This window comes from Prionailurus viverrinus, chromosome A1 (assembly GCF_022837055.1).
Source record: "Prionailurus viverrinus isolate Anna chromosome A1, UM_Priviv_1.0, whole genome shotgun sequence".
In the NCBI taxonomy this organism is placed as follows: Eukaryota; Metazoa; Chordata; class Mammalia; order Carnivora; family Felidae; genus Prionailurus; species Prionailurus viverrinus.
Genome location: NC_062561.1, coordinates 138,628,779 through 138,750,674, shown reverse-complemented (window position 1 = coordinate 138,750,674; position 121,896 = coordinate 138,628,779). Strand labels below are relative to the sequence as shown.

Below are 121,896 nucleotides of genomic sequence, written 5' to 3'. Positions count from 1 at the left end.
GATTGGGGGAGGGGAGTTACCTCTGGGCTGGACGTCTCCTACAGGCCATCTGACTGGTCAAACTGTCGCGTCACGGGAGTGCTTGTGAAGTTAGGATTGAGGGCTAATTGAAGGGAAGGAGCCTGGGAATTCCAACTTGTGCAGTGGCCCTAGGTCCAGAGCACCGCGGGCCAGCACGTAATTCGGGTCCCAACCCCTTTGACAAGGAGTAGTGAAGAGTGGTGGGGTCCTCTCTCCTCCCCCCATGTTCTCAGTTGCTACTCCCTCCTACGGGCAAACTTTCTCTCCCGAGCAGGGCTGATTTCCTAGGCTTTCTTTCCCTTCCCTCGGTAGCGCTCTGACGTGCACACCATGTGACAGGCCTCCTGCTATAAGCCGAGGAAAGGTCCGCCCTCTCCTGGACTCAGCCCTCGCCTCGCCGAGCTCGGTCCCTAGACTCTCACCCGTCCCGCACCGTCCCGGGCGCCCGACACTCTGACTTGCTCGCCCGGGGCCTCGCCACCCCCTCCTCACTGATCGTGCGAGGCCCCGCTCCGCAAGGGGAAGGTCAAGTCCCCCCGCCTGGGACCGGAGCGCGCGGAGTCCAGCGAGTGCAGAGACCTTGCGGCTCTCGCGGCGGCGCAGGAGTTACAAAGTCGCGGCGCAAAAAGCCTCTGCCGCAGCCCGGCAGCTCCCGCGCAGCTCCAGCGGCGGCGGCGCCCCCAGCGTGGCGCCCCCGTGCCGGGCCCGCCGCCCGGGACCCGGGCTGGGGCGCGGCGGGAGCCCGGAGCCCGGCGCCCCTATGCGCCGCCTCGCCGCCGCCGCGCTACAGCTATGACCCTGAGCACGGAGATGTCCGATGCCTCCGGCCTCGCGGAGGAGACAGACATCGACGTGGTAGGGGAGGGCGAGGACGAAGACGACGAGGAAGAGGACGACGACGAGGGCAGCGGCGGCGTGTCCCGCCTGGCGGTCCCCGCGCAGCGGCGGCGGCGGCGGCGCTCCTACGCCGGAGAGGACGAGCTGGAGGACCTGGAGGAGGAGGACGACGACGACGATGACATCCTGCTGGCCCCGCGCTCAGTGGCCTCCCCGGCGCCCCCGGGCCCAGCCCCAGTGGCGGGGGCCGGGGCCGGCGGGGGCGGCGGCGCGGGCTCGGGCGCGGGCGGCGGCGGCGGCGGGACCGCGGGCGGCGGCGCCAAGAACCCCCTGGTGAAGCCGCCCTACTCGTACATCGCGCTCATCACCATGGCCATCCTGCAGAGCCCCAAGAAGCGGCTGACGCTGAGCGAGATCTGCGAGTTCATCAGCGGCCGCTTCCCCTACTACCGGGAGAAGTTCCCCGCCTGGCAGAACAGCATCCGCCACAACCTCTCGCTCAACGACTGCTTCGTCAAGATCCCCCGCGAGCCCGGCAACCCCGGCAAAGGCAACTACTGGACGCTGGACCCCGAGTCCGCCGACATGTTCGACAACGGCAGCTTCCTGCGCCGGAGGAAGCGCTTCAAGCGGCAGCCGCTGCTCCCGCCCAACGCCGCGGCCGCCGAGTCGCTGCTGCTGCGCAGCGCAGGGGGCGCGGCGGGCGCGGGCGACCCCGCGGCGGCCGCGGCGCTCTTCCCGCCCGCGCCCCCGCCGCCCCCGCACGCCTACGGCTACGGCCCCTACGGCTGCGGCTACGGCCTGCAGCTGCCGCCCTACGCGCCGCCCTCGGCCCTCTTCGCCGCCGCCGCGGCCGCCGCCGCCGCCGCCGCCTTCCACCCGCACTCGCCCCCGCCGCCCCCGCCGCCCCCGCCGCCGCACGGCGCGGCCGCGGAGCTGGCCCGGACCGCCTTCGGCTACCGGCCGCACCCGCTCGGCGCCGCCCTGCCCGCCCCCCTGCAGGCCTCGGCTGCCAAGGCCGGCGGCCCGGGCGCCTCGGCGCTGGCGCGCTCGCCCTTCTCCATCGAGAGCATCATCGGAGGCAGCCTGGGCCCGGCCGCCGCCGCCGCCGCCGCCGCGCAAGCAGCCGTGGCCGTGCAGGCCTCGCCTTCACCCTCTGCGGGGACCCCGTCCGCGCCCGCGCCGGGATCCGGCGGCGGCGGCGGCGGCGGCGGCGGCTGCGCGGCTCAGGCGGCCGTAGGCCCGGCCGCCGCGCTCACCCGCTCCCTCGTGGCCGCCGCGGCCGCCGCCGCCTCCTCGGTCTCCTCGTCCGCCGCGCTGGGGACTCTGCACCAAGGGACTGCCCTGTCCAGTGTCGAGAACTTTACTGCTAGGATTTCGAATTGTTAATAACGCTATGTTAGCGCGCTTGGGAAAGAGAAGGTAGGAATCCCGGCTCTTTTTTTTTTTTTTTCTTTTTTTCTTTCATCTTGCTGGTTTGGCGTTTGGTACACTTCTCCCGGCGCGGCCCCTCCCGACCTCGCGCCCCCATTTTCGCCGCTTGGGACTCTCAGACAAGACTGAGTTTGGCAGCAGCGGGGACGCGCTTTTTGGCTCTGCGGGTCCCTCTATTTATGCAAAGTCGCCCTATGCTGCAGGCCCCGACCCGGGGTGCGGAGGAAGAGGGTACTGGTGGGGGCACTCCCTTGGCCTAGGCACAAGGGGCTTCCTTGACTTGTGGGAAACGTTTTTCTAAAAAATCTAAGCCTTTTTGAGGTCTAGAGATTCTCAGGTCCAGGCGTTAAAAATATCAGTAATGTTCAAAAGAATGATACACAAACAGTAAAGGTCCTGAAGAGTGCCAGCGAAGCAATAGTTTTTATTTGAGGACACTTGTCTGGTGTACTTTTTCATGAAAAGGAAAAAAATGATTAACATGTTTACACAAGGAAAAAAGTCAAAATTATCATTTCTTATTTTAACCTGTGTTTTGTATCATAATAGACATGCGGATTTTTTATTTTGTACTTACTGCGTATTCTTTACAAGGAGTATTGTAAATTTTACTGGCAATTATTATTGTACTATTCTAATGTAAGATTTTTACACTTTTTCAGAAATAAAATGCTTAATTTTCAAAGAAAATCCACCAAAAAGTTGGCTTCAGTCGTCCCCTGCTTAGTTTATTTTCTCTTTTGTTAAGGAAATTTCTATGGGAGTTAGGTAGGAACCCAGTACAGAATAGGACATTTTATTTTCAAAGAGAATTTAACAAAAGCATCATGCCATGATTTTTCAGTTATACTTCCTAGGTCAAAGCTATTGCAAGAAACCAGCAACTACTTCTAAATGATTACAAGTTGAAGAAGTTACTTTGGTATACATTTTCAAATCTCATTCCATTCCATTTTGAAGAGCATTGAGGCTATTTAAAATTAATGCCACAGTTACCCTCAGATAATTTTATGGAACTTTAAATTTATTTGTCAGTTTCCCACTTCCTTTGATTTCCACTCGCTTTTGAGCACAATATTGCATATATCTGCAAAAGCTCTGCAACACATTATGTTGTAATGAAAGCAACACAAGCAAATAGGTAACTTTTAGTTAAAAATTTTTAGAGATGATCAACACTTAAGTAGCTTTGAAGTCCTGAATATTTACACATATAAAATAAATTGTATTTGAAAGCTCTAGGGTTTAAAGCCACCACTCTCCTGACAGAAGGGATTCCAGGAATGGAATAAAGAAATTTTTATTCTAAAAGGCAAACTTAACATTGAAATTCTAATTTAAATGTGTAACTTAAGGTATGTAAGAGAAATCTTCAATTTTAGGGTAGTACACACTAAGAATAAAAATGAAAATGTATCAGGTGTTTATTGAAGTATTTATACAATTTTCATGATTTAGGCTATCTTTTTTCAAACTTTAAGTGTTTTCAATAACTACTTGTTGCAGGCAATTTCTAGTTCTTTGAAAAAACGTGAGTCTCTAGTTTTGATGACTATAGATGTTATTGTGGGCTCCAAATAAAAGTAAAGCATATGTAATATGTAATTTAAGTAATATTAGTGAGTTGCAGAGGAGGTTAAATATGCTTATTAAATTATTTTTCAAAAAATCTGGACAGGTATATACCTGAAGATCTGCACAACTAACCAATCAAGTTAACGAAGACTGACTTACAGGCCAATGTTTTTGCAGTGACATTCACTCTTGTCCCCTTTTAGGGAGGGGAAAAAATGGACTCTCACAGCCTCAAAAATTAAGTTCTGGGTTTTTTCCTATCAAATATTTGGAATAGATTAAATAAGAGTTTAAACATACCCTCATAGTTTACTACTAAGTATATAGATACAAACTGAAATATTGTTAGATCAAAATCTTACATACAAAAGTTACGTTTGCCCTAGCACGGCTAAGAGAGATGACTTTGGAACCGAGAACGTCCAGATGCCACAGCTGCCCGGGGTGGAGACGAGTTAGCAGGCGGAACCCAAACGGCCCAGGCACCGCTCGCATGCCTCGCAGCCTTCTGTAAGTCACAGATCTGAAACTTAGAGCTGAAAGTCATTATGGGGAGAGAGTGAAAGAACGGAGCCATGGGTATTATTATTATTTGCGTGATACTTGGATGTCCCGAACAGCGGGGAATCCCAGCTACTCCTTCTCTCTGTTCAAATTCCCGCATCTCTAAAAAGTGCCAGGACGGACTCTACCCCCTCCCCCGCCCCCAGGTTGTCCGCGCTTTTAAGAGAATGCTGGATGGTGTGCAATCTAGCGCTGGCCTCCTTTGGCGTCTGGAGGTGGGGTCCCGCATCACCCAAGCCAGCTAGAGAGACCGAAAGACTGTGGTGCGTCCCTGAGCCCTAAGAAAAAGTAAGCTCAACCGGCCTGCTCACTGTCGAGTTTTGCCTCATCACCTTCCGGGTTTGGGCTTCCACGGTAGGTGTTGCTGGCCCGGAGACGGAGGAGATAGTGGGGAGCGAAGGCGGCGAGCCGGGCAGGGAGTGAGCGGTGGCGGACTACCGGGCGGCCGGGAACGCGGGGCTCGCCCGGTTGGCTGTGTGGACGAGCAGGTGCTGGAACAAAGGCCGCGGGGCTGCCGGGCTACCAAGGCCTTTGATGGGCAAGGACGTCTCCTCCCGGGGCTCCTCATTCGCATGCAAATCCAGCTCTGGTCCTCTTTTCTTTGAAGGCAAACAGAAGGATGTTTGTGTGTTTGTAAGGACGAAGCTTGCTTGAACAAGCCTTCCTCAATAGGCTGGGTCTCGAAAAATAAACCGGTTGGACAAACATTGGCCACCAGCTCTCCTCCTCCCAACTACAAAGTGTGGATTTGCTACAACTCATTAACCCGACGCTTTTCTCCCCTTCGCCTTGTTTCTCTGCTCATCAAACGCCCCCGTAGAGCCTGGAGACAAATGACCGAAGCTCAGTCGGGAGGGAATTGCAGTTAATAGGAAGAGGGATATATTGGGGCTAATGGTTCAGGCAGCTCCCGGAGAAGGACCACACAAAAAGGAGCCTCTCCATTCAGGGCTCTGTTGTGCTGCGGAGATTTACTCTGCAGCTAGATTTAGCCAAATGTTATCTATTGCCCGGGTAATGAAGCCCTTATGGATTGAATTGCTCCTTGTACCACACATGATGTCATGACCTTAGATCGTTTCTTGGTTGATTTCTTTTTTTCTCTATTGGGTAATTATTTTATTTCTTTAAAATAAGAAGCTAGAGCTTCTGCTCAACAACATGTTTCCTCTCCGTCCGCATCCTGTGCATTTATTTAAGAGCCACTTCCTTTCCTCTTAAGAAAAAGAAACTGGGGAGGGGAAGGAAAAAATGATGAGAACCTCTCCCATTTTCTCTCACTGAGGCATCTGGATGTTTGCTCAGCTCTCCTTCCTGGTCCCCTACTCAGTGGGCCTTTCCTGCCCAAACTTTCTGCTGGTGGAACTGTATTTGGGGTATATTTACTATCAAAATTCTTACAGTGAATGTAATAAGCATCCATTTGGGAAAAGCTTCAGCCTTTCAGGTTTTATTATTATTTTTTTTTGAAAGCCCACCATTCCTTCCTGTACCCTGTCCTCTGAGAGAGCTGGGGGAGGTGTTTTTTCTGATGGAAGGTGATTATTTTGATGGACTACCAGCCTGTGTCATTTATTAAAGGCTGTCTGAGGCCAGCGGCTGTGCCTGTTTTGTTTTTCTCTCTCTGGCCCTGGTGGCTCTGATTTCCTTGCTTGACCGAAGACCAAGCTTGGAGCAGCTAACTGTGTTATTATAACTGCTATAGATGAGTAAGGATCAGATCTTAGTACCCAGAGCCAGGAGTTAACGACTCTAGTTTTCGTTTAAAATTTTTCTGCTGGCTACACATTTTGCTCACACTTATTTTTATTACTGACTGAGAAAAGTCATGTGGGGACAACTTTAAGTTCATATCTACATCAAACTCAATCCAAATCAGAAATCTGCCCAGCAGTCACTCTGGTCTCTCTGGAATCCTTCAAGGGGATGACCGCAGGACACATTGTCATGCCAGGGATCCCCTGCCCCCTTTAGAACTGAACCAGACAAGGAATGGCCTGGGAAGCAGAGGATAAGTAAAGTGGGCCCGGCATTGTCAGCATCCATTCCTGTCTCTCCCTGTTTCCTGGTGTTGCAGCTGGGCCACACGCACTCACTCACACACACACACACACATGCACACACACGCGCGCGCACGCGCGCGCACACACACACACACACACACACACAGGCATGACCGCTCATTGCCCATCAGCTGCCACTTGCCTCTCTTCTCCCCTATGATTTTGTAATTAGGCATATGCTTTTTGTTGGTAAATGTGTTTGATGTCACGGCCAGTGAAATGTGGACTGTTTATAGGGCCACGAATGTAAATGTGTAAATATGTTTAGTGTAAAATCTGGCCCTTCGACTTTAGCAATAAATACCCTGCCAATTTGGATACGATTACATTTGACAGGAAGATGGAGAATCTGATCATGACCAGCTGCTCATGGCTCTTTGGGACTTGTACTTTCCCAACTGAATTCACTTTTCAGATAATTTCTTTGCATGTCACATCTCTCTAATCACATCTTTCCCTTGACGTGAACAGCTTGGGCTCTTTTCTTTTTATTGTTGACCGCTCTGGCACGCAGGAAGCTTCCTGGTTCATTCCTCTTGCTTCTTTACCAGGAAAACACTGTTCAGTAACAAGTAAACACACATAGAAAATAATGGATTATTATCATCAATCCCCTTTTTGAGTTCTGAGCCTCCAGGTGTGATAAGATGGCTCAGAAGAGAAATGAGATAAAGCCTCTGAGTTTCTGGCCCACACTTATAATTTCCTGCTCTTTATCATCATCATCCTGACTTTAAAAGCCATTTTGAGCTATTCTCACTTTTAAAAAGTAAACGTTTTAGGAAGTACAATACACATACAGAAAAATGCACAAATCTCAATGACTTTTCACAAGGCAAACATACCCTTGCAACCAGCATCAGATCAAGAAGCAGATATTACCAGTTCCTTAGGAACCGCCCATCTATTCCAGTCATTACCCTCAGCACACATTAGCGTTTAAAAAGGATTTTCATTAATATTTCTCTCAACCACACTGAAATAGTGACAACAAGAATTATTACTGATCTCATTTTACAAATATGGATATTAAGGTTGAAAAGATATGAAATGACTTGCCCAAGGTCACAGCTACTGGGACTTCAGTATTTAAACCCCATTTTATGCCCTTCACATCGCACTGCCACTCTGTGGCCGTCATTGTGATTTATTAAACACCCACTGTGGCAGGGCAATTGCCTTAGAGGTCACTGTGTAGAAGAGCCATTTGTTTTTTATTCACTTTTTGCTTCCTTGCTAGATCCTTCTCCCTCCTTCCTCTACTCAGGAGATACCCCAGCCCCTTCATGTAGATACATTTGCAATCTCTAGTCAAGTTATTTCAGAAATGTCAGCTTCCTCTACCTAGTGCCATTAGCAATCTCCCTTAAAATATCACACACACACACACACACACACACACCCCTACCTCACCTTTTCACCTTTGTACTATTTGCCCATTTCCTCTGCTTTTCTTCCTAATTTCTAATGCTTGAAATTCTGCCACACTGACAGAAATTTTGCTAAGCAGGTCTTTAGAACCACACTTAAGGTCATATTGTCTCTAAGTGGAAAAAAAAAGAATATGTAAGAGTCAGATCAACTGATTAAACATTTAATGAGAAAGAAAATCACTTTTCTCAGAATGTACCCTCTCCCCTCTCTCCAGACACACTCTTGAAGATTTTTCTGTCTTTGAACAGCTGTGTATGATGTGGGCTAAGCCAGTCCTTTTAGCCCTTGCCCAATTAATCCACTGCATTGGAGCCTCCTGAGGGACAATCCCACCTGGAGCTCAGAACTGCGTGGCGGCCAGAGGTTTCCCTAAAATGCTTAGGCGGGGAGGGAATTCCAGACCACCTGCTGGCATCACATCTTTTTCTTGATGCCAAAGCATCCTTGCCAGTTGCCACCAGAAGCATTATTAAACCCTAGCCTCCTCGGGCAGTTGTTGGGGCCAATGCTTTGTCCCTTACGAGAACATCCAAGCTGGAGTCAGAGCAAGGATTGCACCTAACAGTGAGCTGCAGACTGTAAAGGACAGTGTCTATAGTGGTCTTTTCAAGGGACAGTGCTTAATGGAAGGTAACATTGATTTTCTAGAGGAGTATTTTTGTAAAACCAGAAACAGTTCTTCTTTTAGATTTTACACTGTAAAAGATAACAAAATCCCATTTCAGGAATAAAAGCAGGCAGTTAATATCAGAAACAGTATTTAGAGAACCTGGAAAGTTCTGACCCTGAATTTGAAATCAGGAGACAGTTTGGGAGATTATTTTTCTGTTATTTTTTGAAACTGACTTGATTTTTCAATGGGGTGTTTCCCTGCATTTAGGATCTTACAGTTAAAGGAGAATCTGTCTAATGTGTTAAGAATGCAAGCTATATATGGAATGTGTCCATAGGCCCAGTGAGTCTGTTGAGCACCAGGGGAGGTTCTGGGCAGGCCCAAGGTGGTGGATCAGAGGCCCTGGGGCCTTGCCTCGCCCTCTCTGTCCCAGAGGGAGCCAGGCACAAATTGAGGGTTCTCTCTTATTTGCAACTACTGACTGGTTAATAACAGACTAGTAAAGACAAAGCAGTGGCACATATTAGTTATGGCCGAAAGCAGAAGCCTCTGTATACACTTGTTTCGGAATTCCCATTAATATAAGTAAAAGGCAGAGATTTTCAGCAATAAAAGGACACAACACATTTTCTGAAATGTCAACAATGAAGTATTATGAATGAAAAACAACTTGGTTCTCTATTTCTACTTCGTACTATTTTAATGCAAAGCTTCATATATATGAAAATGACCATGATGAGATTTTTTTTTAATGATTGACTATGAAGTGGGGGGGGGGGGGCGGGGGAACACAAACCACAAAATTCTCCAAATCCCACAACAGAATAAATAAGACTAGTTTGAAACTAAATGTTAGATCAATTTTTACACTCATTTGTAGTTTTGGGGAGCTTCGGGATAGGTTGTGAGACTACAATAAGACCATTTATGGGAACATATTTTGGAGAACATAAAACCTGTACAATTGTATAGAATGATGATTCCTCTAAGGCTTCTTTCCGACCTCCTTATTCTTCCCAGAAATAAAAAGTAAGACTTCTAAACTTTGGAGGAGACCCAAATTCTTAAATTAGTTAAGAGAAATCTTTCGCTATCTGTAAAAACTCCTCTTTCTTCAAAATCCCCTCTCTATGTATGAAATCAATTGTTACCTAAGCCTTTCTGGAAATAAGGAGAAGAGATGGCCTTGTGTTTTCTCTTCGGCCAGTTGTGTATTTGTAGAGATGACTGTCTCCTCCCTTCTAAAATAAACAAACCAGTAGTGCTTTAAATCCACTCTTCTAGTCTCTTGCTCTATTTCTTTTCTCTAGTTGCGTATCTACTGATCATCTCTTTAACCTCTAAGCCTTGGTAAAGTGGGATTAGTCTGCAGTATTTATTGAGCACCTGCTTCATTGCAAATCCCTTTATTCCCACGTTAAATGAAAGAATTCCTGCCACCACGTTGCGTCCAGTAACGTAAGCATACACTCGTGGAGCAACAGGAGCAAGCCAGTACAGCAGGAAAACAGCAAGGTGGAGGGAAGAGTAGGAAGATAATTTTCTTTCAGTTTTTTCATTTAACATAACTCTTTCAAACTTGGTAGTCTGTAAACGAAACAGAGGTTGTCTGGTTATTGACAGTGTCTTTCTAGTTTGGCAGTTTACTCACAAAACACCTAAAGCACATTAAGTGTCCATGTGGTTTGGAGTGCCAAACTCCTCCGTGCAGATAAATATAAATTTGAGTTTCCTCCCAAGTTTTTAAGGCTTTTTACTAATAGATCACCTAGTAGTGGTATCCTCAGCCACTATTTCTTCTCTGTGAAGAGAAGAAGAAGTTAAAAGGAGGAGGCGCGCATCACAAAATGCTCATAGTCCTGTGAACTGAGACTGTGACCTACATGGAATGAGTTTATGTTCACATGGGTTTGTGAAGAGTTAAGTAGAATCACAGTGAAAAACCCTCGGACCCTTTTTTTTCACATGCTTAACCATTTTATTACAAATCAAAGAAAATTAAAAAAAAATAAAACACAGTCTATTTTTCTTGTATTCTTTTACAAACTTTAAAATAAATATTTTTCCACTTGCAGAAATTGTAGACACATCAGTATGCAAACCCAGAGAGTCCAGATTCCGCACCACTGGGGGTGCCTAGGCACCCCAGAGTTTTTCCGTAGTCAGTTCAAGCATTAACCTCACCTTTAAGTTGTCATCACCAAGGAACTGGGAGGGCAAGTCACCAAGTTTGGGTTTTGTTTTCTTCTTCAAAAGTAACCAGGGGTAGAGAGGATAAAAATAAAATGCTGAGGCACTCTGTGTTCTGTTTTCCTATGTCAGGAATTTAAGATTTCTTAGCTTTCCTCCTCTTCCCCTCCATCTCCTTCCCCTCCCCCAATACATAGCAGGGCTCCAGCAAGCCATCCCCCACACTTCTTTAGGATTATCTGGGAAGGGATCCCTTATTTTAGGGAGTTGGTGGGTGCCAGTTGTTATTGTAACTCTATTCTGTAACTAAAGCTCTGGCATGTAATAAATCTCTCCCCAAAGACTTTTGGATCTTTGATTTGAAAAATCGGATTCCTTTTGTGGAAACAGTTGACAGGAACCTAAAAGGATTAGTTGCATTCCACATAGGATAATTTTTACTGGCAACATTTGGTCCCTTTCAGACTTTAAACAATGTCCAGAAAAACGATCTAACGAGACTTGTATTGTTTTCCTTTGCCTGTGAATCCGTTTGCTGCTTGTGCCAACGTCTCGATAAGGTTTTGACAGGGTTTTGCTCCTGAGCAGTGCACCGAATTAATTTTTGATCGCTCTTTCTACTTGGTGTGTTACCTCCTTGGGCCAGGGGCGCGGCAGTGTTTTCCCAACGTCAGACGTTGAAATGAAGCCGGAGCCGGTGGCTCGTCTCCCGGTGGCGCCGCGTCTGGGAGGGGGCACAGAGACCCGTCGTCGATCGCACAGGGCCGCGCGTCCGTCGAGCCACGGCCAGGCCCGCGGTCGCCGACAGCTCAGGCACCCGGACGTAGCGGCAGTCGCTGAGGCAGCGCGCACTCCCCAAACCTTCACCGTCTAACAGTCCCGGGGCCCTCTGTCCACTAGGATGCGATGCTGAAATCCAGAGGGCGAGAAGGGAGAGAATTTTGCTTCTCCTTTCTCCCTAGCCCGCCCCCCACCCCCCGCCAAAGCCCCAGACAAAAACCAAGAGAGGCCTGCTTTCCCCTAGCAGACAGCTCTGTGCTGCTGCGCGCGGACCGCGGCTGACAGCGCTCCCCGCCTCCCGGGCCCTCTCCACTGTTTATTTTGTTGTCAGCGGACTTATCAAGATGTTAGTTTGCTGGAGGTTCTGACCTGCCCGGGCGCTGTGGCTGCTCGGCCCGGGCTTTCCCCTCTGTTTTTACACCTGCACAAACTCCACCGCACTCCCCTGCCTGATTTATAGCCCAATTAAAGGTTCAGTGTTCTTGAAGCCACCCGCACTGCTCCCTTCCCGGCCTCCCGCCGTCCGCGCGAGCGCAGGAATGCGCGGGGCCGGGGGGCCGGTCCGTGCCCGGCGTCCCGGCGCGCGCGGCCGCGCCCAGGACCCCGAGGGCGGCGGCGCGGGTGAGGGGCCTGCTTCCGGAGAACCGCAAGGAAACCTCGGACGCACACTGCCCGGCGCCCGGCAGCCGCGCGCAGTGAAGCCTCGTCCCCAAACCAAAGTTACTTCCTTCTTGGGGTGCCGGCTTCATCGGGATGAGGCGTTTCTCACACGACACGCATGGCCGGTGGCGGGAGGGCGCGGGAGCGGCCACGTGGCGCGGCCGGACGCAGAGGCCCCGCGCGGAGCTTCCAGTCGCTACCCTCTCGGGTCCCGCAGCTGCGCCACGCAGGCCGCGCCTCCGCACGGTTTTCCCGGCGAGGAAGGGGTGGCCGCGGGACCCGGTGGGGCCGAGAGGCGCCGGCCTGAGGCGGGAGGCTGTGCGCCGCTCGTCCGCAGTCCTTCCTCCGGGTCTTGCGCGGCGGAGGCTGGAAGGCCGCGGCTCTGACGCGCTCCTAAGGGAAGCGGTGGTGCCCGCTGCGGGGCTCCGGCGGGCGGTGGGCGGGAAGCGCGGGGTCAATGACCGCCCGGCCCGCGGATCCGGCCAGAGCCGAGCCTCCGCGCGGGCGGGCGGGCGGGCTCCGGCTCCAACCTCCTTTTTTGCGCTCTTTTCTTTCCGGAGAGAATAAGCGACGACCCAGCCGAGATTGGCAGCATTGAGCATCTTCCTAACCCAACTCTGTCTTCCTTCCATTTATCAATCCACCTTTCTAATTAGACTAATTAGGAGCGCTCTGGAGTGTCGCTAGGCCCGGGGACTGAAACGCTTAGAGGCTGTGAAAAGAACCCTGAATGGCCACGCTGGGGGCCGGGCGGGAGCCTTTGCGACCCATTCAGCACAGAGTAACAGTGGCTACATTTATCCCTGGCCATTGAAAAGAGGCTCGATTAAAACGTTTGGGAACTAATGCCACCCTGCATCCCTTCTCTAATTAGAGAAGCCCGGGGTGATGGCGACGACGCCCGGGTCCCTGCAGACTCAAGTCCTGCACGCCACTGCTTTCCGCCCTTTCAGCGCAGCCGATTTCCTTCCCGGAGACAAAAGTCCACCACGTCCCCACCTGTTGCCCGGCCCTGCTTTCCCACCCGTCCCTAGCCCCTTCGCCCGCGTCCCACGCCGAAGGCTCAGCCAACTGCGTTAGAATGCGCAGCACAGCAGAGAAGTTGGGGGCAGCCAAGTGGAAAGAGGCTCCTAGTTCCCTCTTCCCGGCTTGGAAAGCACCCCTGTGCTTTCGGTAAGCTCCATATTTTTCTCCCCATCTGTCTCTCCTTATTTCTCACATTGCCTATGAATAGCTTGGTCTTATGTCTCCCCACCCAGTTTTTAAACATGAAATTTCCAAGTCGAGCATCTGGGAATGGGGGTGTCAGCTGCCCTCCTGATCCGCTGTCTTGATCTCACACTTTGCTGTAGCAGTTCTTTACTTGCATAAATAATTTGTATTTGTTTGTCACCGGTCTTTTTCTAAAGAAATATGTATTGAGCACGTACTACGTGCCTAGACAGATTCTTCTCCTACTTTTCAGCCTTCTTTCTGCCCTCTTTGCCCATCTCCAAATATTCTTTAAGAAGTTAAACCTGACTTGGCTCAACTCCTTAAGCAAGCGGTTGATTCTATCCCTATGGTTCATATGGAAATTCTTTTCTTTATTTTTTTTTTTCATGGATTCAAGCACAAGAAATTAGGGAAACAAGAGAAATGAGAAATAGAAGGTATATTGCAACTACAGGTTGTGTGTATGTGTGTGAGGTTGTTTGTACATTTTATTAGACGGTAAAAAATGTGGTATTTAACAAAAAATTTGAGACACGTTCTGCCCTAGAATAAAGGTGACCAAAATGGTTAGATTTCCTCACTCCCTTCCTTCCTCCCTCTCTCTCTTTCTCCTCCTTCCTTCCTTCCTTCTTTTCTTCCCTTGGTCCCTCCCTTCCTTCCTCACTTTCTCACTTTCTCTTTCTTTTGCTCCCTAATCCTCCTTTTTGGAAAAGAGCCAGATGTACAAAGAAATATCAGGTCACTGTTCTTGATCTTGTTAATTTAGAAAATGGAACCTCAGCTAAAGATGCTATTAACTAAATGCCAGCCCACAGCATGCAAAATTCCTTGGATCCAAACTTCAAAAAGAGGAATGAAAGATGTCATGTGAGTGAAAGGAATCATGGAATTTTTAAAGGCCTAAACGGATCTTAATAGAGTTTTATTGCTTCCACACCCCACTTCACAATATTTTAATTTAACAGTTACAATATGCATGACTTAGCAACATAAATCTAACTAGTTAAGAAGCTGGGAGAGGCAGAAAAGAAGAAAGAGATGAGAAGTGTGGCTCACTTGCATTGAGGAAAATTATAATTTGCAAAATTAAAAAAATTTTGGAGTCTTTGAAATGAAAAACCAAAATCTATTCTGTGATTTTTATCATCAAGCCTCTTAGTCTTTCATTTCAGTTGCTAATTTATGTTTGAATTAAAGAATTCTGTAGTAAAGTGCTCAAGTCCTAAGCATTCAACTTGGTGAAGTTTGTGTGTGTACACACGTGATTGCGTGCACACACACACACACACCTGTGTAACCACTACTTAGATCAAGTTGCAGAACACTTTCACCATCCCAGAAAACTTCTCCATGCTTGCTTCCAGTCAATACTACCCTACCCCCACCCACCATGCTCATTCCTATCACCATAGGTTAGTTTTATTTATTTATTTTTATTTTTTTTATTTTTTTAAATTTTTTCTTTTTTTTATAGTTTTTTTTAATGTTTATTTTTGACACAGAGGGAGACAGAGCACGAGTGGGGGAGGGGCATACAGAGAGGGAGACGCAGAATCTGAAACAGGCTCTGGGCTCCGGGCTCTGAGCTGTCAGCACAGAGCCCGATGTGGGGCTCGAACCCACAAACTGTGAGCTCATGACCTGAGTTGAAGTCGGATGCTTAACCGACTGAGCCACCCAGGTGCCCCTTAATTTTTTCAATATATGAAACTTATTGTCAAATTGGTTTCCATACAACACCCAGTGCTCATCCCAAAAGGTGACCATAGGTTAGTTTTAAATGTTCTCGAACTTATCAGTGGAGTCACACAGTGTATAGTGGTCTTTTGTTTGGCTTCTCTTACGCATCAGCAAGTTTTTGAGGTTCATCTGTTCAAACTTTTATTTATAAGACAATATAAATGGTAAGTCAAATTGTATAGGTCAGGAAGCGTGGGCAGACTAGAAAGTTTTACCCTCCTCTGAAATTAAAACCAAACAAAATTAAATTAAAAACAAACACTCTTTCTTCCCCCAAAACTCCCAACCGCCACCAAAACACATCATTATCAACCAGCAGAGGTAATTTTACGATTACAAGGAAGTAAATAAATATGATGAAGTGTTTTAACTGGAGTAACGTTCAGGTACGTAATTTTCAGTGTGCAGTTGTGGGTACGTGTAAGGAGAGCAGAAGCCATATGCTGCTTTTGTGATTGGATTCTATTTCCTACTTGCTGTTTTAGCCCCTAATACTAGTAGTAAGTACTTTGGGCCTCTTCACAAAGAATGGCGTGAACTTGAGGGGAAAAGTGAATTACATCTAGTTTGTTCTACCTTAGACAGGCAAGTACTTAATGAAACAGCCTGTCAAGTGCACTTTGAATTCTGTTTGAAGTAAAGCGTTCATTTTGCAACTAACTTAGCAGTCTATACTCTTTTTTTTTTTTTTTTTTTTTTTTTTTTTATGGATCATTATATAGGCCAGTTAACGTTGACCAGAGAAAAGCTGTTCTCTGGAAATGAAGGAAGCACAGCAAACCTGCAGCATTCTGGTTGTCTTGCTCTCTCCCAGCATCCCCAGCCATCCAGCCACAAAGTCAGCTCTCTCATGAATTCAACCAGAGGCAACCAGTGCTCTCCTCCCCCAGTAAAAGCAAGACAGTGCAGCTAGTAGGATTTTTTTCCCAGGAAAGACAGCATTTTTAGGTGTGGGTATGTTTGTGCCATGGGAGAAATTACGAGACCAAGTGCAAGTGACTGAAGTGAGGTTTCGATTGCTTATTACTGGACACAGGTAAATTTGAAGTAGAGAAAACATATTTTTATGATCTTAAATCTAAAAATTAATATAAATATAAAATGAATCTAGAAGTTCATACTCAGGAAGCCATTTTGATGGCTTTGATAACAAACTTATCCCTCCTGAATTATGATAGTACCAGTCATATAAACTGAACCAGTAATTTCTGAAAATGAGAAAGAGAACTCCTGGGGCACCTGGGTGGTTCAGTCGGTTGAACCTCCGACTTCAGCTCAGGTCATGATCTCACAGTCCATGGGTTCGAGCCTGGCATCGGGCTCTGGGCTGACAGCTCAGAGTCTGGAGCCTGCTTTGGATTCTGTCTCCCTCTCTCTGCCCCTCCCCCACTCACGCTCTGTCTCTCTCTGTCTCTCATAAATACTAAAATTTTTTTAAATAAAAAAACTAAAGGGAACTACACACTTAAAGTAAAAAATAGCAATAATATCAATTGCTGGTGAAAGATGCAGAGAAATTGGATCTCTCATACGTTACTGGTATGAATATACCATGGTACAGTTACTCTGGAAAATAGTCTATCAGTTACTTACGAACTAAATATGTACGTACTATACAGCCTAGCACACATAGTCTAGGGCATTATCCCAGAGAAATGAAAGTTTATGTTCACAGAAAAATCTTTAAAAATGTCCATAGCAGCTTTATTTGTTATACAAAAAAATAAAATAAAGACAATCTACATTTCCTTCAATGGGTGAATATCTCTGGGATGTTCATACAATGGAAGAATACTCAGCATCAGAGAGGAATGAAGTGTTAACGCATGCAACAAACTGGATTTCAAAGGCATTATGCTTAGTGAAAAAGCCAATGTCAAAAGGTTACTGTGTGATATGATTTGTATAACATTATTGAAACGACGAAATGGTAGAGAGGGAAACAGATTGGTGGTTGCCTACAACAGGGAAATTAGGGAAGGGTCCATATATAAAAGGGTGGCAAGAGGGTGTTCTTTTTGTAGTGATGGAAGAGTTCCGTACTCTGATTATTGTGGTTACATGAATCTGTACATGGGATAAAATTGCATAGAACTACACACACACGAACATCATAAAGTCTTCTTACATAACCTACTTAACAGTGTTACACAGCATCACTTTCCTGGTTTTGATAGTGTACTGCAATTCCATAAAATATTGCCATTGGAGAAAGCTGAGCAAAGAGAATATGGAACTTCACGTGCTATTTTCGCAAATTCTTGTGAGTCTATTACTTTTTTTTTTTAATACAAATTTGAAAAAATCAGTACAAAATAAGCAGTCAGTATTTCATTAATAAAACTCTCTGGGTGTGGCAAGAGCTTTCATTGCTCAATTTCTCATAATTAATTAGGGCAATGAATTTGGCCCTGTCCTTCCAACAGGTATTTTACATGTGATGTTTAAAAGACTAATCATTTTAAAATTGTATTTTCTATTGATAGGCCCAATGCTGAAAACTTTTTGGAACAGAAAAGTTCTTGCCTGATGGGCACCTAGGTGGCTCAGTTAGTTGAATGTCTGACTCTTGATTTTGGCTTAGGTCATGATCCCAGGGTTGTGGGATCGAGCCCCACAAATGGCTCCACAGTGAGTGTGTGGAGCCTGCTTAAGATTCTTTCTCTCTCTCTCTCTCCCTCTCCCCCTCTCCTCCTCTCCCCCACTTGTATGCTCTCTCTCTCTCTCTGAAATAAATTTTTAAAAAATTGCCCGTTTGTTAGGCAGACTTCATTCTTTGAAGGTGGATTTGATTTTTTCAATTAGCCAAATGTCACTGACAGTCAAATACGGTGAATAAAACAGATGACCAAGTTGGGTCAGATACATTTTTTTGGCAAAACAACAAAATGTCCCTGAAGATTTACCATCTTGAATAAACTAGTCACAAAAGGAGATTTCTCAAAAGATTCTTGGGAATGATAGCATCCTTGGTATTGATACTGCCTCCCAGAGTGATTGCTTAGAGGGAAACACTCATTTGCATACATGAGTTCTCTTGAAGGTTTATTTTATTTTATTTTTAATTTTTTTTAACGTTTATTTATTTTTGAGACAGAGAGAGACAGAGCATGAATGGGGGAGGGTCAGAGAGAGAGGGAGACACAGAATCCGAAACAGGCTCCAGGCTCTGAGCGGTCAGCCCAGAGCCCGACGCGGGGCTTGAACTCACAGACTGCGAGATCATGACCTGAGCTGAAGTCGGACGCTTAACCGACTGGGCCACCCAGGCGCCCCTCTCTTGAAGGCTTAAAAAATTTGGCTTATTTCTAGAGTCAGGCTTTAAGGATGGTTCTTGGAAATGTGTGCCTTATTTTGGAAATAGTATGTTAAACAAAGTATTGAGTGTTTAAAGAGTAGCACTTATTAATGTCTTTCTAAGCCAAGCAGGACACATTACCTTACCTGTTTTGTAATTTTGAGCTATTGCAAGTGAGATATTTGTTAACTCTAGACATGGTTGCAATTCTCTTACCCCCTCTACCAAAGCATAGGGGGGACTCAACCAATTCTGTTGGTAATTCAGTTGTGAAAAGTCCCCATTGACAATGAGTGTGTTCAGCAGTCGCATAATTAACAGCACAGTATTAATGCAGATCCTGGCCAGGAGGTCTGGCCTGCCTATCTCTAAGTGGACCATGACATAAAAGCAATCTAAATTCCTACTGTAAGCAGACCAAATCATGAGTGATTGGGTTTCAGACAAGCTTTGAGTTCTGATGCCAATGTTTTAACCATGGTACTTGTTCTTATTCTTGAATGCTTTACTGCTTTATTATTTTATTTCCACTAGGAATTGTGGAGTTCTAAATATTATTAGTGGTTTACCACTTTTACACACATGTATCCTATTATTTTTGGAGATCTGTATGTGGAGAGAGAGACTGGCTTCTTTTACTCACCCATTCATGTACCTGCTCACATAGATGGGCCTCTCGCTTTTTAAATAAGCCAGAAGGGACCACACAGAATCGAAGAGAGCTGAGCAGAGGAACCAGATCATGGGTGTCTGATAAAAATCTGGGTGTATCATAAAAAAAGTCTCTAGTAATTAATATTAATTTTTTGTTCACTTTTTGATTTGCCTGCAGTTTATCTTAAAGCAACTTAAAACATGTTGCTTTGCTCAATTTGTTTTTTTTATATTAAATATAATTTATTGTCAAATTGGTTTCCATACAACACCCAGTGCTCATCCCAACAGGTGCCCTCCTCAATACCCATCACCCACCCTCCCCTCCCTCCCACCCCCCATCAACCCTCAGTTTGTTCTCAGGATTTAAGAGTCTCTTATGGTTTGCCTCCCTCTCTCTCTAACTTTTTCCCCCCCTTCCCCTCCCCCATGGTCTTCTGTTAAGTTTCTCAGGATCCACATATGAGTGAAAACATATGGTATCTGTCTTTCTCTGCCTGACTTATTTCACTTAGCATAACACCCTCCAGTTCCATCCATGTTGCTACAAATGGCCTGATTTCATTCTTTGTCATTGGCAAGTAGTATTCCATTGTATATATAAACCCAAACTTCTTTACCCATTCATCACTTGAAGGACATTTAGGCTCTTTCCATAATTTGGCTATTGTTGAAAGTGCTGCTATAAACATGGGGGTATGCTTTTGCTCAGTTTGAACAGAAGTTCTTTTTTTTAAGTTTATTTATTTTGAGAGAGAGAGAGACAGCAGGAAAGAGGCAGAGAGAGGGGAAACAGAGGATCTGAAGTGGGCTGCGTGCTGTCAGCACAGAGCCCGATGCAGGGCTGTGACCCATGAACCGCGAGGTCATGACCTGAGCTGAAGTTGAGCACTTAACCAGACTGAGCCACCCAGGTGCCCCTGAACAGAAATTCTTGAAGAAATTATGAGCATTTTTATTTTAAATTCAACAAAATACACAAAAAATTTATAACAAACTAAAACCGCTTCCTATGAAATGCCTTTAAAGTGTCAAAACTCGGGAATTTGTTTCTAGATACTTGGGCCTATATTGCAGTACAGGCATAAAATGGCATAAGATTTGAAGAAAATACAAATAAAAATCACATTAAGATGTGATATTGTAACCAAAACAAGTGATCAAGGGAAGCCAAAGATCTACACCTGATCATTCATTCATTTATTTATCCTGCATTTGGAGGGCATCTACCGTGTCCCAGTCATGGTGCAATGTGCTGTGGATATAAAGAAGAAGAATATATCTGGGGAGGGGGGTGAACAAAGATATATATATTAATTAAAATATTATGTGATGTGCTTTAAAATTTTTTTTAACGTTTATTTATTTTTGAGACAGAGAGAGAAAGAGCATGAACGGGGAGGGTCAGAGAGAGGGAGACACAGAATCTGAAACAGGCTCCAGGCTCTGAGCTGTCCGCACAGAGCTGGACGCGGGGCTCGAACTCACGGACCGCGAGATCATGACCTGAGCCGAAGTCGGCCACTTAACGGACTGAGCCACCCAGGCGCCCTTGTGATGTGCTTTAATAGAAGTGTGAACTGATTAGTAGAAGATCACAGAGAAAGAAATAACTATGTGTGGAAGGGTCGTGGAAGCCTCTGGAGAAGTAATGCTTGACATGAATCTTAAGGAAGAAAAATTATATATACATGGGAATAGAATGTATTAAAAATAGCAGCATGAAAGGGCAGAATTTTTTCAGTGAGCAGGTAAATGAATACTGGAGCCTCATCACACAGAGTCAGCCAAATGCATATAAAGTAACCAACAGACACTCCTTGTCTGATTACCAAATCTGAGGTTTCTTTGGCCGTGCCTAGAACCATTTTGGATGTAAAGAGGAAGGAAAAGGTGGACTAAGGGTCTTTTAAGTTATGTGGTTAGCTGTTGAAGCATGTTTCAGCGTGTTTCTATTATATTGACTCCAAAATGGGAAAGTTCTGTGGGAGCTATAACTTTCTGAATGGTGAAAGGAGAATAATGGTGGTTTTAGAGACAGGTCAGACATCTGCAGACTGTTTTTAATTTCCATCCTGATAGTGGTGGAAGGGGATAAAGAGGTAGAAGGCAAGACTGCCTTCTGGGGCCAGTTGGGAAAAGTGAAGAAGATAGTGAATGAGGCACAGGGAGAACAAATTCCGATGGTGCACCAGGGTACCACGTACAGACATCTTCTCCATGCTGTGGTACTAAATTCTCAACTTTGGCTAGACCGATGCACTTAAAAGCCTCAACCTTTACTTCTGTAAGATCAGCATCATTCTAGAATTGGCTTCCCTTCTTGACTCTTTTGCTTCCATTCATAATACTCCATTTTCCTATTAATCCAGGCTTACCATTTTCAGAATCATCGTTTATTCTGCCATCACCTGAATTCTCCCACCCAGTTATTCACCACACTTGATCAATCCTTCCTTTGCAAAGACTTGCCTTTTCTCCCTTATCCACTCGCACGGTTACAATCAGAGATCAGGTCCCTATTGCCCTGTGACTATACCACTGAAATACTTTTTCCACTCTAGCCTCCTTATTGCCAGTATCCCCATTGCCCAATATACACTGCAGATGAACTTTACAAAGACCTCTTAATCGTGTCGCACTGCTGCTCAGGAACTGGAAGTGACTCTTTATTGGCTCTGCAATGAAGTAGTGAGTTTGCCTTTTGTTCACGACCGTTCACACCTGGGCCGTACTGTCCCAGCAGACACAGTAATTTCCCTGCTTTTCACACTATTGATAATATCATTCTCCACAGCTGTAATATCTTTTTCTTCTTCTCTCCGTAGTCTCCATCCTATGACCCTGCTGAGTTGTTTCTCCTCTCCGTGAATACAAATACTCCATGAATGAATACTGTTACTACATAGTTAATCCATATGGTGCACTCTGTGCTAAGTGCTTTGCTAAATATATTATGTAACTCATCTCATTTAATTCTCACAAACATCCTACAGGAGGACAACCTTGTTTTTCACAGAGGAAAACTAAAGTATGGAAAGTTTAAGCAATTTGTCATTATCATATATTGTAAGTGGATGAGCTAGGATAAGGTTCTGATTCTAGAATCTGGGCTCCATTACTCTTCCTTGCCTTCAGTGAAGGATTTATCTCTCTAAACTTGAAGAGTTTATTATTAGTACTACTTAATTGTATTAATTCCATAGGAGTTTTTATGAAGTGTCGACTATTAAGTATCCACTGGGTTTTAAGTTGTTTAAAAGTATGGCTATGCCTTGTAGTTCTTCGTTTCCCCATAACACCTCGCACATAATTAGCATTCAATAAATATTTTTTGACTTATGAATAAGTTGACCAATCTACCAGATGAATAATCTAGGTAAAATAATTTCGAGTTGGTGGGCAAACCAGTAAAGGTGAGAGACTGCTCTAACCATAAAATTTAGCTTAATGGGTCTATACTGTTCAACTAGAATGGAAGAGTTATAATAACCTATACTCTCGGATATCTCACACTTGTACTGCTATGCTGGATGCCTATTGATTAGTCTGACCAAAAGTCATAGACAAATGTAGATGTATCTATAATCTCTATTTACTTGACATGAGGGAAGACCTTATTTTAGTTGCTGGCACATGATTTTTGTAAGGCCTTTCCATTCAAACTGAGTATACTTTTCTTCATACTTTCATTTATTTGCTTCCCAGAAGTTGATTTCTATTAAGAAAGCAAAATTTACACCCATACATTTACAAATTAATCATTGAAAACTAGTGAATATATGTCTTTGGGACATTATAATACTTTAAAGTTCTCTATAAGGCAGGGAACTGATACTACAAGACCTTTTTTTTTTGTAAATTTAAGAATATTGTAGAACTGGACTAGAAGATGTGCCATATTGTATTTTCTTTTATTTTTATCACTTTGGCGCGCGCGCGCGCGCGCGCGTGTGTGTGTGTGTGTTTACCGATACAACTAACTTATGGTAAGTCAATAGGATTGGAATAGCTGTCATTTTGGCTTTTTCTTCAGCATATGGCCATAGCGTTGCCCAAATAGGGCCATGCTCTTCAAAATTAGAGTATATGTAGGGGGGTAAACTCAGTTATATCCATAGAAATCTGGGAAAGAGGTGTCAGGTGATAACACTGGAGCTCATTTCCCATATTCACCACCCATGTGCCAAGGGAGCGGTTGAGGTCTTAGACATTACTACATGGAGGTGTCATTAGACGCATTATTACTCTGCTGTATGGAACAGGACACTATCACCGATACAATTACATAGGGTTGTTGAGTTAACTATTCACATTAATAAATTCAACACATCATATAAACAATCAGAATGATTCTTTAGGCGCATCTCCCCTACAAAGATATTAAGAATCTGCTCACTCTGTGCATCATCAGTGGACTAGTACATTTGTTGGCTAACTGTGTGCTTTACTGTCTACTTCCTGAAAATGCCCAGCCTGTCTGAGGACACAGCTCTGGATTCTCTAACATTTATGGAAAGCCTAAGATGTACAACACATTATGCTAGGCATAAGGGGAAGCAAAGGGAGGTGAAGATAGAATAACATTTATTATATACTTGCTATGTTCTGGGAACTTTTTGTATCCTCTCACTTTTAATTTATACGTTAAACCAAGGAGATAGGTGTTTGGCCTCTTACATTAGGAAATAAAGGCTCTGAGAGGTTAAGTAATTTGCCTGAGATCACACAGGTACTGAGTAGCAGAGCTTAGATTTGAATCCAGATCTTCCAGGCCCATAGTCTATATTCTTTCCATAATGCATGGAGGCCTCCCAAAGACGATGAGTTTGAGGGGGATGTTAGAGAAACCAAATGGACACGACTGGGGAAGAGTGGAGGTTTTGCCACAGCAGTCCATAGCTATGATGCTCACTCACCTCAGAGATTGCACTCCTACTAGGAGTACCCAGAATATAGAATTAGCCTTCTTAACCTCCTCAGACTTTAGGAGCACACCTGTGGCCACTAAAACATTTTTCTTTTTGAGAGCAGGTACAGAGTTTAAGAACTCGCTTAGAGAATCAACGTGCTTGAAAAATCTGGTGTTTAAACAACCAGATGAGGGTTTTTTTTGGTTTGTTTGTTTTTCGTGGATTAGCTGTCGTGAAGCTTTGTTCAAGTGGGCCAGTTCCCCGTGGTTCCAAAACCTACAAAGTACCAGCCTGTGGGGTTAGGTGCAATACATTGAAACACTGAAATCCAAGATAAAGAAAAACCAAAAGAACTCTTCTGGCTAGGCCATATGCAGTACCTTGTGAGATGTCTCCTGGCTTATGTTGCAAATCACCATCATTACAAAACCATCAGCGGCTATGAGTATGCTGACAATGTGGGCAGACCTTAACATCACTGAGATCTAGGTCTTACGAGAGAGAATTTGGGAGGTCCAAATGAGCTCTGCTTCCTTCATTTTAAAGGCAATGCTTTTCACACTTTAGCGTGCTCAGAATCATCTGGAATCAACCAGACTGATGCGATAGGACTGAATCAGGCCTTAAGGATTTGTAATCATAACAAATTCCCAAGTGATGCTGCTGGTTCTGGAGTCACACTGTGAGAACCACTGTTCAAGACTATAAAGTGGGGCCTAAGATACAAGCAAAGTATACCCCTAATAGTCACCAGAAACATGTCCAGAGCTTCTGACATTGCTCTCAATGATGTAATCTCCCAAGTGACGCGCTTCCATCAAAGGGGTTGCAGCAAAAGCAATGGGACGTCACTTCCATGCTCAGGGTATGAGACTGTGTTTTCCATCTTGCTGGCACTTTTTCTCTCTTGCTGTCCCTCTCTCTTGCCCCCTTGCTTGCTGACTCTGCTGAAGCCAGCTGATAGGTTGTGACATGCTTAACAAAGAGGCCCACATGGGGAGGAACTTAGGGAGGCCTCAGTCCACCAATCAGCAAGGAACTGAATCTTGCCAACGGGCCGGGCCCTGTGAATGAGCTAGGAAGTGGATCCTTCCCAGTTGAGCCTGGAGATGATTGTAGCCACGTGACAGATCCAGAGCTAGAGGGTCCAGTTAAGCTGTGCTCCGAGTCCCAACCTATACAGACTGCAGGATAATAAATGTTGTTGTTTTAAACTGCTAAGTTTGGAGGTAATTTGTTATGCAGGAATAGATAGCTAATACAAGTGACCTCCTGCCCTTCCATGAGGTACTAGCTGGGCGGAAGGACAAGAGGTGGGAGAGAGACTGTGCCTTAACATGAGTGATGAGAACCTTCCTGTGCACAGAGCTGTGCTGGGTCTTTACAGAGTCACTTCAAAAGTCTCTAGTCCCATTTTTAAAATGATTTATTTTGTAGTTAGAGTATCAGCTTTAAATGAGAATGTTTATTCAGATAGTCTATTGCTAATTCTCAGAAGTTGTCTTTTTGCACTCTAAGAATAGCTATATGAAAAAGAAAATGCTAATGGAGTAAACAAAAAATTTCATCTGCTGGTTTGTAATGTGACTGCGTAAGTATAACACATTTACACCCCTTTGAAGCTAATACCTAGAGGCAGATAAGAGCTAAAAAAATTTCTCATGTCTAACATAACATTTGCATGTAAAGTAAATCACCGAAAGGAATATTTCAAAATCACATGGTTGTAAATGGTGCTGTGTATTATTTAGGTAGATTTTTATTTTTTATTTTTTTTTCCATAGCAGAAAAACAGATCAAAGGAAATATTCTTAATGTTTTCCATTTTGTCAACATAACTGGAGACTATCTATTGATACAAGTCAGTAATAGAATTCTATCATAAAAGACAAATAGATTATAGGTTTTTTTCTTTACAATGGCTACATGACTTTTGTGGATTAAAATCAGGATGATTTAAATATTAATAGATTAATTTATGTGGAGGAAAAGTTACAAATCATTCACTTAAAAATTGGCCTTGTGCCCACATTCTGGAGGCACACTAGGGAGAGTTGTAGCTGCACAGCTAATGTCTACACAGAGTGGATTTCTGAACATAATTTATGTAGATGAAGTGTGCAGAATGTTTTTATTTGTTCTACATCTCAGTGTCTCACCTCTGCATGAACTTCCCAAACCCAGATCTACTCCAAATACTCTTACTCCCCTTCTCCACACTTCCCTCCAACGTGTTTGCTTTGGCAACTTTCATGTTCTTGCAAACAATTCTCCCAACGAAATCAATCACTCTTGCACCCAAAGAGAAATACTGTGCACTCAGTGCGATGACAAAATGAAACATGTTTGAGGCAAACCATGTGTTCCCGCGTGTCCGGAATTATGCTATTTGCTCAAGGAACATGTTCCTAATGTGTTTGGCTTCTGTTACCCCTTGTGATTGCAACTTTCATTGTCTTTGGAATTTATGATTTCAGAAGCAACTGCTTGGGCTCATTTAACAGGACACTTGCGGAATGTGAAGCTGGGGGGATTCACTGGGCAACGTCATTCTGTTCTCCTTTCCAAGCAAGCTTGGCCCACATAAGGGTACTTGATGTTGGAGGAATTCTGGAGGATTGATCCTCTTTTCTATTTGGAGCCCTAGACAAATGGCATATTTGAATGACATGAATCTGTCCTGATGTGAAAGCTATTCAGTTCACCAATCACATTATTTAGGAACAAATACTTTCTGGTGATGGAATGAGACGTCATCATTTTCGAAAAGAATTTTTCCATGGTGCTTTCCTTGGAGGCCTCCAGGGTACTTGACCAGATTTACCCCTCAGTTTGACAGCATATTTATTTAGAAGAGAAGCACCAGTCTTACCAGTTCCATTTTCTAGTTGTGAGACCCATGAGCTAATCAAGACCCGTTCTTTTTTCTTTTTTGTCTGATTGATGGTTATTCAACCCTTACTCCAAGGACTGTTATAGTAGGAGGTCATTCCCAGACCCATTGGGCATTTTAACTGGGTTTCTGCACTCTCTTCCCTTGGAGCTCTTCAGGAAGCCTTGGGTTCATTTCCTGCCCCGGTCCACCTACCTACTGGGGGCCTTGGGAAACTCAGTTCCATGTAAGCCTAATTCTTTTTCTGTATTTCATCAGTCTTAAATTTTTTAGGATGACAAATGGGGTAAGTAAATTTTCCCACCAGTCTGGTGTTTAATACATTTAAAAATTAAAGCTATCAATCACTCATTGTAGCAAAACAGAATGACGCAGGCTCAGGGAAGGTGCACAACAGAATCAAGTCATGTGTGATGGAAAAATACCTTAGTTTAAAAAATGGGAGGGGACAAGAATTAATATGTTGTAGAGACTGGAAATACAGTTTTTTTTTCTAAGTAAGGAATGAGTCAATATCCCCAAATTTTCGTTGTTTTTTTTTTTAAATCTCAGGGAAATTGAAATGAAATATTACATTATCACCCTCCAGAAACATTTGGTGGGAGCACTGTGTGCTTCAGAAGGGGCTTAGGGGCTCCTGGGTGGCTCAGTCAGTTGAGTGTCCAACTCTTGATTCTGGTTCAGGTCCTGGTCTCAGTCATGGGATTGAGCACTGCATGGGGCTCCTTGCTGAGTGTGGAGCCAGCTTGAGATTCTCTGTCTCTCTCCCCCTCTGCTCCTCCCCCACTTGTGCTGGGTCTCTCTCTCTCTCCTCTCCCTCCCCCTCTCTCTAAAATTAAAAAAAAAGAGAGAGGGGGTTTATATGACAGTGCATTGGTTAAGAGCTCAGGCTCAGGAGGCCAGTGGTTTGAGACCCAGCTCTGCCACTTACTAACCTGGTGAATAAGCTATTTAACCTCCCCAAAACACAGTTTTCTCATTTGTGAAAGGGCACTAATAATACCTACCTCATAGATTTATTGTGAAAATTATATGATACGATGCATGGAAAGCACTGGCACAAGAGACAGGCCTAGTCGATGTTAACTACTGTCATCATCATATCACTGCTGTTACTGCTATAACATTCCAGTCGGGGCCATGTAATATCACTCATCAAAGAAAAAAGAAAAAAAAACACAACTAATCCAAAGTAGCTTATGCTGGGAAATAAACAAGGACGACAAAAGTAAGTGCCATAAAGATTTTAAAAGAGGAATGAGGGGTTCCAAAAGGAAGACAGAGAAAGCTTCAAAGAGGGAGGTGGACCCTTTGTTGGGTCTTGGCCTGTGCCTTGAAGGTAGGGTGAGATTGCCAGCCTGTGCCCCATCCTGCCAGTTCTCCAGCTGCCCTGTAGAACTTTAGACGAGGTCATGAGGAGGGGGCCCCCTGTGATGGGTTAGTGTCCTTATAAGAAGAGAAAGCGACTGGAACTCACTCTCTATGTCCATGTGGAGACACAGGGAGAAGTCTGTAAGCTGGGAAGGGGGCCTTCACCCGGAACTGGATCCACTGGCACTTTGATCTTGGACTTCCCAGCCTCCAGAACTGTGAGAAAGAAATATCTTTTGTGTAAGCCACCCAGTCTATGGTGTTTTGTTATAGCAGCCCAGTCTGACTCTCATATGGAGCAGAAGGGGGCATCAGAAGCCTCAGCTTGGGCATAGGAATATGCCACTTTCCAGATAGGCAGTCTCCTTGGCTTACTGGACATCCAGGCACTGTATTGATGTCTCTTTCTTTTCTTTGTAAATTTTATTTATTTATTTATTTATTTATTTATTTATTTATTTATTTTAATTTTTTTTCAACGTTTATTTATTTTTGGGACAGAGAGAGACAGAGCATGAACGGGGGAGGGGCAGAGAGAGAGGGAGACACAGAATCAGAAACAGGCTCCAGGCTCTGAGCCATCAGCCCAGAGCCTGACGCGGGGCTCGAACTCACGGACCGCGAGATCGTGACCTGGCTGAAGTCAGACGCTTAACCGACTGTGCCACCCAGGCGCCCCCTTTTCTTTGTAAATTTTAGTGAGAGAGAGTGCACACTGGAGTGGGGGAGAGGGGCAGATGGGGGGTGGGGGTCAGGGGAGGAAGAGAGAGAGAGAGAGAGAGAGAGAGAGAGAAATCTTAAGCTGGCTTCACACTCCATAGGGAGCCTCTCGTGGGGCTCCACCACAAACCTGAGATCATGACCTGAGCCAAAATCAAGCCACCCAAGAGCCCCGATACCTTTTTATTGACTGGCAGGAGCAAAGTGTCCTCTTTTGGCTGGGGTCGCTGAGTAAAGGAAATCTGAGTTGGAAATACTGAAACCCGTTCACTTCTTTGATTCTGAAGAATTTAAGTTCCTCAGCTACAATTTTGTTTTTCTCTCTGAAATTTACTTTCCTTAGTCTCTTCATCTCTGCCAACCAGTTTCAAAATACTCTAAAGTGCAGGTAATTTTTATTAGTGCCGTCTTCCCATTTCTTTTTAAAATTCAGGGCCATGGATCTCTTTGATCAAAAGAAGCCACAGGCTCTTTTTACACTTTTTGGAGACATAGATGATTCTACTTTGATTTGGCGAGTATTTCGCCCAAAATTAGGTGGCAACTGTCATTAAGTCATTAAGATCAGGACACTGACACTTACTGACCAGTGTAAACCAAGCCAGTGAAAGAAATAGAGAAGAGAGAAGGGAGAGAAAGGAGACCATCGTCGTTCTCCAAATCTCTTTGGTTGTGGCTCCCCAGACTGAGCAAGAAACTCTAATACAGAAGAAAGGGAGACGTGGGTTGTTGGTTCCTAACAGTTTATTTTGCTTTCATCATCCTAGTACTATGTTTGCTTCTGAAAACTACCAGATTGCATTGGCAAGTGATACTTAGCTTAGGATCTCTAGAACTTTTCAGATATTTTTCTTCTGTATATACATTCCAACCAGTCCTCTGTCATCCTGCACTTGGGAAGTCATCTTCTTCATGACGGGCAAATTTCCTTTCTGCTTCTCTGATCCAACTTCACGTAAATCTGCTCATTTATACTTTCTGCAGGCACTTTTTGGCAGGGATTCCCTACAGGTCCCCTTCCAGAAGAACCTCTGCCCAACTTCCCGGAGGCAGAGCCATTGAGGAGTCTTTTCGAGGAAGCACTCTCAAATGGATTGTTAAATTGTTCACGTTAACTATTAGGAGTTCGCGCAAGAGCAGCCTATTTTCTTAATTGTAAGTCCAATTTCTTTATTACTGCTATGAAGTAGGAGATTTCAATCCAGTTCTCAGCCAAGAGCATTTAAAAAAGTATGGTCCAGTACTTTTGCAGATATCTTTGCCATCCAAGGCTGTGTATATACTATGAACCCTCATTAGTCCGTTTTCAAACTTGACTCACCTCAACCTTTCATGACTTCTCCCGGATAGTGGCCAGTCGCTCTGCAATGACTTGAATGAAGTAGATGGCTTAATCAATTTTGACTAGACTCAACAAGTTTACTTCAGTAAAGTGAAAAGTGAGTCTTGCTCGAGTATTGGGAGAAAGAAAAAGAGATGGGAAAGATTAGCACGTTAGAGGGCTGTATTGAGGTAGACGTGTTGTGTTAATCCACTTGTGTTTGTGTTTGCACTGGAACCTCTGGCCATTGGCTTTACTTTCTCAAGGCTGGGACATTTCCCTCTGTTTCCCCTTTTGTTGCTTGGCTAGGAAAGGGCGTGCATTCCTCTTCTCATTCAGCCCAAACCTAATCCACGAAGCCTCCCGTGCTTTGGGAGACATGTGGTTGTGTTCTAAACGCCATCTGCAGAAAGACGGTCTTGGGAAAGCTTCTTCCCCAGAACAGGGAAACATCTCCGGCTCGAGTGATCTCTGGCGCGCAGATTCAACAAGCCCAACCGCACTTGGCTGCGGCACAAACCTAATACGGCAGCCCATATTGTTGCTCTGGAAGTCTGCAGCCAAACTGAGTTCTTGTAAAAATAAATACTCATCAGCAAATATTTTGATTAGTTAAAAATGTTCTAAACGGCTAACCCCTCGCTCCCTTGCTCCCCACCGGCGCGAGGGCGGAGAAGAGGCTTCCCCACCCCCTAACCGCGCTCCGGGGGCGTGGTGGGGGGGGGTGGCCCGCGCGGCTCTCCTGGGCCCGCGGGTCCGGTCCCCGCGCCCCTGCCCCGCGCCGCTGCGCGCCCAACCTCGGCCGGGCCCGGGGCTCGCTCAGCCTCTGGATCGCGCGGAGCCGGGGAGGGCCTGCGGGCCGCGAGCGGCTGGCAGCAGGCGGCCTCGCCCTCCCCGGGGCCCGCGGGCGCGGCTGGCTCCGAGCCGCCACAACCCCGCTACCCTTCCTTGCCTTCAGCTCTTTATTAACTCCCCGGAGCAGCGCGGCTGCGGCCGCGCCTCCTGCGCCCCGGTGGTCTGGCTCCTCCGCGCGGCGCACATGCTAAACAGATTAACATGCCTTGGCTGACCCACGCTTCGCAACCCGCGGATAGGGTTTCTGCAGCTCCATGTGGAAATTAACCTAGCTGTACCCGTGGTCAGCTGCGCCCGGCCGCTCCTGCGCCGGCCGGGCAATCCAAACAAACCCGGGCCGCTGGCTCCCTTTGTTACTCTTGGCTCCCCTCCCCCCTTGCGGGCCAAATATTTATTGGAAAAGAGGTTCTCCTCCTTGGCCGAAGGTAGGGCACATTTCTGAGGGCTCTTTATTTGTAAATGATTTTTGGCAGGACCGGGCACCCTTAAGGAGGGGGTGGCCGGGAACCCAAAGTCCACGACTGGAGGTCGTCTAGGCCCCGCAGGCAGGGAGCTGTTTATGTTTGCACAGGGCACCCTAGTCCTGGTCGTTAAAAATACACGCGCTGTCTCTCTTTCGCTTTTATTAACAGCCCCTCTGTTTAATAGGGTGGTTTGCTTTGTTCTGGGCTAAGTTTCTCCCCTCGCCTCCCAGCCTTGCCTTCCATGCACACCCAGTAAGCAAAGTGAGGTGATTCTTCCAGGTTTTCCTTCCTACGCACAGAGACTGGTGGGTACCAGCCTGACGTTAAAACCGGGTCATGGCAGCATCTGCCTCTCAACCACTACCTCTTCTATGAATTGTGGGGCACTAAGGTTGACTAATGGACCTTTGGTCACTTGTTAAGCACTTTTTCCCTTTATCCCATCCTATTCCATATACACGGTTTGGCTTTCACTAGATAAAGAATGAAGGTGTCTGTGTCGGTTGGAGGAGGTTGCTCTGGTGAATACTGCAGCCAGGAAGACAGAGGGGGGCTCTTCACATTCCTTTCCGTCTCGTATGTCATGAAATGTCATGACATTGTTTGGGAGCCTCAGATGGCTACTTTTGGGGACCGCTACTATTTGTGATCTGTTATCCACGATTGCCGTGCCCATTACTCAACATGGGCTCGGGTCATTCGAGGTTGCCCGCCGTGCCATCAGTCCCCTGGCACCTAGCAGTGTTGCATCACTCTGCCGAGGTGGTTTGGGCATGTCCCTAAGTGCTGTTTCTCAAGGCCTGTGGCAGCCATCCATCCCATTTTGCATTCGGCCCTCACCACAGGGCCCTTCACCATCGGAGCATCAGTCAGTTGTGTGACACTCTCAGGTGGCACCGATCAAACTGTGATGGTAGCATCCACGTGGCAGGGCCAGAGCGGGCCCACCGTCGTCGAGGACGTTGGGCACGGTTGCCCTTCAGCAGAGTACCATTTGCCAACCCAGTGAGTGACAATGCTGACTGTGTTGATTCATTTTGTCCTTTCAAGTAGTGTGTTTCTTGGATGGAGAGCACGTTCCTGAGGTAAAAAGCTTTCAGAGCTGCAGAGCTTCCAGAAAAGCAATCAGGAACCAACTGGCAGCACATTTGAGGGGTTTCAGTCTGACATCGAGGAGATGAACTAGAATTGGCGCTGATAATACGCCCACAGCTAAGTGCTGCACTGAAACTAAGCTATAAATAAATGTACTGAGGAAAAGGGAAATCATGGTCCCCCCGAATAGGCCTTGCCATGAGAAACCTGCTGAGCTTGAGAAAAAAAAGAGAAAAAAAAAAGGGCTCAAACTCCAAGACAACACAAAGCCTAAGTCAGTCAAGAGCTGATGGGTCCTTTTTCCTCCTTATGGATAACATCTCAGAATTCCTTCCAGCTCTGGAAGTGTGGTGTGTAATCAGAGGCTCACGCTGAGCCCCTGCATTTCTCACAAGGCAGCTGGCATCTTGATTTCTGGGAATCCTCTTTTTTTCTTCCTCAGCACCTATACTCGATATTGTCCATATGGATCGTGCGTGTGGGAACACACAAATTACAGCAACTTTTGTCTTTTGTCGTGAAGGGCTGACAGGGCAGTAAACACAGGCAGCCTCCCTCCTCCAGGAATTCCTCTTCCGCCCTGTGTGGCTCTAGCCCTGTGGATAATATCATTACAGGACTAAACAAATAAACAGTCGATCCGAATCAACCGGGAGGCACGAGGGACTACACAGTTCCTCTCTGCAAAGATGATACAAGTAAATTTACACTCACAGCTTGGAAGTGCTCCAGCCGCTATGAATAGCCGTTCAGTTCTGTCGGGCTGGGGAGGAGGTGGGGCCCTGGCCTGACCCCCCAGCGCCGTTTTTGCTTCACTCAATGTGAGCTTTCAGGGCTCTGTTTTCCTTACTATCCTCGACTGGGAACATCAAGGACCAGTAACACTTCTTATGAACCCTGAGCTCAAAGAAGAAACTGTCACTACAAAGTTAACGTATTAAACCCGACGACACGGACGAAAGGTTAACACACTTGTGCCAGCCCAGAGCTTCCCCTTCAGATGTGACTTCCTGTGTTCAGACAGCGACAGCCCTGGGCTCTGCCATGGCCCCGTCTGACTAGCACATTGACCCTTAGAAGGGGCATGGTCCCCGCCAAGCGAAAGAACCGAAGCTGGCTATATAGTCAGAGCCACGGCTTCACTGAGTTTTATCCTGACCAATGAGCTGATTGATACCGTTTTTTTTTCCACTGAGAAGAGTCAGTTACAATGATAACATGAATACCACCTGCTGTTTCCTTATCCGAGTTTAAAAATGAAGCTTTCTCATTTCCTATCTTTATACCTGTGCCAACGGTTCCTGGGATGTGCCAGCCTCTTTTTCTGCCTATTCTTGACCTGAGACTTGGATTCATTCTTAACTATCACTTTCCCTGAAACTGTATGATAGTTCTGTGTGTGTGTGTGTGTGTGTGTGTGTGTGTGTGTGTGTTTAAAAAGATAGAAAAGAGGGGGCACCTGGGTTGCACAGTTGGTTAAGTATCCGACTCTTGATATCGGTTCAGGTTGTGATCTTGCGGTTGAGAGAGCCCCACATCAGGCTCCGCACTGAGTGTGGAGCTTGCTTGGGATTCTCTCTCTCTCTCTCTCTCTCTCTCTCTCTCTCTCTCTCTCTCTCTTCTCTTTCTCTCTGTCCTCCCCCTCTCTCTCTATTTCTAAGAATAAATAAACTTTAAAGAAAGATAAAAAAGAAATACCCTAAAACATTAACAGTGGCACTGGAATTATATTTTAAAGATTCCTTTATATTTATCTCCCTTTTCTCATACACCCCAGCCCCCTAATTTTGATCTAAGAAGCATATGTTATTTTTAGAGTTGGATGAGTAAGTATTAAAAGGTTTTTCTAATACAATATTGATCCTCTTGAGGTAAGCACTAATTTCAACGTATCAGGGCCCATACTCAGTAAAGGTAGCCCCAAGGCATAGTGTTACAGGCTTTTCTGGTCTCTGTGTTCAAAACCTAGGGATCAGGCATTCAGAGGGCCTGTCTATATTTATTCAGGAAGGTGGAGGTGGGCCAATGGAGGGAAAACCCAAGTGAAACAGAAAACAGTAAAATACAAACATACACACACAAATAAGACAGCATTACTTTCAACAGGTGCTTTCTGATACTCTGGGACCCCATAGAAAACAACTTGACATTCTTCCAGGGCCCAGAGGCCTTCACAGGTGAGCCCAGGCTTGGGCAGTATCTGATTTTACATCTTAAAGTGCAAGGGTTCTGGGTGAGCACACAGGAGTGGTCCAGCATCTGGGAACTAAGAAGAGTCCCATCAGACTCTGTGGTCAGGAGAGGGAGAGTGGGGGCCACTTGTGGGCCCCAGGTGAAAGCAGCCTCCCATAGCTTCCCCGAGGTCTTCGTTCTAGTAAAAACGAGTAGAGGAGCAAAGCAGTGAGGAGTGGGGTGAAGCACAGACCTGGCTGTTCCCCAGGTGCATCTCTGCCACTGACCAGCCATGAGAGCCTGGGAAAGTTACTCCTCATTCTCTGGGCCTCGGCTTCATTCTTACCAAGTGAAGAGGTTGGTCTGCTGATCTCGGGCGGAGTCTGAGTCAGCCTCTGTTTTCAGAGCGTGTGGGGACTCCTGCTTCGTGGACATGTGGTTGTAGAACTCTGATAAGCAGAGTTGTCCAGGTTATGAAGAAGGAGCTTTTCCTAAGAGAAAGGCCCTACAGTGCTCCAGAAGTGGGTGAGGCAGCTAACTCAAGTCATGAAGCCCGTCATCACAATCCCAACAATTTGAGAAAAGTATGGCCTTCGGATCTGAAGCTGGAATTAAGTGGGAAGACTTTGCTCTGATTGCTTGTATGAGGAAAAGTTTGGAATTTCCTCCCAGGAGACATTACATTGAACCCCAACATGTGCCAAGTACTATGTTGGGCAAGGGGACAACAAAGAAGAATAGACTCTACCCTCTGCTAATAGCGAGTGTTCATGGAACCCCCCAGTGCCCGACTCAGGAGACTAGTGTCTTTTGTTTAGTCTTTAGAAGCTCCACTTTGGTAGGAGAGGGCCAGGCTCCCGGAGGTTAAGACACAGCTATGCCCTGAGCTATGCCTTGGCAAAGATGGTCAGGACACTGGACAGGAGGGTGTTTTTGATGTAGTGTTAGCCCCCCCCCCCCCCCCCCCCCCCCCCCCCCCCCCCCCCCCCCCCCCCCCCCCCCCCCCCCCCGTTATCCATGTTGACTCACAGTTCTCTGCATGCCTTGAAAACCTGACTATGAATGATGTTGCCTATATTCTGTTTGGGTACTCCCATCATATTCAGCTAAATCCTTTCTGAATGACAGCCTGTTCTTACCTGCATGAAGAGACACTGAAGAGACAGGGTTTACTTGTGCCTCAGCTGAATTGTAAAGGAGAAACAGAGTGCTCCAGGGATCCAGGCACGGCAAAGGCTGTTGGAATCAAAGAGTGATACTTCCAGGAGAAGATGCAACTCTGGAGATGTCTCGGGTTTGGAGACAGAGATGGAAATGAAGATTCACTTAGACAATCACTTCTTTCACTGGGAGAAATCTCCTTCCAGAAAGTCTCTCAGTTCACACTATGTTTAATAAGATACACAGTACTCTTGCAAGATACCTTCCAGTTCTAAAATTCCACAACCAGTCTGCCCACAAAGCAAGTCTTCAGTGCCTCCCTGATTCATTGAATGCTTCCACATTCCAGGGGCCAGAGCACAGTTTGGGGAAAAGGGATATTTTCTTCCTTCCTTTCCCTTTGTAGATATATAGTGATTGCAGAAAACCTGATTTTTGAAAACCTGGATTTTCCCTTAGTTATTATTTTCAAAACAACTGTTCACTTTACAAAATGAACTTTCCCACTTAGAAAAGACTTTCCCACTAGGCTACAACTCTGACAGAGACTGTTAATTGTCTCACACTGTCTGCTGCCTCTGAGATTTCTCTCTTCCTTTCCATATTCACAGCCAAACCAAGTCCAAATTCCAACCACCTTATGCCCAGGTTACTAGAAAACATCCTAATTGTCTCCCAGTCTCAAGTACAGCCACATTCCTGCTTCATAATCTTCAGATAAATCCTGCTCCCAATAAATCTTCTCCAGACATCAGTTTCTTCACTTCATTGTTTCAGACACTCCATAGTTCCACTGAACCATATGAAATTCCAAACAATGGGCTGAACTGCCTTACAAACAAGTGGAAGTTTCGTATGGTCAACCTAATATTTCATCTGGTCTTGGAAGAACTTCACTCCTTGTGTTCACGTTTTTATTTGCAGTTCCAGCTCTACCAAACGATCTCTTTATGCAGTCTGTCCAGATTTCCTACAGCCTTCTTTACACCTGAGCCTTCTTACTGTGCATTTGCTTGTATAGCTCACTCTCCCTTGTAAGTTTCTCCTCGTCTTGTCAACATCATCCTGGATTTCCCTCAAGACTAGGTTCTAGACTATCTTCCTTAGTATGGTTCCCAGGAGCAATCATATTCTATGATGAAGTATAACTTCATTTATATGAAGGTGAAATGCCAGAAATCGATACTTGTTATACTAGGATCTTGTTATTTTTCTGGATAATGTTTAAGAAATTTACCTTTGGGGCGCCTGGGTTGCTCAGTCGGTTAAGCGTCTGACTTTGGCTCAGGTCACGATCTCGCGGTCCATGAGTTTGAGCCCCACGTCGGGCTGTGGGCTGATGGCTCAGAGCCTGGAGCCTGCTTCCGATTCTGTGTCTCCCTCTCTCTCTGCCCCTCCCCTGTTCATGCTCTGTCTCTCTCTGTCTCAAAAATAAATAAAAGTTAAAAAAATTTTTTTAAATAAAAAAAAATTAAAAAAAAGAAATTAATTTAACAATTAATCTTGTTATGTTAATATGAGGAGTTAACCTTTTTTTAAATTAATAGAGTAAAATTTTCATGTCAAATTAGCAAATACCGTTTATATGGCATCTTTCATTTGTGATAACTTGAATTTCTATAGCATTCTCTAGTAGTACAAGTATCTTCTTTCCTAAATAAACTGTAAAATATTCAAAAGCTGATGGTGTCCTCTAATTTTTAAATCAATTCTTAATTTAAAAAAATGTTTTGCTCATAAGGGGTGCTTAATAAATGCTTTCTGGCTTGAATAAGCCATTAAAATATTAACTTTTCTAGTCAGACTAAAAAAGACCCTCTCAGTAAAATGTCACAATTGTCTGTAGAATGGGAAATATGTGAATGGTACTAGCTTAGGTGATCTGACCTCCGCCCACCACCCCAAAGACACACAGGGGCTCACTTGAATCATTTCTCTTCCCTGGTGAATGTGGTTTTAGAAGAACTGAAAAGCACTTGCTATTTTCCTCCTTCCCCCTAACTCTCCGAATTTCTTTCTTATTTGGAAATTCCCATATTCATAGTACATGTTGGAACCCTGGTTTTACATGTCTAAATTGTGAGTACTCAGGGGGATGTTGATGGATGTTGGATGAATGCATATGTGGATGAGCAGCCCAGAGTTCTATTTCTTTGTTTATTTTTATTTTTATTTTATTCATTTTGAGAGAAAGAGAGAGAGTGCAGGAGGGGCAGAGAGACAGAGGGAGGGAGAGAGAGAACCCCAAGCGCGGTCCTCACTGTCAGCGCAGATCCCAATGCGGGACTCAAACTCACAAACCATGATATTATGACCCGAGCCAAAATCAAGAGTTAGGCGTTTAACCTACCAAGCCACCCAGGCACCCCCTGGAGTTCTGTTTCAAGTGAGAGCAAAATTCAAGGCTGAGAAGTAGTAGGTATCACCAGTAGACTTTTTCAAACCTTCTGGCTCCAGCAGAATCAGAATGCTGTGCCTGGCTCTCCCCGGGTGCTATTTTTGTGTTACTCAAGAAGAAATGACTGGTTCTTAAGACTTGCCAGAGCTCCACTTCGGATGAAAAGTTGCCTTTGTCTCCCCGGTGACCCCCTTTCCCAGGCTTCCCGCCTTCATCTCCTCCTGATGCCCCACCACAGGGCTCAGAACACAGACAGCCCATACGCTGGTAAGTTTGTTTTCCCACTCATAAAATTTGACACAAAGGGCTGACCGGAAGGAAGGAGGAATTAGAGGCAGTCTCTACCTCGTGGGCTATTAATACTCCCTGTTTTCATGGCTAGAAATAACTTTGAATAGGATGGCTTCAGTGTGACTCTTTGGGCTTCAAATACTTCTAATCTGAAATATGAAATAGTGGTAGCTCTTTCCACGGCCACAGGCATTGTCTGTGATTCTGGAGATGACAGGAATTTGACCAGAGCGTGTGAATGAGTTCATGATTAGAGAACACATCCTAAAGGAAGATTGTTTGAGTTTGTGTTATTTGGTTTCATGGGGGAAATAGGAATGAGAAGTACCTTTAGGATGGTGTTCAACTATTAAAAAAAAAAATTGTTGACCAGCTGTTCTCAATTTCACCTGAAAAGAATGAAAAAAAAAAAAAAAAAGGAATGAACTTAAGAGGCACCATGGGGAACGTAAAGCAGACTTTTCTGACACTACAGATCAGTGGTTCTCAAATTTTCGTGTGCACAAAACCCTTGGGAGCTTGTTTAAAATGCAAGTTCCTGGCCACTACACGTAGCAGTTCTGACTTGGTGGCTCTGGGGTGGAGCCTAAGCGTCTGCATTTTTTATCAGCCCCTCCCAAAGTTGAATTGGGCCAAGCGGTCCCTACATCACACTTTGAATGTGGTGATAGGGTGGATGACTGAATGGAATGGATGTGTAGGGGACTCACTGAGCTTTTCTTTTGTGGAACACCTCATAAAGGCATTTTGGTTTTATTTTACTTCATTTTAAACAGAGAAGAGATGATCATTTGTTTAGGGGGATGTACTAGGTTGAAAGTGTCCCTCTGTGGCACCTGGGTGGCTCACTTGGTTAAGCATCTGACTTTGGCTCAGGTCATGACCTCGCTGTTCATGAGTTCAAGCCCTGCGTGGGGCTCTGTGCTGACAGCTCAGAACCTGGAGCCTGCTTCGGATTCTGTGTCTCCCTCTCTCTCTGCCCCTCCCCTGCTCATGCTCTGTCTTTGTCTGTGCCTCAAAAATAAATAAACGCTAAAAAAGTTAAAAAAAAAAAAAAGAAATTGTCCCTCCAAATTCATGTCCTTCCGAATAGACCAGCATCTTGATGTCAAACTTTGAGCCTCCAGAGCCAGAACTGTGAGAAAGAATGTTGTTTAAGCCATGCAGCTAATCATATGTTGTGATAGCAGCCTGGGCAAATTTATATAACTGGTCCTTGGGGTGCCTGGGTGGCTTAGTGGGTTGAGTTTTCAACTCTTGATTTCGGCTCATGTCGTGATCCCAGGGTTGTGGGATGGAGCCCAGGGCCTGAGCGGGGGGCCTGCTTGGGATTCTCTTTCCCTCTCCCTGTGCCCCTCTCCCTGCTCTATTTCTCAAACACACAGACGCACACAACTGGTCCTTGTAAATAGAGAAGAGACCCAGGGAGAAGGCCTTGTGACGAGGGAGGCATGGATTGGAGGGATACAGCTGTGAGCCACGGGGTGGGTGGCAAGGCTGGTCAGTTACCCTTGGAGCTGGAGGAGGCAAGGGAGGGTCTGGGCCAGAGCCTTCAGAGAGCATGGCCCACAGACACCTCGTTTTGGACATCTAGCCTCCGGAACTATAAGAAAAACAATTTCTATTGTTTGAAACCATCCAGTTTGTGGTACTTTGTTACAACAGCCCTAGGCAACTAATACAGGAGTTTAGATACAATCCTGCCATTAGGCAGAGAAGTGGATGAGTTCTCAATACAGGTATTTATTGTTTTGTAGACTTGTTTGCTCCTATGTTGAAGGATATTGGTATTCAAATATTTGGCATTGTCATAAACTAGATGATGGTTGTGTTAGTGTTTATAACATCCTTGCCCTAAACTGTCCCTTAAAACAGATATTGAATATTCGAGACAAAAGGGCTTTTGATTTTTATATAATTAAGAAAAAAGTAAATGTACTTATTTTTTATCATAAATAGAATACCGCAAACTTTGTTTTTATTTTTGTTGTTTTCCCAAATGTTAACAGCAAATAAATTTATTGTGAGGTTGAGTTGTCAGAATAGATTTGAAGTCACTTTCTCCTCTTAAAATTCCACAAGTTAACTTTTTTGTTTTGATTTTCTTTTAATTATTGAATTTTTTAAAATTTAAATTTGAGTTAGTTCGCCTATAGTGTAGTCTTGGCTTCAGGAGTAGAACCCAGTGATTCATTTCTTACACATGACACTCAGCGCTTATCCCAAAGAATGCCCTTCTTTGATGTTTTATTTATTTTTATTTTTTTAGTGTTTATTTCTGAGAGAGACAGAGAGAGTGAGCATAAGCAGGGGAGGGGCAGAGAGAGACATGGAGACACAGAATCCAGAGCAGGCTCCAGGCTCTGAGCTGTCAGCACAGAGCCCGACAGGGGCTCGAACTCACAAACTGTGAGATCATGACCTGAGCCGAAGTCAGACACTTAACCAACTGACCCAGGTGCCCCTAAAAGTGCCCTTCTTCTTTTTTTTCTTTAATTTTTTTTAATGTTTATTTATTTTTGAGAGAGAGAGAGAGAGAGAGAGCATGAGTGGGGGAGGGGCAGAGAGAGAGCGAGATACAGAATCGGAAGCAGGCTCCAGACTCCAAGCCGTCAGCACAGAGCCCGATGTGGGGCTCGAACTCACAAACTGTGAGATCATGACCTGAGCTGAAGTCGGCCACAACCAACTGGGCCACCCAGGCGCCCCTAAAAGTGCCCTTCTTAATGCGTGTCACCCATTTAATCCATCCCCCCACCCACCTCCCTTCCAGCAACCCTCAGTTTGTTCTCTGTATTTAGGAGTCTCTTATGACTTATCTCTCTCTCTGTTTTTATCTTATTTTTCCTTCCCTTCCCCTATGTTCATCTGTTGAGTTTCTGGGGTTTTTTTGTTTGTTTGTTTGTTTTGTTTTTTTGTAGGAGAGAGAGAAAGAGCAATCGTGAGAGGGGGAGGGCCAGAGGGAGAGAGAGAATCTTAAGCAGGCTCCACGCTCAGAGCAGAGCCCAACATGGGGCTCAATCCCACAGCCTTGGGATCATGACCTGAGCCGAAATCAAGGGTCCGATGTTCAACCAACTGAGCCACCCAGGCGCCCCTCTACAAGTTAACTTTAAGGAATAAATCTGATTTTTCAGTGATTTGAAATAATGGTGAAATTTTGTATGGGGAGTTTATCTCCTTGGCTGATACTTCAGTCTTTTGAACCTAGCTGAAAAACTCCTGCAAGAAAACAAACTTGTTTCCTTATAAGATGTTAAGAGAAGCCCCTCTTTTTTGGTAGTTGCTTGTTAAATTATATGAGTAGATTTCACTTCTCAGTGCTGTAAGTTCTATCTGTTTTATGGTTGGCATTTTAGTGAACTAATATCTGAAAAGTCATTGATTTGGGAGCATTTAATTTGGAATCTCCTACTTCTCAGATAGGTGCTATGTTATGGTGTAACATGATAGAGAAGGGGCAGAGAACTTGGATTGTTGCTGGTGTATCAGTTCTTTCCGTTAATAAAACACTCAACTGAGTCATTTTCTCTGGCCACTTTTCCATTGTAAAAAACTTAAATCAAAGAACATGACTGCTTTTATTGGCAAAACAGTAGATAAATCAAGGATATAAAAATGCGAGAAGGATTCTGTACAAGCACTATGCAGGCAACTTGCTGGGTGAAAGGTTTACTCTGTCAATTTTCCTCTTGAGACACTTAGGTTTAAGGAAATGTTTGCACTGCTCTAGAGAAAAAGTTGGCTGTGTGTTTTTCTTTTGTGTTTAGGCCACTCTGGAAGTAATTCCTTTGGGCACAATTATCTAACATATGGTGATTTAGAAAAAGCCCGAAGCAAAGGTCATTTGGATGTTTTAGACAAGAAAGAAGAAAATCCATCTTGGAGAATAAAACGAAGTCAGGAAGGGCTGAGGTACAACTTATGGTCAAAGGAACATAAAAAGTAAAAGTGAGATAGATTTCAAGCAAAAAAATGCAACTCAAGGTTTTTGCTTTTGCTTTTTTGTTTTGTTTTGTTTGTGTTTGTGTTTTTGTTTTTGTTTTTTGCATGAGGACTGTGCACATGGAGATTAAAAAAAAAAATGCCTTGATATCAGAGAAGTTAGGTGCTGGACAAGGCCCAGAAAAAAATCAAGGCCAGCTTTGACCTGTGAGTGTGACCTCTTTGGTCAACCCGGCCTTGTGCGTAGAGGGGCCCTACACTTGGTTTAATACTCTATTGTTCTCTTGAAAGTCTTAATCATTTTGGGGCGCCTGGGTGGCACAGTCGGTTAAGCGTCCGACTTCAGCCAGGTCACGATCTCGCGGTCCATGAGTTCGAGCCCCGCGTCAGGCTCTGGGCTGATGGCTCGGAGCCTGGAGCCTGTTTCCGATTCTGTGTCTCCCTCTCTCTCTGCCCCTCCCCCGTTCATGCTCTGTCTCTCTCTGTCCCAAAAATAAATAAACGTTGAAAAAAAAAATTTAAAAAAAAAAAGTCTTAATCATTTTTGGACATTAGGCCCTATATTTTCATTTTACACCAGAACCTGCAAATTATGTAGCCAGTGCTGCAAAAGAGGGTCTATTCCAAACCCTTTGTGTTTTTTCCAGATGGCAAAATAAGGTCCAGGGAAGTTCCATGACTCGCTTAGTGGAGCCGGGAATAGAACCAGCTCCTCTGGGTTGAAACTACAAAATGAATTCACATTCAGGGTGTCAAAACACAGAGAAATGCTTTTTCACTTTCGTATTGAAAAGAAACTTCTTCATGCATCATCCATGGGCCAAAACAAATTTTAAAGAATCCAAAAGGAAGAAAGTTCTGGACATGCTTGGGACACAAATAAGGAAGAGCTCACACTGATTTTTCAACTCCTTTCTTTTTTTCGCTTTTTAAAATTCAAGTTTGTTAAGATACAGTGTAGTCTTGGCTTCAGGAGTAGAACCCAGTGATTCATCTCTTACATATAATACCCAGTGCTCATTTCTAAAAAAACACTGGCAGGGCGCCTGGTTGGCTCAGTCAATTAAGCATCCGAATTTGGCTCATGTCGTGGATCTCGCAGTTTGTGAGTTCGAGCCCTGCGCTGGGCTCTCTGCGGTCATTGCAGAGCCCGCTTGGCCTCTGTCCCCCCATTCTCCCCTCTCTGCCCTTGCCCAGCTAGCATGCATGCTGTCTCTCTCAAAAGTAAATAAACATTTAAAAAAAAAAATCACTGGCTGCCATATTACTTTTCCTCACTTCTGCATTAGCCCTCAGCTCTTTTGAAGTTAGGGCATCCTGGTGCACATGCGTTGTTTCCTATCCCAAAGAGCCAGGTCATTAGTACGTCTCAGCAGAGAGTCAACCTAAATCCCCTCTCTTATGCTGTGACGAACCGACTGTCCTGCTCTATGCACCTTTGTCGTTGGTGCTGTCCCAGTGATAATGGATTAATTTTAACAACTGCACTTTTCTTCTTGCGTGGCCAAGAAGATAATTAAGATCAGTTGAGCACCAGCCAAGCAGCAAATAATACTACACATCAGAACTGAGCACAGGCAGTAGGGGGCCATTTCTAAGGCTTCCAAACAGGCACAGTTTTCAGAGGAAACCAGCTCAAGGAGCATTCTCACTAAACTGGCAAACATCCTGTGTTATTGTGATGTTCTGTATCTTCAGGCTGACGTGGCCATCAGGATTCATACTTCTGGTGGATTTTAGATGAAGGGAGCTATCTTCAAGAGTTCATTTTTAACTTTCTTTCTTTTTTTTTAATGTTTTTATTTTTACTTCTGAGACAGAGAGAGAGACAGAGCATGAGCAGGGGAGGGGCAGAGAAAGGGGGAGACACAGAATCTAAAGCAGGCTCCAGGCTCTGAGCTGTCAGCACAGAGCCCGACGCGGGGCTTGAACTCACGGAGTGTGAGATCATGACCTGAGCTGAAGTCAGACACTCAACCGACTGAGCCACCCAGGTGCCCCTTAACTCTCTTTTAAGATTGGTTGGGAGATGCTTATTTTAATAATAAATAAAGCACTTAATCAACATTAAATAAAATGTTTTATTTTTTTTGAGAGAGAGAATATGAGTTGGGGAGGGAGATAGAATCTCAAGTAGGCTCTGCAATGAGAGCAGAGAGCCCAATGCAGGGCTTGAACTCACAAACTGTGCGATCATGATCTGAGCTAAAGTCAGATGCTTAACCAACTGAGCCACCCAGGCACCCCTGGTTGGGATATGCTTTTAACCACTGTCCCCGACCAACTTCCCACAACTTCCCGATGATGAATAACATCTATGGAAATAAAAATGTAGGTTTGCAACTCTGCTCACAGGTTGTCACCTGAAATTCTGTTGGGCCAGAATAGGCAAAGGAATTCTCAAAGCACACTTTTTTTCCCCCATGAGAAACATCCTACTTCAGATTCCCTTGATGTAAACCAGAGATAGATAGGCTGGCGTCCATCTCCTGGTCCACAGAGAAAAAGATGTCTAAGGTTACCGAATTCGATACAAGATTGAAGGAACCTGATGAGAATCAGCTATCTTCCAGATGCAATGTTTATTCCTATGATTTGAAGAAGTGGGAGGGATTTTACTGGCAAAGGGGAGTCAACTGTGTAGAAAATACGGCTAAAGCTCTTTTAAAAAAGAAACATGCCAGATTTTCTCAAGTGTCTGGCGAGGGCGAGGAAGGGTGAGGCATCAGATATCTTCCGTGTGTGGAACAAATATAGAAGAGGGAGGTGTGGACATACAAGAAAACAAACTTAAGACATTTGTCTTGGCAAGAGTTTTACATCATAACATCTTGGAGCCGAAAGACCTTCTAATCCTCCACTCACAATATATAGAAGAGGAAACTGAGGTCTGAAGAGATGACGAGTTATCTGAGGTCGCTTGGCCATTTGGAAGCAGGAATGGGTCACTGAGTCCAAGCGCAGGCTTCTTTCCCAGGGTGTGCACGTGTGGGGAGGTCCTGGGAAAGGCAGAGGGTCTCTGGTCAACCTTGAGGCCCAGTGGCACTAACTATTTGCTAGCACTGACTCCCAGTGCCTTGGGGGCCCCAAACGCACACCTTGGGGCGGTGTTTCTGAACCGGCCTGGGTTCGGGCTGCTACAGCAGCCGCGGAGAACTCCAGCAAATCACCTTTCTCCGATCGCCCCGCACCAAGACCACGGCTGCAGACCGCAAAAGAAAAAGAACTGATGGCCCCGAGGCACGTCGAGAGTCTGGGCCACCACACCACAGAAACAATAGCAGCAGCAGTGATGCTGATAGAGGTCCGGACCCGCTGTCTCTGAAGAGTTCTGTTTCTGACAGCTGGAGTTCTTTTTTGACCTCTGAAGCCTCAAGCCCCCTAATCTCACCATGTCTGGATGAACAGCTCAGAGGAAAAGGCTGAAGCGACGCAATCAAGCAATCGTTACAATCGTGTAATGCGGAATCAGCTTTTGCAAGGTAGCTGTCACAGAGCAGGTCACTGTGACATACGAGAATCTGAGAGGACACATGGATCCCCTCCCACCAACACCATAGTGGTAGCAGTTGCTGTTTTTTCCAAGGCTTGTGCTTTTCTTGAGTCGGTTGAGGAGTGAAAGTGACGATGCTAGCTGTGGGCGTCCGGCTGCCTCTTGGGCCGGGCTGGCTGGCAGAGAAGGCAGCCTTTCAAGCAGCACCAACTCACAGGAGGAGTGCATTGGTTAGCACGGTTTACCATCTCCTCGTGGTCCCAGAACTTCCTGACCTATAAAATTTGCTTTTGAAGCTCTTCTCTAAAACATATATAAAAATTAGCTAAACCACCATTAACCGTTACCACTTGCGTGACTATAATAGCCACGTCTCATGATCACGTGCAGGTTACATCCAAAGTTCAGTTCTCTGCACAGTGAGAACACGAACCGACCAGGTCCATGCTTCTCAGTTTTCCATTCCTCTTCTTTGGGTTCACATCTGAAAGTAAACCCAGTTAAAAAAAAAAAAAAAGTCAACCACCTGCATGGAAAGCAGTGTCTCAAACTCTGCTTTTTATTTATTTATTATTATTATTTTCCAATATATTGTCAAATTGGCTAACATACAGTATATACGGTGTGCTCTTGGTTTTGGGGGTAGATTCCCGTGATTCATCTCTTCCGTACAACACCCAGTGCTCATCCCAACAAGTGGCCTCCTCACTGCCCATGGCCCATTTTTCCCCCTCACCCGCGCCCCCCCTCCATCAGCCCTCAGTTTGGTCTCTGTATTTAAGAGTCTCTTACGGTTTGCCGCCTTCTTTCTCTGTTTGCAGCTATTTTCCCCCTCCCTTTCCCCCACAGTCTTCTGTTAATTCTGTTGAGAAACTTAACAGAAACTCTGCTTTTTAGAAAGGAGGAAATTAGGCTAAGACAACATTTTTTTTCTATCCCTTTCAGTTATACCACCCCTCTCCCTGCATGCTGGCCTCTCCTCTATCCTTGATTTAGGGGTTCCACGTAATGCTTTCATTCGTTTCCAATTTTCTTTCTTAATTCTGACATCCTGTTTGGCTTCCAACCATCTTATTTATTCCTGATTTTGAGCCTGTTTTTCTCATTCGAGCCTAGTGTACTGATGCCCCAAATCCCTTCAAATCCACAGCTCTAAAAATGCCTCAATTCTTCCTTCTCTGAATCCAAATGCTCACTAATTTCAGTGGATTTAAGCCCAGGATAAGGTGAGCACAGCATTGTGTCTTTAATTAGGCACTTTTCAAATCTCCTGTGGTATGTACAGTTTGGATTACTAAATTATGCTGAAAGCATCTCATGTGAGGGGGGCAGGCGGTGTGTGAAGATTAAGAAGTCGTGGTTTCTCAATCGCTTTAAAAGTCTAGAATGCAAGTGTTTTGCAAATACATGGCCATACCTTTATTAACAGACGTTGGCTGAGTCCACACAGTGAGTCCTGTTTTGAGAAAATGTCTCGTCCAGCTAAGCCTGGGTAGGATGGCCAATGCTGCAGTAACTTGACACTTTCACGGCACAGGCCGCTGCAATTCATCCATCCATCCATCCATCCATCCATCCATTCATAAACACTCATTAGATATTTATCACATGTCAGGAACTCTGCTAGGCCCTACAGATTAAAAAAAAATCACCTTCAAGTTGCTTGCAAATCAGTATGTGCATATTTATGAGTATGTGTGGGGGGGTGTTGAACAGTACACAAACACTGTAACGTATAGAGTGTCGTTTAAGGAGGAAGCAACGTACCAGAAGGGTTTAGAAGAAGGAAAGGTCACAGCTAAATGGAGGATTCGGTAAGGCACCACGGTGGGGGGGGGGGGATATTTGGATGAAGCTCGAAGGGGAAGTGTGGAATTTTATTTAATACATTTTTAAATTCTAGACTAAGTTTAAATGCACAGAAAGTTATAAAAATTGCATGAAGTGCTCTCACACATGTCTCGCTTGGTTTTCCCCATTCTTCACGTCTTAACATTTCCACAGTACACTTGATAAAACTAAGAAGCCAACATTGATACGTTGACATATTGATACGTCGCTATTGCCAACACGCCACACTTTTAGGGATGTCACCAATTCTTCTGTCACTGTCCTCTTTCTGTTTCAGGATCCATGTGAGGGGACCACATTGCATTTAGTTGTCAGGGCTCTTCAGTCTTCTCTGGTCTGATACAGTTTCTCAGTCTTTGCTTATTTTCACGACCTTGAGAGTCTTGAGGAGTACTGGCCACATGACGTGTCCCCCAGTCTGGGTTTGTCTGATATTTTTCTCGTGGTAGAACAGAGTTATGGGTTCTGGGAAAGGACATCACAGAGGAGTTCCTTTTGATCACACCATGTCAGGGGATACCTGATGTCTGCATGATGTCGTGGGCTATGTTAGCCAAGCAGGAGAATTTTAATGGAGGAAAATTGTACCATAGGTGAAAGGAAGCTGGTGGGGGGCAGGATGTGGGTGTACACAGTGTGTTTATGGGCTAGTGAAAAGTCCAGGTGGCTGACAGGTAGAGTATTCACAAGGGAGAAGTATGAGACAAGCCTTGCAGTGGTATGGCGTTTTTAAATTTTAAAAGATTTGGTGGGAGCTAACTTTTTCAAAGCTGAGCACCTCATGATCCAGTAGTTGATTGGATATTGTAGCTCCCATTCAAAGGTGAGAAAACTGAGGCCCAAGGAAGTAAGAGGATGGCCAAAGGTTGCACACATAGTTGCAGAGCCGGGTCTTAGCCACAGTTCTCCTGATCCACATCCCAGGGTTCTTTGCTCTTCATCTTGGTCACTACCTCTTGGAGAGGTCCATGGAACAGTCATTGGGGGTGATGGAACAGTGCATATGGGCCTGATGAGTCTGTTATGGCTGGACCTCCCATGCTCTGTCCCAATTTTCCGGCTAAACGGTGCTTAAAAAAACAAAAAACCAAAAAAAACTAGGCACAGTCAACTCTTACTTCTGAAGAGATTAAAGCTCTTCCATGAAGGCCTAAGAAAGTTTTCTTCTGTGCTGCTATTTCACCTAGTGTTTACCCTGGCACATGTCCTTAAAGGCAATGTACCACGGTGGTTCTAAGGAGGGAGGGTTTGCTGGGTAGTTCCTACTAGCATATGCTTATTAATGTATTCCATGGGTGACCAAGGAAATATGAAGGAAGCTAACTATTCGTCTTGGTTGACCCAGGTACAGATCGAGGAGAGAATGTAAAAGATCAGAGAGATTTCTCTTTCCTTCTTCCTCGGTGAGTTCTAGGGCTGGCCCTTTACTAGGTCAAAAAGAGAGCCACATTTGGCTAATCAGAAGTTCCCTCATCCCACTTTTGTAGATTTAACATTTCCTTGTTTATTTCACAAATACATACTATGTATCCACCATGAGTCTGGCTCTGTCAGGCAAAGAGAATGGAAGATAAACAATATCAAAAGGGCTTCTTGCTTTTCAGAAGCTCATTAGCAGGGAGGACAGTAAGATAAAAAAAAAACCTTGGGGCGCCTGGGTGGCTCAGTCGGTTAAAGCGTCCGACTTCAGCTCAGGTCACAATCTCGCGTCCGTGAGTTTGAGCCCCGCGTCGGGCTCTGGGCTGATGGCTCAGAGCCTGGAGCCTGTTTCTGATTCAGTGTCTCCCTCTCTCTCTGCCCCTGCCCCGTTCATGCTCTGTCTCTCTCTGTCTCAAAAATAAATAAAACGTTAAAAAAAAATTAAAAAAAAAAACAACCTTTTTTTGTTGTTTCTTAGGAATTTTTATTAGAAAATCCTCTGTATATTTGCCATGTTTGAGTCTACCCTTCCACATATCATTTATATTTATAGGTTAATTGTGGTGTATACTCCATTCTTTTTTTTCCAGTCTTATTTTACTTTATTTATTTACTAAAAAAAGTTTTTTAAAATTTTAAAATTTTTTAAATTTTTAAAATTTTAAAATCTAAATTTTTAAAATTTAGGTCCAAGTTAGTTAGCATATAGAGCAACAATGATTTCAGGAGTAGATTCCTTAGTGCCCCTTACCCATTTAGCCCGTCCCCCTTCCCACAACCCCTCCAGTAACCCTCAGTTTGTTCTCCATATTTGTGAGTCTCTTCTGTTTTGTCCCTCTCCATGTTTCTATATTATTTTTGTTTCCCTTCCCTTATGTTCATCTGTTTTGTCTCTTAAAGTCCTCATATGAGTGAAGTCATGATATTTGTCTTTCTCTGACTAATTTCACTTAGCATAATACCCTCCAGTTCCATCCACGTAGTTGCAAATGGCAAGATTTCATTCTTTATGATCGCCGAGTAATACTCCACTGTATATGTATACCACATCTTCTTTATCCATTCATCCATTGATGGACATTTGGGCTCTTTCTATACTTTGGCTATTGTTGCTAGTGCTGCTAGAAACATGGGGGTGCGTGTGTCCCTTTGAAACAGCACACCTGTATGCCTTGGATAAATGCCTACTAGTGCAATTGCTGGGTTGTAGGGTAGTTCTATTTTTAATTTTTTGAGGAACCTCCATACTGTTTTCCAGAGTGGCTGCAGCAGCTTGCATTCCCACCAGGAGTGCAAAAGAGATCCTCTCTCTCTGTATCCTCGCCAACATTTGTTGTTGCCTGAGGTTTTTTTTTTTTTATTTAAAAAAAATTTTTTTTTTCATTTATTTATTTTTGAGAGAGAGCACAAGTGGGGAGGGTCAGAGAGAGAAAGAGACAGAATCTGAAGTAGGCTCCAGGCTCCGAGCTGTCAGCACAGAGCTCGACGTGGGGCTCGAACTCACAGACTGTGAGATCATGCCCTGAGCTGAAGTCAGATGTTTAACCCACTGAGCCACCCAGGCGCCCCGCCTGAGTTGTTAATGTTGGCCATTCTGACAGGTGTGAGGTGGAAGAAAAAAAAACATTGAAAAAAACATTGAAGAGGAGAGAATAATTAGCTTGCCTGGCCTTCAGAGAAGAGGAGATTCTGGAGCTGAGTGGTGGTAGGACACTGAGGAGTTTTCATGGTAGAGAACAGTAGAGACATGAGTGCGGAAGAGAGAAGCTGCATTGGACATCTGGGGATGTGTGAAATATTTGGTATTGCTGGAGCATAACAGAGTGTGTTGGAAACAGAGGATGTTGGGAACAGTAGGAGGTGGGGCAGGAGAGTCAACTCCTGCTCCAGGCCTCCGGCGAGAACCATCCCAGGGGGTGGGGGCAGAGACCTCCAATAAGGGGTCCTTTAGCATTCTGCCTTCCACAGTGCCATCCTTTAGGCAGGCAGGCACTTGGATCCTCAGGGTTTTGCCTGCCTTCCCTTCTTGCAACTTGATCCTTGGAAGTCCATAGCCATAATGCTTAATCCCTTAAAATGTGTTGAAAGCATAACAGCATTTGGTCTGTGATCAGCAACAGATTCTCTTGAAACTAATTTTTACGCAGCTCAAGATTGAGTGGAAACATCCCACTGTACTTAATGCAGTGTTACTGTAAAACTGCAGGGGGTTTTTTTGGGGGGGGGGGAAGATTATCTGTTGATCTTTGATATTCACTTGTTCACAGAGCTCTGTCAATATACTGTGTCACATGGCTCCCTTATAGTTTCCAAAGCCATTAAATACTAAAGAAAACAGGATTTTTCCAGCTCTGATCTCATTATGTGTACAAATTCCAAGAGCAGCCTCCCAGAAAATAAAAGTTTTTATACAACAGAGTGGATGTGTTCATGAAAGATATATTGTTTATTTTCTTGGCACAGAGTTAACTCTAAAATAAGATTACTTAATTGAAGAAAACATTTCCTGACATGCTGAGAAGCAACATTTGAACCAAATCTCCTCTCTCTTAGATTAAGTCTAGGGTGGATGTGTTCTAGGCTATTTAATCCATGTGAATCTCAAACAAAATCATTTTAACTACTGAGGCATTTAGTTGGTAAGGCAAAATGTAATTCAATACCATAGGCAACAACTTGTAATCAATTATGATTTTTAGTTGGGAAGGATCCTGGGGTTTGTTGTTATAGTAGTAGTTTATTTATTTATTTATTGGCACAAAAAAGCTTAAATCTGGAAGCATTCAATTCAATTTTTCATTGCACTTGGCTGCTCCTGGCTTTGGTTTGCAGTGTAACTCAGCCCATTTTTAGTGGTTCTTTTATTCTATTTTTAGGACTTGGGGGTCAGCATCACATTACATAATACTATCTATTACTTTTTATTATGTATTTTTATTGTACGTAGCATATATAGTATTATATATTATTATATAATTTATAATATATATGTTAATATTATCTGTTAAACATGGTGATATTTACATAATTAAAACTAGTCTATATACATGTAGTAAAAGAAGTTAGTTGCTCATCAGAATACCTTTTTTCTTTCTTTCTGGGCACATGACCACTTCAGTAGAATAGATTTTCTAGTCTTCCTTGGTGTTGGGTAAGGCCATGTGATGAAGTTCTCATTTACAGAATGTGAACAAAAGTGATGTGTGCCACCTCCAGGGCCAGGTCTTATATGTTGAGTTTATACCCTCTTGTCTCTTTCTGCTCACTGGAATTTGGGTGTGGAGACAGCTGTAGCCGGGTGGGTGAAGACAGTGTCCTAGGATGATGATACAAAACAGTGGAAGGAATTGGGGTCCCTAAATGCTCATGTGAAGCCAAGCTGCGCCACCCACCTGGGTTGCTCACCTTTGAACAGTTACATGTGAAGAAAATACACTCCCCTATTCTTTTTTTTTTTTTTTTTCAACGTTTATTTATTTTTGGGACAGAGAGAGACAGAGCATGAACGGGGGAGGGGCAGAGAGAGAGGGAGACACAGAATCGGAAGCAGGCTCCAGGCTCTGAGCCATCAGCCCAGAGCCTGACGCGGGGCTCGAACTCACGGACCGCGAGATCGTGACCTGGCTGAAGTCGGACGCTTAACCGACTGCGCCACCCAGGCGCCCCATACACTCCCCTATTCTTTAAGCCACTATACCAGTCAGGGTTCAATCAGAGAAGCAAAAGCACAAGACGATATATGAGTGGTAAGGGATTTGTTACAGAGATTTGATCTTAAGCAATTGTGGGAGCTGGTTAAACAGGTTTTATAGGGCCATCTTGGCGACTGATGCTAGAAGTTCAAGTCCAAAGAGTGGACAGTTGGAAAGGCAAGATGGGTGCACAGTGGAGTAGAGCCAGATAAGGCAGAACCCACAGCACAAGCTGGCCCTTCTGGCCGCCTCTGGCCTGGATGTTAGGAGTGTGTGCAGGACAAGCTGATGTTCTTCATGGACCTAACACACGCGTGACCCAGGAGTCAGAGAAGCTGAGAGGTAGAGTCAGGGAAGGCTGGACTAGTTGCAGGCCTGGCTGTTGTGAACACCTACAGGGCGAACCAGGAGATCAGCAACAGTGGCAGCCACTTCTGGCCTCCAAATCTCACCCGAGAATCTCCCTTGTGACACAGTCTAACTGGAAACATGCAGGGATGAGCCTCTGGGAAAGAGAAGTCAGTGCAGCCACATTGACACATTACGAAGCCACCTCAATCAACCCTTTGTCAGCTCACATGATTCACAGCTCCTTAAGCCATATTTTATCTCCAAATGAAAACCACAACAGGGGTGCCTGGGTGGCTCAGTCGGCTGAGCATCTGACTTCGGCTCGGGTCACGATCTCACGGTTCATGAGTTCGAGCCCCACATCGAGCTCTGTGCTGGCAGCTTGGAGCCTGGAGCCTGCTTCGGATTCTGTGTCTCCCCCTCTCTCTGTGCCCCCCCCCCCCACACTCATGCTCTGTCTCTCTCTGTCTTAAAAATAAATAAAATATTTAAAAAAATTAAAAAAAATTTTTTTCAACGTTTATTTATTTTTGGGACAGAGAGAGACAGAGCATGAATGGGGGAGGGGCAGAGAGAGAGGGAGACACAGAATCGGAAACAGGCTCCAGGCTCTGAGCCATCAGCCCAGAGCCCGACGCGGGGCTCGAACTCACGGACCGCGAGATCGTGACCTGGCTGAAGTCGGACGCCCAACCGACTGCGCCACCCAGGCGCCCCTAAAAAAATTTTAAAAAGAAAACCACAACGAAGTTGTGCTTTGGCCTGGCATGATGCCACCATCGCACATACAACCAAAGCATGGTAATACTTCCCTCGGAAGAGAATGCCAAGTCCCTCTTTTGGTTTGGGGTGAAAGCTGATACACAATCCCCGTAACTTAAATATTGGTGTATAAAGTTAATTACTGCACAGCACGTTGTAGGTCAGGTGCTATGGGGATGAGAGAGGGCAAGAAAACAAAAATGTTTGGTTAATAAATATACAAACATATCTAACTGAGGAAGAAACACTCAAACTATGAGAATCCTCGTTTATGAAATAGTCACCTGGTCATCGCTGATATATATCATTTCTTTCTTCCACTACCCATTTCCTTTACCCTAAGCAAGCACTTTAGCTGGTGGTGGTTTCCTGGCTGGTGGAGGGAACTCAAACCTTCTTTCCTAAAGTTCAGGGTCACTAGTGGTCCTGCCTGAATTGGGGTGCATTTTTCTGTGGACTTTAATCCTAGGACGTAAGAACGGTAAGAGGTACCCCCAGAGCATCTCCTATATCCCTACGGTATAATAATCCAAATTCCCCCATGATTTTCAGGATCAATCACTTGAGACAGTACAGTGCTCAAGTGATTTTTCTATTTTTCTCTTCTTTGCTCGTTAAGCCACTGGCACAAGGAACACACCGTGTTCAGGTGGTTGTCTAAACTGCTAGTTCAGTGGAATCATTGTTGTGTCCCTTGGTGGAAGCAGTTTCCACCTTTAGTTCCTTTTGAGCTAAAACTCCTAGACCACTAGAGCCCAATTGCAGGGGTGCAAATAAAGCAACGTTGCTAGTGAATCACTAGGGGTAATCCCACCCCTTGATTGCCAGACCCATGAATCCTGACTAGGGGAGGAACATCATCATATATTGGACATCAATTTGGAGCATATATTTGATCCTGGAGGACATTGTCCCAGCCCTGCAAGGCATTATTACCTACCTGCCATCACAACTGATGGCATAGCCTCTTCAAAAGGCTCTACAACGGAACGTGACTCAGCCATTAAAGAGAATGAAATCTTGCCACTTGCCACAACATACAGTAAAACCTTGATTTGCGAGTAACTTGTTCTGTGAATGGTTTGCAAGACAAGCAAACATTTCGGATAAATTTTAAATTGAGAAATAAGCAATGTCTTGCAATATGAGTACACGATGCCGAATGTCACTTGATCACAGCTGAGCCAGTGGTTCTTGAAATTCGCTTTGATATACAAGTGCTTTGGATTACAAGCATGTTTCCAGAATGAATTATGCTCACAAACCAAGATTTTACTGTAGATGGATCTAGAGGGTATAATGCTAAGTGAAAGAAGTCAGCCAGAGAAAGACAAATACCACACGATTTCACTCATATGTGGAATTTAAGAAACAAACAAACAAAAAAATGAACAAATAAAGGGGGAAGAAAGACAGACAAAAAACAGACTCTTAACTATAGAGAACAAAGCAGTGGTTACCAGAGGGGAGGTGGGTAGGGGGATGGATGGAATAGGTGAAGGGCATTAAGAGCACACTTATCACGATGAGCACTGAATAATGTATGGAATTGTTGAATCATTATATTGTACACCTGAAACTAACATAATACTGTAAGTTAATTATACTGGAATTAAAAAAAAATTTAAAAGGCTATTCTATTTCATTAAGCCAACTACTTACTTTAAGCTGATGGGGAGCATGACAAGACTAGTGAATATCATGAGCATGTGTCCATTGCTGCAACATCATTTGTTATGAAACGAATTCCTTTGTCAGAAACAGTGCTGTTTAGAACGTCATGGTAGTGGATAAGTTGCTCTGTAAGTGGATAATAGCTCAGAAAGAAACATCACAGGCGGGTAGAGTAAGCATCCATTCTCGGAAGAATGAAGTGCTGCCCCTTGCATTATGGAAATAGTCCAATGTAATTAACTCATCATCACGTAGCTGGCTGATTGCCCTGAGGAATTTGTGACATATTAGGAACTAAAGGGCTCTTGGAGGTTTGGGCACTCAGCAGCTTGGTAGGTGGAAGTTCATGTTGCCGAGTCCACGTGTAACCTTCATCCTTTCATTCCTACTGTGGCCATGTTGTTCAGGAGCCCATTGGGCAGTGCCACGAGTGGCTGGAGAATGATGCTGCTTGATGTCCACAGAATGGGTTATCCTCTCCACCTGAAGTCACCTTTCTGTGAGCATTCACATAAGACACAAATGTCTCTCACCCTCTGCCATTCAGAGAAGTCTGTCCACATACTTCTTCCTCAGATCTCCTTGTCACCAATTACCCAATCATGTTCCTTGCAAGTCCCTGGTCATCCAGCCAAACCATCAGCCATTGCCCATGAATCACTGTGGATCGTACCTCTCTGGCCATTCTACTTCCAGCTATAGCAGGTGGTACGAACTGAATTGCTGGCCTAGGAGACCTAACTTTAGCTATTTCCAAGGGATTCTCCTACACTTTGGAAACTTTTAGCAAAAAATAGTTTCCAACTTACCTTTGGTTCATAAACATTAATCCTTTTTTTTAAAAAGTTTATTTATTTTGACACAGAGAGAGCACATATGCACACATATGCGAGCAGGGGGTGGGGAGCATAGAGAGAGGGAGAGAGAGAATCACAAGCAGGCTCTGAGCTGTCAGCACAGAGCCTGACGCGGGGCTCGATCCCATGAACCATGAGATCATGACCTGAGCCTAAATCAGGAGTTGGACACTTGACTGACGGAGCCACCCAGGCACCTCTAAACACTAATCCTTGAATACCATAGCACTTACATGTGCACTATAACACATGTAATCTCTTCTCTTTTACCTTTTCTTTCCTTTTCTTTCTTCCTTTCTTTCTTCCTCTTTCTTTTCTTTTCTTTTCTTTTCTTTTCTTTCTTTCTTTCTTTCTTTCTTTCTTTCTTTCTTTCTTTCCTTCCTTCCTTCCTTCCTTCCTTCCTTCCTTCCTTTCTTTCGAGAGCTGAGCGCTGGGGAGGGGTAGAGGGAGAGACAAGGAATCTTACGCAGTCTCCACAGCCAGCACAGAGCCAACACAGGGCTCCATCCCACGACTCTGAGATCATGACCTGAGCTGAAATCAAGAGTCGGACGCTTAGCCAACTGAGCCACCCAGGCGCCTCTAACACAAAGTCTTACACATGGTAGGCAGGCATTCCATCAATATTTGTGCAGTGAATGGGTAGCCCTGGCACTTGATTGTGCAACTGCTGAACCTGTTAGAAAGTAGCCAAATGGGGAACAAGTTTATGTATCTGCTTAGCAGTTTAGAGTGCATAACACATGAATACTTACGGCTGACAAGCCTGTATTGATCGACTGCTACGTACCTAGGTACTGTTCTACAATAAATCTTTGTATACCAATTGTTGAGCTAGGTTAATTTTAAGGACACATGATATCAATTATGTGATATTACATTTATTTCTTCTCCAGGTAAAGCACATGTGTGTATCTGGGCTTGGATTCATAACTGCTGCCTCAGAAGTGCTCAAAGGAGAAAAAGGGATTTATTGTTTCCTGCCGATTATACGTGTAGTTTGCTGAAGCAGCATGCTCGTAAGGTCTGGGAGGTTGAGGCCCATTTCTGATGTTGGTCTTGTTCAACACTCTTGAGCTTTATAGACAATTATTGAGAGAGTGAATGAGTTGTTCCCCAAGACCATGTCAGATGCCAGTAACTTTCTGAGATGCCTCAAGGAGCTGAGCTGTGGAACCAGAGGGAGCGTGGTGTAGTGAACCAGCACTGGACCAGGGCGGCTGAGTTCTGGCTTTAGCTTTGCCACTGCCTGGCTACGTGACCTTGAGTAAGGCACATATCCTTTCTGGGTTTTGATTTCTGGTTTGAGGCTGCTTGAGAGTCAAATAGCAGCCATGAGAAGCCTCTCCTGCTCCAAGGTATTTTGTTTGGACTGTACATTGTACTAAGAAAGAAAAAAACTGTACTGTATTTGGATGCCTTTGGGGACATACACTCTGGTTCGCTAGTTACCACCCCTTCCTGTTACTTTTGTGCATTTTTACTCTAGGTTTGGCCCCTGTAGCCATTTGGGTTTGTAACTTCTGATCATGATCGCCTCTAGTTCTAACATTCTCTGAGTTCGTGCCCCTGGAATATAAGTGCCATAGGGCAGGAGTTGGGACTTCTTTCGATGACTGAATGCCCAATCCTAGAACAGTGCCTGGAATATAACAGCTGCTTCCTAAGTGTTTGTTGAGTGAATGAATACCTGCATGAAAATAAAACAGACCTATGGAGAAAGGGGGGTGGGGGATCATTGTCTCCCTCCAGTTTGGATACAAATTGGTTTAAATACCAACTGCCACTGTTCAGGAGCTTGCCTCAGCAAAACTTGCCACTTTGTGCAGGCTGTGTTGCTGTGGGCCTTGTCAGATGCCCAGTTCTAGATGCTTCTGCCTGAGCTTCTGGCCTGATTCCTGACCCAGTTGGTGCTGTCTTAATACTGGATCTGTTGAAGAACTTCCTGTGATCTTCCTACCGTGTGTGTTTTTAAAAATTCCTTGCTGAGAATACAACCCCACAGCACTGCTGTTAACACTCAATAAAACTTTCTTTTTCCTGGTAGCCGTTAAACTTTAACATCAGATTATACTACATATCAGCAGAATGTTCCACACGAGCCTTCCTTGCTAAACAGAAGTGAGGCCCCCTAACCCGTCAGCTTTGGGGAGACTACAAACCTAGCTCACTTTCATAACCACCCAGGGAGAAACTCTGTTAAAACAACACTTCTGGCCCTTCAGAAACAGCCCTGGCAGTTAGAAACATTAAAATACCTCTCAAACAAATGAACAACATGATGTAAAAGGCATGAGGTTTAAAGAAACGGTTTTAAACTAGAAATGAGTGCAGAGTTACTCTTAAGTATATATGCTATTTGCTTACATTTTCTAGTTCCAATAATTTATAGTACAAATCTTCTAATTGTGAATTAAAAATGTAAATAACTTGACATTTTGTCTCACAAATCCAGACTAATACTCCTCTAGGTTCAAGAAGGAAAAACAAACAAACAAACAAACAAACAAACAAACAAACAAAACTGTGTTCAAGCCTCGCAGACAGAGGACAGGGCAAAGAATTCTCCTGGTCTCTTACACTTTATTAAAAATCTTTTTTCTTAATGTTTATTTATTTTTGAGAGAGAGAGACAGCGTGTGAGCAGCGGAGGGGCAGAGAGAGAGGGAGACACAGAATCCAAAGCAGGCTCCAGGCTCTGAGCTGTCAGCAGAGAGCCCGAGGTGGGGCTCAAACCCACAAACTGTGAGATCATGACCTGAGCTGAACTCGGATGCTTAACTGACTGAGACACCCAGGCACCCTGGTCTCTTACAGTTTGAAACAGCAACATTGACCACAGCCTGGAAACTGGCTCAGTCTGAGTTCCAACCCCCCCTAGCACAGTAACATTTCATTTATTATGTGGATATGAAGGTGGCATGTATTCTGTGCTGACAGAACTAGTCATGAGCAGAGCAGTCCTCTCCGAGAGCACTTGGTGGGGGCTGTTGCCAGATATTTCTCCGCAAGCACAGGAGCAAACCCTCCTTTCCCCTGCTCTAGTGGATTTTCATTGGAAACATGCCAGCCAGAGTTTCCGCTTGGGATTTCACTTGCCACTTATAGGCAAATGAACCTAGATACTTTCACTCTGCACTGCCTGCCCATGGGGCACAAAGTCTGAGATGTCCGAGATGTCTTAGGAAGATAAACTTGCAGAAGAATCTGGGTCCTCAGGGTCATAGGCTTTGCCTTTGTGAATTAGGCCCTGAGGTAGCACAATACTTTTTGTGTCCTCGCCAAGGATGAATTTGGACCATAAACTGCAGGATAACAAGTCAAGTCTGTTTATGCATCTCAGGCTTATACTTCATTATCTTCATACTTATACTTCATTATACTTATTATCTCCATCAAATGACCTGATTAGAAAATAAAAATGTGAAAACTTGTTTTAACAGAGAGGGAGAAGGATGCAGTAGACTTCAAATTTAAAGCCAAAGTGATCATCTAAAATTATTCCAACCACATAGCATCACATGGTAGCCCTGAGAAGGACAACAGGAGAAATCAGAGGCTAGTTTCTAGAAATGCTCCTGCAAAGTGTACCCATTTAAACTGATCTAGACTATCACATGGGGTGTTTAGAGATAATGACTTTATCTTTTTACTTAGTGCATGTGGAAAATCATGTTCTCTGTTATTTTAATCATCTTCAACATCTCTCTAACCAACGAAGGCCATTCACACCTAATCACATTGTAAGTATTCCCAATATCAGAATGAATTTACAGCCCAAAGGAGACATTGGTGATGGAGATGTCCATCTAAATTACGCATAATTGGAAAGTATTTACCTAAAATCTACATTGAGAGAAAATCCATTTCTCTCATAGGAATTTCAGACCAGGTAAAATTCTTACATTATTTTTTAATGTTTATTTATTTTTGAGAGAGAGAGAGAGAGAGAGAGAGAGAGAGCGAGCACAAGGGAATGGGCAGAGAGAGAGAAAGGGAGATACAGAACTCAAAGCAGGCTCCAGGCTCTGAGCTGTCAGCACAGAGCCAGATACGGGGCTCAAACTCACGAAATGTGAGATCATGACCTGAGCCGAAGTCAGATGCTTAACCAATGGAGCCATCCAGGCGTCCCTGGACCAGGTAAAATTCTAAAGGCAAGTCCCCTTTTAATTCATTTTTACATTCCCCAGAGTAATCAGCACAATGTCTTGCAAAAATTTGGTGTCAGGGAGATTTCTGTAAAGAGGTTAGGATTTCTAAATTTGTTTGGAAAATGTAGGTTTTCCGGTGAAGTTTACCTTCAAATCTCTTAAAGAAAAAGTAAACTTTTCCTCTGGCTCTGTTTTTGGGTCTTCCCTCTAAATTTTTCTCTTTGAAAGAAAGCAAAAGACACCCTCCCTCAATTTCCCCAAGCCTTGTGGATTGGAATACTCCCACGAGTTACTCCGTTTCTATCACTTCTGGGAAAGGGCTGCTTCCTTGGGGCAGCTGTTCAGTGGCTGCCTCCTGACAGGTGAACCAGAAAGGAGTCTGGAAGTCCATCCTTGGAGGCCTCCACCACACTGTCGTCAGGACTGTTTATGTCTGGGTGTGTTGCCTGTGGTACCTCAGACTGGACAACTTCATAGCGACTGTGCTTTTGAGTGAGATATTTCGGACTGCTGAAATGAGTCGAAAATGCTTGAGTCAGAAGTAGTCTAAATCGTTAGCAGGGTTTTCGGGATAAGATTACTAAATGTGAGAACTTTTATAAGAAAACGTGAAAAGTAAAAGAGGTCCTGAACTCAGACTATGATGCTATCAGCTGCCCACCATTGCTGCCTTGTTTCTTGCTAAAGAGGCCTTCACTGGCCTGTCTCCTGTTGCTCTGGGAAGAGATTCAGCGCTGTGCCTCCCAGCGCTACCTCTTGCTCATTAGCTTCGCCTTGCAGAGGATGGAGGAGCATCACGATGCATTAGGAAGTCCTGGAAGTAACACGAGTTTCACGTTAGAACAAAAACAGATTGATGCCTGAGACCACCATGGCTCTCAGAGAGCAGGACCTGTTGATCTGGGCTCACTATCAAGCAGTCTTCAGGGGTGTATCCAGAAGCCCTGTGATGATGTTGCTTTATATTTAGTTTTTACTTTCATCAAAGGTCCGTGTGCACGCATGTAGAGAGCCAAGGGGTTGTATAAGACTGGCACAAAAAACAGAAGCCTTTCTGTCCCTCCCACATCCCACCTTCGGAGGGCAAACCCACTCGACTTTTCCAAACAGTTATGTGCTATTTGCATCCATATCTCTAAAGCACACAATTTTAATGCTACTTACGGATTTTTCACTTTTAAACATCATCTGTTGACTTCCTACAATGGAAGATATGGCTCTAACACTGTTTCTCCCTCCCTCCCATGACCCATGTTTACAGGACCCATCGTCTTCCCAAATACTTTCACAGAGGTTTAGTTAGATCCATGTGTATATTTCCAATTTATGATCACTTAAACTGCTGTTGATAGCTTAGCCGTGTAGTCTACCATGATTGCTTTTCCTTTTCTCCACAACATACTGTGGCATTAATGAACTTGGGGGTTACCTTAGGCTCTGTCTCATGTTGAATTCCCTGTTTCTCGGACCTCATGTCCTCAAATGATTTATTAATTTGTTGTGGCGGAATACATCCTCCAGTAGCTTTCTGAGAAAGTCAATGGTAAATATTTTGAGAACTGCATTTCTGCATTTCTGAACTGCATATATGTATTCTACTACTCTACTTGATTAATGTTGCAACTGGGTAGAAAATTCTAGGTTGGGAATAATTTTCTCTCAGGAATGGAAGATATTTCTTCAGCCTTCGTATTTCTAGTGTTGCTGTTGATAAATCAGATTCTATACTGATTCTTGGTACTTTGTGTCTGTATTTTAGGATCTTTGCTTTGCCCTAAAGTGTTAAAGTTTCGCGATGCTAAGCCTAGGTGTGGATCTATTTTTTTCCATTGTGGCCAATACCTGATAGGTCTCTAGTTCTGTTGACTTCAATGAGCTATTGGATGATCTCTTTCTGTTTTCTTTGTCTTTTTCCAGCACTTCTACTCATCAGAAGATGGATGTCCCGGGCTGGTCCTCTAAATGTCTTTCTATATCTTTCCAATTTTCTATGTCTTTGTTTTACCTTCAGGGATATTTCTCAACTTCATTTTTTAACCTTTTATTGAGGTTTTCATTTTTCCTTCCCAGTTTTAATTCTCCAAATGTTCTGATTTTTACATATAACATCTTGTTCTTGTTTTAGGTATGTGATAATTTGTTTAAGGTTTCATCTCCCTGCATGATTTTCTTCCAAGCTGGAAGTATATTGGTTTGTTGATTTGGCATCTTTCTTTCCTATTAAAAGTCTTCCTCAAATGCTGGTGACCTTGGCTCTTTGTCCATATGTAAGATTAGGGCGCTACAAAAGCTGATAGGAAACCCTCTATGCAAGACAGGATTTGTCAGACTGAGCTTGTCAGTGTGGTGTTCTGCTTAGGCCGTTTCACAGGCAGATCCCTGATGTCAGTCTGTGGGTCTTTTCTCTTGAGCTTGCCAGATTCCCCAGAGGAGTCTTTTCTAATTAGGAGGCCAAAATACTGTGAAGTTGATTTCAACACCGTGTCAGTTTTCACTTACTCACCCTATGTTCAGGACGCTTTTCCCATCCCGACTGTTTTTGTGGTTCTCAAGTCCAACACATCCTGGTCTTATTCTCTTCAGGGAATGAGTTCCTGGGTTTCTGTTCAGGTGGTGGCGGAGACATGGGGTGTCTCACCGCTGCTTCAACAAACTTAACCAACCCTCTGGATTTTATTTTATTTTTTAACATTTATTTATTTTTGAGACAGAGAGAGAGCATGAACAGGGGAGGGCCAGAGAAAGAGGGAGACACAGAATCTGAAACAGGCTCCAGGCTCTAGGCTCTGAGCTGTCAGCACAGAGCCCGACGCGGGGCTCGAACCCACGGACTGCGAGGTCATGACCTGAGCCGAAGTCAGACGCTTAAGCGACTGAGCCATCCAGGCGCCCCAGCCCTCTGGATTTTAGCCCCGGCATTGTCTCCATTTCCAGGGGTAACCAGTACTGTCAATTCTTGGACATTCTGGGGATTCCATGGATATAAATTAGATGCCCTCTCAGCTTTTTCCTACTTTCTGGGGTCTGCTAAATCATTATGACCCCTCAAAATGCTTTCCAGCTTCTAAAATGTAGTTATTGTTTCTCCTTTTCTCTTTGTTTACTTTTGCTTTTTGTTCTTATGTTTAATCCCTTAGTTGTCCCTTTAGTGGAGTGTCTGGAGGGAGTGGAGGCAAATCTGTGTATTCAGCTGGTTACTTTAAACTGGAAATCCACGTAATCTGATGTTTTTTTTTTTTTCAAGAAAAAAAAAAACGTTCTACAGAGAAAGCTTTCCATGAGTGCTTGACATGCATAGAGTCTAGGACCTACTGTAAGTTGCTAAATTGAAAGGAAAATGATATCTTTGTCAGTTCCCTCTAATATCTGATCTGTAGGTTGAATCCTTGATTCATACCACTGCTGTATTGGTTCGAGGTCCTAAGGAAGTCCTCTGCCCTCGGGTCTATACTTACAATCCAAGAGTCTCAGAAAGGATTTTAGCCTCTCAGTATATCACTCCACCCTATTCATTTGTGGTTGCTTGCTGGGTAACAATGGAGAGCCTAAAAGTGGGAGAGGGAAAGACACTGACTGGGAATGGAAGTGGAGGACCTGAAACTCTAATAAATGCATCCTCCGTAACCCTGTGACACAGCCAGGAATTGCGCCCACCCCTCCCACCAGCTACCCCTTTTGATCTCTCCTTTCCCTGGTTTCCTTCGCAACTCCAGGACGGAAGGGGGAAACACACATTTCATTAGTCCGGTAAGGACTGCCCAGCCCATGGGTCAGAGATGAGAATTCTGCCAAGTCACTTTTCTTAGAAGCCAGTGGATGACCATATCCCTGCAGGGAGATAGTTTAATGTGCCTCCCATTTCCATCACTTTTTTGCAAGGGAAAGAAAGAGAAAAAAAGACTGTAAAGTTTTTAAAGCTAAGAGTTCCCAACAGGGTTAGTTCTCAAAAGGGAAGTTTACATAGGGGGCCTACCAGCTACCTGCTTACACACATGCACACACATGCATACACACACACACACACACACACACACACACACACACACATGCACACACACTCCCCTTGAAGCTTTTATGTAAGGCAGATAAGACCTGAATGAGTATCCTGCAAACCTGAAATGGGAAGGAGTGCCCACAAGGGAGTTGAGTAGTCTCAAGTGGATATTTATATGGTGAAGGGAAAGGAGGACCCTTAACTTGGCAGATGTAGGATGAAAGTTTTAGTGAACCGACTATGTACACGGGCCTCAGGATTGCCTGTGTTTTGCCTTTTAAGGTACCACCTGACCGTCTAGTATCTTAAGCTCCACCCTGGCATGTGTCACCTGGCTGTGTCCCAGCAATCCCTCCAGTTCCCAGGACTGTAGCTCCAGAGCCGAAGCTCGCCTGACCTGTTCTTTGGATGATTCACACAAAAACCCCTGGACATTCCCTGCATGGGCTCTGAAGTGGTGGCAAGAGGTCTCACCTAATGGGGACCTTCCTTCCCCTCTGCCCTCTGATATTTTGAATTCAGATTTCTACGACTCAGTCTGCTGCAGAGCTCAAGGGCTCGGGAACTGCAGGAAGTCCTCCAGGTGCCCGGAAGCCACCCAGGTCCGGACAGCAATAACACTGTGCTTATTTCAGCTTCTTGGACAAGTGCTGCAGGCTCCATCATACTCCAAGTTCAGGGTGAGCTGCTTTCAGAGACAGCAGCGTTTTCTGCATGTGCGTCTTTATACAGAATTGTCAGTCATACTTTGCAGGCAGCTGCCCTTCTACATAGGAGTAGCTGCTGGAAAGGCAGGAAACCACACAGGCCAGAAACAAAAAGACGCTTGAAGTATTGTTTAGAGAACACGTGTAAGATGTTAGAAACCACAACATCCTACACCTGTAGCAACATCTACTGCAGATGGGTATGTGCTTTGCAGTCCATTTTAGACTTTCAGGCGGATCACTTCTAAGAAACAAACTTGGGCTTCCCTTGTGCCAAGTTCCCTGCTGTAGATGACTACTCCTAAAAGTCTGCATGTATGACAACTTTACTATCTCTGGAGCAAAGAGAAGACTTCATTTGCAAAGATTTGCCCCGACTCAAGCCAAGGTCAGCAAGGGAGGTTTCTGTCAGAGCCATTTTGGCCCCAGAGATACTGCCTCCTCTTTCAAAGTCAACAGGAAACCAAAACAAACTCTATAGGGCTTATGCTTAACAAAAAGCAGACTCAGCCAGTCACTCACTCGCTCACTCACTTACTCACTCACTCACTCATTATTGTCCAAAAGCAGCACTTACCGCCATCTCAATATTGGTTCTGTGAAAAACACATCAGCCACGTTAGTTTTGACACCCTTCTAATTGCATTTTCTGTGACTGGACCCGGGGCTCAAAGATGGACTCCTAGACCTCACTGTGCAACAGGAAACTTGCCACTGACGGGGGGTTGAGCGCCCTTATCAAGCAGAGATTTTATCTTTATTAGTTTCCTATTTAAGCCCGAGCCATAAACACCATAACCATTAACAGTTTCACTGTTCAGAATATATAAATGTTCTCAAAATTGATGGCTATCTACAGTTTTGGGCAAGATCCAAGACCATAAACTCTTCTGTGCTTTGAGAACCAGAGAAGCTGTGAGGCTGGGAGCGGCAGGAGTGTTATATAATGCCAGCTGCCTCTTAGGAAAGATTTTAAAGTTAGGGACCCTCTGGGGATTTTTCCTTTGTGCTGATTCTTAGGCTCCTTCAGACTAAGCCAACTTCTAAACAGGGATACTGGAAAGGCTTAGTGAAAGAGACCCAGAATGCTTTTCTATTAGTTTTGTACCTGGCTAACTTAAGTACCTTAAGCAAGTGTGTCTGATGATCAGTTTTCTGAAATGACACTTCCCCTGCCTTTTCGACAGAGCTGTAATGAGGACCATATATGTCTTCTTGAAAAACAGAAAGTAATAAACAAGTCGAATCCCCTTTTGCCTTTAAAGTTAAGAGAACGTTTACTTAAGTACTCAGTGTGTTAATTTATCCATTGCTGTGTACCAAATCACCCCAAAACTAAGCAGCTTAAAACAGTAAACATTTATTATCTCACAGTTTCTGTGAGTCAGGAATTTAGGAGTGACTTTGCTGGATGGTTCTGGCTTAAGGTCTTTCATGAAATTGTAGTCAAATGTTGGCCAGGGGGGTGCCTGTGTGGCTCAGTTGGTTAAGCGTCCGACTTCGGCTCAGGTCAGGATCTCATGGTTCATGGGTTCGAGCCCCACATTGGGCTCTGTGCTGACAGCTCAGAGCCTGGAGTCTGCTTTGGATTCTGTGTCTCCCTCTCTCTCTGCTCCTCCCCCACTCACGCTCTGTCTCTGTCTCTCCCTCTCAAAAATGAATAAACATTAAAAAAGTGTTAGAAAAGGGTTGGCCAGGGCTACAGTCATCTGTAGTCACCCACTTCCAAGATGGATTACTCACATGGATATCGGCAGGACGTTTCAGTTTCCTGACACATGGGCTTTGCCGTAGGTCTTCTTCAGGGTGCATGGCTTGTTGATTGTCCTTCCCCAAATTGAATGATCTAAGAGAAAGCAAGAGAGAAACCACAATGTCTTTTATGACCTAGCCTTGGAAGTTGCGTTACACATTGTCATATCTGCAATATTCTGTTGGTTAGCCAGCTCATCATGGGAGTGGAGTGCACAGATGCTTGTACACTAGGCAGTGAGGATTGGTGGAGGCTAGCTTGGGGATTGGTTACCACAAACCTGAACTATACTGACAAGTAACTGAGTCAACTAAAAATGGTTATTAAGTGCAATTTGAGATCAGTGTATTGTTTCCCAATATTTTTCCATGTCTGATACACACAGGTGCCAATCCTATGTTTGAGTATCATCTGATAAATCCTGAGCATAGCATCAGAGTTACTCAGGCCTTAGAGTCAGAAAGTGTTGGGTACAAATCTGGCTCATTCACCTACTTGTTTGAGCCTATTATCTCCTCATTTACAAAATGGGCGTAATATATTTGCTTCACTGGCTTACTATAACCATTAATCAAAAGACCACAGAATAATACCTAACTACTCAATCAGTGGTAGGTATTTTTCTTAGTTAGTATTGCTTTTTTTCAATTAAAAATTTTTTTTTAAATATTTTTATTTATTTTTGAAGGAGAGAGAGAGAGAGCATGAGCAGGGGAGGAGCAGAGAGAGAGGGAGACACAGAATTCGAAGCAGGCTCCAGCCTCTGAGCCATCAGTGCAGAGCCCGATGCGGGGCTTGAACCCACAAACTGTGAGATCATGACCTGAGCTGAAGTCAGATGCTCAACCGACTGAGCCACCCAGGCACCCCAATACTGCTTTTAGCATACAATTCAGCTTGAGAGATGAGCACACAGAGTACACAGAGTTGCATTCTGGCACTCACATAACAAAGGGTCTGGATATTGGCTAGTTTCAGGTTTGATGAATGCAGTGGCTCAATGACATCATCAAGTACCTGGGTTATTTTCACTTTCTCTGCCATCCTTGGCATTTGGATTTTCTCTTTGATAAAATAACTATGGCAACCTAGAGCATCAGGTCTTCACACAGAAGCTGGCTGAAAGAGTTAAGTCCTTTCCGTACCCCCTTTTGTAAGGTGAAGAAAATCTTCCTATACCCCAGTAGACTTTTCCTCAGATTTAATTGACCTGAGTTGGGTTACATGCCCATTTCTAAGCCAGTTATTGACCCAAAGTAGGAAATTACAAGTTGTTGGCTTAAATTATTCAAGGCTTCTCTCTGGGGCTGGGTAGAGATTTGGCTTCCCAGAAGCACATGGCTATATGATTAAAAAATAATATGAAAGAAAGTTGGAGATGGCTGTTGGGTGGGTCAGCGATGTGTGTTACAGGGTACATGGAGATAAAAATTTTGAGAATTTTGCATGTTTGAAAATGTCTTTATCAGCACACTTGATGGGTATTTTGCTGGATATAGAATTCTAGACTAGAAATTTTTCCTTAGAATTGTAAGGCATTGCTCTATTTTCTAGTCACTTCTAGTGTTATTTTTGAGAAGTTCAATGCCATTCTAATTACTGGTTTTTGGTATGGGACCTGGTTTTCTTTCTGGAAGAATTTTGGAGTTTCTAGTTATTGATGAGTTTCTAAAATTTCATGATTATGTCCTTTGGTATGATCTTTCATCATTTCTTATGCTAGACCCAGCTAGTCCTTCTAGTCTGAGAACTTACCCAAGTAAGTTCTGGGAAATTTTCTTGTGCTGTTTCTTTGGGGGGAAAAATCCCCCTCAGGACACCTGGGTGGCTCAGTTGGTTAAGCATCCATGTTGGGCTCAGGTCATGATCTCGTGGTTCGTGCGTCAGGCCCTGTGCTGACAGCTCAGAGCCTGGAGCCTGCTTTGGATTCTGTGTCTCCCTCTCTCTCTGCCCCTCCCCCACTCATGTTCTGTCTCTCGCTCAAAAATAAATAAACATTTTTTAAAAATCCCTCTCTATTATCTCTGTACTTTCTTCCTCGAATTACTTGAATGTTGGACTTCCTGTATTGATCTTCTAGGTTTCTTATCATTTTCCCTCTATTTTTCATCTCTTTGTCTTTTTGTTCTTTCCTGAAAGATATCTTCAGCTTCTTCTAGACTCTTTTACTGATTTTGTTTTTGCTACTGTATTTTTAATTCCTGAAATTTCTGTCTTCTCTTAATGTTTCTCTTTTACAATATCCTTTTCTAATTCTGTGGATGAAATACTTTCTCTCATCTCTCCAAGGATTTTACTTGGAGGGTGTGTGTGTGTGTGTGTGTGTGTGTGTGTGTGCACTCATGTGTGTGTTTAAACTTTCTCCAACTTCTCCCAGTTACTTATTTTTCCATTTTGGTTTTTATCATTTGGTAAAGGTTTTCCTTAAAATAGCTGGGTGATTCTTCTTCACTTTCTTATATTTCAAGGGGAAAGACTACTTTCCCCTACTTCATAATCTGCCAATTTGGTAAGTTGTAACATTAAAGCAGAAAGGACTGACATGAGGCCACAGGTGAAACTGCATGTTATTTTATTTAATCCTCATAACTATGTGATATAAGTGTTATTACCATCCTCATTTCACAGGTGAAGAAACCGAAAGCTCATAGGGTTTTATAATCTGTTTAGGGGCATACAGACAGAGAATAGCGAACGTGAGCTCTTAGCCACAATACTACCATTGCCTCTCGGTTGGTGAAAGTTGTTCTTGGTATTGGTCCACATCTCTTTCTCTCTGGCCCACCTTTGGGTGGTCTTCTCATTCCCCAATTCCTTGGTGCCCTCCTGTTTCCTTAGGGACCCTCACTTTGTATTGATGCCCATCCCTATTATTTCTCAAAATCCCCTGCTTCCTAAGTTTCTTCTCCTTTTCCCCACACCCTCTCGCCTCCTCCAATCAAAATTTCCATTTCTCTAGCAGTACTGTCTCACTGTGGGTTCAGAAAGAAGCAAGTTTGCTGACATAAAGTAGAATCAAGTAGGAATGGTGAGGGAAAAGTCGGGTGCCTCTGCTCACTATCACCACTGTAGTTATTAGCATTTTTGAGGGGACTGTATTAATTTTAACTGTGGAATCAACATAGGTAACATTTCTTTTTTAAAATTAAAAAAAAGGGGCGCCTGGGTGGCTCAATCGGTTAGGCGGCCGACTTCACCTCAGGTCATGATCTCACGGTCGGTGAGTTCGAGCCCCACGTCGGGCTCTGTGCTGACAGCTCGGAGCCTGGAGCCTGTTTCAGATTCTGTGTCTCCCTCTCTCTGACCCTACCCCATTCATGCTCTGTCTCTCTCTGTCCCAAAAATAAATAAACGTTAAAAAAAAATTAAAAAAAAATAAAATTAAAAAAAATGTCTATTTATTTTTGAGAGAAAGAGACAGAGTGTGAGTGGGGGAGGGGGAGGGGCAGAGAAGAGGGACACCCAGAATCCGAAGCAGGCTCCAGGCTCTGAGCTGTCAGCGCAGAGCCTGACGCGGGGCTTGAACTCAAGAACTGCGAGATCATGACCTGAGCCAAAGTCGGATGCTTAACCCACCACCTGAGCCACCACGGCACCCCAAGATAGATAACATTTCTTGGTCTGACACTGTACTGAGACAATACCAACACCTGGTCTTGGTCCCTGTCCCCAAGTTGTTAAATTTCAGTTGAGGAAACAGTTTACCAAAAAAAGATAATTATAGTACATCATAGTTTATTGGTGTGCGCTCTTTGAGATACTTGCCCCTTTAAAGGTCATGGCTGCTTGCCATCAGAAAGGCAACTTGACCTACGTACACTGAGATTTCCGAGGAAGGGCAGCCAGGTCTGCAAGGCTGTGAAGTGCCCACAGGATGGGTGCAGGGGGGCTGTGCGTGGAATCTAGACAAGGAACTTATGGTTAAGGTGGGGAGGGGTGTATGAAGAAAAGGGGTCTGTAGCAGCCCCCCCCCCCCTTCTGAAAGGCATGCTAGCTGAAACAAGGATGGGGAAGCTGCAGGAGTGGCATGATTCAGCGACAAGCCACACCAGTTCTTTCCAGTTCCTAACCTTCCTGGTTCTCAACAGCAGACAACAGCAGACAAAGCTGCAGGGAAAGAGGGCTTCTGAAGAGCATCACTCTTCTGACCTTTTGAGTGTTTTTAAATAAAAGTGCTTTCGTTTAGCATATTTGAAAAATCTGGAAGGAATACGGTAAATCAATGACTTAAGCCTTATCAGCTTCAGGTTTAGTCATTTTTCTTGAACTGAACCCCCCCCCCCCCACCGCGTTTAAAGAATAAGAACACAGAGCCCTCAGCACAGCCAGTCTCCTAGACTTCAGGATGAACTAGCAGATGGACTCGTGCTCAAACACCAAATCCCTTTTCGACTTATCTTTGGCTTTCAAGACCCGCATCCAACAGCCATTGAAAATGCTTCCCCTAAGAGCCTTGCTTCTGGAAGAGAGGAAGCATTCCCCGCTCTCTTGGGGCATATACCTATACTCATGAGAGGCACCCGGGACCTCCAGGAGGAACGCATTCCCGGGAAGGCAGACTCGGTTCCCAAAGCCCGGCAGCCAAGGGCCCCGCAAAGACACCAAAGGGTCGCCAAGCCACAAGCCAACGACGTGTGTCCAGAATGCCTGGCCTGTGCTGCTGGGATGTTAAATGTGGACTCTGTGTTGTTTTAATAAAGCGGGGCAGACGCTGGCAGGTTTCCCCAGGGGCGGGCCCGTTTCCTCAGGAGACCGCGAAAGCAGCTGAGTAGAGAGCTGAAGGCGGCACCGTGCGGGCCGCGGCTTCCCCGGCCTCAAGGACGCCAGACCGCCTCTGCACTAGTGCGGGTACCTCCCGAGAGGCCCCGGGCTCATTTTCCACTCGGCTGCGTCCCGGCCGAGCTGTAAACCCAACCTGACGTGGGCTCATTAATTTGGCAGCGACTGGAAGGCTGGGCCATGGCTGCGCACCCAGGAGGCCTTTGTGCGCCCAGGGTCAGGTCAGAGGGCAACCGAAACACGGCTGAACCCTGCACGCGGCTCCCGGGCGCGGGGCGGCGCGACCCGAGCCGCTTCCTCCGGCCGGGCGGCCCCAGGACCCGGCCTCCCGCCCTGCGGCCCCGCCAGCGCGGCTTCCGGAGCCCGGCAGCGCGGTGACCCGGGCCCTTGGTCGCGCCAGACCGGGCCTCGGGAGTAGGCGCACCCCGCCGGCGCTCTCTCCTCCACCCCCGACCCGGCATTAGCCCGCAGGCGTCGCAGGCCGGCCGGGCAGCGGGTCTCCGCGGCCCTCCGTCTTCGAGATTCCGTCACTGGGGTGCAGGCCCGGCCCTGCGCGCCGCCTTCCCTCGGTCTCCGCGCCCCGCGCCGGCCCGGAGCTCGGGGCTCGCGGGGACGGGGGTGGGGGCGGGGGTGGGCGGTGGAAAGGCCCGGCTGCGACGCGCCGCCCTCCCACCCCCAACCCGCTGGAGCCAGGCCTCTGCCCCCCAGCCCGGTGGCCTGCTCTGGTGGTCGCTCGGGATGTTTCGGGAGGGTTTCGGCTGGCGGCCCGTCCCTTGCGCCCTCGGCCGCGCTCCGTGCTAAGTAGCACGTGGCGCAGCCCTGACTCGGTCGGCCAGGATCGATAGCACACTTCTTGTCCTGTTTTCTTGCTTCGCCAGGCCCGAGGTGGGAGTGCCGAGGGAGGCGTGCACACCCGGGGGTGGAGAGAGGGGGCGGCGAGATGGGCCGCGGGGAGGGGGCTAGGACCCCCCCACCCCCTCCAGCGCACTCCTTAGGCCCTCTGGGTTGGCAAGCGCCTGCTCGATTTTCCTTCCCTTTCCCAGTTTTCCCGAGTGGCGGAGGCACACTTCGAAGTCCTAGCCCCGGGATCCCAACCCGGGGGTCTGGACTTCACGAAGGCGGAGGGGAAGGGGTGGGGTGGGGGTGGGGTGGTTCTGCGTTTCACAAGTGACTCCAGCACAGATTAATTTTAGCAAGTTTCGCAAAAACAAACCGGCCTCCTTCTGTGCCTTTAGGTGACTTTTGTGACATTCAGCAGCAAAGAAAACTATTTCCTCTGTCATTCAGAGCTAACCACGTGTAATTGGCCCAGAAGTCTGTTGTATTTGGGAGAACTGTTTGCGATATCCCATCTGTTTTCATCTCGCGGTTCAAACGAGTCTGTGTTTACCCTTCTGTCGGGGAAATTGGTTTACATGCACAGCAATTTTGGTGCAACACCGAAGTATCCCCTTGAACTAATGCTACGGGTCCGACAGGCTTTGTACTACTAATAACCCTCCATTACGTCTGTCAGGAGACATTTACACAGCCGTGTGGTCGGTCCCATAAAGGAAATTAAGATCCTAGGTTTATCTTAACTGTTTGAAAACCAATTGGTTTCTGGTGATGGCCACAGACGCAGACGCGCGGGTCGCGGGAGCAGTCGTGTCGCATTGAGGGGAAGCCCTGCCGCCTTCTGGCTTCCGCGGGGTGGGCTAGTCTGACAGCGGGTGACCCCCAGCAGCCACTCCTCCTGCCCGGAAGACGAATTTGCGTCTCTTTTGTCTGCACCACCTTGCCGAGCTGCGGGCCCTGTTTCCCAAGTGACAGACCGCGAAACCGCAGGGAAGCGGCGGGAGCCTGGGTGGGAGGTCTCTGACGGCGTGTTTCGCAGATCCAGGATGGATGGAGGCGCAGAAGGCTCAGCGGCCATCTGGCCGTTTCGCGGGCGGCAGGGAGACGATTTGGTGCTCCCAGGAGGGCGAGGTCTCCTTCCCAAGACTGGGGGGCACGGAAAGAGATCAGGGCGCGTGAATCGCCGGCGGGACGCGGTGTTGGTGGCTGGTGGTCTCGTTTTTGAGCCGCCTTGGGCGCCTGCCGGTGCCCGTCGGGGGTGGGGGGCGAGGAGCCCAGAGCCGCGAGGTGGCTGCGGAGTGGCCTCCGCACGCCCGGGAGTGTGCCTGGAGATGCGGCCGGCTGTCCTGGGGCCGGCTGTCCTGGGGCTGCGTAATGGGAGAAATTGCTCTGAAATCGAGTCCGCAGCCCTGGCGGAGAGGCTGGTAATCAGCCCCTGGCATGTGTGCAAATGGTGATTTTGCGGGTGTTACTTAATCCATGCCGGCGGTGAAAAGCCGCAGGCTGGTGGCAGCCTCATCTCCCGTGGCCAGGCTTCTTCCAGGTCTGGTCTGCGGAGCAGGCCCCGAGCCCAGGTTAGGGTGCGGTGACTGGTCAGGGCTTGCGTCTGAGGTTTGGGTTATTATCCCAGTGTCTCGGCAGAAATCAGCCATTTCCTCTGCATCTCATGCTAACTTACTCTTTCAAGGGGAGGAAAAGTTGGGAGAGGAGACAACTGCAATGTTTTACAAACAGTGGAGAATGTAACTGAGGCTGTTTTGGTAAAAGGAGCAATATTCAGTTGTTCTTTTAACCTTAGTATGAGGAACTGTCATAGTTGTCTGTGGGAGGCCATAAAAATCAGTAAATGACTCCTCTGCAAAGGAAGACCCAAGTCTTAGTGTTAAGGATTTGAGAAGTGACCTTTGCTAACTCTATTAGGGTGGAGGCCTGCTCCTGGGTAAATTCGGGAAAACAAAGATCTAAGGCCAGAACCTGTGTCCCCACAGATAAAGTGTCCATCTCTTCCAAAGGTGAAAGGAAATAAGCCCTCCCCACCCCCATCCCCGTCTGCTGGCAAGCCCTGAATTCCTACTCCATGGTCAATTCCCTACTTCATTTTACTTGTGCAGAAACTGGTGATGAATAATTTAAAAAATTTTAAGAAAATATTCCGGGGGTAAAAGGAGCGAAAATCCCAACCTACTCCACCCCTTAAAGCTCAAAAAAACCAAATAATCCACTGATTTGTGACAAAGAGCAAGAATTTGTGACAAAGAGCAAGACTATAACTACTTGGATATAGGTCTGAATTATAGGGGACAAGCTCTCTTTTGAGATCCTTGAGCATTTTATTTTGTGGCGTTTTCAGTACCTTTTACTGAAAATAAATCTACAGAGAGTGTGAAAAGACCCCAACTCTAGAAGTTAGTTTTAGTCAATTCATGAAGATGGACTGAAAGGTTTGTCCTGAAAAGGAACGATTTTAAAGTTAAAATTCTACTTTGTATTCATGGTCAGCATAGCCATGAAGCATGAGGAAAGACAACAGAATTATCTGAGAGTACAGTGCTCACATATTCAGGGAAATCATAAAAACAGGGTTTTAGTTTAACAGGGTTTCTTAGTAGTGGCTGACTTACTGTCTTTCCTGATGTTTCTCTTTTTTTAATTCTTTTTTAAAAGTTCATTTATTTATTTAGAAAGAGACGGGGGGCGGGAGGGTGGAGGGTAGGGGCAGAGAGAGAGGAAGAAAGTCCCAAGCAGGCTCCTCATTGTTGACACTAACCCGATGCAGGGCTCGAACTCACGAACCATAAGATCATGACCTGAGCAGAAATCAAGAGTTGGTTGCTTAAGCAACTGAGCCACCCAGGCCCCCCTCTTTTTTTTTTTTTAAGTTTATTTATTTGTTTTGAGAGAGAGCACAAGTGAGGGAGGGGCAGAGAGGGGGGGGGGGGAGAGAATGAATCCCAAGCAGGCTCTGTGCTGTCAGTGCAGAGCCCAACATGGGGCTCAATCCCATGAACTGTGAGATCATGACCTCAGCCGAAATCAAGATGCTTAACTGTTTGAGCCACTTAGGCATCCCCTGACATTTTCTTTTGTCCTTCTTATCCATCAAGTACAAGTGACCAAAAATTATACCAGAGAGACTCCTCACACAGTTTATTTTTGAGAGACTGCTCTTGCTTAGTACTGCACTAGCAATAATGATGGGCACAGAAGGACCAGATGTGTTGCCTGCCCTTTTGGAGTCTCTAATTTGCTCGGGGAGAAGAGACTTAGAAAACTTAGAATATCCTTATCTAGTAGGAAGCAGAAAGTAGGAGTAGGACGGAGTAGGAAGGGCTTGCATAGTATTGCTGAGGGAACAGAATGAGGAAGCCACCAGCTTCCCAAGACCCAAGTGATGCTCAGGTCCTGTCAGAGAGAAAGCTAGAAGAGGAGAGTAGGAAGGCAGTAGCCAGATGGGGTGTGGCTCAGCTATTGTCCTTCTTTTCCTGCCCCTTCTGCGCTTGCAGTGGCACCAGGAGATGACATTAAGGGCAAATCTGGAGTTCATGGTGTATGTCTGCGTGTTTGTAGGAGTGTGGTGGGGAGGGAAAGTCCAAATATATTGTCTGATCGTTCTCCACCTGTGGTGAGGTTAGGGGGAGCTCCATTTTCTGGCTGTCATCCAGGAGCTACTTGTGTTACTATTTGCATCAACATGATGCCCACAGGTAATCTCGAGAAAATAAACTAACTGGATTATGAGCTAAAGAATCATGTGGGCTTTTCTCCTGCTAGGATCTCAACAGCTGTTCCAGGACAAACATTGCCCAATAAGACTGCCCCCATCACAGGATGAATCTAAAGGACTTAATTGTGTGTGAGTAATTTCTAGAAAGTACTTGTAATTTTGTATGTGATTGGAAAGAATAACCATGGTGGAAAAGCCCCTGCATTTCTAGTTGGTTTTGAGACTGTTTTTACCTGGTTGGTGTTTGAAAGCAAAATAATTGTTTCTCCTTGAGAAAACTGTTTGATTCTAATACTCCACATGCGTTTGACATAGTTAAAAAAAAAAATTGGATACAGTTGCTGTTTTGATTCTGTCGGCCCTCTCCCTCCACCGCCCCATAACACAGGCTTTGGTTTGATTTTTCAGACCACACACACAGAGAACTGAATGTTCCATTAGTGATCATAGTCTTATCGATTCTATAGGTGGCAGAAGGCTCACTCTAGGACCACCTGCCTCTGCATAGTATTACACTGTGGGAAGACATTCACCCACCACTAATAATGTGGGATGTGGTAGGGTGACTCTCACGGCCCATCTACTTTGGCATTGAGAACAAAGCTAGTTTAAGTTCAACTGGTCTGAAGCCCGCTTTCCTTAGATCTTGCCCAAGATCTATAACTGTAATCATCCATAATGACCCTATGCCATTGAATCTGCCCTGCCCCTGTGCTAGGAGACAGGAACCCAGGCCAGGGTCAGCACTACTAGTGGGGTAGCTGTAAAGATCCTGGAGGAGCCCCACAAGTGAGAAGCTCTCGACACTCACTTTCCGGTCTCCCCCTCCCCACGTGAAGGCCAAAAGCCATGCCTGCCCCTAAAATCTCTAAAGGAAAACAGACGTTTTAAAACGACTGTCAACCTGTAAACAGTTACCCATTAATGAACTATTAAGCACTTAATTCTTATTTCCTCTATGTATTCATTTGCTCATTGAAATTTTGCCCAGCACATGGAGTATTTGGCAGTCAGTTTCTTCTGTTTTGGGAAACCACTTATGTGTGTTTTCAGGGATGCCCAGGGAGACAAGGATTCGGTTATGTGCAGCCAGGGAAGCCCTCAACTAGTAGAGGACGAGATCTTGGCAGAGCAGTGGACGGGGTGGGTGGAAGCAGTGGATGGGAGAAGGAGAAAGAGGGGGTGAGCAGACGATCCAGAAGGTCTAGCTTCTGAATGTTCTTAGCAGGTTCTGGCCATAATCTCTTATGCTGATAGGCCTTCAGATATGATAAAGATCATAGCTATTGGATGAGAAAGAACAAAACGAGCATTTTTTTTTTAATTTTTTTTTTTCAACGTTTATTTATTTTTGGGACAGAGAGAGACAGAGCATGAATGGGGGAGGGGCAGAGAGAGAGGGAGACATAGAATCGGAAACAGGCTCCAGGCTCTGAGCTGTCAGCCCAGAGCCCGACGCGGGGCTCGAACTCCCGGACCGCGAGATCGTGACCTGGCTGAAGTCGGACGCTTAACCGACTGCGCCACCCAGGCGCCCCAAAACGAGCATTTTTTAAAAAGCAACTTAAAAAGAAAAAATTGTCATGCATGGTTTGATTCTAGCAAAAGAATGATTATACATAAATAAGACATAGCATTATAGTTATTCCTAATGCATACATGCTTGCTTTTTTATATCTGTATTTCTTCCATCTAGATACAAAGATATAATATACAATCCAAGTCAGCATTTACCATTTATTGTGTTATTCCCGTTCACTTGTTTTTTTTCCCTTAAAATGTATACTTTTTTCCCCATGGACTTCCTTTTAGGCACAAAACTCAGATTCTGAAAGAAATACTTTCAGGTTTTTTTTTTTTTTAAGCTGAGTTAGCTTTGTCCATTTTACTAACTGTGCTTTTGTACATTTATTTATTTTTATGATTTATAAAAATGTTCTCATCATTTTAATAGTCACCCCTGGGTGCATGGGCAATGGTTTAGAAAACTTCCAAAATATGGTAATACCACTATAGCAAAGCACCACACAGCAACAAAAACACAAACCCACTGAACACTGGCCCAGAACAACATTCCTCCAACTGTCTGGGGAAAATAAACCAAAAAAAGCTATCTTTCATCGTGCCTGAAAGGTCAGCTAACCAGGGCTTTCAGGAGAACAAGAGGAATGGTATTTTACAGAGGAGGGCCCCTTGTTGAAGACCCTTTGCCTCCAGCTCCCTAGAAATGCACTCCAGGGCGGGGTGTGGAGACAGATGTCATCCTAGAAGAGGGGTTATGGGCCTGAAGCTACGTGGAACCTACCCCACCTTGTGTGGACGTCCTGGCTGCCCGAATGAATATAGCCAAGGTGTCCATTCCAGCTACTAATTGCTCTTACCCTATCAGCTGAGGGCAAGGCTCTGGTTAGTTAGTTAGATTAGTTAGTTACAGCTGCTGTTGTTATTTACAAAGTGCTGAAGGAAAGATTGTTTTAAGTTCAGCACCGTGATATAGACATGGATTTTGAGTCCCAGCTGTATTTTTTACTTGATGTATGATCAAGTCACGTAACCTTTTCTTGAATCTTAAGTCTTTTTCCCACTAAAATCAGAGATAACATTGGCTGCCTCACTGAGTTGTTATGAGAATTAAGTGAAATAACACAAGTGAAAGAACCGATTAAATATATTGCAAATGCTCTGTCAATGACCTGACTGCTGTCTGGAGGTTTTCTTGAATCTGAATTACCAGAAAAAAATTGCCTGTACTCTCTCTTTGTCTTTCCATGGGTGCACACAGCCTTCCTCAACCGCAAGTCAGATCTCAGTGAATGCCTGAAAAACCTGGAGAAGGATAGGCACTTGGTCTGAGGGTGGGGCTGTATGTGCATTCCATCTGACAGCCTAGGGCCCCGCAAATACAAACTTAGTCACTCTGGAGTGTAACAGGGCTTCTGGCCGACTCCAGCGTTAGAGCAAGCGTAATGGGACAAAAGAAAACGGTACAGGGGACATGGTATACTCAGTTGACTTTTGTCAGCCATGTCAAGAGGCAGAATGGAGTGCTCGTTATAAGCAAGGATATCTGGAGCCTGCTTAGAACAGTGCTCAATATACTAGGTATCAGTGCTTTTGAGAGGCAGCAGAGACTCAAGCTAAAGCATGTGGCTCTGAATGAGCTGCCTTAGTCTGCTTTCACCGTTTACTGACTGGATGACCTTGGGAAGTTCTTGCACATCAGTTCTTCGGTTTCTTCATCTGTAAAATGGGGGTGGTAGTAATACTTCCTAGGGTTGTTTTTGTTATGATTTAATGAGTTAATAAATGTCAAGGGCTTAGAACAGTGTCTGGCATGTAGCACATATTTGCTGTTATTATTGTTGTTTTTATTATCATTATTACAGGTAAGCTGCCCCCACTCCTTTCCTTCCAGCTCAAAAAATGTAGATTACTCCCTAGCCAACCTGAAGGAGAAGGCTGTTGATCACCCAGAAATCTTTCTATGACTCTCACCTGTATGGCTGGTCATGCCTACTTTATCCTAAGGTGGTTCTTTAAAAGTTCGCTACAGGAGGGACACATTTACCCCTCCCAGGGGGCTGTCGCATCCCACACCTTCACTCTACCCTTGCATATGGTGCCCATTAGTCCCTTGTGATTTTTCACCACCTTCAGTTCCTCGACTTGTGTTTTTCCTCTCCCTTCCAGTTCTTGAGTATGATGAAGGGCTGTCCTGAGTCCTGTCGACAGTGAGGGGATGTTGCACTGATCAGACCAGGGCTGCTATTTTTCTGGATGAATAGGTGTGTAGATGGACTAAATGGACAGTGTTCGATTGCTAATTCTTTAAAAAATTTTTTTAAAATATTTATTTTTGACAGAGAGAGAGACAGAGCATGAATGGGGGAGGGTCAGAGAGAGGGAGACACAGAATCCGAAGCAGGCTCCAGGCCCTGAGCTGTCAGCACAGAGCCAAACATGGGGCTTGAACTCACAGACCATGAGATCATGACCTGAGCCGAAGTCGGACGCCCAACCGACTGAGCCACCCAGGTGCCCCGGTTGCTAATTCTTATAAAATCAACAGGAAATGAGAAATGGAGCATCAAAAAAATTAAATGCCCTGTTGGTTTTTAATCATTCTGATAATCTCATTCCTCGTGCTACCAGTGTTATTTTTAAGAGAAGGTGAATAAATATGAACCCCCTCCCAAAACATTGCAGGGCTCTGCAGTTTCCTCTGAGAACTCCTTTCCTTTTGAGGGTGGACTTGAACTCAACAGCAGGACAAACATCGCTAAGCAGGCCCCGTCCATTAGCAGTCTGTGTTTTCGCCAAGGGCTTGTGGATGGCATTTCTTCACGACAGACGTAGTGGAATTAGTTGGACATATCACTCTAGACTGAGCTCTGAATCTCCAGATTGTGAGCAGTTTAATTCATACTCTCCATGTAGCTTTGCTATTGACATTTATTAGCCAAGAGTGTTGCTGCCAACACAAGTTTTGAGTAGATTGTGGTATAAACAGATTTCCTCTTTACACATTCTAATCAGCGCAGAAGGATTGTTTTTATTGAAACCGTATCTCAGCTTAAACTTCTCCACACATGTAGGCACACATGTACAGAGTTCAAACTGTATTTATGGTTGGTAAATGTTCTAATTATGGGGCTGCGTGTGTTCAGAGAGGAAAATTAAATCAGCAAACATGGGACGCCAGGATGCCCTTCCGCTCTGGATTGGGTCCTTTACGGTTTCAGGCTTTGAGAAATCAATGCCGTGAAATGGTGGGTGACAATCCAGGCAGACATTTGTCTCCTGGCTGATTTACAGTGTTATCTACAGAGCTTTTTTTTTCTTTTTTTCCTCCCTGATGAAGTGAAATTTGACTCCTTATTGCCTGCTTCATCCGAACACATCACAGAGCAATTGCCAACAAGCAGTTCTTCTGGATAATGTCCTGGGCCTCATTTTCCATATTAGAACACGTGGAATGCTAAAATCAAAAAGGTATGTAACTGAGATTGTGCCTATCAGCCCCATCCCATGCCGCTGTCGTGATAATGACAGTGACTAGGTTGCTAGTCTCTAAGCAGTGTCCAGTCTTCTTTGAAACTCACCCAGGAAGAGGTGTCCACATCTTTCCCCAGACTCCTGAAGAATGCGGGCCTGGCTTCAACAGACCAAGGGGGGCTAAACGGTTTTGAAAGTAGCTGCTGCTGTTATTTAGTTAGCTCAAGGAGGATTGTAGTTTGCAAAAATGGGCAAAATATGCACTCCAAGGATATGTAGAACATAATCTAGCCTGGTCTCCCCGACCACAGTAATTTTGCTGCTGCAGGCAAAATGCTTTCCTGGTGTAGGTCTGAGTTGACAGATTACTGAGGGAAATTTTTGTCTTGCCCACACTCCCAGATTATTCAGCTCTCTTTTTAATACACCACTCGGCCCTCCTCCACACAGATTGTGTGGTGTAGACCTGGCATCCTTAACTGAATAATCTCTTTGCTGACAGCTGAAAAGTAAAGGCATCTGTGACAATCAGATGGGGTGCCTCAGGTTGGTTCCAGATGTCAAGTTGATTAATGTCGGAGTCAGGGCTGCCAGCAGATCCCCAGGAAACAACCCTGGTGGCTGTAGCATCAGTGGGTAGAGACATATGCACAGATACTGAACAGATGCCAGTCCTTCTGTATCAGTTTAATAGAATGCCCGGAAAATTGTGTACTTCCCCCAGGACGTAAACCCCAATACGTGAATGTTTTCAGCCATTTTTCACGTTTCCTAACGCAGGGAGTTTGTTCCACTAAATTAACGTCAGTATTTCTATGCTAAGAAGGCCAATGCAGGCAAGCCCCAGTGGGAAAGCCCAGTACAAAGTGAAGATCTTTGCGAGGATAAAACAGCACACTTCTGTGTAGTACTTCTGATTTTCCAAAGCATCATCATTTTTACTTCTTTTCCCACCATTAGCCTCAATCCCTATAAAACGGGTTCAGAAAGGTGTGATTGTGTAAGTGACCTAGCGTTCATGCTCTGAAGTGCTCTGTGGGTTAGAGATGCCATTCATTGTCCTTCCCCCCTACCCGAGCCACCACGGGACGGGCAAATGGCCTATTAGATGTCGTGCAGTTTGGTCAGCATAAGAACTAGAGACTCAGCATCCACCACCCCTGCTTGTTCTCTCATCGAATTGTGGTCCCCAGACCAGCAGCATCATCATTTCCCCAAACCTACTGGACCAGAACCTTTGCGAGTGAGGCCCAGCAATCTGTTCTAAGAAGCCCTTTGGGTGATTCTGATGCACACTCAAGTTTGAGAACGACTGGCCTGGGCCAAGAACTCCTGGTTTGCATTTCCTAAACCCCAGGCCCAGTGGGCATCCCATGAAGCAGTTTTCAAAATTTCACGAAACTTACTAGGAATCATAGCCTTAATGTTACTTTTTAAAAATTACATATTTCATTATAGATGGCTGATAAATGACAGTTGGAAAGGGAGATGGACTATTACATCTCATTATTGCCATTTTTTAGGAACTCGATTATTAGTCAGTGCTGTTGAGTATTTTTTCCTTCATGCCCCCACTCATTTGTGTTATTACATGCTCTGTGATAGATACCAGGAGATCCAAAGATGGTAATGTCCTTACTCTGGAGGTAATTATAGGCTTGCGAACAGATTATTGCAATACAATATAGCAAGTACTAAAAAGCAGATTCAAACAGTACTGTAATTGAAAAAAATCTGAAAACCTTGGGGAAATAATCTTCAGGTGAGGCCATATTGCTTCCAGACTTTGTGGAGAAGCTTGGACAGCTGGAATGGGAGGGAGGGAGGTCGGCAGGGCAACTCTTGGGTGGAAACCTGCTCCTTCCTCTTCATTCCCCAACCACCCAGCAAAGCGGCAGAAAAAGGAGCCCACCTCTGGGTTCTGGGTTTGCCTCTCTCTCTTGGAATCTCCTGCCTCTTTCCTGGGCAACGACATTTCTGATTATGAGAAGCACTGATAGATCATTTGAAACAGGCTCACAGACCCTGCACTGGTGAGAACTTAAAAACGAGAACTTTGACATACTTTTCTAGACCTGCCTCATCTTTTCTTATGGTGGGCAGTTATTTAAAAGGCACTTCTCTGTTCAATCGGTGACTGGAAACCAAGAGAAACGTCACCTTGATTCTGAGACTAGTCACCTTGATTCTGAGACTATGTGGAGAACATTTGTTTCCCTCCAGTACAATGACTTTCTTTTTTTTTTCTTAAATTTTTTTTTTTTAACGTTTATTTATTTTTGGGACAGAGAGAGACAGAGCATGAATGGGGGAGGGGCAGAGAGAGAGGGAGACACAGAATTGGAAACAGGCTCCAGGCTCTGAGCCATCAGCCCAGAGCCTGACGCGGGGCTCGAACTCACGGACCGCGAGATCGTGACCTGGCTGAAGTCGGACGCTTAACCAACTGCGCCACCCAGGCGCCCCTACAATGACTTTCAAAAACACATAAGGTTTAGTTCCTGTGCAACTTTTTCACGTAAAGAAAAAATCATGATTATGTGGTTTGCGTTGCAGAAAAAAAATACTCTGGGTAATTTTGCTTTCAGGTTATAGTGAGGTTGGTCCTTATTTATCAGGTTTCTGGTCCAGAACCCCAAGCCTGAGCACATGACGGGCCTCCTTGTCCTTCCTTTCAAGTTTACTTTCTGTCTGTCTGCAGTGACACTTCAGAACGTGTGTGCATGCCCGAACCCCCCGCAAAACTAAAACAGGAGGAAAGGGGAGGGGCAGGGCAGAGATGTCCATGCAAGGAAACTACAGATGTAAACTGAAACTTACACCAAGAACACCAGCAACTGCTTTCTTCTGTGTGTGTGGGGGGGGGGGGGGGAGGTGCTTCTGGTTCTAAATGAGGTGTTAGTGTTTGTGGGGTGGTAACCTTGTCCTACTGAATTATGATGAGAAAACAACCCAGTTGCCTACAGAGCCAAAGACAAACCTCAGAACTGCTTAACTCATCCGTCAAACAAATTGTATTTTAGGAAATGCAGGACAGAGAAAAATGCACGAAAGAAAAGGAGATTTATTTATTTGTACAAAAGTAGAATGACAGGCGTTTGAGTGGATCCAAATAGCATTTAGGGAGCAAAAAAAAAAAATGTGATTCATTGCCAGCTATTAAATCTTGTTTATCCTTCTTTAAACTAACCAGAAACACATTTCGGGAAAATGCTAGTTAACAGTTTAAGCAGTGAAAGCCTCCTGGCTTTGCCTTCCCTGCTTCTCCAAGAGGAGGATGAGGGTGTGAAGCAAGTGTACAGCGTTTCAAGAAACTGGGGCCACGAATGGATTTCCAGTCCTGCCTCTGGAGCTCACCCTCAGACTCTGGGAGAGTTCCTTCAGTCTCCTCAAAGAGGGATGATTACCTTCCAGCAGCTGCGAGAAGGTCCATGTTTACCAGGTAGTTTCAGATGAACGTTCCCAAGGGCGTAAAACATTACTCCAAAGCAGTCAGTGACGACGTGCTGTGTCCTTCACAAAGCACCTTTTCCCCGATGGCCCGTCATCCCCATAGTGTCTCCCAGACCGACAGCGGACAGCACCAGTGCTGACCCCAGACACGGCTCTGGGACTGAAATGCTTCAGAGCGCTTGACAAGGATCTGAAAAATTTGCTGAAGTCCCAACTGTTGGTAGAAGAAATGCCTCCAAGCTACAATACGCTGTGGTGGCCCCTTACAGGCTGGCCCTGTGCTCTTCCTGCTGCGGGGCCTGTGAGGGAACTGCCTTTTATAGACGCTCTTACTGCACCCCAGCACCCTCTTGCTTAAATGTATTAATATAAATATTTGGGGATGCCTGGGTGGCTCAGTCGGTTAGGCGTCCGACTCTTGATTTTGGCTCAGGTCATGATTTCACAGTTCCCTGAGTTCGAGCCCCACATCAGGCTCTGTGCTGGCAGCATGGAGGCTGTTTGGGATCCTCTCTCTCTGCCCCTCCTCCACTCATGCTGTCTCTGTCTCTCTCAACAAGAAATAAACTTTAAACAATTTTAAAAGATATATAAATATTTGGGTCATCAATGCCTTTAGAATTAGAATACAGTAGAATCTCTACCATAGACTGTAGGGATTCACTTGATTCAATCAGTTACAGAGATAGACACTTTTCTGAAAGAAGCCACTAGCATCTTTTTGCCTTCCAAGCAAATAATTCCACCCTAGGGATTATCTAGGGTTTGTGGTTTTAGTAGCGTTTAGAGAGGGTACTATCTGTGGAGTTTAAGGCCACAAGGAAAGGTGCAGGTGGGCTCATTAGATCCACAGAACTAGTCTTCCCTCTCCCCCTCCCACCGCAGTGGTCGAAGCAGCAGGGATATGGCCTGCTGACTTTCCAGCCTCAGCGAGCTCGATGAGGCTAAGTGATCTTGGCCTGTACTGGCTCTGTCCCCTTTTCCCCCGAAATCTTCCCCGGAATCTTCAACTTTTCTCTTTTGCCCAACATACCAGATTCCCTCACATATTTCTATTAATATTATAAATTCCTTGAGGACAAGAATAGTGTTTTAATAATTTTTGTATCCCTTTCTCCTAGCAGAGCACCCACCATGTAAAGTTAGGCATTGGAAAACGGTGTTTAAAATGAGTAGGGCCCTTTTACCTGCCAGCGTTGTGAGCCACCTAGGCTAGATCTGTGCCGACTGGAGGCGCACGATAAGGCAAATCTCCCCCCAGACAGCTACCTTCAAACCTAATATTAGGGAGACTCTCTGTTTTTCGTTTTAATTAGCTCTACAGACAACATTTCAGTCTTCACTACCACCACAACAGAAGACCAGCCTTGTCGTCATCCTGTGGGTTTCCTCGGCATCTGCACTTTTAGGGTGAGAATCCATTTGAACTACTGCAACGGTGCCTTTGGGATTTACGGGAGGAAAGGAACTCAAATAGCCTGACAAGTCAGAGGAAGAGAAACTTAGATTGGCAGAAAGGTGTGCCTTCTCTTCTGGCCAATTTTGGCCAGGATAGCAGTTTGCAGAGGGAAGGAAGGGGAAGGCCTCGTTTTAGGTCAGAAATGTCATAGCGTGCATTGTTTCACAAGGTGCCAGGAACATCACTAAATCGCTCTTGTGTCAGAAGGGAAATTTGGACATGAGCTGGACCAAGGCAGAGTGTATGCAGGGCGTCCAAACTCTGGACTCTCACCACAGAGCCTAATGACAAAGGGAAGAAAGATTAGGTCACGGGGTGGGGCCCTGCGAATAGGATCAACGCCCTTGTAAAAGAGACTGAAGAAACACTCCCTCTGCCATGTGAGGTCACAGTGAGAAAATGGTGGTCTGCAACCTGGGAGAGGGCTGTCACCAGAGCCCCACCATGATGGCACCCTGACCTTGGGCTTTCAGTTTCTAGAATGGTGAGAAATAAATTTCTATTGTTTATAAGCCACATAATCTACGTAGTTGGCTTTAGCAGCCCAACGAAGACATCAGGGTGGTATCTTACAAAATCTTATCCGTTCTTTGCACCTATTCCCCTGACTACCTGACCCATGTTTTGCTGCTTCTGGAAAGAACAGCAGTGGAAGGAATGTGGATAGGACAGCAGACCCCTGGGAGGAGCTGAGCTGACAAGCAGGAGGCAATGGATGTTCCCTGCAAGGGTCCTCGCTCGGATTCTCGCCTGGCTTCCTTTGCCACGTCACCTTCGACTTGCACTTTTCAGGGAGAGACCGTGGTCACCACCACACTCCTGCAGGCACCAAGGGCTCACGTCACACCGTCACATGGCACCCTCCCTCTGCGCCTCTGGCCTCACATCCAAGAGCGTGGCAGCCAAGGACGGCACTGTTGCCATTTTGCCCCATACTCCTTCCCTGAAGATAAGAGTTTTAAGACGTAAAGGGACTCTAGGACCCAGCCATTCCACTCCTACGTATATACCCAAGAGAACCGAAAACACATCTTCACAATCAAACTTGTACACAGATGTTCACAGCAACACTGTCCACAGTCGCCAAAAAGTGGAAACAATCCGTATGTTCATGAGCTACTGAATGGGGCAAGAAATGTGGTATGTCCACGCCCTGGGATATTACTCAGCTGTGAAGAGAGTAGGTGTGGACATGTGCTATAACAAGGACGAACCTTGGAAGCACTCTCGGTGGAAGAAGCCAGACACAAAAGGCCACAGGTTGTATGATCCCATTCAGATGAAATACCCAGAGAGGCAAATTCACACAGTCAGAAGGTAGATTTGTGATTGCCTGGAGTTGGCGGGGGAGGAACACGGGGAAATGACTGCTAGTGGGCATGGGGTTTCTTTTTGGGGTGATAGAAATTTTCTGGAATTAGTGGTGATGGTTGCTCAACATTAAGAGTATACAAAACTCACTCAATTGTACACTTTGAAACGGTGAACTTTAGGGGCGCCTGGGTGGCGCAGTCGGTTAAGCGTCCGACTTCAGCCAGGTCACGATCTCGCGGTCCGTGAGTTCGAGCCCCGCGTCGGGCTCTGGGCTGATGGCTCAGAGCCGGGAGCCTGTTTCCGATTCTGTGTCTCCCTCTCTCTCTGCCCTTCCCCCGTTCATGCTCTGTCTCTCTCTGTCCCCAAAATAAATAAACGTTGAAAAAAAATTAAAAAAAAAAAAAAAAAAAAAAAAAAGAAACGGTGAACTTTATCTCAATGAAAAAATGCAATTAAAAAAAAAAAAAGAAGTAATGAACTCAAGTCTCCAGGAAACAGCCCCGTTTCCTTCTTGCTTCCCTCCCTGAGCCAACTGGGAACCTTGTTCAAATACTTGCACACCTCAGACCTGCGGTTTGGACCGACCTGTTGGCGCATCTTTTCTCCTACCTTCCGGCCACATCTCTGCACTTCAGTGTCCATCCGTCGAGACTCCAATGGGTATTCAGTTCTGAATGTTCCTTTACGTGCCTGCACTACGTATTTGGGCTTTGGGGTTTGGTTGATCTAGATAGAGATCTCAAATCCCCACCCTGTCTCTGGCAACACTGGTCCTGTGAGCCACTCCCTGTGGGAGCCGTATTTCTCAACTGTTGGGAAGCACCAGGGAGGTTGGTTGGAGGCACTGACTGATAAATAAGCCTCAGCAAAATGCCAGCTTGGGCCATTTGTTTTTGTGTGTTTGTCTTGTTTTGTTTTGCTGGTGTCATAAGCAGAAGCCTTGAGCCAAGAGATGCCTCTATCATCTGATAGATAGGACCCCTCAGTTTGCCCTTCTTCGGCCTGTCCCCTCTTCAGCAGGCACTGCCACACAAGTGGCCTGGTGTGGAATCCCCACATCTATCCAGCTGTGAGGTGTGAGGATTTCTCAGGGTATAAATCTCATAGTAGTGGCACCTCAGGCACTCACTGTGGCCACATGCTGAGGACCCCTGGCCGTGAGCCTCATGTCCCTCCATGCCCGCCTCCCGCTCACAACTTTGTGCTTTGCTGCCTTGGTGAAAGGCATTCTTTCCTGCCTGCCACATGGGTATTCCCGAACCTTTCACCCATTTCAGATGAGCACGTCCAGGAACATTTTTATTCCCACGCATGACCCTGAAGGACAGGTAACATGGGAAGCCTTTTATAATACTAGTTCTGGGAGGGAAAGGGAAATTTCAACCCCCCAAGGGCTCGTAAGCAGGTGTGCTGAAAGTCTGATGCCACTAAGTTGTGCTGTCTCAACCGGACCCACGTAGTTTAGGTTGGTTAATAAAAACGAAGGCTCTTGGTTTACTTTTTTTAACTGACAAGCGGAGCCCAGGACGGTCAAGTGGGTTAAGAATATTCCAGTGATTCATATCAGAGCCCTGCCATTGTATGGTCCACACAGAGTGCCAGTAGAGCAGGCCCGGCCACCTATCTGCACATTTATGGAAACACGTAACCCTACTAATCAGTAGCTCACTGAGCTTCTCACTTGCCCGCAGGCCGAAGAGAAGGTGTTTGTGGGGTCAGAAGTATGTTTTCCTCAATTGTGTTAGTGGGTGAGTCAGAGTGCTGTGGTGTAGGCAAGAGGCAGGAATTCTGGATGACCCAAGAGAAGGGGAATTTTTTAGCAGTTCTCTGGTGTTCCCAGATGGACAGGGAGCCTGAAGAAACGGGCATGGAGGCAGGTGGAAACCAAGACTGCTCCAGAGTGAGGAAGCCTGTGGTCTGGGAATGATGCCATAGCTGTAATGGTCTAGATAAGGCAAGGTTGCCACCCTTGGGTCACTCAAGAGTCACGGTCTTGAGAAGAGGCATCCAGTTGGTTGGGTTTTTATCGCGGATAAGCCATAGGAGAAAATAGTATCTAGTCTCTCAGCTTCTGTGACAGCAGGTAGTAGTCCCACCCAAACTACACACGGGGGAAAGAGTTATTTCCCAAAAAAGAAATCAGACTGCTAATTAGGAAAAGGGAACAGATGCTAGGTAGACAAAAAATCAGCCACTGTTTCTTTCCTTTGAAATACAGAAACTCACTTGAAACAAACAAAACTGAACAATAGCTTCTCTCTGAAAGAGGGTGTCCAGTTATCTGTAGTGAAATGATTGTGTATTTACAATGAGACCTTAATTTTATGGGAGTTCTGGCAGAGGCGATATCTAATATGAGCCAAAGGAGTATCTGAAGGGGTGCCTGTGTGGCTCAGTTGGTTGAGCATCTGACTTCGACTCAGGTTGTGATTTCATGGTTCATGAGTTCGAGCCCTGCATGGGGCTTGCTGCTGTCAATCCAGAGCCTGCTTTGTATCTTCTGTCCCCCTTTCTCTGCCCCTCCCCCACTTTCTCTCTCTCCCTCAAAAATAAAAAAAAAATGAAAAAAAAAAGAATATCTGAAACTGCTACTAGCTGTCTTGCTCAGTTTGGTTATGCAGACTCGATTCTTTCTTTTAAAAAAATTTTTTTAATGTTTATTTATTTTTGAGAGAGAGAGACAGAGCACACGTAGGGGAGGGGCAGAGAGAGAGGGAGACACAGAATATGAAGCGGGTTCCAGGCTCTGAGCTGTCAGCACAGAGCCTGTTGCGGGGTTCAAACCCACAGCCTGCAAGTTCGTGACCTGAGCCGAAGTCGGGTGCTTGCTTAACAGACTGAGCCACCCAGGCACCCCAGACTTGATTGTTTCTGTGGAGAGAAAGTGACATGGAATATTTATACAGTGAATCTGAATCAAATTAGGTAAGGCAGGCTTCGTAAACCTTCTTAGCTGTGTGTGTGTGGGGGGGGGGTCTTCGGCCATTTTCTCCTGTCAAAAGATAATAATGGGCGATTAGCGCTTCAGGTATGAGAAGGGTGGCACAGAACCTCTGTGTGATTCATCAGCATCTACACAGGATGTGTTTCCCATGAGCATATGCCCACCATCCTGCACATGCTGCCAGTTGCATTGTCCTGGGGAGAGCATGTCAGGCGACATCATTCAGTGGGCTGTTTGCTTTGCTGTGGCCTCTCTTGCCACTTGCGTTCTTCTAAACAGTGTTGAACCCCGATGGCTGAAAAAGGTCTACCGTGATCACGCTGGACCAAAGCAGAGGTCCTGCTGGACCACATTTTAAGTTTTCCAACGGCTCAGGCCCCCCCGAGGACATATGGCCGGACAAACCCAGGGAAGAGTTCCGCGGGCAGTTAGGAATTGGTGGAAGTCCTTTCACGTTGTGGAAGAGATCACAGTTATCGTGACAGCCTCGGAAGACTGAGCCCAGTTCCATGATCAGGAGCTGGGTAACTGCACGTGGAGGCATGTTGTGACTTCTGGGAATTGGAAAGAATGGAGGAAGTGTGACGGCCAGGGCACAGCCTGCCCTTTCTCCAGAAGGAGGAGGGAGGAGGTCCGGACAGAAGACAAAGCCTGCCTCAAGGAGCTGCTCTTTCCCCACTGGTTTCTCGGACGATTAACTCGGCTTTTTATATGTGCAGATCAAGTCAGCATGGTTTTAGGAGAAGGGAAGTCCGTCTCTATAGTTTTCAGCACAATTTTGTGGTGGCAGGAGGTATTCCATTAGAACTCTTGGTGGCTACACCACAGATAACATTCTCCATGCCTCTTTGCATGTAATCCTAGTAATAAAGGGCTTGGCCAATATTTTATTGATTATTGAGAATTATGAATAATCACAGCTGCGTTTGCTGGGGAGCTTCTGGGGAAAGATAATTAGAAACATATTATTTTTCATGGCAATGAAACAATTGTCATGTTAGTTTTTCAGGAATTCCTCTAAAAATTAGAAGTGATTCTTTTTAAAGAAAGGTTTCTAAAATAGAGACTGCAATGCAATGCTAAAATTAATGATCTGCTGGGACAGCAGAGAAATCACTTTGTGAGAGGCACTATTCATAATGAAAAGCTAAAACATAAGAATAGTTGCTACAGTTAGGCACCCCTACCTCCAGAAAATTTGGCTTCAAGGGGTGGGCACACTGAATAGAGGCCAGCACTTGGGTTCCTCTCATATTCTCTGGCTTCTTAATATGAGAAATGTGCATTTTAATACAAGTTTATAAAGTATTCTAAAAATTGTTAAAGTCTGTGTCAGTAAAACAGGATTGAAATGGAAGTGACCCAGTTATTTGTTTCATGTGCAATATAGCTTCTTCTAAAAAATAGAGAAATGTGGAAAATGTATTCCACAGTCTTAGACAACTCAATCTTTTAATTATGGCTCTCTAGACACAGCCTAGGATAGATTCTTTGTAAAATCAAACGTTAAAAGAGCGTCAGTATTATGCCTATGACCTAATATATTCCTCTAGGATAGAATCATGGGGAAATTCTTTCACGCTTCTATTAATACATGATTCTTACATTTCTCAAGCTTTAACGTAAGGACATAAAACTCAGAACATCTTAGCCTGGTAAAAGGGATCAACGAATGACAGAGGGGCACCAGTTAGCAGACTGTTGCAATAATTTGAGCAAATGGGGAAAGTGAGTCCTTAGACTGTCACCGATTTTTGAAAGAAAATAAGATTTGCTAGTAGATTTTAGTAAGCATAAGAGAGAGGAGTCAAAGATGACTCCAAGATTTTTACTCTGAGTAGATAGAGGAAGGCATTTGCCATTTACTGTCATAAAGAGGGCTGTAAGGAGAGGTGGTTTTCAAAGAGAGATCAAGAATTTGGTTTTGAACTCCGAAGCCTGAGATGCCTTTGAGACTTCCAAGGGAAGATGCCAAGGAGTCAGGTGAATAAGAGTCTGCATGTAGGCAAGAGGTCTGGGTTGGAGATAGAAAACCGTGAGTTATCAGTGTGTACATGGTATTTAAAGACTTGAAAGTGAGGAAAGATGAAAAGGGCCTGTGAACAGAGACTCCTGGGCTGTGCCAACATTCAGAGGTCAGACAGATGCACAGCGGCCAGAGAGGGAGGGGGACAGCCAAGGGAGAGTGGGGTCCCAGTAGACAAGAAAAGAGTGTTGTTCAAGAAGAAAGGAGTAATCACCTCTGTCAATTGCTCTTGAAAAGTTGAGGAGGATAAAAACTGAGAAATAGGGCAACCAACTGTCCTGATTTGCCCAGGCCTCTCCGTGTCTTAGCACTGAAAATCCTGTGTTCTAAGGGAGTGCTTAATGCAAAGCAAATGCCAAGCATTTCTCCTACCAGGGAGAAATGGCCATTGGGCTTATTGGTCATGAATGTTAAGGTAAGAAAAGTTTGTGTGGAATAGTGGGGACACAAAAAACCTGGGCAGGGTTGGTTTTAGGAGAGAAACCTGGGCAGGGTTGGTTTTATTGTTACACAATATATATTACAATGGTGTTACCTCATTGTTCTTACCTATTATTAAAGTTATGTAAGAAAATTTTTCATGTCTTTACAGATGCATTTCAAAATATTGAACAGTGAAATGTCATGTTATCTGTGATTGCTTTGAAATACTTCAGCAAGGGAAAAAAAGAATGAAGCAAGTAAGTATCGCATTCATAATTATTAAATTTGGGTGATGTGATTATGGAGTTCATTATGATATTCTTTATTTTTATGTATGATCGAAAACTGTCATGGTAAATTGTTTCTAAGTTAGATAAAGCGAATGGGAAAAAAGGAATTTTAGAGACAGCAGGAATACACAAATGTTTTCAAGAGTTTTGCTCTAAAGGAGAGTAAAGAAATGGGCAGTGCCTGGATTGGTCTCTGGATTTCGTTTTTGTTTTGTTTTGAGATGGGAGAAGTTACAGAAGGTTTGGATACTAATACGGGAACATAGATGAGGCAGGCAGGGCGAAGCAAATACAGGGGTGCTGACCTTGAGTAGGGAGAACGGATGGGGCTAACGGCACCCAGGTGGAGGGCTCGGTGTTGGAGATGATAATGCTGAGCTCATTCATGGTCAATAGGAGGATGGCAGAAGGAATAGGTACAGGGGCAGGTAGAGTGGGTGTGCTGGTGGGAGGGGATGCACTTGTGTTCTGATGGCTTTGGTTATTTCCAAGAAGGAAGAAGCAAGGTCAAAGGCTGGGGGAGCTTGGAAGTTTAAGGAGCGAGGAGGAAGTGAGAAAGAGTTTTCCGGGATCGTGTGAGAGAGGGACGAAGTTCCCTGGAGGAATGCAACAAGATTGTCAGGTAGCATTAATGGCCTATCTCAGGTGGAAACTGGTCAGTAAGTGTAGACGTTGCTTGGGGTGGGGGGTGACCTGCAGGCACTCACCTTCCCACAATACTGCATGCATTTCCAATGTGCTGCCTCAGGGCTTTGTTCTGGCTGTAGGAGCACTTGCTGCCTACACACTGCGTAATCAGGGTGCGCTAAAGACTTACTGTGCCTCTGAAGCAGTTCTCAACCAATGATGGACCGGGCTTTGGTGGATAAATACGCCAGCTCCCACAGCATTCAGCTGGGGTAGTTTTCAGGCATGTTCAACATATTGGGCAGCATTCCCCACTGGGATTCCCCAGTTGTCCACAGAGATAATTTGCTTATTAGTAATCCTTTATTGGTTTTCTTTCATCCCCTGTCTTACTTCCTGACTCTTCTGATGTTTCTTAGGATCATCTCCCAAAAAACCATTTGTGCTGCAATCCTTGTCTAAGATATTTCTCATTGGAAAATAAAATCTAAGAGAGTATGGCATGTTTTACGTGCTTGAGAGCAGATGATCAGTGGGTGGAGAATTGGATTTAACAGGGTTGGGTTTTTTCCTGTTGAGCCCTAAGCAAGGTGAGGGGGAAGGGAGTTAGGATGTGCGACAGATCATGGGCTCTGTGCTGGGTAAGGAGGGAGGTGACGCTATGTGGCAGAGGAAGGGTGGTAAGAAGGGATGTAAGTTGGGGATCCTGGTGGATTCCAGGAGTTACTGGTGTTGGAAGATTAGAGGAGTGAGCTAGAAATATAGGAGTGGTGACTGGTAGTGGGGGAAGGTTGGAATCGAGAATGTGGGAGGTATGCATAGGACAAGATGACTGAAAGAAAAGAAATCAAATAACTAAGGGGCCAGGACATTGAATCAGGGCAGGAGTGATGTTGCAGAGAGAGATCATGAACCTGGGGCAGAATCTTCAAGGAATGACCTGGAGGCCATAGTCTGATGTTTGAAGGAGAAGAGACAGTCCTCTGGAAAGGAAGAAGACATCTGTCCCTGCTCCAGAACCCCTGAGGGAGCTGTAGGGAAGCAGTTCCCTCAGAGGGGATCAGGCTCCCACCTGAAGCAGAAGGTGAAGGAACGTTTAGAGGAGAAGTAGAGGATTTGGGGGATTCTATTGATGATTGGCTGTGCATTCCAGAGAGCACTGGGTGAAGGTGTCTGAGAGTGTGCAAGGTGGGGAGTTGGGGGGATATACTTGGCTCAAGCAGGAATATACCTGGCTCTGTGGGGATGAGTCCTAGCGAGAGGGCCGTTGGGGATGTCTGGCTTCTTGGGGTGATGGGTAAGCACCCAGGCAATAAATGTAGATGTAGGCATCATGGGCTTCGCTCTGGCCATCTCTCAGATATGGAGGTGAGACGAAGGGCTGTGGGGAAAGGAGGCAGGCCATCAGGAAACACAAGGGACTCTGCAGGAATGCCTCTATCCCACTGAGCCCCAACTGGCCCTGTGGTTCAGCTTGTGGAGTTTGGGACCCAGTGATGTTCTTGTCAGGAAAAGGAGGGAAATCAAAGAATCAAGGCAAAAGGCAAGCATCTCATATCAGGGAAAATTAGAAAGAGGACTGTCAGAGGCACCTGGGTGGCTCAGTCAGTTGAGCCTCTGACTTGAGCTTAGGTCATGATCTCATGCCTCGTGAGTTTGAACCCCACGTTGGGCTTGCTGCTGTCAGTGCAAGAGCTCACTGCGGATCTTCTGTCCCTCTCTCTCTCTCTCTCTGCCCCTTCCCTTCTTGTTCTCTCTCTCTCACAAATAAATAAATCTTAAAAAGGAAGGAAGGAAGGAAGGAAGGAAGGAAGGAAGGAAGGAAGGAAGGAGCCTGTCAGGTCTCAGACCTGATAAGGTGAAGGCAGGAACATTCTAAAAACCAACAAGGGGCAGGGAGGCTTGGGGCTGTAAAAATGCCAGTACGTTTACTGGTGGATCATGAGCCCATGAAGTTCAAGATCAGTTTACTCTCTCCTTTGGTCATTCTGCAAATTTTCCAGGGGCAGAAAACTTGTCATGTGAAATAGAGTTTTGTTTTTTATGAGTTTATGGGATTGCTGATCAGTATTTACCAAGACGTGGAACTTTTTCTTTTGTTAGCAATCGGAATAAAAAATAGAATTACTAATTGCTTTCCAATCATTTCTCAAAAACTTGTGAGCTTATTACCAGCCCTCAGAACTAGTCTTACTGGACCCATAAAGAGACCCAGGTACCTGACTGAGCCCTCTACGATGTACCCTGGTGCTGCCTTCTTTAGGAGGAGGCTGGAGCCCTAACTCCACACCTGCTTCTATGCAAAGCCCATCCTGACCCGCTCATCCCACCAGCCCCTTGTCGTGTGAAGGTCTCTGTTGGCTCTCACACCACCCAGTGTTGCTCTTGGGCACTCCCTGAAAGCAACCTTTAGTTCTTTTGCCTGAGCCTCACATCTCTACACGAGATGGTATCTCATTGTCCCTCAAGGGACCTGTTATTTTGAGTCGCGCGCATTGTCTAGCACACATTGCCTGGCGCGTAGGTATTCAGTGAAAATTTGTTGCATGGAAACCAAATGAATGAGTGAATTTATTTAGTTCTTGAGGACCTCCCAGGCTTCGAACATTGTCGTGGGTACTGAGGAAATGGTTATAAATAAAGGAAAGGAAAATCTCTGCCTTGCGGGTCTTACCTTCCAGAGGGGGGAAGACAATGTGTATAATGGTGTGAAGCCTTGGTTCCTGGGTAGGCGGCAAAGCTGAACTTCAAGGGGAAGCAAAGCTTAATGACTGATCACTGGGAGCCTGCCATGTGCCAATTGTTATAAGCACGCTATCAAACCTTACCCCCCGATGTGGGGTAGGTAGTGTTGATCCTGGTCTTGGAGATGTGCAATCTGAGGCTCAAAGTGGTGAGTTTCCCAAGATAAGTGGTGGTAAATGTACAGAGCAGGGATTTGAGCACAAGTCTCTCTGATTTCGGGGCACATGTTCCTAACCACTGCACTGCCCTGCCTTTCGCTTTCTATTGAATCCCAGCAGGGGCATTTCTATTGAGAGAATAGGGGCACTGGTGAATTCGGCATTTTCATTTCTCTTTCTCTTACTTGGTTATGGAACAACACAATAGCAAACTCCTCACTTAAAATCAGCCTTTTACTCTGAAGCCACTCGATAGCCTTAAGCTATCTAGCTCTGATTAATTTCCATTAGCTACCGATGCAAATCTGAAGGCAATCAAAAGGCAGGACCCTGAGTCCAGGAGCTGTTTGACACCCTTATAAGGTAGCAGTTTCCACCATATGAATAAGGAAAAGAATGAAGAAACGCAACAACAATCTATACATATCACTGAAGCAACAGCATTAACCTTCTATTTCTGGCTCTCAATTATGCCCCAAATCCTAGACAACACTTCTCTATTATGATTTAAGAAGTATATTTCCCTATTACTAGGCACATAGGGAAAGCATTTTTGTGGGGGAGAGGTGGGAAAGAGAGGCCCTGCACAGAGGAGACCCTGCCTTACATTTCAAGAAGCAGAAAAGGAAATTATCCAGCCAAGAAATGCTGTGAGACAGCTCTCCAGACCCAAACTGTGTCCGTGAGTGGGAATTACTTCCACGCCGATATGGGGGTACCTTCTGCCTCATGCCACCGTGGAGGGTGGGGCTGCCCGCAGGTATTCAGGACACTGCCTGCTAACCACTCCCCATGAGGTGGGTCCACAAGAATGTCTACCTCCCAGGTGGTGTCCCAGAAGTGTACCCAGGATGAGCCCCGAGAGTCTCTGCTGCTCTCCTGGGAGTCAACCTTCTCATCCCACCTCCCTTTCATCCTCAATAATGGATTTCCCATTGTGCTTGGGGAAGACCGGGGCCTTGTAGGCTTAGGGCAAGACACGTCAGCTTTGGGGGCACCTACACACTGTAGGATTGCCCGAGGGCCTCCAGCATGGTCCCCATTGGGGTGGGGATGTGGGGAGTGAGCACCAATACACCGTCTGTCTTCAAGCAGCTCCAGGGTGGCTGGGCCGTGGTCACCACACACACAGGACTTTTGGGAAAAGGAGCATTTGAAAATGCGGAATTTCCTGCTGGAAGTTACAACAAGAAATGAAACAGCAGGAGTTTGCTCTACTCGGTCGCCTGAGAGCAGCTGCTGACCAGCGCCTCCAGCCCCCAGCGAGCGGAAAGCAGCGCTTGCCCTGGGTAGGCGATGCTCTCATCCAAACCAAACTTCCCCTCGATGACTTCATTGAAAGCTGGTTTACATCATGAAGAGAAACTCCATTTATTTATTTGTAATAACTACAGGATTTGATGGACCCACAAGAGGATGTAATTTAAGAAAACATTAGCAAGCGATTCCGAATACCAAGGTTTTGAAACCTGCTATGCCAAGTACTCATCAACGGAAATATTTCAATATCGAGACTCCAAAGATACAGCAAGGCTCCTTTTGAGCAGGGCTCGGGAGGTGGAGAGGTTCTGAAATGTATGTTTTTGGTCATAACATCCTGGGGTCCTGAGAAAAGACAACTGGATTTTCAGAAACTCATTATAAACAACATATGACCTAATAGAAGTAGGTCCATCTAATGCCTCCCTCGTGGGGCTTTAGCCCTGTGAATAACCGAGAAAATACATAGCTGATCCACTCCATTGCTTTGCTTTGAACCCACTATTGGAAGGAATTACATGATGTTTTTATTAGGGTTTTTAAGACAAAATAATCGAGAGGTTACCAGGAAAGCGGGTGAGCTAAGAATGGCCCCTCGCTGCGGAAATACGATATTTTTCAAGTTCCCATTCTACTAGCAATCATATGTTAGTGATGTTTTTATTTCCTTAAGTAGCTAACATCATACATTTTTAGAAATCCTTTTGAACCCTGTTCAACCCTTTCCTTCTGTTGGAAGTATGCGGGATTCAACGGCGAGAGACACAGATTCCCCAATCCATCAAAGTCCTCAACTTTTATTTCCAGGAGACGTATGTTGGAAAGGTTGGATGTGCACACATGATCACCTGCTCATCTTACTACGATTACATGTACCTGCTTTATAGTTATAAATTCAGATATCTGGTCTCCTACCCCTCCTCCAATTGACTGACCTTCCTGAAGGGACAGTTAAGTCTTGTTTATGTTTATAACCCAGGCCTACAACCGCTGCTCAACGGGTGAGTAAGTTTATGGAGTATTTACTCTACTAAACACTGTTAAGCACTGAGGGCCAGTGGCAAAGAACAGAATCTACAAAACTGACTCGGCTACTCTTAAGCAGCTCAAATCTTACAGAAAGAGAATTACCATTTCAGAGAAAAATTCAAGACCTTCATGTTACAGCTAACAATGAAATAGCAACCTGTAGGTTTACAGACAGTGTCTTCTCTGACAGAAAACACTTCGAGGGGGATTCATTTTCCCTATATTTCAAATGAGGAAACCAAGCGTCAAATGGGTTAAGGGGATTTTTTTACAAGGTCATAGAGCAAATAAGGGGTGAAGTTGAGTCTTTCATCCCCAAGTTTGGTTCTTCTCCCCATGCTTTTCCTCAAGTTGGGATATTGACACATAGACACTTTTTTTCTTAATAACAGCTTTATTGAGATGTATTAGCATACTGTTCTCAAGGTTCACTCATGTAGTATGTATCAGAACTTCATTCCTTTTCGTGGCAGAACAATATTTTCTTGCACGAGTATACCACATTTTGTTTATCCACTCATCTGTTGAGGAACACTTGGATTGTTTCCACTTCTTGGCTATTATGAATAGTGCTGCTATGAACTTTCGTGTACAAGTTTTTGTGTGAAGATCTGGTTTCAGTTCTCTTGGGGATATAGCTAGGCGTGGGTATTACTGAGTTATAGAGTAACTGTGTTTAACTTTTTGAGGGGCTTCCATATTGTTTTCCCAAGTGACCGCACCATTTTACATTCCCATCAGCAATGCACGAAGGTCACAATTTCTCTATTTCTTTACCAACACTTGTTAGTTTCTATGTTTTTTTTTTAAATTTTTATAGCCATCCTGGCTAATATGATATGATACCTCCTTGTAGTTTCAGCTTGCATCTCTGATGGTTAACAATGTTGAGCATCTTTCCAAGGGCTCATTGGTCATTTGTATACCTTCTTTGAAGAAATGTCTATTCAAATTCCATGCTCATTTTTTAATTGAGTTATTTTTTTTTTCTTATTGAGTTATTTGACTATCATGGAGCTATGTAGGAGATGAGATTAAAGCAAGTTAAAATACTGGGCTACCCCTCGTTTAGAACTGTTTACGGTTCTGAGTTCAAATTCTAGCCTGGCTATTTGGTCAGCTGGATAAGTCACACATTCTTGCTGGCTCACCTTCCTTTGGTAAAGAATAGGATTGTTGTATGTTTTTTTTTTTTTTTATTAAAAAAAATTTTTTTTTCAACGTTTATTTATTTTTGGGACAGAGAGAGACAGAGCATGAACGGGGGAGGGGCAGAGAGAGAGGGAGACACAGAATCGGAAACAGGCTCCAGGCTCTGAGCTATCAGCCCAGAGCCTGACGCAGGGCTTGAACTCCCGGACCGCGAGATCGTGACCTGGCTGAAGTCGGACGCTTAACCGACTGCGCCACCCAGGCGCCCCTATATGTTTAAAAGAAAGTATAAGTAACAACACTGAGTGCTGCCGGAAAATATATAGTAAATGGATCTCTGACCCATTTTTGATGGGAATGCAAAATGGGAACAGTTGCTTTGGGAAGCCCTGTGGCAGTTTTGAATTCAGTTCAAATTCAATTCAATTCAATTCAATTCAATTCAAAGCCCCTGAGTTAAAGTTCAATATACTTTTACCAAATGATGCAGTAACCTCACTCTCACATACTTACCCAAGTGAAGTGAAAATCTGTGTCCATGCCAAAACCTGTATATGAATTTTTATAGTGGCTTTATTCGTGATCACCAAAACCTAGGGAAAAAAAATGTCCTTCAACTGGTGAAAAAATAAACATACAAATAATACAAATAATTCCATAATTAAAATTATTTTCAAAAATTAAAAATAACACATTACTGATACTGCCAATAATGTGGGTGAATTTCTTTTTTTTTTTTTTTTAAGTTTATTTATTTATTTTTGAAAGAGAGAGAGCGAATGAGGGAGGGGCAGAGAAAATGGGAGACAGAGAATGGGAGACAGAAAATGGGAGTCAGCGTGGAGCCCAACTCAGGGCTTAAAAACATGAAGCATGAGATCATGACCTGAGCCAAAATCAAGAGTCGACACTCAGCCCACTGAGCCACCCAGGTGTCCTCCAATAACGTGGGTGAATTTCAATGCTTATGTTAAGCGAAAGGAGCCGGACTCAAAAGACGGCATCGTGTATGATTTTATTCATATGATGTACCAGAAAAGGCAGTGGTTGCCAGGGCCTGGAGGTGGGAAAAGAGGTTGACTACTGCTATGGTCTGAATGTCTATGACTCCCCACAATTCATATGTTGAAACCTAACTCCCAAGGTGATGGTATTTGGAGGTGGGCCTCTGGGAGGTGATTTTGTCATAAGGGTGGAGCCCTGATGAATGGGACTGTGACCTTATAAAAGCAGCCTGAGGGGCACCTGGCTGGCTCAGTTGGTAGATCATGTGACTCTTGATCTTGGAGTCATAAGTTTGAGCGCCACGTTGGGGGTAGAGTTTACCTATAAAAAAAAAAAAACACAGCCTGAGAAAGCTACCTTGCCCTTTTCTACCATATGAGAACACAGTGAAAGCATGGCCATCTGTGAAACAGGAAGCCCTCACCAGATACCACATCTGCCAGTGCCATGATCTCAGACTTCTCAGACTTCAGAACTGGGAGAAACAAGTGTTTGTTGTTTATAAGCCACCCAGTCTCTGGTATTTTGTTATAGCAGCCCAAGCAGACTAAGACCAACTACAAAATGGTATGGGAGAATGTTAGATATGTGTGGGCGGAATGATTGAGCTGATTAATATCTTGATTGTAGTGGTTACCTAATTGGTGTGCTTGTCAAAACATTCAAAACTGTACAATTAAAAGGGTGAATTTTGTTATGCGTAATTTATGACCCTGCTTAATAAAAAAAAATAAAGCTAGATAGATAGAGAAGAAAAAAAAAGTTCTGCTCTCTGCAAACAGGAAATCTTGAGCCCTGAGATCTGGTCATCCCTTGGGTGTCTCCTTCCCTGGCGGAGGCTGCTTGAGTGTGACCCCTAGCCTTCCCTCCATTTAAACTGAAGTTCCATACGCCCCCAGGTATTTAGTTGAAAGGCTTCTTAGAACTTGTCCAGTTTAACCCGTGTCTTGGTGCTGGGACCACTTTGCCCCTGAATACTTTATGACTAAAACTCCCGTCCTCCAGGGTGCGCTGAAGGCAAGATCCCCAGGGAAGGTTGCGGCAGTTTTAAGATACCGAATGGTGCTCTAGCATTATTTTGAACAAGCTTGGAAACACTGTCACCACATCATGATTCTGATTACATCCAAAGCTCAAGCTACTTTAAGCTGTCATTACTCCTGCGGTGGCCAGGCTTTGGTTAGCCTGTAGGCAGAGACCGCAATGCAGAGAACAGCCAGAGGCATCATTAAAGGTAGCTGCATGAAGATGATATGATAGAGCATGGAAACTATTGAGTCTTGGTCTCTTTTTCCCACAATATCTTTAAGAGCCCTTACTGGTATGGTGTTAAAGCTTGTTTGGCTACAGCTTTGAAATTTATATGAAAAGACAACCAGTTAAAGAGAGAAGGGAAAAGAAGTGGAAAGTGGACCTATACTCAACATCCTAGAGGGAGAATGTTTTTACTCTGTTTTGATTATATACTATGTGCACAGGACAAGCTTTCTCTGGGCGTGGGTTTTGGTGTGGGCTGCCTTCTGGTATGAAGCTTGGGAAAGAGGCTGAAACCAGCCTGGCTTTCTCTAGCTGTGAAGGTAGGTGAAGTGATCCTAACACTCAGGCTTCTCCCCTATCTTACCATCTTGAACTTTCCTCCAGAGCCAGATTGGATTTCTGGTAACCCGCTGCTCATGGAGCAAGATTAGGAAAAGAAAACCGTGGGAGACAGTTGCAGGAAGATTCCTGAGCCTTCTAAAGCTGCTTTTACCTCCTTGCCTGGTTTATTCTGACCATAGGGCAGACCACCAGGTCACGGGAGTTGGTCCCCGGATGTGAAGTACTTGGGTGGCCTGCTCATACCTCGTCTGTCTCAGGGAAGCTGCATGTTCAGTCAGGGTGTTGCACAGTATTCTGCAGTTTTCCAATTCTCTCTGGGCTATGGGTGGGTAAGTTGGAGACCTCTGTCCATAATGAGAGCTGCAACAGAAGCAAATAGCCGAGAGTATTTTCAGATGAATTGCTGGGGCTTCACTGGGGGGCTCATTGGCAGTATGTGTGCGTTTGGGAGTGGGGGCTGCATAGTGGAAGTGTCAGAGGGGGAGACAAGGACATGAGTAGGTCACCTTTTAACATAGATCTTTCAGTATGATCATGCTGACTGCCAACAACGGCCACACGATGGGGAAGGTCACAACCCCATGATGCTGAGAGATTTGTTCTGAACTCTGGCCACAAGGAACTCTCCCTTTAATACTGGCCGTGGGACAGAGGTTTTCAAAAGTGACGTGAAATCCTTCAGTGTCCTAGCTCCTAGCTCTCGGATGATACAACCTCTCATTTCTGACAGTTCTCAGGGTACCATTCAGGTCTCTCTGCCTTTCTTCGGCTCATCCTCCTCAGCCAGGTGGATGGTCCTAAAGCAGGCTAGCGGTGGGAGAACAGTAGGCTGGTGTGGCTACTGCTGAGGGTCACAGGGATGCTGTGCAGCTGGCAGCCCAGCTCCTTGGAGGCCACTTAGCTATGAAGCCAGAGAGAGGAACTTTCGCCGTGTGGCTCATCTCCCCCTACCTCCCAGGTGGGGCTTCTGGGACCTTTACCTTCCTTGTTCAATCTCAGTCAAGTTCATAGGTTGCTAATGTTGCATTAGCAATATACTTGTTGCATTTGTAGTTTGTTTTCTTCCCCCCATTGTTGTGCAACAATCATCACCATCCATCGCCAGCACTTTTTTCCTTTTGCAAAACTGAAACTCTCTACATACCCATTAAACAATAATTCCCCATTCCTCTCTCCCCCAGACCCTAGCAGCTACCATTCTACTTTCTATCCCTATGGATTTGACTGTTCTCCGTACCTCATATAAATGGAATCATATAGTGTGTATTTCTTTGTGACGGGCTTATTTCAGCATAATGTCCTCAAGGGTCATCCATGCTGTAGCAAATGTCAGAATTCCTTCCTTTTTAAGGCTGAATAATATTCCACTGTATGTAGATACCACATTTTGCTTGTCCATTACCCACTGATGGGCACTTGGGTTCCTTCCATGGCTTGGTCATTGTTCATAATGCTGCTACGAACATGAATTTACAAATATTGATTTGAGACCCTGCTTTAAATTCTTTTGGGTATATACCCAGACATGGGATTGCTGGATCCTATGGTAGTTCCATTTTTAATTATTTGAGGAAACACCAGACTGTTTTCCACAGCGGCCTCACCACGTGCAAGTGTTCCAGTTTCTCCACATCCTTGTCAACATTTGTTATTTTCTGTTGTTTTGATAGTGGCTATCCCAGTGGGTATGAGGTAGTATCTTGTAGTTTTGTTTAGCATTTCCCTAATGATTAATGGTGTTGAGCATCTTTTCATGTGCTTCTTGGCCGTCTGTATATATCTTCTTTGGAGAAAAGTCTATTCATGTCCTTGGCCTGTTTTTGAACTAGGTTGTTTACTTGTATTGTTGAATTTTAGGAGTTCCCTATATATCCTGGATACTACTCCCTTGTTAGATATGTGATTTGCAAATATTTTCTCCCTCTTATAACTTTTAATGATAAAATATTTAACCTCTGCCAGAACAAAAATACTATTGATAACTAACATTAAACCTTTACCATGTGCCTGATCCTGCCAAGTGCTTTATACAAATTCTATTATTTAATCCTTCATACAAGGCTATACAATTATCCCCAGTTTACCGACTTGAAGACAGTAGTAAACTAAGTAAATGCTGGGGTTTCAAACTCAGGTCTGTTGCTTTAAATTCTGAACGTAAGTTCTACACTAGGCTACTTCAAAGGGTTGTGTGTGGCCCAGGGGCTTGATGTAGTAGTAAACATGTTCTAGACCCAGGTTCTGGTCTTGACTCTGCCATTGACCGAGGGGCTGTAGTGGGCTGAATGGCGGCCCCCTGCAAAAGGTATGTCATGTCCTAATCCTCATAACCTGCGAAAATTACCTTATATAGTAGAAGAATGGATATTACCTTATATAGGAAAAGATGTGATTAGTGATTTTGAGAGGAGGAACTTACCTTGGTGTATCCGGATGGGACCTACATGCCATCATGAATGTCCTTATAAGAAAGACACAAAAGGAGGAAAGACAGATGGCAGAGGAGAACACAGAGAGCCTCACAGGGGAGGAGACCATGGGAAGACAGGGCAGAGAGAGAGGCAGCCACCGTCAAGAAATGCTAACAGCCACCAGAAGCTGGAAGGCGCAGGGAAGGAGCCTTCCTGCAGCTTGCAGAGGGAGCATAGCCTTGCCATCACCTTGATTTTGAACTTCTTGCCAAAATCTGGGAGAATAAATTTGTGTTGTTTAAGTCACCAGCTCGCGGCGTTAGTTACAGCAGCCACAGGAAACTAATACAGGGACCGCAGACACACGAGTTACTCTTCCATGAAGTAAGCGTGTGGGTGAGACCACTGTGTGGCTTAGTTGTTGCCCTGGAATCTCCTCCATCGGACTCGCCAAACCTTAGAAACGTTTCGAGGTTTGAGCCTTACCCCAAAGTAACTCCAGTAGAACGGCTTGGGGGTGGGCTCGGAAAACCGCAACGGTGAAAGCTCTTCATTCCGGGGGTCCAGCCCCCTTCGTGTCTGTGTCTGCACCCTTAGGGCTCTGAGTCTGTGATTCTCACAGAACAGATCTCTGCATCGTCTGCCCTCGTCTTCCTCCAAAGTCTCAAGAATCGGCGTGAACTTCCAAGCAGGAGAGAATCAGGACTTTCCAGAATAGAAATGCGCTTCAAGGGAGTCCTCCCTGCACAGCTGAGGGAGATGGAGAACTTAGGGAGAGAGAGAAGAGGCCAGCAGGGCAGCGGGTGGAAATGAAAACGCCTGGGAGGTCTGGGGAGCCTTCAATAACATTGCATTGGACAACGGAGGGGGCTGTGGGGCCAGGGGGCGGCACCTGTGAAAATAGCAAATACTTGAGCCAGAGACGGTACATCCTGCCCGGCCTCCTTCAGGTTCCCCACAGAGGCAGGGATCACAGGGCGAGGGTGATGTGTCTCCCACGATGTCAGCATCCCTGAGGGCCTGTCAGGAATCTGACAGGGGAACTAGTTCAGGGGCTGCAGTGACATCTGAGAAAGGCATATGAGAGAGATAGAGGGAGCGATAGTCAGATCATCATCCCCAAAGATATGGCTTTAACCTCCGCCCCCTCCTGCCCGCCAGCTCTGGGAGATCCTGACAAGCCAAGAAACTTCTCTACGAGGGGTGGGGGTGGGTGTGGGTTGGGGGAGGGCCTCTGCCAGGCGCCATCATCTCCCCTCCACCACACAGCTGACAGACACTTGAGAACTTTCCTTCCCAAGCCTGTATCCTGCTGGTTCAGGGCAAAGTGTGCAGCTTTCCCACCAGGATCAGTGAGGAAATGGCCCGGTTTGGACTCAAACAGGCTGATTTGTTTTCCCAACATGGCCTCAGCCCAGTTCAGGGAGCCCCAGTAATGCCCATTTTTTTCCAGGGTGCCTCTCCCTCCCTGCCTTCCTCTCCCTGCTCTGAGAACACATCACCTAATGTCTGTAAGGCTTCTGCTTCTTGTTTGACATCCCTTATTTACAAAGCAAACAGAATATTCCTTTTAACACACATCATGCTAAGTTTATTAATGCAGAAAACAATCCCAGGGGGCCGACCCAGGGGACCCTTGAAACCTGCCAGCGCAAACTCTTCAAACGCTCAGTGCGTCAGATCCCCAGGACAATATTTCACACAATGGAGTAAAAATAATATTTTTCTTTGGGCCTTTCCAGCCGCTTTTGTGGCGAGCAGACAGAAATTATTTTCCTACTCTGCCCCCAGAGCAGAAATCTGGACGAAGCTACGTTTATTTGTTTAACACAATGATTTCATCCTAAATGTCTCGACAGCAAATAGTTGGTGGTTTAATAAAGGGCCTTTGAAAGGAGGCCAGAGCTGGGAGATGTGAGGCATGAGGCTGTCGAGGCAGAGTGGCCACAGGCCATGACGATGGAGGCAGAGGAGGACTGGGTGCCCCCCTCAGGCTGCTGGGGGGAGGGGCGGGGGGCTCTGGGGTCATGCCATGTTATTGCTCCTTGATCAGAACAATTTGTGCTGCTTCTAGCCTGGAGCAGGAAGGAGACTGACCTTTTGGTCACAAGTGCCAGGCCTTCCCCAAGACCAGCTCTGCCCACTACAGACAGCAGACAGACACAGACCCAAAAGCAGACACTCAAACATGCTTGGAGGAAAGAGAGGCCTCTTGGAGAAGAGGCCTTGTTGTTTTGTTTTGTTTTTTAAATATAATTTATGGTCTAATTGGTTTCCATATAACACCCAGTGCTCATCCCAACTGGGTGCCCTCTTCCGTGCCCATCACCCACTTTGCCCACTCCCCCAGCCCCCATCTACCCTTAGTTTGTTCTCAGTCCTTAAGTCTCTTATGATTTGCCTCCCTCCCTCTCTGTAACTTTTTTTCTTTCTCTCCCTTCCCCTCCCCCATGGTCTTCTGTTCAGTTTCTCAGGATCCACATATGAGTGAAAACATATGGTAGCTGTCTCTCTCTTCTGACTTATTTCACTTAGCATAACACCCTCCAGTTCCATCCACGTTGCTGCAAATGGCCAGGCTTCATTCTTTCTCATTGCCAAGTAGTATTCCATTGTATACATAAACCACATCTTCTTTATCCATTCGTCAGTTGATGGACATTTGGGCTCTTTCCATAATTTGGCTATTGTTGGAAGTGCTGCTATAAACATTGGGGTGCAAGTGCCCCTATGCATCATTACTCCTGTATCCTTTGGGTAGATTCCTAGCAGTGCTATTGCTGGCTCATAGAAGAGAGGCCTTTTGTATTCATGCTCGCCTTTCTCTGACTAACAGTGTGTCCCACGTGAGCCAAATGTGGGTTGCCATTCTGATGCCAGGGCTCTGACTGTGGGGCGAGAGTGGGAGCAGGGCCGGCTCCTGCTTATTGACCTGCCCAACAAGCAGAGCCCTCCGCTCTAGCCAACCAGGTCTTCCAACCTGCAATGGCAGGTGTCAAGAAACACTCAACAAGCCTCTTCTGCGCTTTGCTTCTTTTCCTGGGGAAGAACTGTTAGGGGGAGTGAAATGGAACACATATGCATAGAGGAAAAGCTAGGAAAAGGTGGTAAATGGTATAAAAACTGTCCAGGTGGTCCCAGATCACCAGATCCCCAGAGTCCAACTTCTTCATTTGACGGAGGAGGAGGGGAGCCCAGAGATGGGCAGTGATGTACCTAAGGATGCACAGCTGTTTGGAGAGACCTGTGACTAGAACCCAGGCATCCGACTTCCAGGGGAAAGGGGAGCAAGTCCAATCTAGCCTGCAGCTGACAAAATCAAGAAGCTGAGTTATGGGTTTCATTTTTGCCAACTGGGACTTGGATGGAACGTCTGATTCAGTTCCTGACGATTTGGTTTCTGGAACAACTGATTTGGATCTAAGTCAGTTCCTGAAAGGGATGCAAGAACCAACAAAGAAGAGAATATCCATGTATACATGCACAGATGTATTTCCAATTATAAAAGCCATACGAGTTTATTGAAGGTTATGTGGAACATATACAAGTATAAATAAGACAAGAAGATTCTTTATAATTATTATGACTATTTGTAATAATGTATTACTGTTAACTTTGGTATACGTCCTTTTAGTGTTTTTTCCTTGCTTCCATAGGCTTTTATCTATTCATTTGTTTTTATTAAAATTAAGATTCTAATTGCCTTATTTTTTAAAAGATTTAATTTGTTCTTAATCATCTCCTTATGTCATTCACAGTATCCCTGAAGCATGACCTTTGAAATGTGGTATTCCATCATATTATATGACTGTCGTAATTCCTTTTCCCAATACCCCGAAACTGGTCATAGGATAGACCATATCTTTGAGCAGGTCTTCAGCCATAGCCACTGAAAGACAGTCAGGCTGTGTGGGAATCAGCCCTTATTCTTTTTTTTTTTTTTTTTTTTAATTTTTTTTTTTCAACGTTTATTTATTTTTGGGACAGAGAGAGACAGAGCATGAACGGGGGAGGGGCAGAGAGAGAGGGAGACACAGAATTGGAAACAGGCTCCAGGCTCTGAGCCATCAGCCCAGAGCCCGACACGGGGCTCGAACTCACTGACCGCGAGATGGTGACCTGGCTGAAGTCGGACGCTTAACCGACTGCGCCACCCAGGCGCCCCACAGCCCTTATTCTTGAAGCAATTGAAACCTCCAGCTCAGAGCGGCTTCGGATTGCTTTCAAATCCAAGCGCCCCACCCCCAGCTCCCTTTCATCCTTCCCATTTCTCCTCCCTTTTTGCTACTTCCTTCTCAGACCCGAAACAGGCAGATATTAATTCCTTACATCTGCATGGTATTTTACAACCTCAAAGAGTTTTTATAGGAATGGCCTTATTTGATCTTCATAAAAACCCTACAACATGGCCAAGGCAAAATGATCCCAATTGACGTTCAGCAAATGTGGTTCGAGTGCCAGCTATTTGTACTTTGGTAGTCACTGAAGGAGGGACACAAATAAGTAAGTCCTTATCTCAAGGAGTTTGTAGTCTAGTGGGAGCGCTTTTGAGGCATTCAGTAGGTGATGGCTGCTGTTACTTTTGGCTTAAATGACTTACTTTCCATCACATGGCTACTTAATAGCTCAGGGAAGTGACCCAACACCTCCTCCACTTTCTGTACTCTATCCCTGCTGCCAAACCACAGTTAGATTCAGAGTTGGGAGTGGTCAGGGCAGGTGGATGATGGGAAGCCTTTAGAGTTCCCGCTATCCTTTCATTTCAAGCCCTGGTGACAGGTCCTGACATTTGAGATGCCAAATTTCCCCAAGAGAAGTCCATGGATTGTAGCTCTTTGTGTATTAGAGGTAGATATCTCTGTAATTTATCTTTTAATGAACAAGTGATTATTTGGGAATAAACTACTTCTACATCCCTTAAAGGATTAAGAAAGAGAAAGGAAATAATAGTGCCTAAGCATTTCTGTATATTATTTCATTTAAATCAGAACACACAAGAAGTATTATTCATTTCTGTATTACACGGGATCTAGTGCAATCCTTGACACGCAATAAGCATCGAATAAATGCTACATGGATGCATGTATACCTATATTATAGATAAGAACATGGAGGTTCTGAAATTAGGCAACCAGCGCTATTTCCCATAGCTAGGAAGTAATGAATTGGGATTCAAAAGCAGTCTGCCTGCCTCTAGAGCTGTGCTTTACCCACCACTCCACCTTCTCTCCCTTGGCAAGTGGTAAATGCTGTAGGCCATGGAGGGAATATTCAGTTATCATGTGTGTGAGGGTGTGGAGATCTGGTTCACTGTGCATAGATTGCCTTCTGGCTCATTTTTGCCTCCTTCTACACACTTACCGGCACCTTGCTATAAAAACGGCACACACAGGGGGTGCCTGGGTGGCTCAGTCCGGTGAGCATCTGACTTCGGCTCAGGTCACGATCTTGCCGTTCCCGAGTTCCAGCCCCGCCTCGGGCTCTGTGCTGACAGCTTGGAGCCGGGAGCCTGCTTCAGATTCTGTGTCTCCTTTGCTCTCTCTGCCTCTCCCCCGCTCGTGCTCTCTCTCTCTCTCTCTCAAAAATAAACAAACATTAAAAAAAATTAAAATACAAAAACGGCACATGCTGTTGTGTTTGCCCATCGACTGTTCTCTTCCTCTAAGTCTTATTGGATGCTCCTTCCTTGTATCATCGCTCACATTGGGAGTCCGCTCTTTGAGAGTAGAAAGCGTGTTATTTTACATCCTGTAGTGTTTTTACGCTCTCATCAGAAACTTGAAGAACACTGGCCTCCCTTTGAAGAAGGTATAGCAAAACATAAAGTCAAGTGTTGCACATATCCTCTGGATGTGGTCCTGTCCCGTTACTAGAGACCTGTTTGGCAAGGATAGGAAGACTGCTGAAGGGGCTGCCCTTTGAATCTTGGAATGTCAGTGTTTGCATTTGCTTGGACTGCTTGATCCTGGCCAGGGAGCTACTTGTTAGGAAAGGATCTTGCTACCAAGACTACCCACTTGGCCCACTTGGTGTGCATATCTTTAAACCCATTGTTTGTGCCATTGGGTAGGTGTATGGGAACTGAGAATCCACACACCGATATTTTCCTGCATTGCCAAGATGCAGCATTTCATAAGATTTGGAAACTAGCGCCTTATGAAATAAAATCGGAGCCAGCTGCTCAGAGGGTGAACAGCACTTTATTTTTTTCTGAGCAAGTGAGGTCTTTGCCGGTAATATGCGTATTGACATAAGAAAACAATGATCTCTAAAGGGTTATAAGCACTCTCTGGGAATATCTAGTTGATGCTAAAACGCTCTGTCAGGACTGTTTGGGGAGGAAAATCGATGTGTGTCAAGGAGAGTTGCTGTCAACTCTGGCGGAACGCACTTTGGGTTGCTTTTTCATTTTCCTTCCCTTTCCCCTGTCCCAGGACTCACACCCGTTGCTCAAGTACACAGGGCCCTTGGACCAGAACAGCACCAGCAAAATATTGACTGGAGCAGTGAGATTTCTTCGTCGTCATCATCCGAGTCTGAGTTTCACCCCGGCAGTCCTGGAGGGCTTTTTTTTTTTTTTTAAGGTGGGGAGGGGCCTTTCCAACAGAGACGGTTTAATTTTTGCAACCTTCAGAAAGCAATTGGATCTTTTCTGAAGTATTTGTGGGAATCCCAGAATGGAAACTGAACCTCCTGATCATCACTTTCTCTTTATGGAACTATCTTGGGGGTTCATTAAGCTATCTAGTCAGCTGTTTGTCTCTAACCCAAGCCAGATGGAAGCCGTTCCATGTCAGGGTGACCTAGGGAACTTTATCCCCCCACTCTTGGAGACTGGCAGTGTTTATTCCTGACACGCACACATGTCAATGACCTAATTGATTGGGGATATGAAGCAGACCACTCAGATGGAGTGTGCCTGGCCTAGAATAACCTACCTTCTGACTCGAAGCATCCAGGCAATAGAATCCTAAAACCTCAAAGTACTCCAAAATATAATAAAACCTCCTTTACTTATATCATCAGATCGTCTAAAGCACAGTGACGACCCGGCCCTTTTAATATTTTTTTTATGACATGTCATATCTATCACAGGTCAAAAGTGGTCCCCCAAACAAAACAATAACATTGGGTGAAAACTTACATAGAGTCTCTCTCTGTTAGAAAAGTTAGTTTTGGCCCCCAAACACCAGTTTTATGGGTTCTCATAAAGTCATGACTATTTCTTAGCAGTTGGATTTTCCAAGCCTTGAAATTCTTTTTTTTTTATTTAAAAAATTTTAATGTTTATTTATTTTTGAGAGAGAGAGAGAGCCAGAGCGCAAGCATGGGAGGGGCAGAGCGAAGACAGAGAGAGACACAGAATCCAAAGCAGGCTCCAGGCTCTGAGCTGTCAGCCTGGAGCCCGACCCAGGGTTCGAATTCATGAACCGCGAGATCATGACCTAAGCCAAAGTCAGACACTTAGCCAACTAAGCCATCCAGGTGCCCTTGAAATGAAACTCTTAATTATACTAGTTACTTTAAAATGAAAACTGAATGACTTGGATATCAGGAAAGATAGAACAGGTGCATTTTTTCCTGTTCCTGATACTAAATGCAACGAAAACCCTGGCATTCTATATGAAACGAGCACAAAGAGACTATGAAAGGTGGAGGAGAAAAGGCAGACCAGCTAGGGACACGAGGACCCAGGAATGACACAGAAGTGAGTTAGCTCAGTTTTCTTATTCCCTTATACATCCTAGACTTGGGGCACCAAAGAAATGCCAATGGGTGCGGACATAAAAGACCCCAACAAACTCCTGCTCTGTCTAGCCAAAGGACCAGGAAAGGTACAGCCTTGCAAAAGAGAAAACTTGGATAGTAACCACCCGACTCTAGCCAAACAACACAGAAAAAACCGGGGCCCTACCCTACCCAAAGGCCTACACTCCCACTCTTACAAGGCTGTATTGAGGCATCCCCCGAACCCTCTTGGATGGAGTCAGAGGAGGCCAAATAGGGAGCTAGGACTTTAATCTCCACCCCTGTGGTGTCAGTGGAGACCACATGGGGAGCTTGGACTTTTACCCCATCTGGCAGTAATGAGACATCCCCCCCTCCTTCCCACTGGGGTGGGGTCAGAGGAGGCCTAGTAGAGAGTAGAGAGTCAGGACCTTCACAATTGCTACAGACAACGTGGTCACCCCCACTTCAGTGTTTGTAGAGACCACATGGGGACCCAGAATCCCCATTCCCACACAGCAGTGAAGAAGAGGCCCTTCCCCATGTCACTAGAGTCCACATGAGGAAACCTGGACTCCTACCTCCATCTGTAAGTAACAGGGCGATGTGCCCTCACCTCCTTTACCTGCTGGAATAGTGTTTAAAAAGGCGGGGTGGGAGGCAGGGGTAGATAGAGCAGAAGGTATAAATGAGACCCAATCTCATAATATAATACAAAAACATCCAAGTTTCCATTGAAAATCATTTGGCATACAAGAGCCAGGAAGATCTCAGACTGAATGAAGAAAGACAAGCAAAAGACGCCAACACTGAGATGACAGAGATGTTAGAATTATCTGGCAACAGCTTCAACTCAGCCATGACAAAAATGCATCTGTGGTAGATATTTGAGATGAATTTGCCAAAATCTCACAGCTCTAGACACACCAAGTTTCCATCTCAGGTCTAAGTTCTTTCTACAATAGCATAGTGATAGTGATGCCCGAGACTCCTTAAATTTATGCTTCATAGAGCACTCTGCGTTTCAGCCTGCAAGTCCTGCACATGCTTTGCTAGATTTGCATCTAAGTATCTTTTAATATCCAAGCACTCTTGTTACTGTTCATTATTTTCCTTCCTTTTTTATAGCAACTTGTTCTTGTTTTGTGCTCACAATGACTTCTCAAGTTTCTCTAAACATATGAATATGCAGTTGTAGACGTCCTGTTATTTCCTGCATTTTGTCTGTTCCCTCTGTGTAGATTATTCTATTTGCTCCTCTTGTTCCTCTTTTGTGCCATAGACTTTTTTTCTCCCAAAGATCTGTTGGTTCTTGATGGTCTGTTCATATTTAACGATGAAGGACTAGGTTAATAATATGGGAGAAGAGTGTGAATCTTTCCTGCTGGTGAGTAGGCTTGCTGAGAGCTCTTTGTCACCATTTTTTCTTTGACATCTTTATTCATCGAATTGAAAAGTGGGATTTGCCTGTCTCCATGATTTTGGCAATTCATATACTCCATGGTTGTTCAAAGATTACCAACAACCCCGCATGCAAACTGAAAATGAAGTCAGGAAGAGGTCAGAAATAAAGAAAACATTTTTTAAAGGATAACAAGCAAAAGGATATGCTTAGGAAGAAGTGATAGGAGTAAAGCCTTGCCTCAGATGTCTAATGTCTTTATTTCTATTGATTATTATGGGAACACAGGCATGGTGGATGGTGCATAAATATTTTTGAACTTAATTATCTCTTCCTAATTATTCCCTTCCATTAAATACGAAACAATGAAGAATATCCACAAGTACTTTGAAATGTATTTAAGTGAAAGATTATTTGAACCTGTTTAGTGTGCGTGTCATCTGGGAGAGTCATTACTCCATGCCAGGCATTGTCCTAAGAACTTTACGTGTTTATTTTATTAAATCACGATAACAGCCCTATGAGGTAGGATAGCAGATGCTGCTGATGCCCTGACCATATCTGCTGTCATTCTCCCCTATCCTGCAGAGTATTGCTGCATGCACCTGAAATTCTTTGCTTAAATAGTCTTTGTTTCCCCTGGTTTGGGGAGCACACTTAACTCACACGCAAGACTCTGGGGATGCTGAGAGTTAAGATCCTCAGAAACAGCCTTCAACCAATGACCGATGGACATTTGGTGGATAAACACTCTAGCTTCCTTGCCTATTTATTTGTTTATTTATCTTGAGAGACGGGGAGAAAGAGTGCAAATGGGGGGAGGGCAGAGAGAAGGAGAGAGAGAATCCCAAGCAGGCTCCGTGCCGTCAGCGGGGAGCTCGAGCTCACGAATTGTGAGATCATGACCTGAGCTGTAATCAAGAGTCGGACGCTTAACTGACTGAGCCACCCAGGCGCCCCAAGCTTCCTTGACCTTTGGTTGGGAATATCTGGGGTGACGTTCTACACTCTCCCATCTCCCCAGTGCTAAGAAGCTCCAGCTGACCACAGAGGTAACCCTTTGCTAGTTTCCTTTCCTTTTGTGTTTCACTTCTCTATTTCCCTACCAGTGTTCCCTAGAAGCACCTCCCAAATAAACTCCTTGCTCTCAAATCATGGTCTAAGAGCTTCTGGAGACACCCAAACTAAGAGTATTAGGTAGTATTACTGTCCCTGTCTTGCGAAGAAAGAAACTGAGGCAGTGAGAGGGTGGTTACTTGACCATGGTTAGTAAGTCAGTGAGGGGAAGAGCCAGGCTCCTAAGTCCAAGCTCTTAACCACCAAAATGCCTCTGAGTGCCAACTAGATGCCAGACACGGTGCTAGTGTTTCAAACTATTTATTTTACAGGGTATAACGTAAGCTCAGATAGGTTACGTGACATATCCAAGGTCATAAGGTGGTAATCGGCAGAGTGAGGATTTAAACTCAGGTCTATGATCTCAACCAGCCTGCCATGCTGCCCCATGCAGGCCTGCACTGTTGAGCTGCCTTTCACCTAGATGGCTCTCCGGTGGAGGTAAGCAGAGCCTGGGGCTCTCAGACGCAATTCCCAGTCCCCAAATGGGCTGCGTTCCTCGTCCCAAATCTTTGTGCCCTTTCTTCGGTGTGAGGTCCAGAGTCTCCAGGCAGTTATCTCTCCTCTACGAATGCTTTCCAGTGCTTACTTTCTTCTCAGGAGTGTTTCTGGATGCTGGTCTTATCCCTGAGGAATGGATGGGGCGGGGGGGGGGGGGGCAGCAGGATGAGGTAGGACAGCCAATGATGACTGGGCTTTGCATAAGTGACATCATTTAATCCTCTTAGAAATGCCTTAAAGGAATTGCTCTTTTCCCCATTTAAAAAACCAGGAAACAGGGTTAAGAGAGGCTAAGTAATTTGCTCAAGGAATTCATCCAAGGTTAAATAACCCAAAATCCAACTCTTTTGGATTCTAAAGCAGTCCTTTCTCCACTGAGCCAGGTGAGAGTCTGGCAAGTCAGGGATAAGTAGAAAGCTGCCAGCAACTTCCACGGTACTTCTTGTCTAGCACCTGCTGAGAGATACCAGATAATTTCTGATTATGATGCTTCTGGCCTAAAATCCCTGGTTAGATCACAGTTGGCTGGGATTAGTGCCCATTGTAGGGGCAGATCCGTCATTACCCAGAAAATAAGCCTGTGCACAAAGATCATTCAAATCTTAAACACATTTGTCTTTCCACATAGAAGCTTTCTCCAGGCGTTGGGCTCTGGGCTGTTACAAGATGGGGTGAGAGAGCCGAGGTAAAGCCCTGGTTTCCATTTAGGAGAAGCCTAATGCCTGGTTTGGGAAATGACCACATTTTGATGAGACCGCTAAATACACAGGTGACACTCATATATTAGCTACTTCTGTGATCAGACCAGGAAACAGTTGGGTTGGTCAGTGTGAATTCTAACCCCCTTTCTGCACACTCCTGACTAATCTGTCATACCCAGTTTGGGATCCCACAGCTTGAACAAGATGGGAAAAATTGGAAAGGAGCCAGAATAAATGTGCAATGTGAATTGCGTCATGGCACTCGAATGATAAGAAATGTCACATTTATTTCTCTAAATCAAAATAAACCTGCTATACACGCACCCACTTGACCGGATGTGGAGAATCCCAGGACCAGTTGTCAGGATTCTGTGTCTCCTCCCCAGCACCCCCTTCCCCTTCTTAGGTCAGAACCCTTGGGCTTGCGAGACAGGAGGATGTATCCTCATTTGTCAGTCAGCATTCAAAGGAGGGTGGTTCTTCTTGAAGATGCTTCCCTTTATGCCAGTCTTGGCCTCAGGGACCATCGTGTAGGGTTCCAGAGTCACAGGAATCAGTGTCTATTTCCATAGGCACTGGGCATCCCGATCCTTCCACCTTGGGGTCTGAGTATGTGAGTGGGTTCAGCCTCTACCCACCCTGGATGCCTGGATGCTGTTTGTACCGACCCCTTCCAGATCTTGGGAGACAGTCCTGGGCAGAGGGCCCTTTTCTCTTAACCTCAAGCTCACAGTCCCTATTACCTCCCTACTGCTAGGCGATCATGCCAAATTGCCTCTCTGGCCTCCATCTTTGAAACCAAAGGCCTGACTCTGGGTGATCTCTCGGGCAAGTCTCTGAACCACTCTACACAGAACAAAACAAAACAAAACACAAAACAAGAAGTTGTTTATCACCTCTCTCCATTACACACACACACACACACACACACACACACACACACACACACACACACACCATGAGCAAACCAAATCCTTTGCAAATGAAACGCTATTGCTTGCCCATAAAGGGCTTTTACAAACCCACATATTGTAGAGGCTGAGAGCATGGCCTGCTTCATTTCATGTCCTAGCCCTGCCATTTTTTAGCTGACTAATCTTGGGCAGATTGCTTAACCTCTCTGTTTTCTGATGTGCAAAGTGGGGATAATAACCACAGCACCGGATGTTGAGTTAAGGCATTTATTTAGCCCAGAGCTTAACAGGCACACACAGGGCAGAAGCGCTAGAACTCACTCCAGCTCTGATGTGAGTGGGGCGGAGCCTTCTCCTGAGGTCTAGGCGAAGGTAGAGGGAATGCCTCTGAGCACCATCAGGGCATTTTAAGCCAAACCCCATCTGTCACAGGCTGAACTGTGCCTCACACCCAAGTTCATATGTTACCATCCTAACTTTCAGTACTTCAGAAAGTGACCATATTTGGAAATAGGGTCTTCAAAGAGATGATCGAAATGAAGCCATTAGAGCGACCCTAATCCAATCTGGTGTCCTTCTTGTAAGAAGAGGAGATTAGGACAAGCAGACAGAAACTGGGGATGTGCAAGAACAACGGGATAACTTGGTAAAGGGCAGCAAGAGGGCAGCCGTCTGCAAGCTGAGGAGAGACACCTGGAGCAGGTCTTGCCCTCATGGCCCTTCGAGAAAGCCACTTGATCTCTGCCCTGCAGCCTCCAGAACTGTGGACAAGTACATTTCTGTGCTGTAAGCCGCCCAGTCTGTGGTGTTTTGCTATAGCCAGCAAATACACCATCCCAGAGATAAACGAGTGTCAATGTCTCCAAAATGCATCCTTGCCAGTCTTTGACCCTCCCTCAGGGAGGAGGGCGCCCCATGGCTGCAGTCACGGAGGACTTGGGATGCACCACCCAAACCATGGTTGTTTCCAGTTACTCCCCTCCCACAGCACCAAAAGGCTAAAAGAACTCCAAAACAGTAGACGGGCAGAAATTCCCAGAAGGCACTCATGGAAAGGATTTAGTGCCATCAGCTCAGGAGGCAAAAATAATGCTTCTGGAAATTGACTCAAAAGTTCACGCATTGGCGAGGGCATGGAACCCTATGGAGGTACTCTCTCCACAACCCAAGAATTTTTAAAAAGTCACTTCAGGGGCACCTGGGTGGCTCAGTCAGTTAAGCGTCCAACGTTGGCTCAGGTCACGACCTCACGGTTTGTGGGTTTGAGCCCCATGTCGTGCTCTGCGCTGATAGCTCAGAGCCTGGAGCCTGTTTTGGATTCTGTGTCTCACTCTCTCTACCCCTCCCCTGCTCTCTCTCTCTCTCTCTCAAAAATGATAAACATTAAAAAAAAAAAAAATCAAGTCATTTAAGTACTCTATAAGCCCAGTGCCTAGGGCTTTTCAAGCAAAATGTTTCAGAATGAGTGCTTAAATTGATTTCAAAATAAGAAAATAAAATGGCCAAGTAAAAATTTAAAAAGGGCGCCTGAGTGGCTCAGTTGTTTAAGCTTCCCACTTCGGCTCAGGTCATGATCTCGAAGTCCGTGGGTTTGAGCCCTGCATCGGGCTCTGTGCTGACAGCTCAGAGCCCGGAGCCTGCTTCGGCTTCTGTGTCTCCTTCTCTCTCTGCCCCTCCTCCACTCGTGTTCTCTCTCTCTGCTTCTCAAAAATAAACATTAAAATTAAAAAAATTTAAAAAATAATCTCAAAAGAAAACTTATAAAATTACCTTCAGAATGTTTTTAATGGCATTTATATTTAAGATGAGTTGTGGAAACATTTTAATGTAGTTGCTGTCGGGGCGCCTAGGTAGCTCAGTCGGTTAAGCGTCCGACTTCAGCTCAGGTCGCGATCTCGCGGTCTGTGAGTTCGAGCCCCACGTCGGGCTCTGTGCTGACTGCTCAGAGCCTGGAGCTGCTTCCGATTCTGTGTCTCCCTCTCTCTCTGCCCCTCCCCCGTTCATGCTCTGTCTCTCTCTGTCTCAAAAATAATGTAGTTGCTGTCATTGAAGTGGTACCTGTAGAAGTTACATGTCTTAGGACCTACAAAGGACTTAAAGGTTCTGTTCTCTCTCCACACCCCAGAGCCTCATACCAGGCTGGTCTGGGTTTAGAAGAAGGCAGTGACGTGGAACTGTGGTCCGTGGTATAGGGTGGAGGTAGGGGAGAGGCTGAGGGTCCCTGAGAAAGGCTGTTATGCCATATAGGAAAGCGGTCAAGGATCCAGCTTAAACCTAGGTTCAAATCTTAACTCTGCCCCTGTGTGATCCTGGGCAACTCGCTAAACTTCTCTGAGTCTCAGTTTCGTCACTGGCACAAAGGAGACAAGCATGCCTCGCTCATTGGGTTTTCATGAGAATTAGGTGAGAGGAAGAGTATCACGTGCTTAGCTCTGTGCCTGGGAAATAGTAAGTGCTCAATAAATGTAATTGTGACCCTCAGCAGTTTCTCACAGGCGAGGGAGAGGGGGGAGTCTTGATCACTAAGGCTTTTACTCAGCTTGAGCACCAGAGAAAATATTTAGTGAGTGGATGTTGAGTGGCTGCATTTTTGTTCTCACAGTTGAAGAAAAACAGCAGTGCAGAGAGGTTATGTGACTGGCTGGCTCACAGGTCCCAGGCGAGGATTATGAGGGGGTAGTGCTGGCCAGGGTGCGGTGGGGCTCCAGGAGGAGCTTTGCATAGGAGCCTCTGTGCAAAGCCCGAGGGACTGACGCCATTCCCAGGGTGCTGTGGGCTCAGGCGCCTCTTCTGCAGCTCCAGGACAGGGGGAAGCAGAAATTGCCAGCTGGCATCCCAGGAATGTGGACTGTTTTGGAAAGCTTGCTGGTGATGGGGGACCAATTTTATCTACTCTGCCAGGAATAGACAGATACGGGACAAAATCCCTGAGGGCTCCAGTCTGGTCACACACCGCTGTCAGAGGCAAAGCCACGGCCAGGACAAAATGAACTCAGGGTTTTGATTCATAAACTTACAGCAAGGGAACCCTTCTGCAGGTCGCTTTTGTTTCAGCAGGGCTTGAAAGGTAGTAGGAAAGGACAGTTGCTTTACAGAATAGAAAGAGGAGATACTGAGACAGTCTCTGATTGGCAAGTGTTCTCTTAAGGTGGGAATTTCGGAAGCAAGGGGACTTTCTTCATTTTTTTAAATCTTTATTTATTTTTGAGACAGAAAAAGAGACAGAGCGTGAGCAGGGGAGGGGCAGGGAGAGAGCGAGACACGGAATCCAAAGCAGGCTTCCGGCTCCGAGCTGTCAGCACAGAGCCCGATGTGGGGCTCAAACTCACAGACCGTGAGATCATGACCTGAGCCAAAGTCAGACACTTAAGCAACAGAGCCACCGAGGCGACCCTCAAGGAGACTTTCTAGTTGGTCTTCAGGTATATGTGGTGGACCTTCATTGGCTCACTTGCTGCAGGGTAGCAAGTGAGCTGTGAGATATTAAAAAAAAAAAAAAAGATTGTTTCATGTTAGAGGCAGAGGGTTTTTTGAGGCTGGCCATTTCCAGAAAGAGGTTGGTAGGGTGCATTTTTGCTATCAAATTGCCATCCTGACCCTTATGGGGGAGTGGAGGAGGTGGGCCTGCCATCAAGGCAGTTTTCTCTGCAGAGATTCGAACCAGAAGGGCACCGGCCAGGGAGCCAGGAAACCTGGATTCTGAGGCCAGCTCATCACTGACTGAATGGGTTGTCTCCCCAGACCTGTTTATTATCTGTACATCAAAGAGGTATGACCACCCAAGAATATCAAGTTGCTGACCCTTGGGACAAATCCAACCTGCAACTGTGTTTATTTTGACCTGTAATTTGTTTATTAAGATTGTTTGTTTTGTATGCTATTAGAAAGGGTATGCATTCTCCAATCCATAGCCCCCCCTC

General features: G+C 45.3%; 1 protein-coding gene across 5 annotated transcripts; it reads left to right on the top strand.

The window, feature by feature from the left end:
• The first annotated feature begins 315 nt into the window (after positions 1 to 315).
• On the top strand, positions 316 to 112,100 carry FOXD1 (forkhead box D1). Of its 5 annotated transcripts, none has more exons than XM_047873994.1 (6): positions 316 to 2,280; positions 4,254 to 4,377; positions 76,772 to 76,853; positions 81,586 to 81,716; positions 93,508 to 93,595; positions 112,049 to 112,100. In XM_047873994.1, exon 1 carries the CDS (start codon positions 814 to 816, stop codon positions 2,245 to 2,247), a length of 1,434 nt encoding a protein of 477 aa, XP_047729950.1. In that variant the 5' UTR covers positions 316 to 813; the 3' UTR covers positions 2,248 to 2,280; positions 4,254 to 4,377; positions 76,772 to 76,853; positions 81,586 to 81,716; positions 93,508 to 93,595; positions 112,049 to 112,100. The 5 variants fall into 5 exon arrangements, with proteins under 5 accessions (XP_047729950.1, XP_047729951.1, XP_047729953.1 ...); XM_047873995.1 differs by lacking the exon at positions 112,049 to 112,100 and adding an exon at positions 100,691 to 100,712; XM_047873997.1 differs by lacking the exons at positions 93,508 to 93,595; positions 112,049 to 112,100 and adding an exon at positions 86,489 to 86,568.
• Positions 112,101 to 121,896: the final 9,796 nt, after the last annotated feature.

What these genes read in the sequence shown, in the direction of transcription:
- FOXD1 (XM_047873994.1), top strand. Translation starts at nt 814, where the DNA reads ATGACCCTGAGCACGGAGATGTCCGATGCCTCCGGCCTCGCGGAGGAG.